General features: G+C 42.7%; 4 protein-coding genes and 2 pseudogenes across 9 annotated transcripts; 1 reads left to right on the forward strand and 5 right to left on the reverse strand.

The window, feature by feature from the left end:
- Window positions 1-1,512: 1,512 nt before the first annotated feature.
- LOC135539841 (uncharacterized protein C22orf15-like) lies at window positions 1,513-6,087 on the reverse strand. 3 transcript variants are annotated; one of them, XM_064966024.1, is made up of 5 exons: window positions 5,805-6,087; window positions 5,452-5,538; window positions 4,521-4,643; window positions 4,218-4,289; window positions 1,513-4,050 (listed from the first exon to the last, which is right to left on the reverse strand). In XM_064966024.1, exons 1-5 carry the CDS (start codon window positions 5,827-5,829, stop codon window positions 3,911-3,913), a joined length of 447 nt encoding a protein of 148 aa, XP_064822096.1. In that variant the 5' UTR covers window positions 5,830-6,087; the 3' UTR covers window positions 1,513-3,910. The 3 variants fall into 3 exon arrangements, with proteins under 3 accessions (XP_064822096.1, XP_064822086.1, XP_064822104.1); XM_064966014.1 differs by having other exon boundaries at window positions 4,218-4,292; XM_064966032.1 differs by lacking the exon at window positions 5,452-5,538 and having other exon boundaries at window positions 4,218-4,292.
- Window positions 6,088-8,463: 2,376 nt separating this feature from the next.
- LOC135539856 (adenosine receptor A2b-like) lies at window positions 8,464-18,294 on the reverse strand. Its single transcript, XM_064966044.1, has 4 exons — window positions 18,158-18,294; window positions 16,270-16,352; window positions 13,244-13,967; window positions 8,464-10,004 (listed from the first exon to the last, which is right to left on the reverse strand). Exons 3-4 carry the CDS (start codon window positions 13,576-13,578, stop codon window positions 8,981-8,983), a joined length of 1,359 nt encoding a protein of 452 aa, XP_064822116.1. The 5' UTR covers window positions 13,579-13,967; window positions 16,270-16,352; window positions 18,158-18,294; the 3' UTR covers window positions 8,464-8,980.
- An 8,006-nt stretch (window positions 18,295-26,300) lies between these two features.
- LOC135539865 (cytospin-A-like) lies at window positions 26,301-53,885 on the reverse strand. 4 transcript variants are annotated; one of them, XM_064966056.1, is made up of 16 exons: window positions 53,708-53,885; window positions 48,237-48,396; window positions 47,730-47,868; window positions 45,971-47,613; window positions 43,664-43,871; window positions 43,281-43,354; window positions 42,900-43,075; window positions 41,474-41,658; window positions 41,217-41,320; window positions 40,107-40,197; window positions 39,468-39,563; window positions 39,083-39,233; window positions 38,189-38,291; window positions 34,995-35,111; window positions 33,669-33,728; window positions 26,301-32,989 (listed from the first exon to the last, which is right to left on the reverse strand). In XM_064966056.1, exons 2-16 carry the CDS (start codon window positions 48,384-48,386, stop codon window positions 32,900-32,902), a joined length of 3,387 nt encoding a protein of 1,128 aa, XP_064822128.1. In that variant the 5' UTR covers window positions 48,387-48,396; window positions 53,708-53,885; the 3' UTR covers window positions 26,301-32,899. The 4 variants fall into 4 exon arrangements, with proteins under 4 accessions (XP_064822128.1, XP_064822145.1, XP_064822137.1 ...); XM_064966073.1 differs by having other exon boundaries at window positions 41,492-41,658; window positions 48,237-53,885; XM_064966065.1 differs by having other exon boundaries at window positions 39,468-39,560; window positions 48,237-53,885.
- LOC135551773 (U2 spliceosomal RNA) lies at window positions 50,784-50,951 on the reverse strand (annotated as a pseudogene).
- A 2,356-nt stretch (window positions 53,886-56,241) lies between the features above and the next one.
- LOC135539886 (breakpoint cluster region protein-like) lies at window positions 56,242-95,598 on the reverse strand (annotated as a pseudogene).
- Window positions 95,599-95,917: 319 nt separating this feature from the next.
- On the forward strand, window positions 95,918-117,485 carry LOC135539887 (intraflagellar transport protein 81 homolog). Its single transcript, XM_064966109.1, has 18 exons — window positions 95,918-96,470; window positions 96,694-96,797; window positions 97,870-98,050; window positions 98,664-98,753; window positions 98,886-98,951; window positions 99,274-99,384; window positions 99,644-99,728; window positions 100,353-100,516; window positions 100,676-100,771; window positions 105,478-105,624; window positions 108,614-108,763; window positions 110,489-110,617; window positions 112,246-112,335; window positions 113,785-113,871; window positions 114,091-114,162; window positions 114,262-114,347; window positions 114,744-114,789; window positions 115,763-117,485. Exons 1-18 carry the CDS (start codon window positions 96,327-96,329, stop codon window positions 115,943-115,945), a joined length of 2,031 nt encoding a protein of 676 aa, XP_064822181.1. The 5' UTR covers window positions 95,918-96,326; the 3' UTR covers window positions 115,946-117,485.
- The last annotated feature ends 1,705 nt before the right edge of the window (window positions 117,486-119,190 follow it).

Here is a 119,190-nt window from a genome sequence, read left to right on the forward strand (position 1 = left end):
TCTCTCTCCCTTAAATGCAACTGGTGATTCCGGAGAGCTGGCAGGCAACTCTCAACAGGAAGCAGCAGCAGTGGATTGATATAATAATAAATGAGAAGCTTAGAAATTGTAATTGAATAGTTGTTGGGTCGACTATTAGTATAGTAGTATAGTAGTAGCATAACACTCCCTCCCTCTCTCTCTCTCAGCGCTTGCGGGCAATTCTCAACAAGCATCAGCAGCGGTGGATTGGCCGGAGGCTGTTTACCAGGAGCAGCATGGGGAGTTCATAATTCATCACAGACTTGCTTGAGACACCAGACTAACGGCGGTCCAGTGTTTGCTTGTCTAACCCATGCTGACAAGAGACATTTAAGTGTGACATTTTGTAACTAATCAGCATTTCACTCAAATGTGTGGCATGCATATGCAATGCTTAACATTGTCTACTACAAATGGACAGTTATACAGACACTCCTGTTATGTCTATGGCTTCCTCTAACTTCGAAATGTTAATTGTAAACTGAAAATAACTATGTTTTAAGTTCTGCTGAGTGGAAGATTGTAGAACAGTGGCTGGCGGAGATGAGAGACGCTAAGGGGCGAGGTGCTGAAGGAAACTGAGCCACTCGTAGGGTGGTCGTGAAACAATCCTTTTGTATATACACTGAACAAAAAATATAAACGCAGCATGTAAAGTGTTGGTCCCATGTTTCATGAGCTGAAATAAAAAATACCAGAAATGTTCCATACACACAAAAACATATTTCTCTAAAATTTTGTACACAAATTTGTTTACATCCATTTTAGTGAGTATTTCTCCTTTGCCAAGATAATCCAGCCACCTGACTGGTGTAGCATATCAAGAAGCTGAGGACTATTTCTGTCTGTAATAAAAGCCCTTTTGTGGGGTAAAAACTCATTATGATTGGCTGTGCCTGGCTCCCCAGTGGGTGGGCCTATGCAGTCGCAGGTCCACCCATGGCTGCACCCCTGTCCAGTCGTGAAATCTATAGATTGGAGCTTGATGAATTTATTGAATTGACATTTCCTGATATGAACTGTAACTCGGTACAATCTTTGGAATTGTTGTATGTTGCTTTTAGATTTTTGTTCAGTATTGTTCACAGTTCAACTTGTTCCCCTCTACCAAGACAGTGTAGAGGCTTGTGTGTTTGGAGGACCCTCTGCGCTATATTGTCTATTGCCTATGACAAACTGCTCTGAGGTGATTCCCCAGCCTGACATCGGTTCTTTTTTCAATGTGGGTCTAACCAATGCTAACAATTATTTATTCCAAAGGAACAGACAATTGGACATTGCTGAAATGTGTTTTAAGTTTGACATTTGTTACGAATTTGTAGTTCACTCAAATGTGGGGTGTGAATATAAGCATTGCTTACAATTGTCTTCTACAAAGGGACAGTTATACAGACTCCTGTCATTTCTATGGTCCCCTCTTCAAAACATTAATTGTGTTAAGTGCAAAATATATGAGTACAAGAGACACGGTAAAGGTTTATTTTACTTGATTATACATTCAAAATGGGAAAGGGATATGTTTAAAGAATATGTAAAAAATACCCTCTAAATGAAATGAAATACATAAGAATTTGTGTGAGGCAGGGGCAATAGGGAGGGGGTGGGAACGGGATATATCGACAATGTATGAAATTGAAATATGAACTGTAAAAAAATGTCATGAGTTGAGTAGAATACATGACATCAAATTTTTTGTCTACTACAAAGGGACGGTTTCACCTTTAACTTGTATGTATTGTAATTTAGTCCATCTTCTATCACCTTAACATGCACAGTAGGTATACAGGGAACATACAGACAGTGGAGCCATTGTGCTGTGATGGTTTGGGGCTCACGCTATCCTGTAATTTCTTTCACTGTGTTGTTTTCCACATCTTGTACAGGTGTGGCAAGCTTCTTTTCAACTGGAGCCATTTACTTTCCAATCTGTGTTTTCCGGTGATTGTATTTCAAATATTGGGAAAGGCCTGTTCCAGTTACGTTCTGTTCACTGAACAATTTTCTGCACGTTCCCAGCTGTAGGCGATTGTGATTGGGCTACACACAAACAGCGAGGCAAAAATATAAAATAAGGTATTGATCCCTCTGTGGCAAAATTATAGGCCTACTCGTGGAGTAGTCTTCTGAATTATTTCACTTATTTTTGAACAGGCAGCAGTAATTCTATAACTTTGGCAAAAGTGTTTAAATGTATCAGGGGTGCTGGGATACATCCAGCACCCTTCCCGCGGCTATGATTCTATAAGGAAATAAATTATGAACTCTAATGCTGGAGAGATGAGAGTTGCAGGCTCATGTTCATCAGAGCAGAGAGAGGGACAGAGATCATAAAAAGTTATGTGAGAGATACAGGTGTGCTTCTCTCTCTCACCACAGCAAAGGCCACGCATTGGTCTATAGGCTACATGTTTCTCAAACAATAAACCCGGGCCGGACCGATTCAAATCAATTCGTGGAGTATCAGACACTTTTTCACATTACGTTTTTAAGGGGCAGGAGAATTACAGAGGAAGCAACTTGAATGAACTCTGATTGCTTTTATTATAATGTTTACTTTGCAAACTGACAGTTATTTTTTATGGCAATAGAGATACCAGATCTTGACAAATGGGTTTACGGAATGAAAGTCCAAAACGGAGAGGTGCAGGATCCTGTTCTGCGCTCACCCATCCATCCCGACCAACCACTCTCCTTTTGTTTTTGCCTTTAACCTTCTGTCTCATGTAACCGTACCAAACTTTACATATCATACTAATTTGCATGCCCCGGATGTACTTTTACTATGTTACGTCTAGTCTATGAGACCAGGCTCAGCATTAAGACAAGGAGATTTTTGCAGCCTGATAGGGCCGAGTGCAGAATTCAACAACAACTCACTTGGTTTCTTTTCCAAACAAGATTCGTTTCACTTCTTTCAATTCTTCATCTGGAATATGTGTCTCCAGTATCTTCTCCAAAGATTCAAACTCAGACCCCGGCATTGTGAGGCTCCTTCTGTACAAGTTCCACTGTCCAAACCTTGTGCTTCTGTTAGTGAACTCGATAGCCAAGTAAGCCCACCCCGTCGTCTATTGGGCAAAATAAACAGTCATATTTTTACTTTTGCTGTGGTTATGCAACCTGTCCGATTCTATCACGTTTCTCTGTCATATATCATCATGAAAATGATGAGTCACGCTTTACACAGACTACAGTTAGGAAGTCTATGACAGGTCAGGTACAGTATAGACAAAGCTTGTATTGTATAGAAAACTATGTGGTATAACACTAGGCACCGTATCTAGAAATATATATGCTACCTTTACTAGTTGTTCAACAATTGTTCTATTTTATTTTAACTTGTTGTGAATACATGGATAAGTAGATTTATGCATTTAATAAGTGGTCCATATAGCCTAATTCTCACAAATAGTCCTATATGAGTACAAAATGTTTCTGGACCTATACCAGCCTCTAGTATGCACAGCAGACATGCAACAATCTTACATTACCCGTTGGGATATTTTGGAATGTTAATTTATCTGTAACGGCGTTCTTCGTTTGTCGAAAGAAAGTCGGACCGAAATGCAGGGTGGTGGTTACTCATGTAGCCAAACCTAAACTAAACACACCCCTAATCAACCACAATCCAAATGCCTACAAAAACCCCAATACGACAACACAATAACATAAACCCATGTCACACCCTGGCCTGACCAACTAATTAACTAAAACACAAAATACTAAGACCAAGGCGTGACATTATCAACCTAAATGTACCTTTGTTAAAAAATAATTGGAGTGAATAGTACCACAGCACCAACACATTTACTGTATTAGTATGTGGATCACATCGTTTTATTCATGCATGTCCATCATCATCATTTTCACCTTTCCTCCTCTCCTCTCATCATAGACAAAGTTTTCCAGAATGGCTCTTCTTGTTTCCAGCGGTGGCCTTGCTCCAGGTCTGGTTAACAGAGCCTTTCCTTGACGGAACACCCTTTCTGTCCCGCTCCTTACAGGGGTTGGACAGCTTCTTTAGGACCTCTGAGGTAGAACAATTGTACAAAAGTAACACGGGTGCAGACAGTACATACAAACGTACATATTAGCCACCCCTTTTCATAGTCTTAAATCAGACTTGATGTGGGTTTGCTCAAGGCAAGGGCGGTGCACATGTACAGTAACTAGGCAAGAGAGTCATTTGGCATTACCTGCTAACTCAGGATGGCTCTTGTCCAGGTCATTTAAGAGTGGCACATACTTCTGCCCTTCAGTCCCGTCTCCTTCTGGGGGCAAAATATGAAGTGAATTAAAGTTAATCCGTTTCATTACTGTAAAATATCTTTAGAAATAATAACATTTATTGCAGCCATGTTAACAACCTATCTATAACATATTAGTAGGCATAGTAATAGTGTTTGGCAAGCAATGTGAGAAACCAAACTTTGATCCCATGGGATTTTTAATATGGGCATGTGAAGCCTAGTGCCTTCATCATATTTTGAGAGACTCACTGCAGATGCGTATGAGAACGTAGCTGTGCCTCTTCTTCATCAGACTGCTGGCCTGCTCCATGCTCTCCTCCTTATCACTCAGGTTCACCAGCTCCCCTGTCCGGTCCATCAGGTCCACACAGTCTGCAGAATACATCTTCAATGTGACCTTTACACTGGGCTGTCTTGGTCTATTACATATTCACTTATGACATTTACTCAGTCAGGAAACAACCTGGTGGAGTTACCATATAAACTCAGCAAAAAAAATAAATGTCCTCTCACTGTCAACTGCGTTTATTTTCAGCAAACTTAACGTGTAAATATTTGTATGAACATAACAACTGAGACATAAACTGAACAAATTCCATAGACATGTGACTAACAGAAATTGAATAATGTAATAATAATTGTTCAGAGACACATCTGCAGTCTTCATGCCTCCTTGCAGCATACCTAAGGCACATTCACGCAGATTGGCAGGGACCTTGGACATCTTTCTTTAGGTGTTTTTTAGAGTCAGTAGAAAGGCCTCTTTAATGTCCTAAGTTTTCATAACTGTGACCTTAATTGCCTACCATCTGTAAGCTGTTAGTGTCTTAATGACCGTTCCACAGGTGCATGTTCATTAATTGTTTATGGTTCATTGAACAAGCATGGGAAACCGTGTTTAAACCCTTTACAATGAAGATCTGTGAAGTTATTTGGAATTTTACAAATTCTGTTTGTAAGACAGGTTCCTGAAAAAGGGCCGTTTATTTTTTTGCTGAGTTTACATTAAACCTCACACTGCAATGTACTGTTTAATGTATATCCAGTACTGTTTGTATCACTCTTTCATACTGTAACCACACTATCAGGTTGAATTAGGAATGTGATATTTGATGAAACACATCAGAAGTTGAACTGTAAATTATTTTTCTCTATGGGGGGGAGAAGTACAGGACAGTACCTTGAGGATCCAGATCACACCTCTCCTTCAAACTGTGGATGAAGTTTATCATCCTGCAGTTCAGGTTAAACAATTCTGTTTGGGCCTCTTTCAAAGTAATAAAAAAGAAGTATTTTTGTACACATCCTCTATCTATAACCCCATACTTCATTAAAGTAACCTGATTGTCACATCTAAATCCCCACAATGATTTTCTTAAAGTTTTTATTCTCATATGATCCGTTTATATCAACAAAGCTCTCCATTACCGTATGTCGGACATTTCATTATAGGTCAGCTGTTGACCTCCACAGAGATGATGGAATTATGCTCAATCAAATCATGATGATGATATAGCGCCATCTTTTACTTACCTCCAAACTGCACTGTGACAAACATTTCTCCTTCTCTCTATACAAAATACCTCTATAGCTCCCTCCTGTAATGTAGCTACAAGCAGCTGAAGCACTCGCCTCTTCCATAGAGCCAAAAGAAGTAATGAGTTTGGGCTAAGCACACAGTCCCACAATAGGGGGTGTTAAATCAATGTTGTTGACTACAATCACACTTAGTGACAAAGCTTTGGCACTGAGGGATTGGCCATTGTGAATGGCTTCTGCAGTTGCTCTGAGCAAACCAACAGTTGACAGGGTAAATATTCTGTTTGGAATTTTAACCAGACATGTAAACAGTTTTGAACTGTTGCAGGGACCTCACATTCCCCCATGGTCGATAACCCCCCTGACACCCACTCTTCTCTCTTCTCCTTTCAAAAGATGAGAAGACAGGAAGCCTTTTATGTGAAGGGACTGTTTTTGTTTGTATCCATGGAGTCAATATACAGACAGAGTTTTTACTGCTACTTGTTGAACACTGTGGTCTGACAGCTATACTGTGGGGATGACTTATTGTCAGCCGACCACTAACTGAAATCGAAAACAAGACTGTGTATGACCTATAGAGACAATGCTACACTACTATCTAGCGAATTACAATGGCAAACCAGTTGTTACCACAAGCCTCATCACAACAACTCTAAGAGAGCAATATGCTGTCTTTATGCTTAAAGATATTAGGGGCAGGAATCAGCTTTTCCTCTTACTTCACAAATACCACACAAGTTGTATTGAATACACTTCACACATTCTCTACTTACCACCATAACAATGACAGGTACAGTAGATCATCCGAGGACCTAAGTCCATTCATGGCAAGGCCTGCTGACTTGTATATGCTACATCAAGCAGGGCTGGTGAGAGTGAAACCATCAACACTGAACTATGAATAAACTAGTGTTTCCCCCTCTATGACCATGAAGAGAATTACATTGCTCAAATCACACTAACAATCAGGTGAGCCAAGAATACCAGACCATCGAACACTTGATAGATTGTACAGTGAATGAGGCACGAGAACCACTTAGTGACAGAATTAGATTAGTCTTGTTCAGTGAGCACCATTAATCATGGCCAAATGTACAGTACACCATGTACAGTATCAGGACCAATGGTCATCACTGAGTCATGACAGGAAGGTAACATAACCCCCCAGGTCACTTAGGACAGTCACAGGTATATCATTTTACATTAGATTTGAGTAATTTAGCCGACGGTCTCATCCAGAGCGATTTACAGTAGTGAGTGCATACATGTTCATACGTTTTCTTATATCAACAGTGGAGGTTAGTACAGTAACACTGGAATAAAAATAAATGTGAATGAGGATGACATTGTAAAACAGGTAAGTGGTGAGTGAGAGATGTATTGGTCAGAATGGCCACAGCTAAAAGGGTGAGTTGTTGAAATCTGATTTAGTAATGTCAGAAATGGGGGGAGAGACAATATGTTGTTGTGCAGAAAACACCAGTCAACTAGGCTGGGAGCATCTTTTAAAAAACATTCAAATGTCATTTCAGGAAGCCCCTGGGAGAATATCAAAAGGAGAATGCCCTGTAACCCTGTAACCTAGAATCATCAGGGAATTTGGATAAAAGCTGGGAAAGCTGGAGAAATCTGAGGATCTCACAGCTTGTGATAGGGGACATAAATCCCCATAGAGGGCCTGTCTGCTCTCGTCTGCTCCCTCCCCAGACTCACCAGCAAGCCTGCCTCCGGAGCTTCACTTCCCTTTGTCCAAAACTCCTCCCTGCTTGGAGCAAAGCCATGGTGAGCCCTAGAACTTTCTCTGCACTTATTGATCCATAGTTGGGAAAGCGTATTGATCAATAGTTGGGAAAGCTTATTGATCAATAGTTGGGAAAGCGTATTGATCAATAGTTGGGAAAGCTTATTGATCAATAGTTGGGAAAGCTTATTGATCAATAGTTGGGAAAGCTTATTGATCAATAGTTGGGAAAGCTTATTGATCAATAGTTGGGAAAGCTTATTGATCAATAGTTGGGAAAGCTTATTGATCAATAGTTGGGAAAGCTTATTGATCAATAGTTGGGAAAGCTTATTGATCAATAGTTGGGAAAGCTTATTGATCAATAGTTGGGAAAGCTGTACAGTAATTGTAATGCGTAAACAGCGCAACATGGAAACGCAAACAAATACACTTAGAGATGACAATTACATACCAATATTTATTTTCAAACAGGAGGTATTGCGTCCTGTATTGCATCTGAAAATGTGAAAATGCAGAGAATGCCATAGCTATGTAACTCTTGAGAGTATATTCAGTGAAAAATGTAAGCTGTATGTGTCATTGATTAATTATTTTGGCCATTTAATTGTCTGTGTAATCTCAACGATCAGCTCAACAGTTTTGGTTTGTGTTACTGACAGTTAGACAAGTTGAGAAAGTGCCCAGTAGTTTAGATATTCCTCAAAATAGTTTAAACCCATTATCATTTAAAAACACGCAGATAATTTTTTGAGCATTCATACATTTGCAAGATCATAAACCTGAACATCTAAGAGATTGCTCTTATCATGTCCATCTGTATGGTGCACAAACATTCTAAATCAAGGCAGTAGTACCGTCCCCTCATCAAGAACCTGGAACATCCCTGCCATCCCCAAACACACAAGATTCATCATAAAGGTGATTTATTAAAACCTCACCAGTTATCGTAGAACAAACGTCAATTGTGAGGATTCCGATTTAAGCACCAGACACGTCACAGAGCAAGAGAATAAACATCGTAAACAGAATCACATTTAACCATTCGAGTCACATTAACATTTCTTCCATAAATAACTAAAATGATTTTTGTTTGCAAATTTAAATAGAATTGTTCATGCCCCCAAAATAAGTTGTTCTCTTCCGCATTGTGAATGTACAGTAGGCTTTGCATGCCTGCCTTTGTGTAGGTCCTCGTTTCGTGCTCATTCAGGACCAACGGTTACAATCCCTGGCGATAGAATGCCTCCAAGTATGTGGAATTAGACCATCTGGATACAAACAAACTCTGATCCTCAGATTGTGAGCCTGACTGCCCAGTAATATACTCTGAGCTGACTCAAAATGTACACATCAGCAGTAATTTCACACCAAAGGCCAGGTGATAAGGATCCTTTGTAGCTGTCTAATGCCCATTCTGTGTCCATTAGGACACCTCAGTGAGCTCAGTGAAGCAGGTTTTATGTTTATAGAACAGTGTTTTGACCTGGACAGGGGAGAGATCCTGCCTGTCCTTTACCTCTTCCACCTCCGGACCTTTCTGAGACTGCTGCTGCTGGTCCCCATACTGCAGGGGATGACATAACGGGTGTGTATGTGTCTGTCTGAGAGGCTGTGGCACAGGGGGGCTTTCCCTGTCATTGTGGGAGCTAATCACGGTAAGAGGGTGGTTGTGAATGGGCGCTGACTTCAGAACGCCGCCTGCAGGTTTGATATGGCTATGACAGGGGTGGGAGCTCTCACAGCTGCTGCTGTTGTGCTCGGTAAAGAGGTCGAAGCGGAGGCCATTGGCCTTAACCCTTACTGAGCCGCTGATACTGTTGTGGGTGGAGGTGTGGCTGCTGCCACCACTGTCAAACAGATCCCGGCGGAACAGGACATGGCGGCGGATGACCCTCTTGAAGGTGTGGCGGAACTCCTGGATGCGGTTTGCGTAGATGAAGGGGTTGACCACTGAGTTGCCGTGAGAGAGGATGATGGCAACGTATATGATCCAGAGGGGCGGGCGGGCACACTGAGGGCAGAACAGGGTGAAGCAGTTGATGATGTGCAGCGGCAGCCAACAGATGGCAAACAGGCCCACGATGATGGCCAGCGACTTGGCCGCCTGGACCTCCTTCTGCAGGGTGGAGTGGGACTTCCCCCCATGGACAGCCTTCAGTTCTATGAGCTTCAGCTGATGCCGAGCTGCCATGAAGATCCGCAGGTAGATGACCAGCATGAGCAGCAGAGGCATCAGCACACAGGCGAAGAAGTTAAAGTAGACCATATAGTCCATGACCACCACATCCTCAAACAGGCACTCCATCAGGCCTGGGGGACAGGTGCTGTTGGGGCGCTCAGTGGACTTATTCCAGCCCAGCATCGGGGTCAGGCCGATGATGATGGACAGCACCCAGCAGACAGCAATTATCCCCTTGGCACGCTGGCCTGTCACCAGGCTATTGTACCTGTGGAAATAATAAAGATATGGACTGTCAGTAAGACACACATTATGGTCTCTCTTGGCTGGAGGAGGATAAATTGTCTCTCTGGAGGGTTAGACTCCCCCAGAGGTTAAGGGATAGTGAGTTAAATAATAAACACTATAATAGTAGGCATATCATCAGCTAGGTTTCCACCAATTTGCGACCAATTTTTATGAGAATATTCTAAAATCTTTATTAAACAATATGCACATTTTCCCACCAAAGATGTTTCCATCAAACAGACTTTTTGCAGATAAAAGGCTGTGCGTGATGACATTTTCAAATCTACTGATGGTTTTGTCACAAAAACTGTTGTGGTATTCAGCAAATGTGCCCACTCCAGTCTTGACACATGCACTCTAGCCAACAGCTCACAGATACAGCAGGTAGGCTACCTACATTATGAGATTATTATGGATAAGAGCAATATTATTTGTATTTGTCAAATGGCAGCCAAGCATCGATTATCATGTCACCAGAATAAGACCCTTGATAATTATTGGAAAGGAGCATCAAGCTCATCACCTTTAACATCCACCACACTGCGAAGTTCATCATCAATTCTTTCATCTGTAGCCTAATAAACTGCATGCTTTCCCGAGTCGTAGTGGGAGGACCACACAACATACACTACATGAACAAAAATATGTGGACACCTGCTCATCTAATATCTCATGCCAAAATCATGGGCATTAATATGGAGTTGGTCCCCATTTGCTGCTATAACAACTCTTCTGGGAAGGCTTTCCACTAGATGTTGTAACATTTCTGCGGGGACTTGCTTCGAATCAGCCACAACAGCATTAGTGAGGTCGGGCACTGATGTTGGGCGATTAGGCCTGGCTCTCAGTCGGCGTTCCAAATCATCCCAAAGGTGTTCAATGAGGTTGAGGTCAGGGCTCTGTGCAGGCCAGTCAAGTTCTTCCGCACCGATCTCGACAAACCATTTCTGTATGGACCTCGCTTTGTGCACGGGGGCATTGTCATGCTGAAACAGGAAAGGGCCTTCCCCAAACTGTTGCTACAAAGTTGGAAGCACAGAATTGTCTAGTATGTAATTGTATGCTGTAGCGTTAAGATTTCCCTTCAGTGGAACTAAGGGGCCTAGCCCAAACCATAAAAAACAGCCCTAGACAATTATTTCCCCTCCACCAAACTTTACAGTACCTATGCATTCGGGCTAGTAGCGTTCTCCTGTCATCCGCCAAACCCAGATTTGTCCGTCGGACTGCCAGATGGTTTAGCGTGATTTATCACTCTGGAGTCCAATGGTGGAGAGCTTTACACCACTCCAGGCGACTCTTGGTATTGCACATGGTGATCTTTGGCTTGTGTGCGGCAAGTCGGCCATGGAAACCCATTTCATGAAGCTCCCAATGAACAGTTATTGTGCCGGCCTTGCTTCCAGAGGCAGTCGGAACTCGGTAGTGAGTGTTTCAACTGAAGACAGGCGATTTTTACGCAATATGTGCTTCTGCACTCGGCGGTCCCAGTCTGTGAGCTTATGTAGCCTATCATTTCCAGCAGAGCCATTGTTGCTCCTAGAAGTTTCCACTTCACAATAACAGCACTTGCAGTTGACCGGGGCAGCTCTAGCAGGGCAGAAATTTGACGCTGACTTGTTGGAAAGGTGGCATCCTATGACGGTGCCATGTTGACAGTCACTGAGCTCTTCAGTAAGGCCATTCTACTGCTAATGTTTGTCTATGGCGATTGCATGGCTGTGTGCTCAATTTTACACCCGTCAGCAACAGGTGTGGCTGAAATAGCCGAATCCACTAATTTGAAGGGCTGTCCACATACTTTTGTATATATGGTGTATCATTGCGTGACTCTAAGTTTACTTCGACATGATGGTTATTATATCAATATTTGCGCATAAAGGCGTTTGCACTGCTTTTCTTGCGTAATTAATTTTACAGACACAAAGAGATTCCACCATGTTGAACTAACAAATTGTCTGTCGGCATATATAACATTGCTCGGTTGTGACTTGTTTCATGCGTCAGGTAATTCATCTGCATGAAATGTTTGGATGGAAATGTGGTTAGACTATCTTTTTATGGGAAAACCTCTCATCTAAGTTATAAAAAGAGACTTAAAAACAAAACGTCAGTATTTAGAAGGGAAGTCTATTTCAAGTGTCTGTTGGTCAGTGTGGGAGTGCAGCTGATTTTTTTGGGCCTGTTTCTGTCACATTCTCTAGACGTTGAGGTTCAAAGGTTAGCTGTGAGAAAACAGCAACCCCCACGTGCAGCAACACAGACATGCACAAATGCCCTTAACACATCCCAGGGACACAACAGAACAGCAATCTTGGACGCAATAAAAAGGGAGTGAATGGCATGTTGTTTTTAGGTAATGCACACTATCAAATATGCAAGTAGGAGTGAGGTTGAAAAGAGTGTGTGAGCAACAATCTACACACAATATCCAGAAAGTGTATAAGTAATTACTGATTAATAATACATTTTAGGGAATAATGTAATTTATATATCAAGGAAAATAAATGACTGGTCTGAACAGCTATTTTATTTTTTACATGCTTATAGTTCTGAATGGGGATCATGGTCTGTATAAACTATTAGTAAGAGGAGATTACAGTTAACTGGTCTTGGGTGAGATGGCCTCCTAGGAGACTATAGCTGGTTCCACTGAGGAAATCAAAAGCTCATCTGGCCATTTGGTCCAAAAACCTAAAGTTCATTTAAAAATAGCCTCTGGTACTCTATTCTTAAAATATCTCACACAGATTTTAAGATTAAGAAACATGTAGTAATGTGCTACTGGCATAAAGCATGAACTACACAATGTACCTGCAACCTGGGTAGGCAAATCAATCAATAACCCTATACAGCCTCAAAGGGTAGATTTAAATCTTTGAAAAGCCTAACCAAGGGGTGGGAAACTTTTTGACTCGAGGGCCACATAGGGATTTCGAAATTTGGCCGCTCTAATTTCTTGTGGGCCAATTTGTTAGTCAGTATCAATTTGCGGGACAGAAAAATGGCAGTTATTTAAAATATAAAGGGTCCAATATCATTTCTACATACTTTCTACTTTTTTTTAACCTAAAATAATACTTTCCCCCCAAAAGTTGTTTGCTCACCCCTGGTCTAACCTCTTTCTCCGTATATGGGAGTGGAAAGCAGCGCGACAGCAGCAATATGTTTAAAATGGTTAGCACACTCTCTGTTATGTTCTTACAATTTGGAACTGACCTGAGGGGCATCTTGATAGCGATGTAGCGGTCTATGGCAATGGCCAGCAGGCTGAAGATGGAGCTCTGGGTGAGCACCAGCACAAAGCAAGCAATGAAGAGGCAACCATAGAAGTTGGAGCAGAAGCCTGTGCTGATGACGATGGCAAAGGGGATACCCAGCACTCCCACAGCAATGTCTGCCACCGCCAGGGACACCACAAAGAAGTTGGTGATGCTCTGCAGGTTGCTGTTGAGACAGACGGCCCAGCAGACCAGCACATTGCCCAACACAGACAGTACAGCTATCAGCAGCTCCAGCACAATGTAGATGACAGATGCAGCATTGTTCAGCATGGTGAGAAGAGCAGCGAAGTCACTGAGGAGGAGGGAGGACCACTCTCCTCAAGGTCCATAGCTGCAGCCTGGCAGCAGTTTGCTTACTCTATAGGGTGTTTCTCACTGCCTGGCACTATGGCTGAGCTCTCCACACAGAGACCACTTCACTTTAAAGCCTCTTAGAAGTCCCACACAGTTGGTGGTCAGAGAAGCAGTCCAAAGGCTAAGGCATTCTCCTCACTTAACATATAAGGCATGACAGTCTCCTTTCTGTTATGGTATCTGCTGTCCTGTCTGGCCCTCTCCTCTCAAGTCCTTCCCCGCCACTGTTTGAAGATTCAGCCTTGTGAAACTCAGATGGGGCTCAGACTGAGCCAGGAAGTGATCACATGGGCGTCATACTGCTGCTGATAAAGGGAAGAAAGAGTAAATAAAGTGGAAATGCTGAATGCAGAAATGACTACACAAAATACCAGTGAATAAGAGACTTTCCATCAAATATTAACCACATTTGAAGTCAAACAATAAATTACAATGTATTGTCTGCCATGATACTCTGGAATTTCCAATGTAGCAAGTCAAATAACAATTGTACTGTTTACTTTACATAGACAATGTACTGCATTCCCCATACAACTGCCGGTCATTATCATTGATATTTGATCTGAACCAACATAAAGATCTGCAATAGTGAGCACTGACATCTGACTACAGTATACTGACTACATTATACTACCTGAGCAACTGCAGTGGTCATGTTAACACATGATAACTGACTTTCCACCAATCCTCCTTTTTACCATTAACAACAGTCACTAAACTGTAAACCAGGGCTAGAGGAAATAATGTCATGATGACACGGTGGTGTTATGGAGCCACTATCACAGTGACAGTTAAATGTCAGCTGTACCAGAGAGAGGAAGCAGTCAGATGCTTCAGGGACTGGAATTTTCTATGTCCCCCTGAGATCATCCAATCCCTGCCTGATAAGGAGAAAGTAGTCTTGAGGACATCCAGAGACAGAATCACTAAATGAGGTTATCAGGACACCAAATTAAGCATTCAAATTTCGTTAGAGAAGGGTGTCGTCATGCTCAAGAAAAACAAAAAAACTAATAAAAACAATTAAAGTAGTACAGTATGTGGTTTGGGATTACAGCAGGCATAATCTACACTTGAAATGACAATTGTTTTAAACAAGGTCTAATTTGTCAATCAACTGTGGTCACTGTGCCACGCTCAATTTCCCTGGAATTAAATATGAGTGTGAAGAGGTTTCCAAACTCCTTTCACACAGAACTCAGATCATGTTTATGGAGAATACCCACAGTGAAGCCAAGGATGTTTTCTGAGGTTACTCATGGTTTCAGGAGAGAGCAGTTGAAACATTTCCATTCAGGTGGGACTGAGGTTTTTTCCGACCAATCTCAGTTATGGTTTTAAATTTATCACACACATACAGTATAAGGCACAGAGGCTGCTGTTGCAAATAGTGTCAGTCTTGGAGCACATGTAACCCAACAGTGACAGATCTGATAGCCATAGACTAGTATACTGTAGGAAAAACCCTTTGCATTGCAAAAAGCCTATAATGCAGTTGTGAAAAGAAAAGGCAACATTTTGTTCACCCTCACACAGACCTAGTCACAAAAGGACCAGGGAAGGTACAAAGTGGTACCTTCAATATAGAGTTTACAACTGGATTAGAAGTGACATCTCAATGTGACTGCATATGTGACCGTCTCAGTCACCTTACAACAGCAGTCAAAAACGAGGTAATAACAGGGTATTTCAGTTGTCCCCTTTGACAGCACTTGAGGGGTATGAATAGTCCAAGTATAGTCTATAATGTTAAATTCATTTTTATTCCATTGTGAAACAGCTGGAGCAAACAAGAGCTCTTGACTGTATTCTGCTGAACAGTGGACCCTGGTGGTTGGATTTAAACCAAGGGTAGTGCTTTGATACTGCATCTCAGATTTAAAGTATTATTTAAAGTAACTGTCTAGTGTTTCCAGATTTCTGTGAAATATGAAGGGTCATTAATTACGTGAAATTGTTGTAATTCCAATAAATTATGATAAAGCATGTTAAAAAGCAGCTTTTCTGTGTTGGAATGGTGAAGACGTACCCCAACAACAGAAGGGTGTGGGTGTATATGGGTCATAAAATAATTATGTAAGTAGACCACTGATTGGCCAGCTCATCGATGACATCATCCTCTATGAGGAAATAGCAAACATTTTATAAATGGTCTGTTTGCGATACAAGTTTGAGGATGGGTTAAAAAAAACAACGTTATATCACATTTATGCTTTGGTCACAAATATGAGCATAGGATGAAACAAAAACATTATTTGGGTAGGAGTTAACAGAATATGAATTTATAAATGTTAGATTTTCTCTGGACAGTTACTTTAAGCTTGACACAAAATGTTCAAGCTTGACACAAAAAGCTAATTAAATCATTCCCATGATGATAAACCAACTGAACATACAGGGCCTCAATAAGTGCACATTAATAGCTTCATGTAAGACTGTTTGCTGAAGAAACCAGAGAACATAAGGAATCTGACTCCCACTTTAATACACTTACCTGGAGAGGTAAAAACCACTGTGGTAAAATGGAAACCTTATATACTTGGCACACCCATCAACATTATCCTTACCAGTAAGTGACAGTATTAGTATCCCTAACTATCTACTCACCTCCATTCTGTAGTTCACTATCAGAGGGAGTATTTGTTTATTTGGATCCCCAATAGCTTTTGCAGAAGCAGCAGCTACTCTTCCTGGGGTCCACAAAAAACACAAAACATGACAAATAACAAAACACTGATACACTGCAAGACAAGGACAGTCACATTCATGTTTAAATACAATGCTTTACAAACAACATAACATACAAGGGGATCTATGTAAACATAATATCTAGAAATACAGAAAGTGATGAAAAAACTTCCCAAAATGTATTGGGCACAATTATCCATAATATACAGTGCCTTCAGAAAGTATGCATACCCCTTGACTTATTCCACATTTATTGTGTTACAGTCAAATTCAAAATCTATAAAAATACAAAAAACCTCACCCATCATAATGACATAATGACAATGTGAAAACATAATGACAATGTGAAAACATAATGACAATGTGAAAACATGTTTTTAGACATTTTTCCAAATTGGATAGAATTCCAAGTGTTTGGACTTCTAGTTCACCCTTCTAACTCCATTTTATTCATCTATTATCTATTAATTAATCCAAATATGTAAGCGCTTTGCACACCTGGATTGTACAATATTTGCACATTATTCTGTTCAAAATTCTTCAAGCTCTGTCAAGTTGGTTGTTGATCATTGCTAGACAGCCATTTTCAAGTCTTGCCATAGATTGTCAAGACAATTTAATTCAAAACTGTAACTAGGCCACTCAGGAACATTCAACGTCATTTTGGTAAACAACTCCAGTTTATTCTGTATTTGGCCTTCTGTTTTAGGTTATTGTCCTGCTGAAAGGTGAATTTGTCTCCTAGTGTCTGTTGGAAAGCATACAGAACCAGGCATACCCATAACATGATGCAGCCATCCAACATTCTTGAAAATATGAAGAGTGGTACTGAGTGATGTGTTGTGTTGGATTTGCCCCAAACATAACGGTTCATTTTCAAACCATTAAGTTGAGTTCACTCTGCCATTTAGGTTAGTATTGGGGAGTAACTACAATTCTCAGTTTTCTCCTATCACAGCCATTAAACTCTGTAACTGTTTTAAAATCCTCTTTGGACTCATGGTGAAATCCCAGAGTTGTTTCTGGCAACTGAGTTAGAAAGGATGCCTGTGTCTTTGTAGTGGCCAGGTTTATTGATACACCATCCAAAGTGTAATTAATAACTTCATCATGCTCAAAAGGTTATTAAATGTTGGATTTTTTTTTATACCCATCTACCAATAGGTGCCCTTGTTTGCGAGCCATTGGTAAACCTCCCTGGTCTTTGTGGTTAAATCTGTGTTTGAAATTCACTTCTCGACTGAGGGACCTTACAGAGAATTGTATGTTTGGGGTACAGAAATTAGGTAGTCTTTCAAAAATCATGTTAAAACACTATTATTGCACACAGAGTGAGTCCACACAACTTATTATGTGACTTAAGGAAATCTTTCCTCCTGAATTTATTTAGGCTTGACATAATAAAGGGGTTGAATACTTATTGACTCAAGATATTTCAGCTTATCATTTTTTATTAATTTGTAAAAAAGTCAAATAACATAATTCCGTTTTGATATTGTGATATATTGTGTGAAGGCCAGTTACACATAATGTCAATTTAATCCATTTTAAATTCAGGCTGTAACAACAAAATGTGGAAGAAGTCAACGGGTGTGAATACTTTCTAAAGGCACTGTAAGCCTTGCATAGGCTGTCCCGTGTCTGTGTACCTGGCCGAAAATAATTTTGATTGCACCAGCACTAACTGTTGTATAAACTTACATTGTCTAACAAAATGTTTAATTAGGCTATTCATTAAATAGTTAAAATAATCTAAATGCAAACCCCTTGACTTTATCCAATTCTATGTTCAATAAAAAAAACGTACCTTTTTAAATGTATGCCTCGTCGTATTCAAAATTAATTACAATCTTTTTAGAAATGTGTTTGCACCATATTTATAATTATCCTCGAAAACCCGTTGTGAAGAATAAGAAATGGGAAACTCAATTTGTTAGGCTACTTGTGCGCTCCGCTCCCACTGTTTCACTACCGATTCTCCGTTCAATACCTCAGGCTGACCAGATTTACACCACGTGATCGCATGGTCAGTGTTCGTGCGGATAATTACTTTTCTACACTAAACCGAGCAACACAGAATGAGAAAACGGACAGTTGTTTTGGTTTTAGACACACATTTTAAAACGGATTTCTTATTTTTTCTTATAAACGCAAACACAATTTGATATTTTGATTTTCAAATGTGGGTGGGGTTAAATGTGGAATGCCTGTCATTGGCCTGGCGTTGCCGGACCTCGAACATCGCTTAACCACAGCTCCTATCTTGGTTCATCTGCACCCTTCCAGTCAGTTTGTGGTGGAGGCCGATGCTACTGATGTTGGAGTGGGGGCGGTTCTATCCCAGTGTTCTGACCTGGACCTCAAGATACATCCCTGCGCCTCCTCCTATCACCTCAACGGAAAATAACTAAGATGTGGGGAATCGTGAGCTTCGGGAGGCACTGGTTGGAGGAGGCGGAACACCCATTCATTGTGTGGATCGACCACAAGAACCTGGAGTATCTCCGCACCGCCAAGCGCCTCAACTCCAGGCAAGCCAGATGGGTCCTGCTGTTCACACGGTTCAACCGTACTGGCCGGGATCCAAGAATGACAAGCCGGTAATCGGATGTTTATGTCTAACACTGTCTGCGCTGTGGTCCTGGAGTGGGCCCATTCCACCTGGGGTCCCGTAAGACCCTGGCCTTCGCGCAACAACGCATTTGGTGGCCTATGATGGTTCCGGATGTCGCCGCATTTGTCTCCGCCTGCACGATCTGTGCTCAGAATAAGACTCCTCGGTAAGCTCCGGCTGGTCTTCTGCAACCACTGCCTGTTTTCCAAGGCCGCTCACTTCATTCCTCTCCCCCAACTACCCTCGGCCAAGGAGATGGCCCAGCTCATGGTGTAGCACGTCTTCCGGATCCATGGACTGCCCGTGGACATGGTTTCCGACTGGGGGCCTCAGTTCTCGTTCTTGAAGGCGTTCTGCGCCCTCATTGGGTCGTCTGCCAGCCTCTCCTCTGGGTTCCACCCCAGTCCAATGACCAGTCGGAGCGAGCCAACCAGGATCTTGAGACCACTCTGCGCTGCCTGGTCTCCTTCAACCTCACCTCCTGGAGCCAGCAGCTGGTGTGGGTCAAGTACGCCCGCAACACCCTTCCCTGCTCTGCCACGGGCTCGAGCTGTTTTGCAAGGAGGAATGGGAAAAAATTTCAGTCTCTCGATGTGCAAAACTGATAGAGACATACCCCAAGCGACTTACAGCTGTAATCGCAGCAAAAGGTGGCGCTACAAAGTATTAACTTAGGGGGGCTGAATAATTTTGCACGCCCAATTTTTCAGTTTTTGATTTGTTAAAAAAGTTTGAAATATCCAATAAATGTCGTTCCACTTCATGATTGTGTCCCACTTGTTGTTGATTCTTCACAAAAAAATACAGTTTTATATCTTTATGTTTGAAGCCTGCATCTGGGTCTTACCTTGATTCCCGATAGAACTGCTGTTATTGTAAATGGTTAGCTAGTTAGCTAACTGATATATTCTAGCTAGTCACCTCCAAAATGATTGGCAAAATACTTTATAAATACAAATACTGAGCTATATTGTAGGCCTACGCAAAAAAAAGTATATTTTATACAATTGCTCAAATATGTTTAAGTAATTTAAAAAAAGGTGTCAATTATTGGCACCCGTTTTCAATACTTTGTGTACCTTGCCCTTGTGAGGATAACAGCATTTAGCTTTTTTCTAGAACTCAGATCATTCCTCCATACAGAATCTTTCCAGAGCCTTGATATCCTTCTGTCTGCACTTATGGACTGCCCTCTTCAATTCAAACCACAGGTTCTCAATGGGGTCAAGTCCGGAGACCGAGATGGTCATTGCAAAAAGTAGAATTTGTGGTAAATTAACAATTTCTTTATGGATTTTAATGTGTGCTTGGGTCATTGTCTAGCTTTATGATCCACTTGAGGCCAAGTTTCAGCCTCATGGCTTAGGCAACCAGGTTTTTGGCTAAAATGTCCTGGTACTTGGTAGAGTTCTTGATGCTGTTGACCCTAACAAGAGCCCCAGGACAAGGGGAAGCAAAACATCCCTATAAAATCAAAGATCCACCACCATATTTTACAGTAGGTATGAGGTTCTTTTCTGCATATGCATCCTTCTTTCAAAGCCAAAACCACCACTGGTGTGTGTAGACAAAAAGCTCTATTTACAGCTTATCTGATTATAGCACCCAGTTCCAATCTTAGTGTCATGAGAATTTTCAATCCCAATGATAATAACTATCAATCAATCAATAGCTTTGACCAATCCCCAAGGTTTGTAAGATCGTGGGTATAATAATAATTAGGCAAAGACTCAGCTTTATGCAAAAGGTCTGTACAGTTTATTCAGAGAACGTTCTAAAGTCAAGAATACAAAGACATCCATTTTATACCAGGCTCCTTAATTATGCACATACTTTCACACAAACAGTAGATATCCTATGCACATACATACACACAAACAGTAGGTGAGTTTTATCCTTCTCCATAGTTCTCACCACTGTGTATCACTACCTAGCCGACAGTTCCATTCCCCAGAGATTAGGGGAACCTTGAGAAGTAAGGACGTCAGAGGACAAAAATCAGTTAACCACCTAACTGAGGAACTCAATTTAACTTTGTGCAATACCCTAGATGCAGTTGCACCCCTAAAAACTAAAAACATTTGTCATAAGAAATTTTCTCCCTGGTATACAGAAAATACCCGAGCTCTGAAGCAAGCTTCCAGAAAATTGGGACGGAAATGGCGCCACACCAAACTGGAAGTCTTTCGACTAGCTTGGAAAGACAGTACTGTGCAGTATCGAAGAGCCCTCACTGCTGCTCGATCATCCTATTTTTCCAACTTAATTGAGGAAAATAAGAACAATCCGAAATGTATTTTTGATACTGTCGCAAAGCTAACTAAAAAGCAGCATTCCCCAAGTGAGGATGGCTTTCACTTCAGCAGTAATAAATTCATGAACTTCTTTGAGGAAAATATCATGATCATTAGAAAGCAAATTACGGACTCCCCTTTAAATCTGCATATTCCTCCAAAGGTCAGTTGTCCTGAGTCTGCACAACTCTGCCAGGACGTAGGATCAAGAGAGACACTCAAGTGTTTTAGTACTAGATCTCTTTACACAATGATGAAAATAATCATGGCCTCTAAACCTTCAAGCTGCATACTGGACCCTATTCCAACTAAACTACTGAAAAAGCTGCTTCCTGTGCTTGGCCCTCCTATGTTGAACATAATAAACAGTTCTCTATCCACCGGATGTGTACCAAACTCACTAAAAGTGGCAGTAATAAAGCCTCTCTTGAAAAAGCCAAACGTTGACCCAGAAAATATAAAAAACTATCAGCCTGTATCGAATCTTCCATTCCTTTCAAATATTTTAGAAAAAGCTGTTGCGCAGCAACTCACTGCCTTCCTGAAGACAAACAATGTATACGAAATGCTTCAGTCTAGTTTTAGACCCCATCATAGCACTGAGACTGCACTTGTGAAGGTGGTAAATTACCTTTTAATGGCGTCAGACCGAGGCTCTGCATCTGTTCTTGTGCTCCGAGACCTTAGTGCTGCTTTTGATACCATCGATCACCACATTATTTTGGAGAGGTTGGAAACCCAAATTGGTCTACACGGACAAGTTCTGGTGTGGTTTAGATCTTATCTGTCGGAAAGATATCAGTTTGTCTCTGTGAATGGTTTATCCTCTGACAAATCAACTGTAAATTTTGGTGTTCCTCAAGGTTCCGTTTTAGGACCACTATTGCTTTCACTATATATTTGACCTCTTGGACATGTCATTCGAAAACATAATCTTAACTTTCACTGCTATGCGGATGACACAGCTGTACATTTCAAAGAAACATGGTGAAGCCCCAAAATTGCCCTCGCTAGAAGCTTGTGTTTCACCCATAAGGAAGTGGATGGCTGCAAACTTTCTACTTTTAAACTCGGACAAAACAGAGATGCTTGTTTTTAGGTCCCAAGAAACAAAGTGATCTTCTGTTGAATCTGACAATTAATCTTGATGGTTGTACAGCCGTCTCAAATAAAATTGTGAAGGACCTCGGCGTTACTCTGGACACTGATCTCTCTTTTGACGAACATAATCAAGACTGTTTCAAGGACAGCTTTTTTCCATCTACGTAACATTGCAAAAATCTGAGACTTTTTGTCCAAAAATGATGCATAAAAATTAATCCATGCTTTTGTTACTTCTAGGTTAGACTACTGCAATGCTTTACTTTCCGGCTACCCGGAAAAAGCACTAAAGAATCTTCAGTTAGTGCTAAATACGCCTGCTTAGAATCCTGACTAGAACCAAAGAAATGTATCATATTACTCCAGTGCTAGCCTCCATACACTGGCTTCCTGTTAAGGCAAGTGCTAATTTCAAGGTTTTACTGCTAACCTACAAAGAATTACATGGGCTTGCTCCTACCTATCTTTCTGATTTGCTCCTGCCGTACATACCTACACGTACGCTACGGTCACAGGACGCAGGCCTCCTAATTGTCCCTAGAATTTCTAAGCAAACAGCTGGAGGCAGGGCTTTCTCCTATAGAGCTCCATTTTTATGGAATGGTCTGCCTACCCATGTGAGAGACGCAGGCTCGTTCTCAACCTTTAAGTCTTTATTGAAGACTCATCTCTTCAGTGGGTCATATGATTGAGTGTAGTCTGGCCCAGAAGTGTGAAGGTGAACGGAAAGGCTCTGGAGCAACGAACCACCCTTGCTGTCTCTGCCTGGCCGGTTCCCCTCTCTCCACTGGGATTCTCTGGCTCTAACCCTATTACAGGGGCTGAGTCACTGGCTTACTGGTGCTCTTTCATGCTGTCCCTAGGAGGGGTGCGTCACTTGAGTGGGTTGAGTCACTGACGTGATCTTCCTGTCTGGGTTGGCGCCCCCCCTTGGGTTGTGCTGTGGCGGAAATCTTTGTGGGCTATATTCGGCCTTGTCTCAGGATGGTAAGTTGGTGGTTGAAGATATCCCTCTAGTGGTGTGTGGGCTGTGCTTTGGGAAAGTGGGTGGGGTTATATCCTGCCTGTTTGGCCCTGTCCGGGGGTATCATCGGATGGGGTCACAGTGTCTCCTGACTCCTCCTGTCTCAGCCTCCATTATTTATGCTGCAGTAGTTTGTGTCGGGGGGCTAGGGTAAGTTTGTTATATCTGGAGTACTTCTCGTCTTATCCGGTGTCCTGTGTGAATTTAAGTATGCTCTCTCTAACTCTTTCTTTCTCTCGGAGGACCTGAGCCCTAGGACCATGCCTCAGGACTACCTGGCATGATGACTCCTTGCTGTCCCCAGTCCACCTGGCCGTGCTGCTGCTCCATTTTCAACTGTTCTGCCTGCGGCTAAGGAATCCTGACCTTTTCACCGGACGTGCTACCTGTCCCAGACCTGCTGTTTTCAACTCTCTAGAGACAGCAGGAGTGGTAGAGATACTCTTAATGATCGGCTATGAAAAGCCAACTGACATTTACTCCTGATGTGCTGACTTGCTGCACCCTCGACATCTACTGTGATTATTATTATTTGATCATGCTGGTAATTTATGAACATTTGAACATCTTGGCCATGTTCTGTTATAATCTGCACCCGGCACAGCCAGAAGAGGACTGGCCACCCCTCATAGCTTCCTCTCTAGGTTTCTTCCTATGTATTGGCCTTTCTAGGGAGTTTTTCCTAGCCACCGTGCTTCTACACCTGCATTGCTTGCTGTTTGGGGTTTTAGGCTGGGTTTCTGTACAGCACTTTGTGATATCAGCCGATGTAAGAAGGGCTATATAAATACATTTGATTTGAAGTACTCCCTGTCCTCATAAGTTTCTCAGAGTCCTAGCCAGGTCAGTCCAAACACACTTTAATTGTTCTTCTGTATTTTCTTAGGCACACACACATTTCTCTCTTTCCCAGTCCAACCTAATTGGACTTATGTTTAATACTGTAATTATTCATTCTACATGCTACATAAACTATACTCCCTAATGATTACGTTTCAGGGTAGAATTATTTAATCATCTTCAAACATATAAATTATTTTATCACTAAGTGCCAACGTCGTTTAGCAAACTCCAGGCGTTTACATTTGTTGTTTGCTCTGAATAAAGTTTTGTTTTATTGCAACTCTTCCAAATAGCCTATAAATCAAATGTTATTGGTCACCTACACATATTTAGCAGATGTTAAATAGCGAAATGCTTGTGTTCCTAGATCCAACAGTGCATTAGTATCTAAAAACGATTCACAAGAATACACATCTAAAAGTAAAAGAATGGAATTAAGAAATATATAAATAGAGCTATGTCGTAGTGGTATGAATTAAAATACAGTAGAATAGGCTACAGTATATCCATATGAGATCAGTAAAGCAGTTCATAAACATTAAAGTGGCCAGTGATTCCAAGTCTGTCTATAGGGCAGCAGCCTCTAAGGTGCAGGTTTGCGTAACCGGGTGGAAGCAGGCTAGAGATGGCTATTTAAACTGATGGCCTTGAGATTGAAAAACAGCTTCTGTCTCGGTCCCAGCTTTGATGCACCTGTACGGACCTCTACTTCTGGATGATAGTAGGGTGAACAGGACGTGGCTCAGGTGGCTGATGTTTTTGATGATCTTTTTGGCCTTCTTGTGACATCTGGTAATCATTAGATTAAGCCGCCTCAATATTTGTAGCCGTAGGTGGTAATATCTCTCTAGGAGTTTATCCGTCGTCAGTATTGTGAGATACTGAAAGATTTGAATGGAGAAAGCTGATTCAAGAGCAGCACTCCTTTTCTTTTGATCCTATCAGTATCGACACATGCTCCAACGACGCACTTAACAGTTTTATCTGCGTGGCGTTTTGGGAAACACAAGTTACATCTTCGGCCATTGTAGGAAAGATGCATCATGAAAACAATCATAAGCCTCAAAAGTTCCATTGCTATCAGGAAACCGGGCCCAAGTCAAAACATTGTGTTGCAGTGTGTTAAAGCACTGCGGAGAAAAAAAAACAACGACCGGGATTGTAATCAATTAAGGTTACGAAATTTGGTTAGTTTGTGGACTGTGTTATTTTTATTCAAAGAAAATAGTCTGCGAAATGTATAGGCCTAGCCTATGTTTCACATGAAAGTGGTGTTTGCATAAGATGAGAGCAGCATCGATTTCAGAGCCAGGGAACTGGACAGCTCCCTCAACTGGATCATGTAAAAAACCAAAGATGCCCCCAACGATGCTCTTAGCAGTGGGTCAGCGGGAACTCCTTCCAGATTGTTGAAAAAGCATTCCAGGTAAAGCTGGTTGAGAGAATGTCAAGAGTATGCAAAACTGTCATTAAGGCAAAGGGTGGTTGGTTTGAAAAACCTCAAATGTGTTTTGATTTGTTTATCACTTTGTTGGTTACTACATGATTCCATGTGTTATTTCATAGTTTTGATGTCTATTATTCTACAATGTAGAACATAGTAAAAATAAAAACCCTGGAATGAGTAGGTGTGTCCAAACGTTTGACTCTTACTGTATGTATGTATGTATGTATGTATGTATGTATGTATGTATGTATGTATGTATGTATCAATAATTACCAGAACAAGGCTGCTGGCTGTATTCCAAATCCCACTGGCTAGCTGACTGAATTAAACACTATTTCATCAAACAATGAATGTCCCAATCTAATTTGATATAATACCATGATCTAAATCACACAAGTAGTTTGATATGCCCTCTTACAGAGAATCAGAGAGAGTATTACTGTTTCCTGTTTCATAAGAGAGGATTCAAGGAATTATGATTTGTTTATCAGTGCCTTCATTAAAAACTTCAGACTAGTAATCTGATTATAACACATATAGTGCTACAGTTAAATCATAGCCTTTTACTCTATAAAAGGAGATATGACTGAAATAACCACATGAACAATTGTGTTCACAAAACACGTACCTGTTGCAGTGATCCTTTAATATTACTTTCTGCAAAATAACATGTAAACACATATAGAAAACCTTAATCAACCACTTAAAAAAAGGAGAAAAAGGATCATAATACATGAGCATTTGGTCTACTTCCCTACACAACACCATACTCTTTCTATTATCAGTATCAAATCAACAGGACACGTCTTTCTTTCAAGATACTCCTTCGGCAATTAAGTGGCAACCATGACTTCTTAAAACCAGAATAAGACGCCATGGATCTCTTGGTCTCCTTATTACAGAGTAAAACTCTGGCAAGAATGACATTCATTCAAATGCAAAAAACACCATTAATAAGAAAGAAAAGAAAGGCTTAGAAACATTTAAAACCTTTCAAGTTAACAAAATGAACTTATAACAAATGGACCCATAAAACAAAATAAAACATGCTTTAAGTTCTTTTCACATTTGTTGTGATGTCGTGAAGAAAATGAGCAGAAGAACATGCGGAGCAAAATAAAGTCTAAAGAAGCCACGGAAAATTAGCAACTTATTGAATGAACTCAAGCACTAGCTACAGTTGAAGTCGGAAGTTTACATACACCTTAGCCAAATACATTTAAACTGAGTTTTTCGCAATTCCTGACGTTTAATCCTAGTAAAAATTCCCTGTTTTAGGTCAGTTAGGATTACCACTTTATTTTAAGAATGTTAAATGTCAGAATAATAGTAGAGAGAATGATTTATTTCAGCTTTTATTTCTTTCATCACATTCCCAGTGGGTCAGAAGTTTACATATACTAATTGAGTGTTTGGTAGCATTGCCTTTAAATTTTTACCTTGCGTCAAACACTTTTCTGCTCTTTTGCACACCAGTATTTCTACTTGCACATCGATCACTCCAGTGTTAATTTGCTAAATTGTAATTACTTCGCTACTGTGGCCTATTTATTGCCTTTCCTCCTCACGCCATTTGCACACTGTATATAGACTTTCTTTTTTTCTATTGTGTCATTGACTGTACGCTTGTTTATTCCATGTGTAACTCTGTGTCGCACTGCGTTGCTTTATCTTGGCCAGGTCGCAGTTGTGAATGAGAACTTGTTCTCAACTAGCCTACCTGGTTAAATAAAGGGTGAAATATATATTTTTTTACAACAAACCGAGTCAGGTTTGTAGGCCTCCTTGCTCGCACTCGCTTTTTCAGTTTTGCCCACAAATGTTCTATAGGATTGAGGTCAGTGCTTTGTGATGGCCACACCAATACCTTGACTTTGTTGTCCTTAAGCCATTTTGCCACAACTTTGTAAGTATGCTTGGGGTCAATGTCCATTTGGAAGACCCATTTGCAACCAAGCTTTAACTTCCTGACTAATGTCTTGAGATGCTGCTTCAATATATCCACATCATTTTCCTTCCTCATGACTCCATCTATTTTGTGAAGTGCACCAGTTCCTCCTGCAGCAAAGCAACCCCACAACATGATGCTGCCAACCAAGTTCTTCACGATTGGGATGGTGTTCTTTGGCTTGCAAGCCTCCCCTTTTCCCTCCAAACATAACGATGGTCATTATGGCCAAACAGTTCTATTTTTGTTTCATCAGACCAAAGGACATTGCTCCAAAAAGTATGATCTTTGTCCCCATGTGCAGTAGCAAACCGTAGTCTGGCTTTATTATGGCGGTTTTGGAGCAGTGGCTTCTTCCTTGTGGAGCGGCCTTTCAAGTTATGTTGATATAGGACTCATTTTACTGTGGATATAGATACTTTTGTACCCGTTTCCTCCAGCATCTTCACAAGGTCCTTTGCTGTTCTGGGATTGATTTGCACTTTTCACACCAAAGTACATTCATCTCGAGGAGACAGAACACATCTCCTTCCTGAGCAGTATGATGGCTGCGTGGTAACATGGTGTTTATACTTGCGTACTATTGTTTGTACAGATGAATGTGGTACCTTCAGGCGTTTGGAAATTGCTCCCAAGGATGAACCAGACTTGTGGAGGTCTACAAATTTTTTTTCTGAGGTCTTGGCTGATTTCTTTTGATTTCCCCATGATATCAAGCAAACAGGCACAGAGTTTGAAGGTAGGCCTTGAAATACATCCACAGGTACACCTCCAATTTCCTCAAATTATGTAAATTAGCCTATCAGAAGCTTCTAAAGCCATGACAATTTTCTGGAATTTTCCAAGCTGTTTAAAAGGCACAGTCAACTTAGTGTATGTAAACTTCTGACCCACTGGAATTGTGATACAGTGAATTGTAATAGAAATAATCTGTAAACAATTGTTGGTAAAAATGATTTGTGTCATGCACAAAGTAGATGTCCTAACCAACTTGTCAAAACTATAGTTTAACAATAAATTGAAAAACAAGTTTTAATGAATGTACGTAAACTTCAAACTTCAACTGTATGTTCTTCAGTGGTGATATGTCAAGATGATAGTCTGATATTTTGACATTGTTTATCTATAATGTTAGGGAAAGGTTTCAGTCCTCATAAATGACAACATATACAGTGGCTTCAGAAAGTATACACACCCCTTGACTTCCACATTGCTGTTATAGCCTGCATTTAAAATGGATTAAATTGAGATGTGTGTCAGGAGTTTCAGGGTAACAAAGAAACAGAATTGAGCTTAGCACAGAAAAATCCAAGGAAAACCTGATTTCCACCAGACACAGATGAATTCACCTTTCAGCAGGACAATAACCTAAAACACAAGGCCAAATATACACTGGAGTTGCTTACCAAGAAGACAGTGAATGTTCCTGAGTGGCCGAGTTAGTTTACTTAAATCTACGCCAATACCTGAAAAGGGTTCTCTAGCAATGATCAACAACCAATTTGACAGAGCTTGAAGAATTTAGATAATAATAAAAATGGGAAAATGTTGCACAATCCCGGTGTGGAAAGCTATTAGAGACTTATCCAGAAAGACTCACAGCTGGAATCACTAACAAAAGGTGCTACTACAAAGTAATGACTCAGGGGTGTGAAAACATTAGATATTTCAGTATTTAAATTTAATACATTTGCAAAAATCTCTAAAAACATGCATTCACGTTGTCATTATGGGATAGTGTGTGCAGTAGATGTGATCAAAAAAATGTAGTTAATCCATTTGGAATTCAGGCTGTAACAAAAAGTGGAATGAATACTTTGATGGCACTGTACCACTTATCAATACCAATGTACATTGGAACACGATCAAGAGACATTCCGAGGGTGTCTTAGGGATATGCAAAAAACATTTCAAATTCACATGCGTATAATACACACTTGTACATGTGTGAAATAGGACAAATGTAAGCACACCCACCCAATTAGTATTACATTGTGTACTTGGCAAGAAGTAGCAGAGGAGCTTCACATAATAGAATCATAGCAAACCAACTACTGTTCGGATCCAATGCAAGTCAGATTTTAGCCACAGGTTTGCAGTAATGGCAATGGGAAATATAAATACATGAGATTTAGAGGTAACATACTATGCAATGTTCAACAGTAAATACTGTACATAACAAAATCACAGCTCATGCGCTCTCACAAAGTGTTCATCCATACAATCCCTCCCTAGAACTTAAACCACAGTCTTACTCTCCAACCACACTGATCGACAAAAATAAAAAACGACCAGCCATGCTCCTAGTTGTGCTTGGTCAGTGAGTGCCTCAATCACCATGCAGTGCCTGGCAAGCAGACCGGAGTTAATGTGCTTTCAAATATATATCATTTTTATTTTTTTAAGTCCCATCGCCACATGCAAATGTGTTATATCGTAGATGTATGGGGGCCTAACCTAAGGTGGTACGGCAACGAGGGAGTATCCACAGCTTCCAGTACCATTCTGAAATTATACAGTAGTGTGGTTGGAAACAAACGAAAGGCAACAAGCCAGCTTATGTTATGAGCTTATGAGAGATATCAGTGCAGCAGTGTGATGAAGTCATAGACTGGTCACATACACTACATAACCAAAAGGTATGTGGACACCTGCTCGTCGAACATCTTATTACAAATCTTGGACAATAATATGGAGTTGGTCCCCCCTTTGCTGCTATAACAGCCTCCACTCTTCTGGGAAGGCTTTCCACTAGATGTTGCAGGAACTTGCTTCAATTCAGCCACAAAAGCATTACTGAGGTCGGGCACTGATGTTGGGCGATTGGGTCTGTCTTGCAGTCGGCGTTCCAATTCATCCCAAAGGTGTTTTATGAAGTTGAGGTCAGGGCTCTGGGCAAACCATTTCTAGATATTTCTCGCTTTGTGCAAAGTTGTGTTGCCACAAAGTTGGAAGCACAGAATTGTCTAAAATGTCAGTATGCTGTAGTGTTAAGATTTCCCTTCACTGGAAGCAGCCTGAAGACCCAGATCTTTATTCCATCTCCACCAAACTTTACAGTTGGCACTATGCATTCGGGCAGGTAGTGTTCTCCTGGCAGCCGCCAAACCCACATTTGTCTGTCGCACTGCCAGATGGTGAAGCGTGATTCATCACTCCAGAGTGCAATGGCGACAAGCTTTACACCACTCCAGCCAACGTCTGTGAGCCAACTCCAGGTCCCGTTCTGTGAGCATGTGTGGCCTACCACTTTGCGGCTGAGCTGTTGTTGCTCATAGACGTTTCCACTTCACAATAAAAAAATAAAATAAAGTTGACCGGGGCAGTTATAGCAGGGCAGAAATTTGACAAACTGACTGGTTGGAAAGGTGGCATCCTATGACAGTGCCATGTTGAAAGTCACTGAACTCTTTAGCAAGGCCATTCTTCTGCCAATGTTTGTCTATGGAGATTGCATGGCTGTGTGCTCGATTCCATACACCTGCCAGCAACGGGTGTGGCCGAAATAGCCGAATCCACTCATTTGAAGGGGTATCCACATACTTTTGTATATATATAATGTCCTTTAACATTTCTAACACTTGCCTCGCTATACTGGATGGTGGATTAAACCACACTAATAAACCCACAGAAACTAATAAGCAGAGGCACAATAACATGACAGTCATTCTTCATTCCAATATCTTTCTTGCCAACTATGTAAACTACATAGAATTGAGTTCCACATTAATGTTAGTAAGGCTTTATATCAATGAAGTATATTTGGTGAAGATAGCGCAGATATATAATTTACATAGGTGTTACTTAAGCATTTCTTGTAGTTATAATTTGCTGTGCAAATTTCTTTGTAGGCTAGGTAAATGTTACTGGCAAGATGGAATATATCAACTTACAAAAAGTTTGTTTACACACACACACCATTAGTTAAATCCATTGTGAGTTGAGCTTAGAGTATCTAATAACACATCAATCTTATAGTTCAAGAGCACTGGACTGTGAACAATCCTGGGAGTTCAATGTATGGAATGCAAATCAGTCTGCTGTTGGTGGAAGTAATGTGTCAACACTAACAATATGTTAATACATTTGGGTCCAGCAGCAAAACTGATGCATTTTGCAGTTGAAAAACCTTCCCAATCTTGATTGATGACGACAACAAAAGTGACTATGAAGAATGTTCAACCTTGAGACTCAACATCCTGGCCAAACAGTCCAATCAAATCACCAAGAAGCAGGGCTTTTGCCAAGTCTAGCCCTGGACTTCACATAAAGAAAAAACACATTCCTTTTTTGGTTCAGGATCAAGACAGTTCTATATGAGAAAGCTGTCACGGAGAGGCATTGTGTTGGTCCCGTATAGTTCATTGGTCTCTGTCACCAATACAAAATGCTACTGTAGCAATGTTCACGCTCCTAAAAACAGACCATCAACATTGTAGCTTGAATCTAACAGGTGATCGTGAGAGCACCTGACAGCTTTATCCCTTATGATGTAGCTAGTGTTTTTCATATAACTGCTGAATAACTAGTGTTTTTAAAAAGCTTCACTTCGATTTCTCCAAAGATGCTTTGAAAGCATGGAGCATTGAAACAGTTTCATTGAGCCATTTTTGCTACAACCTCTCTTAGGAAGTCAGTGATGCGATTTAAACAGGCACTTAATCCATGATAAAAGATGAACCTGCACCTGGCAAAGTGTTCCATTTGTTCCTCTTATTTCCATAGAAAATAAGTGCCATGAACATACTACACACAATGGGTATGGTTTGGCTGAAACATTTTGGATAACCCCTTGGCTAGAAGAGTAAAGGCTGGGTGCAAGGCACAACGACTGGGATAGTCTGTAGCATGTTCTCCAACTGGTTTAACCAGATCATTTGGATTAAGGGTCATCTCAACCGGGTTATCCAGTAACGGATCAGAGTACAAATAGAATCCCCAACAGAGCAGGCCCTGAATAGGTGCTTGAAGTGCCCTTAAGCTGTGTGTCCATCACACTTAAGGTGTCAGTGAAAAGGGCAAGACTGTTCACAATATTACGAATAGCTTGCAGTGAGCTTATTTGTATGTTTCTTATGGCGATTCAAAACTAGCAGGCCTCTAGACTAGAGACAGAGTGGCCGGCGTGTGGCACGGCTGGGATGAAGGGTGGTACAGTGAAGTGAGCTATAACACCAGAGTTGAATGTCGAGTTGAAGTGTTGGAGGTGCAGTGAGGTCAGAGGAGCTTCCGAGCAGGGCTGCAGGTTGTGCTTGCAGTGTTGGGTGGGGAAATCACATCAGGTCTCAAAGTACTTGTAGATGGCCGTGACGTAGGTCATCACACTCTGCCAGTCTGGTCTCTCAGTACTGGCCATCTCATTGAGATCCTGCAGCAGAGAATGAGACCACAGGGGTGACAGAAGCTTTGTCATTAAAACACATAATGCCTTGGAAAAAGTCCTTGCCATTTGTTCATCTTTGTATCATTTATTTATATAAAAACTTGAAATAACATGCTGTTGTTGTCTAGGTCAGAGTTCCACAATCTGACTAGAAATAACTGTGGAGGTCAGAAAAGTGCTTTTGTGGCATAAATTCTGAAAATAAGAGCTTGTATCTTCTATTTCTGGAACCAAGTGAACCCATAAAACAAATGTCAGGACAATTCACACAGGGCCTGCTTTATACCTAGCTATGGATAGTGATATACACTCATGTGAGGACTTATTTTGTGAAAAGGGCTAAAATAGCTGTCCAGGTGATGCTATGAAACTGCACCTGCTCAATGAAGGCAGTTTCATCCGAAAGATCCTCTCTACAGGAGTCTGCCTATAAGAGCCATGAGTACAGTCCACAATCTCAACGCCTCACAGAAAACATACCATCCTCAACATGCAATAGAATAGCAGGCCACAACTCACAACCTTGCCAGTGACATTGTGGTGATTTTTAAAGGTGAAATGAGCCTGAAAGATTCTCTATTCAAAATTAGATTTTTAAGCATGTCAGATATAGTTCTGAATATAATCCTGTGAAAATATTCAGTTCAGTTAATCTTTCACTTACCAGAGTGGACTTGATCCCCACACTCTCTGCAGCCTGGAAGGCTAGTGTGAAATTTCGCCTCTAAAGATAGGGAGACATAAACACACTATAATGATCCCTGATGACAGATTAATGAGACAACTGTAAACAATAGCTAGGTTCTCAACCAATTGGTGAGAGATTTATGTAAATATTCAAAAACCTACATAAAAACAATATGCACATTTTCCCACCAGAGTTTCCATCAAACCGACATGGTGCAGATAAAGCATGTGCGTGCCGACATGGTGCAGATAAAGCATGTGCGTGCCGACATGGTGCAGATAAAGCATGTGCGTGCCGACATGGTGCAGATAAAGCATGTGCGTGCCGACATGGTGCAGATAAAGCATGTGCGTGCCGACATGGTGCAGATAAAGCATGTGCGTGCCGACATGGTGCAGATAAAGCATGTGCGTGCCGACATGGTGCAGATAAAGCATGTGCGTGCCGACATGGTGCAGATAAAGCATGTGCGTGCCGACATGGTGCAGATAAAGCATGTGCGTGCCGACATGGTGCAGATAAAGCATGTGCGTGCCGACATGGTGCAGATAAAGCATGTGCGTGCCGACATGGTGCAGATAAAGCATGTGCGTGCCGACATGGTGCAGATAAAGCATGTGCGTGCCGACATGGTGCAGATAAAATGACTTGTGGTTATGTTCCCATGTACCGAATAAAAAAACTAAGTTAAATGGGCTTCCATCGCAACTTCAACTCTAATGATGATTTTGTCACAAAAATTGTTACGTTAAATAGCAAACTTGCACAACCTGGTTTTAGCACACGCTCTCTAGACTTGGCTGAAAGTGGACAGGGGGTTATATGATTATAAAAGAGCAAGAATTTTATTTAATATTTGGCAGCCAAGCACCGATCATCATGTCATCAGCATTCACATAATAGCCTACCTTTGATATTAACCTATTGTAAATTTGCATGACTACCGTACACTCAACCACAAATAAACTTTTGATGCTTTTCCGCGTGGTGGTGGTAGGCCCATATTATCTTGTGACTCAGAGTTTACTTCGATATGATGTTATTATATCAATATTTGCACAAAGCCATTTCCACTGCATTTCTTGAATAATTCATTTTAGTCACAAAAAGATCCCACCAGGTCGAACGAAACAAATTGTCTGTCGACATTTGCACCAACATTTCCTGTTTCCATAAGCCCTGTTGTGACTTATTTTAGTCAGGTAATTCTTCCACATGTAATGGTTGGATGGAAATCTGGACATAGTTCTTTGACACGTTGTTACTCATCATCATCACCACCATAGTAGGAGGTATGCTTGCCTTGTCCTGGCTCGTGAGCTCCTGGTAGGGGATGTGAGCAGGCAGGTAGGTGTGTAGCACAGCACAGAACGCAAGGCCGTCGTTCCAGCTGCTGCTGAAGTTTGTTATGTCGATGTTCTGCCAGAAAGGGGGGCAAAGGGTTATTTTCATTGTAGTGCAAATGTACAGTGTAAAGACATGTGGGATGCAGGAGGAGTTTGGTATTGATAATACAATATATAACTGGGTCAGGTCCCAGACCTTGGTCCTAAAAGCACCATGCTGCTTCATCCTACTGGTGGCTATAATGTCTCAAATAAACAGGCTTGTGTTCCCCAAGAACAAGCTGTTTTATGAGAATGACCTCGTTTCTCTGAAGGATGAGGTCGTATACACTGAGTGCACAAAACATTAAGAACACATTGCAAATATTGAGTTGCACCTATTTTTGCCCTCAGAACAGTCTCAATGCATCAGGTCATGCAATCTACAAGGTGTCGAAAGTGTTCCACAGGGATGCTGGCCCATGTTGACTCCAATGCTACCCACAGTTGTGTCAAGTTGGCTGGATGTCCTTTTGGTGGGGGACCATTCTTGATACACAAGGGAAACTTTTGAGTGTGAAAAACCCAGCAGCGTTGCAGTTCTTGACACATCACATTTACATAAGTATTCAGATCCTGTACTCAGAATTTTGTTGAAGCACCTTTGACAGCGATTACAGCCTTGAGTCTTCTTGGGTATGACGTTACAAGCTTGGCACACCTGTATTTGGGGTGTTTCTCCCATTCTTCTCTGCAGATCCTCTCAAACTCTGTCAGGTTGGATGGGGAGTGTCGCTGCACAGCTATTTTCAGGTCCCTCCATAGATGTTTGATCGGGTTCAAGTCCGGGCTCTGGCTGGGCTACTCAAGGACATTCAGAGACTTGTCCGGAAGCTACTCCCGCATTGTCATAGCTGTGTGCTTAGGGTCGTTGTCCTGTTGGAAGGTGAACCTTCGCCCAGTCGGAGGTCCTGAGCACTCTGGAACAGGTTTTCATCAAGGATCTCTCTGTACTTTGCTTTGTTCATCTTTCCCTCGATCCTGACTAGTCTCCTAGTCCCTGCCGCTAAAAAATATCCCCAGAAATGTTTTGGTACCCTTTCCCAGATCTGTGCCTTGACACAATCCTGTCTCTGAGCTCTACGGACAATTTTTTTGACCTCATGGCTTGGTTTTTGCTCTAGAAGCTAAATAAACTCACAACTGTTTAGGCGAGATGCTGGTTAGTGGAGTAGAACACTTGAAAAAGGAGAGCTGCACACTCTAGGAGCTCAGATGAAATAATTCAATAACCAACATTGACAGACAAGCGGTCTTCATCATTGGTTTTTGCTCTGACATGCACGGTCAGGTGTGTGCCTTTCCAAATCATGTCCAAACAATTTAATTTACCACAGGTGGACTCCAGTCAAGTTGTAGAAACATCTCAAGGATGATCAATGGAAACAGGATGCACCTGAGCTCAATTTCAAGTCTCATAGCAAAGGGTCTGAATACTTATGTTATTAAGGTAACTGTTTTTAAAATGTTCAAAATGTCTAAAAACCTGTTTTCGCTTTGTCATTATTGGATACTGTGCGTAGAATTTTTAATTTATCAACTTTAAAATAAGGCTGTAACATAAAATGTGGAAAAAGGTCATTACCTTCCGAATGCACTGGAAATCTTTTGTCTTGCCCATTCACCTTCTGAATGGCACACATACTGTACACAATCCATGTCTCAATTGTCTCAAGGCTTAAAAGTCCTTTAACCCATCTCCTACCCTTCATACACTGATTGAAGTGGATTTAACAAGTGACATTTATAAGTGATCATAGCTTTCACCTGGTCAGTCTGTCATGAAAGAGCTGGTGTTATGAAATGTTTTGTATACTTAGTGTATGTTGATTGAGTATGATGTGTCTGCTCAAGTTATTCTGACCAGATGAAACAATCAATCAAATATATTTTATAAGCCTTTTTACATCAGCAGCTGTCACAAAGTGCGTATACAGATATCGCAATGCAGATGTAGAAGCACAGGGGCTAGGAAAAACTCCCTAGAAAGACAGGAACCTAGAGAGGAACCAGGCTCAGAGGGGTGGCCAGTTCTCTTCTGGCTTTGCCGGCTGGAGATTAAAAGAGTACATGACCATTAAGGCCAGATAGTTCTTCAAGATGTTCAAAAGTTCATAGATGACCAGCAGATAAGATGACTAGGAGGGTAAAATAATAATCAGTAGATATAGAGGGTGTAACAGGTCAGCACCTCAGGAGTAAATGTAAGTTGGCTTTTCATAGCCGAGCACTTAGTTGGTCGAGACAGCAAGTGTGGTAGAGAGAAGGAGTGCGATAGAAACTAGATTTCTGTTAGCACATTATAATCCTGGCAGGATTGTTTCCTCAGCTACAGCAACAACAAAAGAATTCCCCACAAAAAACAAAGATGGTTAGTTTCCATCCCACTAGCGCAATGCATTACATCCCAATGCTCTCCTCCCAGCCAGGCAAACCACAGCTTTTCTGTCGGGCAGTTGAAAGGACGTGTGTAATTTGGCACAATTCCTGAAGAGGACCTCTGTAAAGGGGGAACCATGACAACCATTCACTCTCTGCACCAGAACCAACAAGACCATTGAAAACAAAGCTGTTTCAATATGATAGAGTGAGTCTTAAAAACGTGCCCTAGATAGCAAATCCAGCAAATCAATATAGTTGATTTATAGTAGGTAAATGTTTATTCCCTCTCTGGATGACACTTGAAGCCGTTCCCAGGCACTGTTGGTCCAATCCCATGCTTTAGAGTAGGAGAGGAACCATAAGGACAACACAATACAACTGACAAGTCCTCATGACATCGAGAATGGTTTAGGACTTGAAAAGGAGAGCATAAAGGATGCACTGATATAGGTGTCTGAGAGGAGCTTTTAAACCTCAATCAACTAGACCTCTGGAAGAATAAAGGACATTCTGACGCTATTCAACGCTATTGAATTAGACTGTCATTAATGAACCTCACACCAGATATATTTTAACTTCTAAAAAAAAACATCCTTTGGATCAGTCTCACTGTTGAGATATTTAACTAAATAAATTATTATCAACAGGCGAGTCAGTGACATGAGAGGTGAAATGACCCGAGATATCATTCTCATCCCAACCCGTCTGTTCTGACTGAACAACACATACCTGGTACCCCTCAGTCTTCTTCTGGCACCACTTGAGCAGTGCGTTCCTCTTGGAACCCCCATACTCCCGGGCCAGGGCTGAGAGGGGGTCCTTCCGCTCCTCTCTGAACACACGTCACATAGGAAAGGGCAGAGAGTCATTTGAATTAATACACATATCCAGATTCCATGTACCTGGCTAGTCTACAAAGTCCATTGAAGCCTAAATGCTATAGTCAAAATCAGTGTTGTAGTACTCGAGACCGGTCTCCAGACCACACTGAGTGTCTCAGTCTCAACTAGGTCTTGGACAAATCAGGACTCGTCATTTCTTCCCGAGACCATTAATAATTATCAGCTCCCATTCAGTAAGCGCATAAAACCACTTCATCAGGCCTACTATCCACACTTAATTTAGGACACATTAATAGCTTTTTACCTACATGGGCTTCCTACTTCAACATTACTGTCCTTTACTTCTGTTGAAAAAATATCCTCAAGCTTTGTTTGCGCTCGTCAGAATTTCCTTGCTTTGCTAGCATTCTCACTATTAGTAAGTTGGAGACTGGGGAAGTTGGAGACTGGGGAAGTTGGAGACTGGCTCCCTATTTGCCCTCAGCTTGCATTCTGAATGTCTAAATATAAACACACAGAAACACTGGACATTTTCAACTCTTATTATGGTGGTGATTTGACACAATTACAATCATGGTCTTGAATTGGACTTTTTGCACATTTTTCTGGTCCGGTCTTGACACACTCTCGAACCCCTCCCGGTCTTGGGTTTGACTCGATTGAGTCTAGCTTTAAGTGGTCTCGAAAACAGAACTGGTAAAAATAGAATGTTAAACCATACAAAGGACTTAGTGGACTCCTATGTATGGTATGAAAGGTATGGAGCTGATAAGGCTGTTACCGGAGGCGGCTGCGTGCAGTGGGGGTGACGGAGGCGGTGGGAGAGGAGGAGGACAGGGAGGAAGCAGAGCCCATGGCCATCAGAGAGGACGAGGTGCCACCCTCAGGGGCAGAGATGTCCCTCTTCATCTCCTCACTGCTCCTGCGGGACACTGGCCACCACACAAACAGACAACCATACAGTGTGGCTGACACATCTTCACAGCAAGTGACACCTCAAAAGTCTGATCTGTGCTGTGTGTGCATGGTAGGGGAAGCAATTCAATACAATATTTTGTTAAATGTCATTGATTTCTTTCTCAAAATGCACTTAATTTTACTGGCAACCATTTAGAAGAATTGCAGATTTATTTCAAGGTCGATTCCTATTTCCATGACTTTGATACCTGATATGGCCATGGCCTTAGATGAGTCCATGTTTGAGACCCTCTGCAGAGCAGAGGCAGGGCGGCTGGCAGAGGAGCCCCTAAGATGATGCTCTGCTGTGGAGGGAAGGACAGTGGCAATATTAACAACCCCACAACCAGTCAAGAAACAACTATGACTTTCAAGCAAGAGGGATGTGGGGTCAAAAGCAACATTCCAGGCCTGGAACTGTCAAGCACCATGGAAGGAAGTTAATTTTCCATGCAAGAAAACAGCCGGGACATTAAACAAAACATTGGAGGCTATGACCACTCTAGTAAGTTCACATTTATAGGCCTTTGAACATGAAGTTAGCAGGGCTTCATGTTTACCCACCCATGGTGCTTTGTTACACCTCCCTCACCATATTAAATTCAACATGAAGCTCTGGTGACTGACTGCACGCTCACCTCCTCAGGGGCTAATTACACCAACCCCCTGCTTGAGGCAAGGCACCACCACACTCGCTGAGATACAGCCACATAAGAGGACTCACTGAGGTCTAATGTCCAAGATGAAATCATATTATTTTCCTGTGACATTAAAACGCCTCTCTCATTTTGTTCAAGAGAGACCGAATGAGATCCAGACATGGAGCTTGGTTTGTGCTACTGACTCACCTGGCATGCTGATGTCTGTGTAGCTGGGCCTTTTGTCATTCAGAGAGGAGAGGGGTTTGGCTGCTGAGATGGACCCAGTTATGGACTGTCTCTGAAATAGACCAACAATCATTTGATTAAAACTCTCACATACAAAATGTCTTCATCCTCCCAACAGAAGTAGCCTACTGTTTGCCATTTCTGGAAAAAGGCCCAGCTTGAGGTCATTTTGACAGCAGCACAAGCAGCCAGCCACTGGCAATAATCCTGTGACTGCAGAGGAGGTAAAAAAAAGAAAGATGCAACAACAAGACTGAAGACTTATGAAAGTTGTGAGGAAACAGAAAAACCCATCTCCCCCTGAACTCTGATGATCCTTTTATATGAGAACACCAGATTCTCTACTAGAATAATGCATGTAAAATATCGAAGGCTCACATTTCCCCCCTCTTATCCACAGTATTACATGGTCTGACTGAATGTGTCCGTCTACTGTATAGCACCGCAAAGTTCATGACAAAGGTGGTAGTCCTTGAGCCATGAAGGTCATTATGTTCTCAAAAATGTGTGTAAGAGTTTAAAACATGAGAAGAAAAAAAATGTATGGGGCAATTGAATACACTGAGAAAGAATCTATGGATGATGTGGATGCACTGATAGTAAGTCACTCTGGATAAGAGAATCCACAAAATTACCAAAATGTAAGTGAAGGGAAAGTGAGGAAATGGAATTAGAGTGGGACAAAGCTCTCAATCAAAAACTCAATGTCTGTTCCATCTCACAGTCTGTGTATGAGGCAAGCCCAGCTGTGACAAAGTGCCAGAAGAGGAAATGCCACCTGTAGAGTATTGGAGGCCTATAAACACTGTGAATATAGAACAACTCTTGACCTGGTGGTCAGAGTAACTCTTTAACTACTGCACCGCTCCCCATCCTACACTGCTCTGGTGGGTTCTAAAAACACTCCATTTGATCTCGACCTTGGTAAGTAGTTCTGTGTGAATGACTGGTCTAGTGTAAGCCAGGGATGGATTCTGTGTGTGTGTTTGACCAGATGCCTACATTTAGAACTCGCCATGCAAATAAACTCACTGAAATGGGTCAGTGGGTCAAATGTTCCAGGTGATATACCTGCATGGGTGTGATGGCGGCTGCAGGAGGGGTCTTCATGGGGCTGGGACTCAGGGGAGTGCGTGGTAATGTGACAGCAGGGGCAGCGGTCGGGGGGACTAGGCCTGTTGTGAACAGAAGAAGACACAAATCAGTCACATCAGGTAGAAATCCCACAGTAATATAACTACACTGTATAAGGAGCAGTGATGCTGGTAGGCTCATTACTAGGAATATACAGGTCAAATTAGAAGTCAGAAAAGGGGTCCATATCTTACACTCGCAGGTTGGGGTACCTTGTGAGGAGGCATTGTCGAAGCTCTTGATGAGGGTTTTGACGGTGGGAGAGGGCTCTGAGGAGGTAGAGGAGCGACGGCTCAGGCCCATACCCTGCCTCAGTGCAGCCAGATCCCTCTCCACTGCATTCATGTAGTTATACACCCTGCCCCTCTCCTCATCCTGCCTGAGGAGATAAACAAAAACACACATACAGACCAAGGCACATCAAGTGTCACATCACCCATTTCATGTGTATGAAAATACAGACCAGGACATCCAGCTTGATCAATGTGACTATCACTGTTAAACCCAAACCTGCAGATACATCTCCCTTAATTGCCTCCAACTGCTCTTAATCGCAAGTAAAACTAGATGCATGCTATTCAACCGACCACTGCCCACACCTGCCCGCTCGTCCAGCATCACTACTCTGGACGACTCGGACTTAGGTGTCTGGTTAGACTCACATTAAGCATCTCCAATCCAAAATTAAATCTAGAATCGGCTTCCTATTTCGCAACAAAGCATCCTTCACTCATGCATGCCGATCCTCGACTTCAGTGATGTCATCTATAAAATAGCCTAGAACACTCTACTCAACATGCAGTCTATCACAGTGGCATCCGTTTTGTCACCAAAGCCCCATATACTACCCACCATTGCGACCTGTACGCTCACGTTGGTTGGCCCTCGCTTCATACTCGTCGCCAAACCCACTGGCTACAGGTTATCTACAAGTCTCTGCTAGGTAAAGCCCCGCCTTATCTCTGCTCACTGGTCACCATAGCAGCACGTGCTCCAGCAGGTATATCTCACTGGTCACCCCCAAAGCCAATTCCTCCTTTGGGTCGCCTCTCCTTCCAGTTCTCTGCTGCCAATGACTGGAACAAACTGCAAAAATCTCTTAAGCTGGAGACACATCTCCCTCACTAGCTTTAAGCACCAGCTGTCAGAGCAGCTCACAGATCACTGCACCTGTACATAGCCCATCTGTAAACAGCCCATGTATCTACCTACCTCATCCCCATACTGTATTTATTTATGTAGCTCCTTTGCACCCCAGTATCTGGACTTGCACATCTACCATTCCAGTGTTTAATTGCTATTTTGTAATTACTTCGCCACCATGGCCTATTTATTGCCTTAACTCCCTTATCTTACCTCATTTGCACTCACTGTATATAGACTTTGTTTTCGTTGTTCTACTGTATTATTGACTATGTTTGTTTATTCCATGTGTAACTCTGTTGTTGAATTGTGTCGAATTGCTATGCTTCATCTTGGCCAGGTCGCAGTTGCAAATGAGAACTTCTCAACTAGCCTACCTGGTTAAATTATTTTATTTTTTAAATGATCACAATACAGCTGGCGTCTGCTGACAAGACACTTGGAATCAAGCACAGCGTGTTTCTCAGTGTCTCTTACTTGCGGTTCTTGACTTCCTCCAGCTCCTTGCCCAGCTTCTCGTTCTTCTCCTGGACCTCGCGGAGACGGTGACGCATATCCCCAATCTCCTCCTGTGCTTCCGACTTGATGTCATTAGCGATGACCACGGCCGTCTGCAGATCAGCCTGGAACTGACGCCACTCTGCCGACTCTTCCTGAACACACACAGCGAAACAAAACAAACAAGCACATCATGAGATACGGCCCTCAATGCTGAGGCTGAATTTTTTTGGGGGAACCAAACGTCATTATATTGCTTTCTAGTGAATTCCAGTTGTAATGAACATGGCCCAAACCATAGTGCTGCTGTGCTTGACCGTGTCAGTGAACCCTGGTCCTCAGATGGCCCTGTCCACTCACCCTCAGCCTCCGGTGGAGGATCTTAATCTCCCGCTCCATGTCATGCTTCTGGTCCTGTAGCTTTTTCACAGAGTCTAAGGGAGGAAGCAGATACATGGATGAGTTCATGTGAACAGGCCACAGGATATATTCACACGCAGCACAGGAAGATACGTGGGCCTTTTATTAGCCTGAGTGACTTATAACCACACAAATAAACAAAGGTGCGAGTACAGAAATCTCTTATTCTAACAGAGGACTATTCACACTTTCCTCAGGCTGCAAGAAGCCTGACAGCCACCATGTGGGCAAAAGTGGAAAATGCATTGTGCGGCTCCAGTGATATGATGACGTGGTTCTATGATGCTGTGCCATGTTTCCCCCCCTGGGCCGAGCCCACTCACTCTCCAGGTCTGTGATGACGAGGTTGTCGTGGAGTTTGACTGCTCGGTGCTGCTCCACCTCATCCTCCAGCTCAAATATGGTCTCCTTCATGTCCCCGATCTCAGTTTCCTTCTCCAGCAGCTCACCGCGCTGTTTCTCCAGCCCACGCTTCTGCTCAGCCATCTGCTTCTGTACCTGTTCCTGGAAGTCCTGGTACTCCCCATCCAGCTGCACACACCACCCAGGACAGAAGAAATCAATCCTCTCATTCATTAACTAATGGCCCAAATGAATACTCATTCTCCCCCCCCCCCCAGTGGTGAGGGAATACAGTGGTTCGTCCTTTAAAAGTTGCAGCGTACTGCGGCGCAGCTTGTATGGTGCTGCGGAATTCTATGGCACGTTATTTAAGTGTGAACCACTTGTGCCATTAATGCTAGTTAGTGCTAGTTTGACCACCAGAGGGCATCTTTGAGAAGCATTTGATAGCCTTTCAATAGTGGCTGTGTTAGAGAATTGAAAACCTTTTTTGTAAGAAAATAGTATATGGGACTGATTAAGAAATCTTGCTTAATTAATTTAATAAAAATGGTGTTTCTATTCCAAGAAAAACCTTCTGAATTTCCATTAGGATGGAACGGACAAAATGGTGCTGTACAACGTGACGGTCGGGAGTAGGCTACAGTACTGGGCTATTTAGCTAAAGAATCCTCGTGTCATGCGGGCACGTGGGAGACCGGGGTTCAATTCCCAGACGGGGAGGAAGGAGTAGGCTGTCATTGTAAATAAGAATTTGTTCTTAACTGGACTTGCCTAGTTAAATAAAGGTTACACTAAGAGCATAACATTTCTACACCCTAATTGAATAATTGACGTCTAACCAATACACAAACAGAAATTCAGTCAAAATAAAAATCTCATTGATTTAACAAGACCAGTTCCCACGCTCGTCTCAGAGCAGTGCAAAACAGTAATAAAATAGTTGAAGGCTTTTGCTTCTAACTTCAATATGCTCTTTAAATAAATAAGACTTGCACCGCTTTTAACAGCACATTACTCAACACTATTGAGACTCATGTCGCCTACGGTAGGCCTACAGTATATTGAAAACTATGAAGTGACTCTCCGCCAATAATTACATAGAGGATATTTCTCGGTCGGTCTTCTGTGTGTGGCTCTGCGGCCCATCCCGTGCCCCCTGCCCTCCTGCCTTTAACCTTGCACCCTTTCAGTGGATACAGCTGGAGAACTGCAAGGCAGTCTCATTTTGCGCCAATCAGGAGCTATGACCAATATATATTGTCCTGCTAATAACAGGGTTAATAATATGTGCGCGAATATCCAAGGGGCTTTCATATAATTCTAAATGAATAATAAATCACTTTGTTTAAAACAATAACAATATTTTGGAGAGGAATTTGTTTTCAAATCAAGTAAAATGAGCGAGAAAAGGGCCATTCTTGAACACGGGGTTTGATATTTACTCATTTGTTATTTAGAATGGATTTATTTCTATTGAGTCATTCTGATGGCAGAGTCAGGATTTGGCATAAATAGCATGAATTCAAAGACCCATCCTGCCTGGTGTCAATGGTATAGGCTGGTGGCGGTGGTCTACTGCCTTCTGATCTGCAGCAACTATGCGATGCCATCACATCAGCATAGACCAACATTCCTGTGGATCTTTTCCAAATGGTAGAATCCATGCCCCAAATAATTCAGGCTGTTCTGGAGGAAAAGGTGGGTCTGTCCCGGTACTAGATGGGTGTACCTAATAAACTGACCAGTGAGTGCATAAAGCAGACAGATGCATTTCTATTAAAGCTTTAAAGTAACTGTCCAGTGAAAATGTAACTTTTAAAAGTTCATATTCTGTTAACTCATACCCAAATAATGTTGTTGACTCATCCTATAAGCATAAATTAAAGAAAACAAATACTTAAACCCCACCTAAAAAATGCTTTCTATTTCCTCATAATGTGATGTCATGTTGGCTCATTTGCTGAGCTGGCCAATCAGCTGTTTACTTGTCATGAGTATTCTTAATGACCGGTATATGGCCACACCATTCTGCTGTTGGGTACGACCCATACCATTCAACCACAGAAAAGCTGTTTTTTAACATACTTAATAAAAAAATTTGAAAGGAAAACTATTTCACTCATAATGAATTAAAAACACTGGATAGTTACTTTAAGGTGGTATAGAGGAAAGTGGACTTTTATGAACTTTTCACAAGTTGGATACAGGAGACAGAAGCAACCATCAAAATGGTTGGATGAAGGAAAGTGTACTACCTCTGTAGGATAGTGTGTGCGTGGACTCACCTTATTGAGGGTGTCCTGCAGCCTGGTGACATCACTGCAGGCGTGGCCCAGGTCCTCCTGCAGTTTGGTAGCCCTGCCCTCTGCCTCCTCCTTGTCCAGCCGAACACCCTCCAGCAGCTGGCAGATGTCACTCTTGTCTCCAGAGTTGTGGATGGAGTAGAGCTCAGCCACCTTCTGCCTCTCCTGGTCCAGCTGGGCCCTGCAGCGGCTCAGCTCTACCTGGTCACTGCTCACCGCCGCCTTGTACTCCTCCAGCGCTGCTACCATGGCCCCCCGGTCCTGCCTCTCTGACTCCATGATGCGCTCCATGTGGTGGTTTCTCTCCTTCAGAGCGCCGATCAACTCCTGGGCCTCGGCGTTGTCCTGCTCAGCCATCTTCAGTGTGTTGCTGAGGTGCTGCTGTACCCCCAGTAGCTGCTCCCTGTCAAAGCGGGCATTGTCGGCCAGGTCCACGTAACGCTGCTCCAGCTCCATGTAGCGGCCGCTCTTGATGTCCTCCTCCAAGACGTAGGACACGTGGTGATCGTCCAGCAGAGAGCGGAAGTACTCAATCTGCCGGCCGTAGTGCTCCAGCTTGTCGCTCTGCTGACACAGAGAGTCCATGAGGATTACCTTCTCTTCCCCTAGCCTCTCGTTCTCTCCATTCAGCTCCTGGGTGATCTGCTGCAGGTCAGCCAGCTCCTGTAGTGTGGCCTGCAGCTCCTCGGCCGTGCTGTGCTGGTTCTCCTCCATTTGGTAGATTCGCTCTGTCAGGCAGGCCAAAGACACCTCGCTGGCGTTGCCGCCGCTGCCCCGGCACGAGCGTTCTCGGCTGGGCAGGCTCTCAGACTCAGAGGAGGAGGAGGCTCCGGAGGGGGCATCCAGGGCGTCGTCGCTGGATGTTACACCCTGGTAGACCTCGCTGGATTCACTGTCCAAGTTGTCCAATGAACCGCCGTGCTGTTGGTCCGTCAGCAGGTCCTCCAGGGAGCCCGGAGCAGAGCCCTCCACAGAGGAAGTGAGGGTACCAGTGCACCTGCCATCGCTGTGTCTGCTGCTGGCAGCCAGGTCTGGGCTCAGGGAGACGTAGTTAAAGAGCTTGTCAGAGCCATCCAGCCTCTGCTCCAGGGAGAAGCCAAGCGCATTGAGTCGGTCCTTCAGCATGCGGTTCTCACTCTTCAACAGGTTCAGTTCCTCACGGATGGCATGGTTCTGCTCCTGCAGGAGGAGCAGCGTGGACTCCACGTCCGCTGCTGTGATGGCCGACACCTCCCTCTCCAGGGGCTTCTCCTCCCCCCTTCCACCTTCTCCCTCCTCTGGGGGCACCTCTTCCCGTCCCAGGCCCAGCTGAGCCCTCATATCTCTCAGCTCACTGCGTAGGTGCAGGATCTCCACGTCTTTGCTCTTGGCCAAACCCAGCAGGTCCTCCACCCTGGCCTCCAGGGCCACCTTGTCACTGATCTGGCTGTCTGATTTAGACTTGTTCATGCGGCCCTCTGACTGTGCCAGCTGCTGGCTGCGAGAGCGCTTTCCCTGGGCCACATCTCCCTGCCCTGCCCCTGATGACTGCTTCTTACTAGGCGATGTTCTGGATGTCCGCAGACGATCCCTTGATGAGTTGGGCTCCTTGGAGGTCGAGGACGTCACACGTTTGGCTGAGGAACCTTGTAAAGAGAGAGAAGAGAGCAAGCATGAAATGCAGAGTAAAAATAAATCTGATGAAAATATACTAGAGCATTAGAGGTAAGTCAACTAATATAAAGATATAAACAGATAATACCTGTGCTAGTCTTTGGTTTACTGTCTGGGTTACCATTGCTGTTCCCCGTGGAGGCAGTCCTCTTATTCTTGGTCACAGTGCGGTTCGTAGCTGGAGTTCCCCCTGCCATTGCTGCTAGCAGATCATCATTGCTTTTAACCTGGAGAACAATCACATGAGAAAGATTTAATACCACTCCCACTGATCCAGCCAGCCACCAGAAGAATAACTTAGCAATGTTCGGTACCATGGTAAGCATGTACAAATGGGTGTTGGCCATTGTATTTTTAAGCAATAGAGCATGGGGGTATATGGCCCAAAAAAAACACAGCTCAGGGCTGTTCTTAGGCACGACGCAACGTACTTAGAGCAGTAACAAGAAATGTTTTGTCATACCCATGCTATATGGTCTGATATACCATGGCTAATTAGCATCCAGAGCTCGAACCATCCAGTTTCTAATACATAATACGGTAGAAGTGTACCTGGCTTAGTAACAAAAAGTGTAGTGAGATAATAGAAGTGTACCTTTGACAGTGGTACTGTTGTGGTGGTCTTGGCTGCAGCCTTGCCGGTGGTTCCTGTAGCAATGCCTTCAGTCTTCCCCCTCTCTCCACTCTGAGCCTTAGTCCCCACCGGCCTGCCTGTCTTCTTCATACTGGGCTCTCTGATGCCCATACATTTACACCTCAGTGTGGACACACAAAAGAGGTTAAGGACAACACATCAGTGGAAAGACTACAATCAACTACATTTCATTGAAACAATTTCCATAAAAAGGAAAACACCTTATCTCCACAAGTCTGGAAAACAAGGCATTCTGCTTTAGAATTCATCTGGCTCAGGCTCAGATTTCCTGACTGTCAACGCCACTAGATGGCAGTCACTGGCTGGTTTGGGTCGAACTGGGGTTGTTCTGCGGTCAGAAGTTCTTACTGTCACAGATGAAGATTTAATACACAATCCATGTGTATTAGCTCACATCTCACCCAGGTGCATGAACAACTGGCCTTGCTGTCATGATGACCAAGGTAGGGAAAGTATTTGGGGCTTTATCTATGACAGCAGAGCTAATAAAACAGTGTTAAAGGACAAATGAGGCAGTCTTTTTCATCCTAAAAAAAAAATAAAAATCACACCAAGTAAAAAGAAAATAGGCTAGGTGTTGCGCACAAGAACATTTTACATTGTCTTCAAGGAATGGTTGTGTAACATTGCAAGAGAATAGCACTGAGAATAGCCTAAAAATAAACAAAATCTGCTAAATGGGTGAACCAATTAGCAGAGTAATGGCTTTCCAAAAGGCTCGGCAAGGCAATACAGTTCTTAGAGATATGGACATAGTTTAAATTATACTGCCGGAGACGGGGGGGGGGTCGTCTCAGTAAAACCTTTCTTCTGTATGCTCTCCCCTAAGGTTCCTACGATCAAACCCAACCGGCTGCTTCTGGCTTTACTATACCTCACTGACCATTAAACCAAAGCATGCTTTCGGGGTGTCTTTGTGCCTGCTCTTAAGATGGTTGCAGATGGAAGTACCAACTCTCTGTCTGGAAAGTCTCATTGTTTCATCAATTAAGAAGACAAAAAGTCAAGAGTAAATATTATACTTGCTTTGTTTTAAAATATAAATTACATAGGAGCATTTCTGGTTAAAGACAATTATCTGTGCCTGTGACAAAGTGAACTTTTCCTAAACTCTTTTATTTGGCGTATTAAGAAATTCCAACTTGAAGCCAAAACTCTTTCTTCTTTAGACTAACTGACATAATCCATCAAAAAGAGTTGCAAATAAAGAGAACACGCCGTCTGGTCCTTGTGCTGGAGTTATGAGATCTTTTCTAACAGTTCCCCGTTGTCCTCCCTCACCTCATTTATGGCAGAGCAGCAGAGGGCTTGTGCTCATGAGGAGTGGGCCTAAACTCTGCCTAATGTCTCTCAGCTGTGCGCAAGTTTGTGTGTGTGTGTGTTGCAACCCTGTGGTGGGGAGGTGCTTGTTTATTCAGACCCCCATTGAAATATATCTAGTGTACACATTCCTGAACAGCCAGAGGGCAAGAGACAGGCCAGACCGTGAATGTTGAAATAACTAAAAGGGAAATACAATACAGTAACATAAACATTCCACTTATTGGCAGTATTAATGTAAAAATGAGCATCGGAATATTCCTTTACAGTTGCCCCTATAATGCAAAACAAAAACACAGAAATAGGGACATCTTGCAACAATGAGTGTTCTACTGAAGCCTATACATTCCAGTCAGGTGTGCGTAGGCCTGTTCTCACCTCCATCTGACCTCTGTTTGGATTGTGCAATGCATATTACCAGCTGCTGACATGGGCTCTCAACACACATACTGGGTAGGCAACAGTTGTCTGTAGCAGTTGTCTGTAGCTCAGATGTGAGTCAAACCAGATCACCCAAACACACAACCTGGACCTAGAGGGCTGCTCTTTTCTGTAACTATGAATGAATGGGATTGGGTGACAGAGACTGGGGAATAAACTGACCTTCAGTCTATGCTCACTCTTCATAGAGTAACATGATGGAATGTCTTCTGTAGACCATCAGGTTCAGGTGTGAAGTAATACTTCAATGCCTTTCTTATAGTCAACATACACTGAGTATACTAACCTCTGATCTCACAGTCAAACATCTTCCAAAGCCGAAGAGCCAGTCCTAACAGATCCAACCAAGACATTTTTCCTTTTAAGATCACAAGATCCAACCCGAAATGTGACTTCCACTTTATCTCAACCCGTCCAAAAGATACACATACCTCTACAGGATAGGAGAGGTTGGAGGAGGGGGCTGCCACACTGGGCACCTGTGGAGCAGTTGTTTTGGGGGGTTAAGTGCCTTTCTCAAGGGCACAACAGCTGGCAATGGTATTTAGGACTTGCTACCATCAGCAACCCTCCAGTTGCCAGCTCACTTCAGACCAGAGATTTGACCTGGCAACCCCCTGAAAAGTGGTGCACCATTCCCAGGGGTACTTCAATACCGGGTAGATGCTGAACAAGGCAGTTAACCCACTGTTCCTAGGCCGTCATTGTAAATAAGAATTTGTTCTTAACTGACTTGCCCAGTTAAATAAAGGTTAAATAAATAAATAAGTGGAGCAACTCCCATTTCCCACTCCCTATTTGAAAACCCCATTTAATAAGTAATCCCCCGACAGGGGATGTATTAGATAAACTGATAAGAACAGATACTACACTTGATTAGGGTTTCAAAATTCTGGCAACGTTCAATGAATTCCCTGGTTCTCTAAAATCCTGGTTGGAGGATTCAGCATTTTCTGCTTATTCCGGGATCCTCCAAATGGGATTTTGGGAAACCAGGGAATTTATTGAAAGTTCCTGAATTTTGCAACCCTACACTTGATCTTAGCAAAGTTAACACCATCATGTACCTATTATGCTGGATTGGGAAACACTGTGCTATGCAGTGCAGAAAACATGGCTAGGACCATCTTGTATGGGAGGTTAGGGGATTTTGGTGAACAACTCACAAAAGGAGGAGCCCACTCACAAAGGAGGACACAATCACACATGCACAAACATATTCTGTTTAAAGGGGGAATTGGCTCTGGAAGCCAAAACAGCCAAATACTCCATCTAAATCGATTCTCAATTATGGTCCAGTTCTAGAAACATAAATCCCTCTATTTTCATATCACGTCAAAATATTTTCACAAATCCAAAATATACCCTGACTGTTTTAACCCGCTTTAACACATTTGCAGCCACCAGTATTTTTCAGTGACAACTTTGTGGCATCGTTCTTCCGTTTACAGGTGTTCGGAGACACAGATAGCTAATTAGCACAGATAGCCCACTCCGTCTTCCATCTGTTTTCCGTAAACAAGCGCTGTAACATGGAAATATGACCATGTGGGAACACTAACCCTATGAAAGGCGTGTATCAATTAAACTTTTTTTAATTATTACTCGCCGATATGAAAGATAAGGTTTTAACACATTATCGCTTGCGGTACGGTTTATGTTCAGACCGAGCATTGCGGCTCTTAACAAAACTTACCCTACAGAAGCCTTCGTCCAATGACTTATATATAATGGAACTGAATGTCATGACCAAGGGCTAGTGCTGAGGGAACCTCCAGCTTTAAGAATGTGCTTTGTTTGGCAGGGGTTTCCTTTCAAACTGCAAGAGGAACATTTCCAAGAACTGAAGATTTTTCACTTTGGGACATTTTTCCAGAAGGCAGGCTGCAGAGACACGGAGGAGTAGGCTAGGCCTAATACCTATTGCATAAGTCACATTCCTTGGACAAGACATTGAAGAGCAGATCATAAAAAATATAGCTTAATGATGCACTACGCAGAAATTTCCCCACCATTTTCTGGTTGTTGGGGCCTAAAATTCTAATAGTTCACTTAATTTCAGTTTATGACAAAACAAGCTAGTGTAGAGAATCATTGTACCATCTAAACCGCTGTGAAATATTTTCCATAACCAAAAATATTGTATTAACAGCTGGTGTACAAAACCAAAACTATACCAAACAACAATATAAAATGCAACATGTAAAGTGTTGGTCCCATGTTTCATGAGCTGAAATAAAGGATCCCAGATATTTTCCATACGCACGAAAAGCTTCTTCTCAAATGTGGTGCAAAAACTTGTTTCCGTCACTATTAGTGTGCATTTCTCTTATGTCAAGATAATCCATCCCACCTGACAGGTGTGGAATATCAAGAAGCTAATTAAATAGCATGATCATTACACAGGTGCAACTTGTGCTGGGGACAACACAATGCCACAAATGTCTCAAGTTGAGGGAGCGTGCAATTTGCATGCTAACTGCAGGAATGTCCACCAGAGCTGTTGGCAGAGAATTTAATGTTATTTTCTCTATCATAAGAAAAACGTTGTTTTAGAGACTTTGGCAGTACGCCCGACGGGCCTCACATCCGCAGACCACGTGTAACCACGGCAGCCCAGTAATTCCACATCCGTCTTCTTCAACTGCGGGATCGTCTGAGACCAGCCACCCGGACCTAAGTATTTCTGTCTGTGATAAAGCCCTTTTGTGGGGAGAAACTCTTTCAGATTGGTTGGACCTGGCTCCCAGATTGGCCCCTGCCCTCCCAGACCCACCCATTGCCACGCCCCTGCCCAGTCATGTGAAATCCATAGATTAGGGCCTAATTAAATCTATTTCAATTGACTGATTTCCTTATATAAACTGTAACTCAGTAAAATCGTTGCGTTTATATTTTTTGTTCAGTATAAAATATGCAAAAACGAAACTTTAACAGTTTTTTAGACTTACTTTCAATGAGAATTACAGATTTAACATTTGAGAGTTTGGTCGGTTTGCCCAAAAAGTATTATTTCATTAAGTCAAATAAAGTTGTCAGTTAAAAGATCGACTCACAATTATTCTACTGTATGAGAACAGTGTGCGTTTTAACAAAAATAAGTATAGCCTTAAAAGAAATCTCTAAATTGCATGCGGTAATGAGTGACATGCTTCAAGTTCAAGGAATCAAACATTTAATTACATGACAATTGGTTACTAATGTAATGACATTTGAAATAGAGGAGTTGACAGAATGTCACCCAATTTACCTTGCTTGTCAGCTATCAATCTAATAGCTTGCTGCCAACATTTTGTTACCTAGCCAAACGCTTGTTTTCCCAGTGCTTGTATATGACTAACTAGCAGACATAGTTATCATTATACAAGGACTACATAACTTTTAGCTATTTTCTAATCACGTTAGCTAGCCATCGTTTTAGCACGCAAATCAATCAATACAGCCACTCATGAGTTGTCAGCAACGTAGCTACTTACCGTCGCTAACCATTTAAGTTAGCTAACGTTAGCTGCGTCCAACTATTCAGTTATAATACTAACAAATTAGCTAGACAAAAATACACCCACCTAGCTAGTTGAATGTTCCAGGAGACGTGAACGCTGCAAGGTTTTCATTAGCTTAACAGCTATCTAGCTGGCTAAAAGTCATACCTTGTTCTTGGCTTTTTCCATTTGATCCTTGAAGATTAAAGATGACTTCCGGGGTGCGAGTACATCTGAAGAAAGCTTTGTAGCCGAGACAGATAGCTACTGGAGGTTATCCCAATATGTCCATTGCAGCTGCATTGGTCCATCTGACACGATGCTTTTCAGTTGTCAATGCAGCAACTAACAGCAGCCTGATTCTTGCTTGGTCAGTGGGATCCTTGGGACGTCCCTACCCATACATTAATTAAAACCCCTTCCCAGAGCCTTGCCCTGGTCTGGAGAGTATCGTTCATAGATTCGTATTCTAGCCCTTCTATCTCCATCTTCTTCTGTGGATTTTATATGGCTGTTGGCAACCAAACTATCTCCATCTAGAACCCAACTCTAGTTGAGGGCAGGTTATACAGTATATATGAATGAGATTTATTTATTTTATTTCACCATTATTTAACCAGGTAGGCTAGTTGAGAACAAGTTCTCATTTGCAACTGCGACCTGGCCAAGATAAAGCAAAGCAGTTCGACACATACAACAACACAGAGTTACACATGATATAAACAAAACATACAATCAATAATAGGGTAGGAAAATCTATATACAGCATGTGCAAATGAGGTAAGATAAGAGAGGTAAGGCAATAAATAGGCCATGGTGGCAAAGTAATTACAATATAGCAATTAAACACTGGAATGGTAGGATGTGCAGAGGATGAATGTGCAAGTTGAGATACTGGGGTGCAAAGGTGCAAGATAAATAAGTAAATAAATACAGTATGGGAATGAAGTAGATTTGATGGGCTATTTACAGATGAGCTATGTACAGGTGCAGTGATCTGTGAGCTGCTTTGACAGCTGGTGCTTAAAGCTAGTGAGGGAGGTAAGAGTCTCCAGCTTCAGAGATTTTTGCAGTTCATTCCAGTCATTGGCAGCAGAGAACTGGAAGGAGAGGCGACCAAAGGAGGAATTGGCTTTGGGGGTGACCGTGAGATATACCTTCTGGAGCGCATGCTACGGGTGAGTGCTGCTATGGTGACCAGTGATCTGAGGTAAGGCAGGGCTTTACCTAACAGAGACTTGTAGATGACCTGGAGCCAGTGGGTTTGGCGACGAGTTTGAAGCGAGGGCCAGCCAACGAGAGCATACAGGTCGCAGTGGTGGGTAGTATATGGGGCTTTGGTGACAAAACGGATGGCACTGTGATAGACTGCATCTAATTTGTTGAGTGGAGTGTTGGAGACTATTTTGTAAATGACATCGCTGAAGTCAAGGATCGGTAGGATGGTCAGTTTTACGAGGGTATGTTTGGCAGCATGAGTGAAGGATGCTTTGTTGCAAAATAGGAAGCCAAATCTAGATTACATTTTTTATTGGAGATGTTTGATGTGAGTCTGGAAGGAGAGTTTACAGTCTAACCAGACACCTAGTTATTTGTAGTTGTCCACATATTCTAAGTCCGAACCATCCAGAGTAGTGATGTTGGACGGGCGGGCAGGTGCAGGCAGAGATCGGTTGAAGAGCATGTATTTAGTTTTACTTGCATTTAAGAGCAGTTGGCGGCCACGGAAGGAGAGTTGTATGGCATTGAAGCTCATCTGGAGGTTAGTTAACAGTGTCCAACGAAGGACCAGAGGTATACAGAATGGTGTCGTCTGCGTAGAGGTGGATCAAAGAATCACCAGCAGAGAGAGCGACATCATTGATGTATACAGAGAAGAGAGTCGGCCCAAGAATTGAACCCCGACACACCTCCATAGAGACTGCCAGAGACCCGGACAACAGGCCCCCCAATTTGACATACTGAACTCTATCGGATAAGTAGTTGGTGAACCAAGCAAGGCAATCATTTTAGATACCAAGGCTGTTGAGTCTGCCAATAAGAATGTTGTGATTGACAGAGTCGAAAGCCTTAGCCAGGTGGATGAATATGGCTGCACAGTAATCTCTTATCGATGGCGGTTATGATATCGTTTAGGACCTTGAGCATCGCTGTGATGCACCCATGACCAGCTCTGAAACCAGATTGCATAGTGGAGAAGGTACGGTGAGATTCAAAATGGTCAGTAATCTGTTTGTTAACTTGGCTTTCGAAGACCTTAGAAAGGCAGGGTAGGATAGATATAGGTCTGTAGCAGTTTGGGTCTAGAGTGTCTCCCCCTTTGAAGAGGGGGATGACCGCAGCAGCTTTCCAATCTATGGGGATCTCAGATGATACGAAAGAGGTTGAACAGGCTGGTAATAGGGGTTTCAACAATTTCGGCAGATAATTTTAGAAAGAGAGGGTCCAGATTATCTAGCCCGGGTGATTTGCAGGGGTCCAGATTTTGCAGCTCTTCCAGAATAGATTGATGAAGAACATGTATTTAATCTCTGTAGCTCATGCAGCTGGTTTGAAGAATATTTGTAGCTAATACATTGTGAGGAAAAGAGAACAAACATCAACATACGGTGTAGTAGACCTACATACAACGCGTGAACAAACAAATGTAGTTCAATTATGTTCTCAGACAACAGAAAATCAAGAAAAAAATACAAAGCACATGGAAATCAACTCTTTATTGTACATGTACATAAATGATTGGGATAATGACTACAACAGTGTCTGGAAGGAAAAAGAGATGTCAATTAAGTGATTGCTGATAGGCTACATACAAACAGTCAGTTAGCCCAACAGTTTCATATGTGCTATAATGGTATCTTAACTTGTATAACATCTCAATTCAAATATCTGTAAACATTTGGAATGATTTTCACTTTGCCAGCACAGATACATTTTCCAAGAGCTTTCGAAGTTACAGCTCACCAGGCAGAGAACAGTAAACCCCATTATACATTTTACTAGAAACAAAATAACACAACAGAAGACAATGGTGCCCGTCACAATGCCCATATTTGTTTTCATACCCAGGAGATTTGAATATTAGTGGATCAATACCAGGGTAGGGTAGGCTACCACTAAAATGTAATAAAGAGACAAGGCTTAGCTCAGTGCTATTTCTGTCTCAGTTCCACGTGACAACACTGAACTGTGGTTTTAACCCTTCTGAAATAAAAACTAACTTCCTCCTGTGAAGGGATGGCGTGTTCAGATTATTGAGCTCTAAATTGAATCAGATCAAAATATAAATTATCCTAAAGAGGAAATGCTTAAGGCCAATGTAGGACCTTTATAAGATAACAAAACTCTGATAAACGTTTGTGGTCCACTTTTATAACCTGCCAGAAATCTCTTACCAAAACTATCACATAGGCAGCAGTTGAAGAGAAAAATATTTAAAACATATTTAAGTCAACATGCCTGCATGTTAAATATACCTACTTAAAAGTGTGATCAATCTCACATTCCTTACAAAATAAAGACAGCATTTGCATAAACATCTGGTAAACATGCCTGGGGGGGCACATGATTCCACAATGAAACAGGCCTAACGAATTAGCGCCATAATAAGGATTTTAACTACTGTATCTTTCGGGTTTTGAGAATTGTGCTCATTAGTGGATAACCAGTACCTCTAAAATGACTGGTTTGTCGGATATAAGAAACATAAATACATTTGGACACACTATCTGTAAGTGCTCAGCACACCTAATATGTGGTAATGACAATGAAAAAGATCCCAAATTAATCAGAATATCAGTGTGCAATATACTGTAGTAGAGAATGTTTTTCTCTTTTGCAACAGCTGCATCATGGAGTTGACAATTTGCCTCACTTCCATCATCTGGTTAAACTATTATTACCTTTGAAAATCATATAAAGGAATGGCCTGTGCTTTGATCTGACCACATTCAATGGATTTCTTTGTGTTTGATGTTTGTTTGATGTCAACAAGGTAAGGATGACATTAGGATCATTGATCATATTGGAATGGCTTTGGTCACGGTAATGAAGTATTAGTTCTAGTATGGAATGTGCTGTTAACTCCATCTGGTGGCCATTTCGAGGAGCTGCGCTGTAATCCAGCCATTGCTGCTCAGCACACAGTAAAAATATTTTTTGGGATTCAACTAATTATTACTAAGTAACTGGTTCCAGAGCCTTTTTTAGTTTACTCAACTTTTCAATCAGTGTTACCTGAACGTAGCATTTTTAGTTGACCCAAAATAATTATTTAGTTGGCCCAAAATTATTACTTCTAGTTGAATAAACATATGAGACAAGTTAAGCAAAAACATAATTTAAAGTTATGCCTAAACTTTCTCAAATTGGAGCTACGTTTGGACCAACTAAAAATGTTACGTTCAGGTAACACTTTGATCAGAAAGTTGTTAATTAGCTCCTGCCGCAGCCATTCTTGGTCACAGTCAACAATTTACCATGGAAGGCAAAATTTGGTCAAATTCTTCCTCATATGGAAATGTCCATGCTCCCGCTATACTTCAGTGGAGAAAAGGATGCTTTGACGTTTGCTGTCCGGTGTTGGGATGCCTTCAAGCTGAAGGAAATACAGTAGGACCTGTACCTACAGACGGGGAAAGGGACAGAGCAGAGGAAAGGAATAATTAGAATCATAGCACAGACTTATGGGCTCTACAAATACACCACATGACCAGAAGTATGTGAACACCTGCTCGTCGAACGTCTCATTACAAAATCATGGCCATTAATATGGAGTTGGTCCCCCCAATGCTGCTATAACAGCTTCCACTCTTCTGGGAAGCCTTTCCACGAGAAGTTGGAACATTGCTGCGGAGACTTGCTTCCATTCAGCCACAAGAGCATTAGTGAGGTAAGGCACTGATGTTGGGCGATTAGACCTGGCTCACAGTAGGCGTTCCAATTCATCTCAAAGGTGTTTGATGAGGTTGAGGTCAGGGCTCTGTGCAGGCCAGTCAAGTTCTTCCACACCGATCTCGACAAACCATTTCTGTATGAACCTTGCTTTTTGCACGGTGACATTATCATACTAAAACAGAATTTGGAAGGGCAGAATTATCTATAATGTCATTGTATGCTGTAGCATTAAGATTTCCCTTCACTAGAACTAAGGGGCCTAGCTTGAACCATGAAAAACAGCCCCAGACCTTTATTCATCCTACACCAAACTTTAGTTGGCACTATACATTCGGGCAGGTAGCATTCTCCTGGCATCCGCCAAAACCACATTCGTCCGTCGGACTGCCAGATGGTGAAGCGTGATTCATCACCACAGAAAACGTGTTTCCACTGATCCAGAGTCCAATGGCGATGAGCTTTACATTGCACTTTGGCATTGCGCATGGTGATCTTAGACCTGTGTCCATCTGCTAGGCCATAGAAACCCATTTCATTAAGCTCCCGACTAACAGGTCTTGTGCAGACGTTGCTTTGAGAGGCAGTTTGGAACTGAGTAGTGAGTGTTGCAACCGAGGACAGATGATTTCTACACGCTTCAGCTCTCGGCGGTCCCGTTCTGTGAGCTTGTGCGGCCTACCACTTCATGTCTGAGCCGTTGTTGGTCCTAGACGTTTCCACTTCAAAATAACAGCACTTACAGTTAACCTGGACAGCTCTAGCAGGGTAGAAATTTTACGAACTGACTTGATGGAAAGGTGGCATCCTATGACGGTGCCAAGTTGAAAGTCACTGCGCTCTTCGGTAAGGCAATTATACTGCCAATGTTTGTCTACGGAGATTGCATGGCTGTGTGCCCAACTTTATACACCTGTCAGCAACGGGTGTGGTTGAAATAGCAGAACAAACTAATTTGAAGGGGTGTCCACATGTTTTTGAATATGTGGTGCAACAAAAATCAACATCGAAGCTTACTTTCAATAGACACTATAGTACCTGTGACATAACCTCCAGTGACCAGCTGTCATTCATAGTGATGGGCTGTGTGGCATTGCTTGGGATCTTGCTGTCTTTCTCAGAGGGGCGGAGCAGGGTGGGGCCAAAGACCGTGGCCAGGTTGTGGAAAGACATCTTGTTAATGCTCTCATTATCAGCAATCCTGTAAGAACACAGATGAGAGGAAGTCTCAGCTTGTGGGATGCAGAGAAAAAGGAAGGAGAGATTAGCAAGAGGATTTGACAGCTATCTGACTGTATTCATGTCTGTATTCATGTGACAGAATAGAATACGATGCCACTTTGAGGGACTATACCTCTTCAGGTGGTCCAGCAGAAAGAGGAAGGTGACCAGGTTGGGTTCTGGGAGTGATAGCAGCAGGTTCAGCATACAGCTCTCCTTAGCCACACTGTCTGACAGGGCTGAAAGAGGATACAATTAGTTTGCTTTTTTATGGTAACTGTACTACCTGATCTATGTTTAATGGTTTGTTAAATTTCACGCTTATGCTGTATTCACTATGACAATATGAAAAGCAAATGGTAGGCTTTGAGGTTACAAGGAGAGACTGACCGATGCCTCCAGCGAGGTTGGGGTACAGGTCATCTGTGAAAAGAGGTTCCGGCAGCTCACGGAAATACAGCTTCAGCGTTCCAGCAATTGCATTCACATCCATCTCACTCATCATCACCGACACATCCTTATTGTCTGTCAATCACAGGTAGGAAATGAATGATAATCATGGGGGAACAGTAAGCTGCAAGACAGTATAAATTATAGCAATCCATTAATGACATTGTATACCTCCTGCTGTATTATTTGCAGGTTAGCGTTGTTGGTCACGTTATGGAGGCAGCTCTGCAGTGCTCACTAGCTGTCACAGCCACAAAGTCATAACATCTGATTAACGTTATGTTGAGGACAAAAACCAAATGTTTTATTGTCATGAATCTTTACAATATAGCCTATTTTGATTTTGCAGTTGGCCTATCTCAGGGAAAATCGCTCAGTTCTGCCTCCAGTACAAGACTCATGACAATAAACGTCAACCTGCGTAATATTTGCTATGGAGGAGATCCAAGTTCTGTGTACTCACTGGCATCAAATGCACCCTTTAGGGCCTGTATGTCTGTAGCCACCCCTGAGACCCGGTAGATTCCCACCTCCTCCATGCCCCGGCGCTCAATCTCCTGTAAAACCTGCCCCCTATAAAACACTGCTTCACGATAACCTGTTTTAGGGGCACCTTGGACCGTAAAACCTCCCCCAGTATGTAAAACCTGTCAGGGTAAAACACACACACAAACACACACAGTAAAACTAAATGGGATATATATGTAAAACAAACACCAGTATGTAAAAGGTATGTAAAACCTGTTCCCCCAGTATGTAAAACCTGTTCCCGGTATGTAAAACCTGTTCCCCGGTATGTAAAACCTGTTCCCCAGTATGTAAAACCTGTTCCCCCAGTATGTAAAACCTGTTCCCCGGTATGTAAAACCTGTTCCCCCAGTATGTAAAACCTGTTCCCCCAGTATGTAAAACCTGTTCCCCAGTATGTAAAACCTGGGTGGCTCAGTCGGTAGAGCATGGCGCTTGCAACGCCAAGCGTCGTGGGTTCGATTCCCGCTGGGGCCACCCATATGTAAAAGTAGTGGCCCCAGCCGACTTGTAAGTCGCTTTGGACAAAAGCGTCTGCTAAATGGGATATATATGTAAAACCTGTTCCCCCAGTATGTAAAACCTGTTCCCCGGTATGTAAAACCTGTTCCCCCAGTATGTAAAACCTGTTCCCCCAGTATGTAAAACCTGTTCCCCAGTATGTAAAACCTGTTCCCCAGTATGTAAAACCTGTTCCCCAGTATGTAAAACCTGTTCCCCAGTATGTAAAACCTGTTCCCCAGTATGTAAAAGTATGTAAAACCTGTTCCCCAGTATGTAAAACCTCCCCAGTATGTAAAACCTGTTCCCCCAGTATGTAAAACCTGTTCCCCAGTATGTAAAACCTGTTCCCCAGTATGTAAAACCTGTTCCCCCAGTATGTAAAACCTGTTAAAACGTGTTCCCCAGTATGTAAAACCTGTTCCCCAGTATGTAAAAGTTCCCCCAGTATGTAAAACCTGTTCCCGGTATGTAAAACCTGTTCCCCAGTAGTAAAATGTAAAACCTGTTCCCCAGTATGTAAAACCCCCCAGTATGTAAAACCTGTTCCCCCAGTATGTAAAACCTGTTCCCCGGTATGTAAAAACTGTTCCCCAGTATGTAAAAACTGTAAAACCCCCCAGTATGTAAAACCTGTTCCCCCAGTATGTAAAACCCCCGGTATGTAAAACCTGTTCCCCCAGTATGTAAAACCTGTTAAAACCCCCGGTATGTAAAAGTATGTAAAACCTGTTCCCCAGTATGTAAAACCTGTTCCCCAGTATGTAAAACCTGTTCCCCCAGTATGTAAAACCTGTTCCCCAGTATGTAAAACCTGTTCCCCAGTATGTAAAACCTGTTCCCCGGTATGTAAAATTGTTCCCAGTATGTAAAACTTGTTCCCCAGTATGTAAAACCTGTTCCCCCGTAAGTAAAACCTGTTCCCCAGTATGTAAAACCTGTTCCCCCGTATGTAAAACCTGTTCCCCAGTATGTAAAACCTGTTCCCCAGTATGTAAAACCTGTTGTATTAAAACCTGTTCCCCGGTATGTAAAACCTGTTCCCAGTATGTCCCCCAGTATGTAAAACCTGTTCCCCGGTATGTAAAACCTGTTCCCCAGTAGTATGTAAAACCTGTTATGTAAAACCTGTTCCCCAGTATGTAAAACCTGTTCCCCCAGTATGTAAAACCTGTTCCCCAGTATGTAAAACCTGTTCCCAGTATGTAAAACCTGTTCCCCAGTATGTAAAACCTGTTCCCCCAGTATGTAAAACCTGTTCCCCAGTATGTAAAACCTGTTCCCCCAGTATGTAAAACCTGTTCCCCAGTATGTAAAACCTGCTTCCCCAGTATGTAAAACCTGTTCCCCCAGTATGTAAAACGTGTTCCCAGTATGTAAAATGTATGTAAAACCTGTTCCCCAGTATGTATGTAAAACCTGTTCCCCAGTATGTAAAACCTAAAACCTGTTCCCCAGTATGTAAAACCTGTTCCCCAGTATGTAAAACCTGTTCCCCAGTATGTAAAAGTATGTAAAACCTGTTCCCCAGTATGTAAAACCTGTTCCCCAGTATGTAAAACCTGTTCCCCAGTATGTAAAACCTGTTCCCCAGTATGTAAAACCTGTTCCCCAGTATGTAAAACCTGTTCCCCAGTATGGAGAAATGGCCGCTGCCTTCTAGAGAGTAAAGTGAACACTAAAAAGTCCATCCTGCAGTATTGCATCTTCAGCACTATAAAATTATGTTTTCTCAAATAAAAGCTGCCCATAAGGGACTGGAGTTTAGAGTTACTTTACAAATTATCATGAGAGCCTTGGGATTCCTATGAAAATAGAAAAACCCAAACAAGGCATGTCTTTGAGAGTTATTCCTGGCCTTACATTGAAAGTGAAGGAGGTTGGAGGAGGTATCCCATTAATTTGGCAATATTAGGTCTGATCTGTGTTGGTCACAGAAATGTGGTATGCATTACACTGAGGCTCTCATGACAGGCTTAACATGAGCTGATTTGGTTCTGGGTGCTGAGATTATACAGAGGCTAACAAAAACACATTCACTCACTTGGTTACAACACTTATTTTCACCCCAAACACGCCTGACTGTTTCCGCGAGGGCATTCTCTTTAGACTGAACTCTCTGCTGGTGAACTTCATTGACAGCTTCACCTCAATCTGCACCAAGAGAAGTTAAGAATTAGCCAGCAGTCAGAGAAATGAAGACTATTGCATGTAACATCATCAACACAGTACATGTAAATACAGGGGTCACACTTAATATTGAAAAGTCTTTATACCCCAGTAATCATCATGGGAAAAACCATTGTAATACCATGTTATACAGGCCTAGATAACTTATTCAACAATAGATAACTTATTCAACAATGTTTACACTGGCCACTGGAGTATAAAGTGGTGCCAAAAACGCTCCCTTTGCAAAACAAAAAACAGTAAGATGTTGTGGTTTCGGAAAAGATTTGTGCAAAACAGTGAAGATTAAACAGTTTCTATGCTGGTAATACATACTCCGTTCATGGTGATGACTGTTCTTTGCCAGTCTTTGCTTTGCAGGGTCTGGGGATCCAGCTAGAAAATATGGAGACATCTGTCAGTCAGAGCAATCATCTGACCCAGTAACGCTGTGCAGACAGACGCTGTATGGACATCATGATGCTGTGGGATTGATGCAGTCTTTATCTCAGTACAGACATGTTATAGTACTGTATTAATGACATCCATTTTATTATTAAGAACCAATGAGATATTTAAACCACTCAAAATCCTGCTTTGTAAGAATGTTTCGCACAGTTCGCCTCTTGATCCTTTCCAATTGATCAGAGACTAAAGCAGAGTATAACAATTAAAACAACTTTTAATGAAACTGTCCATAGTAGAAGACAGAAGAAAAGCTAAAACTGGACAAAAGGATTGATTCAATGAAGAAGATGGTCATTTTGCATTTCTTTCCAATCAGTAAGCCTGGGTCTTACATATCAGCTACCTATCACTTTCCCTCATCCTTACATAAACTCCATATGGTTGAGTAGTGTCAACTCAAGTTACTGTGCTATTTTAATCATCTGACTAATACCAAGCTGCCAACAGTTATTTCTAGTGGTCAGGCACAAGTGTTGTGATAACATCATCTCATGGTATTCAGATGACCTACCATGACAGATGTCCTCTCAGCCAAGGAACCAACAGACACTCAATATAACTCTGATAATCTTAATCTTTTTGTTCTGTGGACATCTCTCTTACATAAGGCAGTGGACTTATCAAAAGAGAATAGAGTATTAAGTATGAAAATATAACACATTCAAGGATACTTAAAATATGTACCAACTAAGGATGTATGTACATATTTAAATATCTACCCTACCCTCTATTAATGTTCCTAATCAAATACCATCCATGACAAAAATAAAGAAATACCATTCTCTCTCTTATGTGTGCCATGTCTTTACCTTCTGTCTGAGCAGAGTGCTGCGGACCTTGCCCCACAGCCGTGCCCCTGTGCCTGGGGGCTTCCTGGGACCTGTGTCCCCCTCATCCTCCAGAGAACAGCTGCTAGTGAACTGACTGCTGGTCTGATCCAGAATCAGCTCTTCAGTACAGGTCTCACCCATTCTTTTAGTTGAGACTCAGTCGCTCACACTCTACTTTCACCACTAATGTACTGTACCAAACAATGGGACAAACAAAACAAGACAGCAGTCCAGAAAATAATCTTCCAAATCAGCCACTCTGTCCTAAACTATCCCCAACTAACAGCATGGATCCCTCTGATCTGATATGGTTATTGGATTGTCTCAAAGAATCCTGAGGCCCGCATAGTCTTTTAGTGGTCCAGTAGAGTCCCCCACAAGTGTGTGTCCTGTCAACTTCTTAACCCTGTCATGCTATCAATCCTTCCACGCCAGATAAAAAATAAGTTGAACAAAGGCAGCCACTCGACCAGGCTTCCTCCCTGTTGTTCCAGTTCACAGATGGATCTGTGGATTAACTCCTGAGAATCCCCTCCTCTGTGATTATAGACACACGCTGGCGGCTGCTCAGAGGTTGTTATGAGCACTACAACCCCAAGCCTCCTACAGGATCCTCATCAGTCACCAGTTAGTTGGTAGATATGTTTTGGGTCTACTGGCTCCTCCTAACTGAGCGCCTTTGTCTGACCCTTTCTCCTTTCAACCAAACCCTCCCACATCTGATCTGTCTCTTTTTAATCCCCAAACATTTGGGCACACATGCACACACAATGTTCAGATTGCCTCTCCAATCAGCACTTATCTCAAATTCCACATCAGACCCAGGCCAGAGGGTCACACACAATTGAATTGAAGTGTGGGACCACGTTGGTTGTGGATTGTCCAAAAAGACAATAGAAACAGCACATTGTCTATTCAAAAGACAAACATAGAATGTTCTGTATTGGATGTTTTCAGGGTTCTTCTGAGAGGGGTCCCGCTCTGTCTCACTTCCACTGGATAGATATGTACCAGGGGCTACATTTGGTCAGCCTGTTTCCCTTCCCAACTGTAATCCCCTCTGTCACAACACACCATCACCAGTCAGGCTGAGGTGACCCAGGAGCATCCCCCACAGTCCTTTCCCTTTTCCACACCACAGAACCACACATGGTGGGATTATCCACAGACAGGGCAGCTATTGGGGCTGGTATACTAGACAAGTCATTTTCACCACTGTGGCCTATTAGTTAATTCAGCTATGTCACTGTTGACACTGTAGACCAGCGTGACAGGCAACACAAAATGTGCTTCATACTTTCACTCCGTACCTGTATCTGTCCTTTGGCCATGATCCTGTCTGTGTTCTCTCCGTCCTCCTTGTTTTGCTTGGCTTTGTTGTAGCACTTCTCATAACACAGCAGCCTCAGAGTCTGAGAGCCTTCCAGCTCAATCTCAAACTCCTGCAGGGAAACAGCAAAAAAAACAAAACACGTAGAAATCAATCCAGCAGATAAGGCTGAATAGACAGGACACTGACTGGCACGTGGCATCCTCACCTCGTTCCACTTGGGTTGTGTGGAGTCTCTGTACACTCGTGTCTTGGCTTTGTTCACAAAGTAGCCAAAGGAGTCCACCTCCAGAGTGCAGTAGAGATCTGTGTGGAAGAAGAAACAGTTAATGGGAGTTAGCGTGGTTAATAGGGATACACACTGAGTCACAGTAAGACCTGGATGGAGGAGTATACATGTACTTTGCCCTACACTGTTAAACCATACTTTATGACAATCCTCACAATACAACTTGCCATGCCCTCTGAATCTGGTAAGTACTGAGGATAATATTTCCTCTCCGGAGTATGTTTACATCTGGATTAACAGCTCAGATTTGTTATAAAATAAGAAAAACTGTATGCATCTGAGCTGTACGCGTGACTGTATTTGGGACAAAGAGTGAGACGACAGGGGTTTTCCATCCAGACCAGCTGTGGCCGGACCACAGTGTTCCTTGTTAATCCTCAGAGTTCTGACTGTTCCCCAGCAGCTGCTCCCCATGGGAATGTCTGCTGACTGCCAGGTGACAGCCGGACTGGAGGAGACTGACAGCGGAAGGGAAGGACAGCCTTGGCTATACTCCATTCAAGGTGATCAGGGTAGGACACCAAAAATATGGAGAAAATACACAACTGAGCCACTTACTCAAGCTCTGTTGGAGGCCTGATGCAGAGTGAACAATGACATTTAGAAAACCGTAGAATCCAGACGATTCATCTTCTAAAGAGAGGAGAGGGAAAAGTCATGAGAGTTGTTCAATCAAAAACAATACTAATAAACATCTCCCTCTCTTATTATTAATAAGTGTGGCATTACTAACCAGCCTTCCATCCTTACCAATACTGTATCAGTTGTGTCAATGGCCTACCTTCTTTATTCATGGTCATTGGTATAGTATGGACCGTCTGAAGCTTCACACATGAGTTGGTGAGCATCTGCAGCTCCAGGGAGGTCAGAGAGAAGCTTTTGAAACCTGCAGGAGGGAATAAAGTTCAGAGAGAGACTGACGGCCACCATCAGCTCAATTATGGGATTGTCACAAGCATAGCTTATGTTGCAGAGAACACTCACACTTCTTCTGTTGCTCGCGGATGATGTCCTTCCACTCTGCACGTTCGTAATCTGACGAGATGAGGAATGTGAAGCCCTGAAACACACAAAGGAACATGCTGTACAATACAACAGACATCTTAGCAATGCTGTACCACATTTCTACACCTGTAGGGGGTAGCAGATCCTGGACCAAAATATTTCAAAGTACAAACAATGAGCTGTGTAGTTGTTAGATATGACCTTGCAGGACCATAGGTGCAGAGAGAGAGGAATCAGTCCGTGGCTGGCTCACCTTGCCGTTCCTGTTGGCCACTCTGAAGGCCATGCTGGGGGACATGAGCAGCAGCAGAGACTCCTGCTCCGACAGCTTCTTCCTCAAACGCTCTATCGCCTTCCCTCCTTTAGTGGTTCTCTGCACAGACGCATATAGAAGAAGAGCACTCAGACAGCTGCTGCCGTCTCAATGTATAGCACTGTCTCAGTCATTAATGGCTCTTATGAAGTCATGATCTGGTCAAGTGTTTCAACATTATTATAATAAAGTGATCTGTTATAACACTATAGGGACTTCCCCTCTTTCTGAAAGCTGTTGTCACCTTCTCTCTCTGGAGCTCATTCTTGATCTGTGAGATTCTGATCTTCATGGCGTCAATCTCCTCGTCTTGGACTTGGGGTATGGGCGTGGCCTCCGAGTCCTCGATGGTCTGGAAGGTGAGGTCTGACAGTGGGATGTACCACTTACAGTCATACTGCTGGCCTTTCCTGGAGAGAGACAAACACACAAGAACCATCAAACACACACACACACACACACACACACACACACACACACACGTAAGGAACACCACAGCCAGGATATTAAACAAACCATCTGTTCCATCAGTAAATCTACACTTACCCTGCAGTCTGTTTCTTCAACTTGGCACAGAGAAGTAAGTCTGTGAAGAGGAAGACATGGCGAAGCTTTCTGGATCCCTCCACCAGCTCCACCATGAAGCAGTCCCTTAGCAGCTGACGGTTCTACAGAGGCAAAACAGGGAATCACACATTCATTGGATATTTTGTCTATTCATATTCACACCCTTAACCCCCTCATTCAATCAATTCACAGAACACAGATTATACCCAGAACACAGAATCAGTAGTTGTCGAGTGGGTTTCATAAACAATAAATGTACTCTGATGAATCACGTGACGAGGGTTGCAAAATTCCGTGATTTTGGGAAAACCAGGGAATTTATTGAAAGTTGCTGGAATTTTGTATCCCTACATATGACACATGGTCAGAACATGTTATTATGGCCCTCAAGTGGAACCAGTATCTGATGTATGTGGCCTGACTGGTTCTAGACAGGAGGAGCATCTCTAAAAGGAATACTTGCACTGAATAGCAGAGGTGAGGACTCGAGTCCCATGACATATTTGATGACTTGACACTCAACAAAAAATAAAATAACTTTACTTGGAGCCTCAAGACTCGACTTTGACTTGAAATTACCTGGCCAGGTTTTGTAACATTTTACAAAACGTCACTCATTTTGTGGCACAGAGTCTCTACTGTCCAAGCAGCCAGAGACAGCTCCATGCCAGCGTCACACTTGTAAAAAAAAGCAGATTGGCTAGTTAAAACGCACGCTTGGCCCTCTGATTGGACTTTCAATCAACAGGTCGAGTGAGCTAGCACAGTTGATTTTTTTTTGCATCAAGCAACAATTTCTAGCATAGGTCTACTGGTCTGATAATTGATAATTTACTTGAATTTGGAATTTGTTGTTAAAATTAATTACATAATCAAAATTTGTTGTAGACAAGAATAATGAAAAAAGCCCTCTGGTAATCTCAATAAATAGACACAGATTTGTATTTCAGTCATTGCACATATAGGTAGTTTTTTTCTTGACTTGAAAAAAACTTGTGACTTGCTCTTAGAATTTACAACTTGGACTTGACTTGAAACTCAACCCGTTCTACTTTGGACTCGACTTGAGACTCAGACCTTGCGATTTGCTTGTCACTCGAATAATAAGGAAATAGGTCTCACCTCTGCTGAATAGTAACAATATTTTAACTAACTTCTAGAAGCTGCTGGGATAAAGATAGTCTCTTCTCATAAATAAACATCTGTCCTCAAACAGATTTGAGGCCTGGTTGTAAAAAGTGTAAATGAAAGACAAGTTAAATCAGTGTCTTGTTATCAAAGAAAATCAAATCAAACATTTCTGTCACATGTGCCAAATACAATGTGAAATGCTTACTTACAATCCCTTAACCAACAGTGCAGTTCAAATAGTCTCAGTGGCCATTTGATTCATTGTTCAGCAGTCTTATGGCTACCCTCTGTAGCGCCTTACGGTCAGATGCCGAGCAGTTGTCATACCAGGCGGTGATTCAACCGGTCAAAATGCTCTCGATGGTGCAGCTGTAGAACTTAACTTAAGCATCTGGGGACCCTTGCCAAATCTTTTCAGTCTCCAGGGGGGGAAGGTGTTGTTGTGCCCTCCTCACAACTGTCTTGGTGTGTTTGGACCATGATAGTTTGTTGGGGATGTGGACACCAAGGAACTTGAACCTCTCGACCCGCTCCACTACAGACCCGTCAACGTTAATGGAGGCCTGTTCAGCCTGCCTTTTCCTGTAAGTCCATGATCAGCTCCTTTGTCTAGCTCACATTGAGTGAGAGGTTGTTGTCCTAGCACCACACTGCCAGGTCTTTGACCTCCGCCCTATAGGCTGTATCATCATTGTCAGTGATCAGGCCTACCACTGTTGTGTTGTCAGCAAACTTAATGATGGTGTTGGAGTCGTGTTTGACCACACAGTTGTGGATAAACAGGGAGTACAGGAGGGGACTAAGCACACAGCCCTGAGGGGCCCCAGTGTTGAGGATCGGCATGGCAGACGTGTTGTTGCCTACCCTTACCAGCTGAGCTGTAGTCAATTAATATCATTCTCACATCAGTGTTCCTTTTGTCCAGGTGGGAAAGGGCAGTGTGGAGTGCAATGGAGATTACGTCATCTGTGGATCTGTTGGGGTGGTATGCGAATTGGAGTGAGTCTAGCTTATCTGGGATGATGCTGTTGATGTGAGCCATGACCAGCCTTTCAAAGCACTTCATGGCTACCGACGTGAGTGCCACGGGGCGGTAATAATTTTAGGCAGGTTACCTTTGCTTCCTTGGGCACAGGGACTATGGTGGTCTGCTTGAAACATGTAGGTATTACAGACTCAGTCAGGGAGAGGTTGAAAATGTCAATGAAGACACTTGCCAGTTGGTCCGCGCACGTCGTCGATGCACTTATTGATGAAGCCAATGACTGAGGTGGTATACTCAACGCCATTGGATGAATTGCGGAGCATATTCCCGTCTGTGCTAGTAAAACAGTCCTGTAGTGTAGCATCCACGTCATCTTACCACTTCCGTATTGAGTGAGTCACTGGTACTTCCTGCTTTAGTTTTTGCTTGTAAGCAGGAATCAGGAGGATATATTTATAGTCGGATTTGCCAAATGGAGGGCGAGGGAGAGCTTTGTATGCATCTCTGTGTGTAGAGTAAATGTGGTCTAGAGTTTTTTTCCCTCTGGTTGCACATTTAACATACTGGTGGAAATTCGGTAAAACGGATTTATGTTTGCCTGCATTAAAGTCCCCAGCTACTAGGAGCGCCGCTTCTGGATGAGCATTTTCTTGTTTGCTAATGGCCTTATACAGCTGGTTGAGTGCGGTCTTAGTGCCAACATAGGTTTGTTGTGGTAAATAGACGGCTACGAATAATATAGATGAGAACTCTATTGATAGATAGTGTGGTCTGCAGTTTATCATAAGGTACTCCTACCTCAGGCGAGCAATACCTCGACACTTCTTTAATATTAGACATCGAGCATCAGCTGTTATATACAAATAGACACACACCCCATTGGCCAATAGAACGGATGGCAGCGGGGGTTTAATCACTTGCCTACGAATTCTCAGAAGGCAGCCCAACCTCCTCCCCCTTTTTCTCCGTCTTTTCTCCATGCAAATGACGGGGATTTGGGCAGTTCCCGAGAAAGCAGTATATCCTTCGTGTCGGACTCGTTAAAGAAAAGAGCCAGTGTTTACAGGAATAGATCCTAATAATCCTGCCTGCCCGGCCAGTCCAGTGGGCGGTTGGTAACTGATGTAGTGACATCTGCTCTTCCTGTGGCCAGAGCGGGGCTGTGAATGCTTGGACTGTTAATACTGACCTTTGACCCTACGGGCTGAAAGCTGCTTATAATTTTTTTAAATATTTTTTAAATAGCACCCATGTGGGACTCTACCAATCCATCCTAACCACATTTATGCAAAAACAAGGAAAACTCCACCAGGGAGATGCCCTTGTGGATTTATGGTCACTGTATTTACATGGTCATCGGTTACGTTGACATATCTCAAAATGGAGGATGACTATCTGATGACAAAATTGGTAAGATGGGCCCAACTAGGAGGTGGAAACTTTGGGAATATAAACCTGGGAATATAATGGAAATATATGAAAATTAATATGAATACCATTTAAATTTAGATGTTTTTTGCATTAGAAATATTTACCATATCATATAGAGACAGAAACATAAACCTTTTACCTTACCGTAGACATAATTTCAAATGATTAAATACATCCAATAGAAATTTTATTATGAATTGAGCATTAATTAAATGGGTTGACTCTTCACATGGGAAGATTTCACTGAACAACAGAAGGGAATAAAATGATTCTGATTCCAGCAGGACCATGAGCTGTTGCTATCGATAAGGTGTGCGATTCATCATTTTCACCTCGAATAGAAGTAGAGGGACTTTTGTAAAAGGTCGCTTGTTGTGAGCGCTGAGGGAACTTTCATTCTTCACATATGATTTGGCACAGTATTTGCAAATGTATCCAGCTTTTCCTTCTACATCAGCTGCAGTGAAATGTCTCCACATCAGATAGTGCCTGTGGAATTTTCCTGTAAAGATTAGAAGAAATATATATACTTTTCCATATACAGATAAATAGTTAAGCAGATAAGATTAAACAACTCCTTTGTAAGATATTTTTTATTGTATTTAACATATATGGATTAACACTCCTTAGTTAGCAGGCTCAAGCAAGCTAAAACCCACATGATAGCAACTAACTAACTAACTAACAAGTTAGAAATGATTTAAACACACTTTGCTGTAGACTATTTACTAGTCACATGATTTTTTGTTATGTCATAAAATATATTCCCCCCACCCAGTATTGTAATCAAAACTTACCAGAAAGCATGTAGTCCTTGGCTCAGACAGTGTAGTTGTGGGGGCTCAATAGCATCTCACTAGTGTGCAAGAGCTTGAGAATCAGGAGGATATGTGATGGAAGAATGCACTGTGCATGCAGAGAGTTGCAATTCCATTTAATTGGGGATAGTTTAACCAAAATATGCCACAAGACCTAGAATTGCCTTATGTGTATCCCACAAAAAAAGGTTTACTGTTATAAGCTAACCTTTTTGATGAATTTAAGCAAAATTCCCAAAATTCTGGGGCTTAACTTCCCAGGGAAAATCTCCGGACATTTACAGGAAGGTTTCCGACCCTTTGCAACCCTTGGCCCAACTAAATCAAACCCTGGATTTCAATCACCACAGTAAGTTTATCCAGTTAGCTACCAAACTCCAGTCACTTACAAGTACTACATTTATTTTGCCTTTAGCAAATAGAGGCCTATCAATTGTGGAATGCTACAATAGAGCCAATCCATACAGAAATGTAATTTGTCTGTTCCATTCTCACGTTTACTTATTGTAAGAAGTCTGATGGACATAGTTGGACAGGTTTCCAGTAATAATAGATGGAATTCAGCAGGGGTGAGGGAGTGAGGGTAAGTAACTAGTACGTGCCGCCACGGGAAAGGGTGGACAGATACTTGATAAGACGTGCTACAGGTCATTTCTGGGAAGCACACTTCAGAGTGGGAAAGGGGGATGGGAGTGTGGGAGCCAGGACAAGGATGTAGGCAGTGCGATGGGCTTTCCTGGTCAGAACCATATTATTTTGTCATGAGCTTCCTCTACGCTCCACTTCCTCCACTAATAAACCAGACAGGCAGAGATGACTCAGCAGGAATCTGACTCACAACGCAGGTTTATTGGAGTTTACAGACACACCTTTTCCCTGGGTTTACAGGAACTGAGAAGCACTGATTGGCTAATTTACAGTAACCCTCAGATTCCTAATGTATAGCTCTGAACCTGTGTTGCTTGGGGGAATCTATCTTATTATGCTAACTACTGTAACTGTCTGATTGGACAAGACGCAGGCTGTGTAATCTGACACTATTTTGCTTTTGGAATGGTGTGCAGTGTGACCTCAAAGTGTCTGAAAAGAAGACAAGTATGAAAGCATTATAAGGGAGGTTCAGATAGCCACAAGACCAGGTTCGGGTGTCTGTGTGCCTCTAAACCCGTGTTCACATTGGCAGTTTGAAGCGACTCAAATCCTATACATTTGCATATCTGATTCGAATCTGATATTTTTCCTGCAAAAAAGCACACAGAATCTGCCAAATCTGATTTATTTGCCCTCAAGTGGTTTTTAGACTTTTATTCAGCATATATTGTTTCTTGCTACTCTGCTGACAGTTTGACAAGAACATGTGGTAGCTAACTAGCTTGTTAATTGGTTACAAATAAATTAGTGAATGTGCTAGCTAGCTAGTTAACTGCTGTGGCTAGCCAAAAAGGTATCGTTTGAAAGTTGGATCATCTTATCCTTTGAGGCTTTAAAAGTCTTCTTACGTTATATGATTTTGAACATTCAAAGCAAACGTCCATGGCAGGCATTGTTGTCACCTTAGCTTGCTACATAACTTCTGAGTGACAGGGAGCACAAGCACCAATCAGCCTACCCTACTGCACACACACACCCGTCGTTACTGTGACAACTAGTGGAGCCTTGTTAGCAAATTACTGCTGTCTGAACATACACAAATTCGACAACTTCAGTTGTCCAAAATGCATGCCACCTCATGTCATAGCCTGCCACACTGACCTCTCCCTTCTTCACTGTCATAGACTGCCTGCGTGGGGTGATCTCCTCGTTGATGCTGGACAGGAAGTTCTGGGAGATTCTCAGGGCATCCTGCAGCAGTGGATAGTCTGGGTGGCTGGAGGGGGTGTGTTTCAACAGGTCCTGAGAGAGAAAGAGAGAAAAAGGCAGAAAGAGGGTGAAAGAAAGAAAGAAAGAAAGAAAGAAAGAAAGAAAGAAAGAAAGAAAGAAAGAAAGAAAGAAAGAAAGAAAGAAAGAAAGAAAGAAAGAAAGAAAGAAGAGGGGGAGAAAGGTGAAAGAAAAAGAAAGGAGAGGAGAGAGATAGAAAAAGAGTGAAAGAGTAAGAAAAAAAGAAGATGGAAAGAAAGAGAGAAAGAGCGGAGAGAAAGAAAGAGTAAAAAAGGAGGAGAGAGTAAGAAAGAAAGAAAAAGAAAGGAGAGAAAGAGGGAGAAATAAAGAAAGAGGGAAAGAGAGGAGTGAAAGAAAGAACGAAAAAGAAAAAAAAGAGAGCGAAAGAAAAAATGTAAGAAAGGAGAGAAATAGTAAGAAAGGAAAATAAAAAGAAACGAGAGGGTGAAAGAAAGAAACGAGAGAAAGAAAGAATGAGAGAGAAATAGTAAGAAATGAAGAGAAAGAGGAGAGAGTGAAAGAAAGAGGTGAGAGAAAGGAGGAAAGAGAGAAAGAAAGGGAGACAGAGAAATAAAGAATAAAAAAAATAAGAAAGAGGAGAGAGCAAAAGAGAAAAAGAAAAAGGTAGGAAGAGAAGAAAGAGAAAATGTGAAATAGAGAAAGAAAAAATACATTAATTTGAGATAAATTATGATCACTTTTTCTAAGATATGTGAAGCATTGTTTTCATAAACGGAATTCAGGTCTGAAGGGAAAAAATCTTCAGTGTGTTGATTTGACTTACATGCAGAACCAGAGTGCTGCGGGTGACTCTGTCCACGGGTTTATAGAGCAGAGCTGAGGGGGACAGGGTCATAAAGTATATAGTCCAAGGCAGGACAAGTCAATGCAGAACTAACAACGTAGGACACCTTGAGGTTGAGGGTCATATTCAATATGATTTAACTAAGTATGTACCACACTTTCTGAATTCAAATAACGAGAGGGTTGAATTCTTCATAATCTTGAACTATAGATATTCAAATAAATGTAAGGTTTAGTTCATTTTGACTGTGAATTGTTCAAAATAAAGAAATTGCACTTACTTTCCAGTGAATTTTTTGCATGGTCTTTGCATTCCTTGGTGCTTATGACCTTAAGATTCTGAGGGCACAACAGGAATTGAGAAAGGCATAATGATACGAGTACACCATTTCAACACAGCATCACAGTAATATTTATTTGAATCTCTGTCCACCCAGCCGTTTCTAGCAATTGAGCCTGGGGATGAGGTATTCTATCCGAAACGTTGCCCTTGTAAAAGTAGACATATAAAATACAATACATACCTGACATATTTCAGCAAACTGTATGTTGGCCTGGCAGCACTTGTCAGCCGTCTCCACAGCAACCGTATAGTTATCCACAAAGGCCCTGTACACTCCTAGCTGGCTGGCCTATAATAGAGAGAGACAATAGAGAGTAGATACGATGTAGTTAACCTGTTGTTGGATTCATGTACCCAGTTTTGGCTGCTCTCTACTCCGGTCATACTAGTTGCTTCCCCTTCTCATGGTGCTGAGAATAGCGATCAGACGAGGCATGGCCTTTCAACAAAAACAGCATTGATAACATGCATCCTATCAGTCATAATTTGTCCTTTTTTTTATGACTGTGCACACACACACACACACACACACACGGCGGTGAGTGTGCGTGCAAACAGTCATAAAAAAAAGGACAAATGATGTGATTTTGTTTCATGCATCTTCCTTTCCTCCACTGTCATACTGAGGCAGCTCTTTGCAGTCAGGAGCCTCTTAGTGATGTTTTGTCCTCCTTTACTGCCTGTTATGTGCTATAGCCAGGCTTTTATCTGTGTGGGAGATGTCTCCAGGCAGTCTGCTCACATGTGGGGTCCAGCATCCACCACACATTATAGCCAGTCTAACTCCCTCTTTCTACTCTTTAAATCTCTCTTCAGTATTATTAATGATCAAAGGAAGTCTACTAATATTGTCTTTAAAAGTGACTGACTTATTGGATAAATATCTGCTTACTCACAGAAGAATGCAGTTTGTGGCTGGGGGGGGTCTATTTCATGTTTTTGTACTTATGAACAAAGGAACAAATGCATCTGGAAGAACTAACACAAAAGAACCATAACAGCATTTCCTAAGTCTTTACACAACAATAATAATGCTCACCAGTTTCTGGAAGAGATCGCCCACACACTGGTTGTGGCACCACTCCTGAACTCTGGGTAGCAGGGCATCGTAGAAGTCCTTGTGGATCTCATGGAGCTCCGTCACCTTGAAGAAGATGGTCTCTATCTGCTGGATGGTCAGCATCGGCTGGGAGGTGGTGGCCGCTGCCCTCAGAGGCTTCATGGGCTGAGACAATCAATGCAAGACAAGCATTACTGTGTGTATGTCTGTGTGTGTGTGTGTGTTTGTGTGTATACATCCATCCGTCTGTCCATCCAACATTTTACTGTCCTAATGCTCTGAAATCACTGTTCATCACAGTGAGGTGTGGCATATTCAATTAGTGTCATATTCAATTAGCTCAAAGTCCTGTCTCTTACCAGTAAGATAGCCCCCAGGTGGCTGAGATATGTCTCCTCACTGGCCAGGATCCCTGACAAAACCCACTTCCGCATCTCCAACTCTTTCTCCTGATCCAGCTCTGTCTGTGTGTGAGAATGAGACTAACAGTGAATGGCAGAGAGAGAGAGAGACAGTGAGAGCGACAGACCGGGTATTCACTTCTACTTGGCTTATTTGGTGATTCTAATTGTAACCAGAGCAGATCTTCCCTAATCCCCATGGGTGTTGAATGAGACCGCTAAACAGCTACGAGTAGAGACTGTCGTCTCATGGGTACCCAATACATTTGATTAAATCCTGTTGGAGATGTAGAGGGCAGAGGCCAGGGTCAAAGATCCATTGTATTGTGGAGGGAAACAATTGTTTTCCTAGCCTAGGATGGGACCTGTAGTTACTGATGGATTCCATTTATTCCGTTCCAGCCATTACTATGAGCCCGTACTCCCCCGTTAAGGTGCCACCAGCCGCCTGTGGTCGGTCGATATGGAGCTCATGCACAGAGCAGAAATGAATAGCTCTGACATTCCACAGCTGGAATACTAAGGGGGGCACAAGAGAAGGCCTCCCCCTGGATTTAACCTTTGAAGATCAGAGAGCTGAGGACATCAGAGGAGGACCTAGGGGACACCGCAGATTGGCTAGGTACAGTACAATAGAGGTGGATGAGATTTATAGGGTGAGTGAAAGTGTGGTTGGAACGAGCAGAGCATCTCTATTAAATACACTCAGAGAGCCCAAGGCAGACTTATAGAGGACGGGGGCATTAACAGACAGCTGCACTGAGTGGAAAAATCATGGGCTTTAAGAGTAGAAGATGGAGGTGTATGATAAACTGGCAATAACCTTACCGACAGGGTGGACTCCAGGGAGCCAGAGGAGTGTGTGTGCTGGCTGCTGCAGCTCTTGGAGCGGAGGCGAGGTGAGAAGGAGGGTGAGGTGCTGAAAGGCAGGAGGTCATGGTGCTGCTGGTGCTCCTCCGCCTGCTCCAGGTCATAGCCATAGGAAGGAGGGGTCCCACTGTAGGGGACTTTTGGGATAATTACAGACAGATGGAGGGGATTAGGTGTGGTAGTGTAAAGTAGGTTCCAAGACAGTGGCCCTGTGTGAATCTCTCTCTGACACTTCACACCCTTCACATGCAAGACATTCTCTCTTCTCCTCTAAAAACACCATTAAAGCCACTGAACAGGCAGTGAAAGAAGATAGAAATGTGTGATCAGTTGTCATGACCAGTTTGACTGGGAACATCACCTCCCTCCAAAAAAACATGTGTCTATATTCATCTGCTCTTTGAAATATATATATATTTTTTATTTAAAAACAATAATCCTTTGTTGAGACGAGAATATGGTGCAGACTCAAAAAGAATCAAAATAGGTCTTACATCAAACACAAGGGCGAAAAATATTACTAAAATAAAAGTTATTCATATCTGTATATCAATGGTATTATATAAAAGCTACTGTACATTCAAAATAACTAGAATGACCTGATGAAAACAGCTCTGTCATTCAAACTCTAATGTGCTCTATTCCAATACATTCTGTGTCTCTGTGCTTCAAATCCCCTCTGATCTTCAGAGACTGTGCCAGACACACAGGGACCATCCCACAGCAGAGGATAAGCCAGGAGAATCGCAGCAAAAACTCTGATTCACTTGTGTGGTGAGGAGAAGCATTAGTCAGTCCCTCTACTCTCTGTACATGACATACTTTAACTGTACAGATGCAGAAGCAGTTCAAGGCAGCTATACTGAACAGGAGCTTAACCATAGTAATGCTTCATTTACATATCAACTCGATGACAATAAAAACTCGAGGGAGGGCATACACATCACAGACAATCTGGATTGGTCCACCCACACAGACAGCATCGTGAAGAAGGCGCAGCAGCACCTCTTCAACCTCAGGAGGCTGAAGAAATTCGGCTTGTCACCAAAAGCACTCACAAACTTCTACAGATGCACAATCGAGAGCATCCTGGCGGGCTGTATCACCGCCTGGTACGGCAACTGCTCCGCCCACAACCGTAAGGCTCTCCAGAGGGTAGTGAGGTCTGCACAACGCATCACCGGGGGCAAACTACCTGCCCTCCAGGACACCTACACCACCCGATGTTACAGGAAGGCCATAAAGATCATCAAGGACAACAACCACCCGAGCCACTGCCTGTTCACCCCGCTATCATCCAGAAGGCGAGGTCAGTACAGGTGCATCAAAGCTGGGACCGAGAGACTGAAAAACAGCTTCTATCTCAAGGCCATCAGACTGTTAAACAGCCACCACTAACATTGAGTGGCTGCTGCCAACACACTGACTCAACTCCAGCCACTTTAATAATGGGAATTGATGGGAAATTATGTAAAATATATCACTAGCCACTTTAAACAATGTTACCTAATATAATGTTTACATACCCTACATTATTCATCTCATATGTATACGTATATACTGTACTCTATATCATCGACTGCATCCTTATGTAATACATGTATCACTAGCCACTTTAACTATGCCACTTTGTTTACATACTCATCTCATATGTATATACTGTACTCGATACCATCTACTGTATCTTGCCTATGCCGCTCTGTACCATCACCCATTCATATATCTTTATGTACATATTCTTTATCCCCCTACACTTGTGTGTATAAGACAGTAGTTTTGGAATTGTTAGTTAGATTACTTGTTGGTTATTACTGCATTGTCGGAACTAGAAGCACAAGCATTTCTCTACACTTGCATTAACATCTGCTAACCATGTGTATGTGACAAATAAAATTTGATTTGAATTCCTTCTTAATGATCACTAGCCATAGGTGAACCAGTAGCCTGTTGGACAGATATTTGGGACAATGGGAGTTCCGCCACTCGTCATCATATCTTCTCCTCTACTTCCATCTCAACCATGTCGGATTGTGGCTGTGTGGTTTTCAAGTTCATTCTTGGTGAATAAATCCAAGGTGTAGGGAAGTGGCCAAGGCTACATTAGACCGCCTCGTTACAGAGAGAGAGGACTAACCGCAGCTCTTCCTGCTCTCTGGTTTGTACTGTAGGTGTTAGACACAGACCAGAAAACGCCCCTTTTATTCACAATCACAGCAAAGCAGACATTCTGGGTGGAAGTGTTTGCAGACACAATGCAACACAGGGGTCTATCTTGATGTTTTAGCTGCTGTTGTCTAGTTGTTTCCGCTATTATTCATCTATATAGTTTTGCATCAAGAACAGTTCAATCCCTTTTATTGTCACTTTGACTCATCAACAACATCTACCATCATTGTCAGTATCAGTGTGGCAGAAGCACAAGCACCATCAGTGTAATGATACAAGCTGTGGTGTTTGTTTGTCTGTGAGGCCTCAGTGTTAAAATAGCTGAATGTAGCTGAAATACTGTATGTTCAGAAGTGGACACAGAGATAACTATACTGAACCAAAATATAAACGCAACATGTAAAGTATTGGTCCCTTCATGAGCTGAAATAAAAGATCCTTGAAAATGTCCATATGCACAAAAAGCTTATTTCTCTCAAATTCTGTGCACATATTTTTTACATCCCTGTTAGTGAGCATTTCTCCTTTGCCAAGATAATCCATCCACCTGACAGGTGTGGCATATCAAGAAGCTGATTAAACAGCATGATCTTTACACAGGTGCACCTTGTGCTGGGGCCAATAAAAGGGCACTCTAAAATGTGCAGTTTTGTCACACAACACAATGCCACAGATGTCTCAATTTGAGGGAGCGTGCAATTGGCATGCTGACTGAAGGAACGCCCACCTCCAATGGCGTTTTAGAGATTTTGGCAGTGCGTCTAACCGGCCTCACAACAGCAGACCACGTGTAACCGCCCCAAACCAGGTTCTCCACATCTGGCTTCTTCACCTGCGGGATCATCTGAGAGCAGCCACCCGGGCAGCTGATAAAACTGGGGGTTTGCACAACCAAAGAACTTCTGCACAAACTGTCTCAGGGAAGCACATCTGCATGCTCGTCATCTTCACCAGGGTCTTGACCTGACTGTAGTTCAACGTTGTAGCCAACTTTGGTGGGCAAATGCTCACCTTCAATGGTCACTGGCATGCTGAAGATGTGTGCTCTTCGCGGATGAATCCCGGCATCAACTGTACTGGGCAGATGACAGACAGCGATGGCATCATGTGGGCGAGCGTTTTGTTGATGTCAACGTTGTGAACAGAGTGCCCCATGGTGGAGGTGGGGTTATGGTATGGGTAGGCATAAGTTACAGACAACAAAGACAACTGCATTTTGTCAATGGCAATTTGAATGCACACAGAGATACTGCAACAAGATCCTGATGCCCAGTGTCGTGCCATTCATCCACAGCCATCACATTTCAGCATGAAAATGCACGGCCCCATTTTGCAAGGTTCTGTACACAATTCCTGGAACCTGAAAATGTCCCAGTTCTTCCATGGCCTGCATACTCCCATTAAACATATTTGGGATGCTATGGATCGACGTGTACAACAGCGTGTTCCAGTACCCGCCAATACCCAGCAACTTCACACAGTCATTGAAGAGGAGTGGAACAACATTCCACAGGCCACAATCAACAGCCTGATCAACTCTATGTGAAGGAGATGTGTCGTGCTGCATGAGGCAAATGGTGTTCTCACCAGGTACTGTATCTGTGACCAAGAGATGCACATCTGTATTCCCAGTCATGTGAGATCCATAGATTAGGGCCAAATTCATTTATTTCTGATTTCCTTACTTTAACTGGAACTGTAAAATCTTTGAAATTGTTGCATGTTGCGTTTATATTTTTGCTCAGTGTAGTTCACCTCTGCTAGAAAACAGGAAAGAGAGGATTCCGGAAGCAAGGAAGGCAGATGGAACCCAGCCATGTGGAGTGGCCGGGGGCTGGTTGAGTCAGGCTGACAGTGGGATACCCCCAGAGAACCTGAACAAACACACTGGGCCGTGCAGAGAGAAACCACTGTGTTTACTCTGGAGGAGCAGGCAAGGGAAATACAGGGGAAGTCAATGTGAAAGGCCACACTGTGTGTCTGTCAGATTATACAACAGCAGTGATCCTGGGTGAACAACCTCTCACAGCCACAGAGGCCTGGAAATCACGGTCAATGGACACACACTGACCAATCATACAGACACAAATATATCTCAGTAAAATGGACATAAACTATAAAACATGTCTTAAAATGTTATTTCTTACATTAATTGATATTAACTAAAATAATGTTCACAGAGACAGTTATTTACATGGCTCTGGGAAAACCATGCTTTTTAAATGTAGAATAGTTATCCATGGTAGCATGAAAAAGCAGGCAAGCTACCCAACATTGAGTGAAGAAGATTTCACAATAGGCTAGTTCCACAGTACAGCTTAGTTCTCAGACTGCAAGGCCTGTTGCTAAGGAAGTGTCCAGGCAGGTCTGTCCAGAACATTGAGCAAATTCATCAACTTCAGAGCAGGAAACAGACATTCTGCACACGGTCACCTTTTCACACAAACATCCCCCTCCTCCCACACGTACACATTTAAATTAATATTAAATATCATATATCAACTCTGGGATTGCTGTCCTTGAACCAACCCTGTGAGTTGTCTAATACATTGACTTTTTCCTAAGTTAAATCATGGTAAAACGTTTAACAAAGAAGATCAGCTACAGCTCTGTGGGATTACCAAAGAGCTAATGCAGTTTCCTCTGTGCAGTATTAGTATGGAAAGCCGTTTTAACATAGTCAGTGGCCAGTTCACGAAAATGGTTCGCTCCTACAGACAGTGAGTCACAAGGCCATGGCTTGCTATATAAAGCAGGCAGACAGGCATTCAGTTACTTTTATATTGAACGTTAGAATGGGCCAAACTAGTGACGTAAGTGACTTAGTAGTTAGAGTAGTATGATCGTCGTTGCCAGGGGCGCGGGTTCGAGTATCTCAGAAACATCCGGCCTCCTGGGATTTTCACGCATGACAGTGCCTAGGGTTGGCCAATAATGGTACGACAAACAAAAAACATCCAGTCAGCGGCAGTCCTGTGGTCGAAAACAACTCGTTGATGAGAGTTCAAAGGAGAATGGCAAGAATCATGCAAGCAAACAGGCGGGCCACAAACAGGCAAATAATGATGCAGTACAACAGTGGTGTGCACAACGGCATCTCGGAACACTCAACTCGTCGGTCAAGGTCACGGATGGGCTATTGCAGCAGAAGACCACACAGGTTCCATTCCTATCAACTAAAAACAAGAAGAAGAAGCTCCAGTCGGCACGCGGTCACCGACACTGGACAATTGTGGAGTGTAAAAACATTGCCTGGCCCGACAAATCCTGGTTCCTGTTTGGTCATGCAAATGCGGAGTTAGGATTTGGCGTAAGCAGCATGAGTCCACGGCCTCATCATGCCGGGTGTCAATGGTACAGGCTGGTTGTGGTGGTGTAATGGTGTGGGGAATGTTTTCCTGGCACACGTTAGGTCGCTTGACACCAATGTCAACACCCCAAAGAATTCAAGCTGTTCTGAAGGAAACGGGGGGATTGAACCAGTATTAGATAGGTGTACCAAAATAAACTGTGTATATTCATCACGTTTTATATTAATAATGGAATTTCCTATATCAATATTATTTTACTTTGAAAATGTGGAGTAGGTTGTGTACATCAATACGAAAAATATAAAATGTAATATTTTTTAGATAAAATTTTAAGGCAGCAAAATGTGAAAACTGTGCAAGGAGTTTGTAGACTTTTACTAGCACTGTATGTAGGAGCATGCAAATGTAATCTGGACCCCATGAAGTTCATTATAATACAGTGGGGCAAAAAAGTATTTAGTCAGCCACCAATTGTGCAAGTTCTCCCACTTAAAAAGATGAGAGAGGCCTGTAATTTTCATCATAGGTACACTTCAACTATGACAGACAAAATGAGAAGAAAACAAATATCCAGAAAATCACATTGTAGGATTTTTGATGATTATGGTGGAAAATAAGTATTTGGTCACCAACAAACAAGCAAGATTTCTAGCTCTCACAGACCTGTAACTCTTCTTTAAGAGGCTCCTCTGTCCTCCACTCGTTAATGGCACCTGTTTAATTAATGGCACCTGTTTGAAGTTGTTATCAGTATTAAAGACACCTGTCCATAACCGAAAACAGTCACACTCCAAACTCCACTATGGCCAAGACCAAAGAGCTGTCAAAGGACACCAGAAACAAAATTTTAGACCTGCACCAGTCTGGGAAGACTGAATCTGCAATAGGTAAGCAGCTTTTTTTGAAGAAATCAACGGTGGGAGCAATTATTAGGAAATGGAAGACATACAAGACCACTGATAATCTCCCTCGATCTGGGGCTCCACGCAAGATCTCACCCCGTGGGGTCAAAATAATGACAAGAACGGTGAGCAAAAATCCCAGAACCACACGGGGGGACCTAGTGAATGACCTGCAGAGAGCTGGGACCAAAGTAACAAAGCCTACCATCAGTAACACACTACGCCGCCAGGGACTCAAATCCTGCAGTGCTAGACGTGTCCCCCTGCTTAAGCCAGTACATGTCCAGGCCCGTTTGAAGTTTGCTAGAGAGCATTTGGATGATCCAGAAGAAGATTGGGAGAATGTCATATGGTCAGATGAAACCAAAATATAACTTTTTGGTAAAAACTCATCTCATCGTGTTTGGAGGACAAAGATTGAGTTGCATCCAAAGAACACCATACCTACTGTGAAACATTGTGCTTTGGGGCTGTTTTTCTGCAAAGGGACCAGGACAACTGATCAGTGTAAAGGAAAGAATGAATGGAGCCATGTATCGTGAGATTTTGAGTGAAAACCTCATTCCATCAGCAAGGGCATTGAAGATGAAATGTGGCTGGGTCTTTCAGCATGACAATGATCCCAAACACACCGCCCGGGCAACGAAGGAGTGGCTTCGTAAGAAGCATTTCAAGGTCCTGGAGTGGCCTAGCCAGTCTCCAGATCTCAACCCCATAGAAAATCTTTGGAGGGAGTTGAAAGACCGTGTTGCCCTAGCAACAGCCCCAAAACGTCACTGCTCTAGAGGAGATCTGCATGGAGGAATGGGCCAAAATACCAGCAACAGTGTGTGAAAACCTTGTGAAGACTTACAGAAAACGTTTGACCTCTGTCATTGCCAACAAAGGGTATATAACAAAGTATTGAGATACATTTTTGTTATTGACCAAATACTTATTTTCCACCATAATTTGCAAATAAATAAATTAAAAATCCTACAATGTGATTTTCTTTCTCATTTTGTCTGTCATAGTTGAAGTGTACCTATGATGAAAATTACAGGCTTCGCTCATCTTTTTAAGTGGGAGAACTTGCACAATTGGTGGCTGACTAAATACGTTTTTGCCCCACTGTAAATAACAAAATATAAATGCTATTGTGGCTATCAAAAATGTGAATAATTGCTATCAATAATTACATTTTTGATATCCAAAATTGTCATTTTTATATTGTTGAATCATATAAATAAAAATATATATTAATGACATTTTAACAACAATAACTGTATGTTAAAACAGCTTCCCTAGTAATAGTGAAAGCAGAGGGGTTTACTCTTAAACACTATGTGGTTGAATGGTGGTAGAGTGTATCTGTGTCTCCCCTCAATTAACCTCAAAATGGTTACTAATGTGCAATAGAGCTGTAACAAATATATTCTAATAACATTGCATAACAGTGCTCAAACTAACAGCTGGGGCTGAGAGGGTTTTTGATGTAGCAGCAAAGGACAACGTTTCTCTGGACTTTTAGTAGAGAATCCTGCAGAATTTAGAGGTTCTTTCAGCATTATTGAATTTGCCAGTGTTCTGATCTTTGGGTTTAGGAAGCCAAAGTTCATCAGGCTCAGAAAAGCTTTGGCTGGATCTGGAAGTTGTGTTTGTTTAGTGTACAAGTTAGTAGTTCCCGAGGGAGCCATTTGGCCACACTACTACAAATCCGCTTCTCTTTTATCTTTTACAATAGGACAAGGATGACCTATAAATAGCTGTCTGCTAGGATTCCAAACATAACAGGTTAACATGCTTTTAAATCCTAGTACAGAGAATAACCTGTGCACTGTCAACATGCACTCTGTCCCTGTGGATGCAACAATTGTGGAGAGTGATGAGAGGTTTGACGCAACACACACAACAAAAGCATCAAGGACATATTCACAGACCTGTAATCCTAATCCACATGTATAGATAGATGAACCGACTATGACCCAGAGAGAAGGGGAATGACAGATGTGTTAGCAGGACAAATCCACAGAATCATAAACACAGAAATTCAACATCACAACTGTGATGTGACCTTGCTTAGAGCAGGGTTCACACAGTTTTGGCGGGATACAGGATATCCATATGAATGCTAAAAAATACATTTACAAAAAGACTTGTTTTGAAGATATAGTTCCCTTTTATTTCTCCCTTGGATTAAGAACGAGAGCTTGATTGTGTTGAAGCTGAATGTTGCTGCTTTTAGAATCTCCATGTAATGCATCAAAGCACTGTCACACTTCACTGCATTGGCTAAAGGACACTTTAAATATTTCTATGGAGAGAAGGATGAACTCTGCATTTGTTCTGGAAATAACTAAAAGGAGGAAATGGTCCAGACAGTGATCAGAGTGACAGCCTGTAGAGATCCTGCCAGTCCCATCTGGACACGCATTAACCGGGACGGGATGCAATGGACAAAACAGAGTACACCGATTCCTCTCAATTGACCACCAGAATTTAGATTAAAAATCAGTTAAAATGAGACACAAATGTTAAAGGATTCTCCAAAGAAGGGGCTAATATTCCCTTTAAGACTGATTATTTGGGACATTATGGTCCAGGAATAATAACTGTAGTATTGAGTGTAGCACAATGAGTCTCTGTCACCTCTGACAGCATGCTTATAGATTAGAAAAGATATGGCACCTTCTAAACATTTTTTTATATTTTAAAAATGATGCTGTTAAGAGCTTTGGAAACATTCTGCCTCCACTAAATGGATTCTCATCCTGATCGTGTGATCAATGGAGAGACATCTGTCAGCGAACCGAGAGGAAACAGGTGTTACAATGACTTTTACCATCCAGCATGTATGGAATGTACAAATAGAAAGTTATACAGGTTTATCAATACAAATCTGTTTTACTAATCCTCAGCCTACAAAGAGTTGCACTTCAATCCCACTACTACGAAGGGGTCTTTTCATCCCTCACAGCTAACACAGGAAGGGATGGGTTGGGTGGAGATCTTTCAGTACTGCATACACTTCAGTTCAGCACATCTGGTTTCTCTCTGACTGAGCTTCACCCATCAGGTTGAAAAGAAACAGGTCTGAAAACGTGGCACCTGCAACGGGGCGGTGGCACTGCAGCCCTGAAAGAAGCTGACTGGGTGTTTCGGGCAGATCAGCAGAGTGCGAGCCAACCAACCATCAGCACATTCTGGCACAATTGAAGTGCCCTGTTGAAGTGGGAGGGAGCCCGACCACAGGCCCAGTAGGAGTAGTGAGGCCCACCAGCTCTGCTCAGATCGGTTATGGGACAGCCTAAAATTAGCACCAGCCATTGAGCAGTGTAGGTCAGAACTCAGCTGCCCAGCCCACCACACTTACTAATCAGCGTGTTGAAATAGCTCAGGGTGGTCACAGTAATGCTCTGTATAACAGAATATCAAGGTTCAATAATTGCTCCAGTCTGTGACCTACAGGATAAACAGTACCAGTCAAAAGTTTGGACAAACCTACTCATTAAAGGGTTTTTCTTTATTTTTAACATTGTAGAATAATAGTGAAGACATCAAAACTATTAAATAACACATGTAACCAAAATAAAGTGTTAAACAAATCAAAATATATTTTAGATTCTTTAAAGTAGCCATCCTTTGCCTTGATGACAGCTTTGCACACTCTTGGCATTCTCTCAACCAACTTCATAAGGTAGTCACCTGGAATGCTTATCCAACAGTCTTGAAGGAGTTCTCACATATGCTGAGCACTTGTTGGCTGCTTTTCCTTCACTTTGCAGTCCAAATCATCCAAAACACAACTGATTGGCTCAAAAGCATTAAGGAAAGAAATTCCACAAGTGTACTTTTAACAAGGCACACCTGTTAATTGAAATGCATTCCAGGTGACTACCTCATGAAGCTGGTTGAGAGAATTTTGGTTACTACATGATTCCATATGTGTTATTTCATAGTTTTGATGTCTTCACTATTATTCTACAATGCAGAAAATAGTCAAAATAAAGAAAAACCCTTGAATGAGCAGGGCTGTCCAAACTTTTGACTGGTACTGGTACTGTGTTTGTGTGTGGGTCCACACACAAACTTGACTGATACAGTGAGGGTGTGATACTAGCTGAAAAAGAGGGAGAGAAAAGAGGCAACCAACACAAAATGTGTTTTCCCTTTATATCATAAGTTATTCAGATCTCAACACCCGTGTCTTATCTTCTCTTTTCCAATAAACCACAAGAAAAACAGATTGCAGACACACACACAAAATTCAACCCAAACAGATGCACTCACATGAGACAGTCTAAGAGTTGGACACACAGAAGGCCAGGTTTAGAGGCTTTTCCACTCAGCACTGTGGACAACCAGGAAATGGGAGCAGAGACCAGGAACTAAACATGATTATTCCCTATAATTGTGCTTTCAGAGCAATTTCAAGAAAAGCTGTTTAGCTTCCAGGAGGAATCTTCTTAAGGACTCATGCTTGTAGATATGCGTATTTGTTCTACAGTACATCTTGTTAAAGTAAATACATGAAATAGTACTGTCTGCCAGAAGCGTCATCCACAAACTAATTATTGTCTAACATGGCCCAGGCAGTTTGTGCAGAGGTGAGCTCATCTCATATAGCACATTACCATCACTATGTTCCCCCACACCCCACAAGCAGCTGAAACATTCCATAAACACGTGGCTTGCCAGCCAGCAGCACAGAGGGCCCTTTGAATAGGACCTGTAAAGGGAGCTAAGACCAGGGGACCAGAAGGGGACGGAGACAGAGCACGAGGGAGGATTAGAGAGGAGGAGGAGACCTGGAGGGAGGGCCAAAAGATCAAACATTTCTCATGCATTTTTACCATTATCTGTAAGAAAATATATGGATATGGAAAACAGCCTGGGGTAGACACAAATACTTTCAGATGTGCTGTTCAATTTGACAGTATTTCTCATGTTTCAGAGTTAAGGGTTGAAATTGCGCAAGTAGGCTACTTCCCAATGGTTAACCCCTATGCTGGCGTAACTTGAACTGGATAGGGCCTGCTTATTTCAGATATTAATGGTGTGTTTGTCCCTTCGCTCCATCTGACTGCAGTTGGCAGGTCCCTGGCCTGCTGCTATGATCCCCTGCCAGCTCTCCAGGCACACTCCATTCTGTACCATTTTACCAAGTCACCCACCCGAGAGGACAGGTGACACGAAACACAGAGCTCAGTCAGGGTGCACAAGAGCTCTTTCCCTTTTCTGTGCTGGCACCACTTCATCTAAATTGTTGGACACGTATCTTGTATGTAAACTCAATGGGAGGGAGAGGTGAAATCATGTTTGCTTCCTTAACCACTAAAGGCTCAGAATGTTGACATTCAGGTACAAAAAAGAAACAAAAGTGAGCTTCATCAGGAGCTCTGAAATATTCATGATTGGATCGTAAACCTGGAGGGTGGGCCACCACCGCCTCTGTGATTTCTCCTGTGGTTGCAAATACAGCCCTGGACTGAGGCCAGACACGCTGACAGATAGGACCACTATCAGACCACCTGAGTGAAAGCTTTTCATTAGTGTCAAATGAGACATACAGACCTGTCTAATTGATATTAAGTGGAAGCTCCTCTTGGCCTGGCACAGGTTCACTCAAAGTGCAGACATTCTTACAACACAATCCCCAGTAGACCTTTTTATAATGTACTCATGATTAGCCATGAGTCAAAGTACTGGCCACTGGCATATGCCTATGTTATAGTGATAATTAACTATAGCAAAGCAGACAAACCATGGAAGTGGCTTCCTTTAAGCCACACAGCTAACCAGCAGCTCTATTCACAGCTAACCAGCAGCTCTATTCACAGCTAACCAGCAGCTCTATTCACAGCTAACCAGCAGCTCTATTCACAGCTAACCAGCAGCTCTATTCACAGCCAACCAGCAGCTCTATTCACAGCTAACCAGCAGCTCTATTCACAGCCAACCAGCAGCTCTATTCACAGCCAGGAGTGACAATTGGCCTAGATCTCCACATATGACGAGACTGGTGCTCATTCTCTAATTCCTAGGCTATTCTAGGAAAAAAGAGACCTTAGAGATTTGTACATTTTAGACTGGCTGTTTTCCGATGATTACAAGCGGGAGGTGTAGCAGGGTTTGTAGAGTCAGTGTGGCAAGGACAGAGGCCCATTTATGCCATTCAGTACTGTACCCAATACTAGGGCTGTTCCTCCTCCTCCTCCTCAGGCAGACCCAAAGTATGCCACAATGCCAGACAGTAAAACACTAGAGGTCTGCTGGGTAGTCAATGCCACCCCATGTTTGACTGGCTGTTTGCTCATGCAGTCACAGAAAAAAAATGCATCGCTGAGTTGTTTTTTTTTCTTAAAATGTAGCAATGACATATTGCAACTTGAACTAATTAAAATGAAGGCAGTGCCACCTGAAAGGAACATACGAACCCTCCTAAAGCTACAGTAAATATTCACCAGAACGCTTACGTAACTAGAGCACAGTGGCCCTTTATAACATTGTCATTATAAAATAGCTTTAACAGATTACATGGAATTTATTGAATGCTGCAAGGAGTTTTATGACAAAACAAAAATGACATTTCCCACACTCTAAAAAGTCAGTGTCCACAACAGAGGACTGCAGTTTGTCCTGCTTGCCTCAAAACGACTGCTTATCACAGCACTGATCCAGCAATGTATGCAATAATGTTCCTACAACATCAGAAAATAAATCCAGATCTCTGTTAATCCACAAAGCACGGTTTGCATGAAGTGATCCTGCAGCAGGACCGTTACCTCAGCAACATGGCCTTTAAGACAACCACTCCAGGGACAGGCTCAGCAACATGGCCTTTAAGACAACCACTCCAGGGACAGGCTCAGCAACATGGCCTTTAAGACAAGCAACACTTTCCAGGGACAGGCTCAGCAACATGGCCTTTAAGACAACCACTCCAGGGACAGGCTCAGCAACATGGCCTTTAAGACAACCACTTCAGCAACATGGCCTTTAAGACAACCACTCCAGGGACAGGCTCAGCAACATGGCCTTTAAGACAACCACTCCAGGGACAGGCTCAGCAACATGGCCTTTAAGACAACCACTCCAGGGACAGGCTCAGCAACATGGCCTTTAAGACAACCACTCCAGGGACAGGCTCAGCAACATGGCCTTTAAGACAACCACTCCAGGGACAGGCTCAGCAACATGGCCTTTAAGACAACCACTCCAGGGACAGGCTCAGCAACATGGCCTTTAAGACAACCACTCCAGGGACAGGCTCAGCAACATGGCCTTTAAGACAACCACTCCAGGGACAGGCTCAGCAACATGGCCTTTAAGACAACCACTCCAGGGACAGGCTCAGCAACATGGCCTTTAAGACAACCACTCCAGGGACAGGCTCAGCAACATGGCCTTTAAGACAACCACTCCAGGGACAGGCTCAGCAACATGGCCTTTAAGACAACCACTCCAGGGACAGGCTCAGCAACATGGCCTTTAAGACAACCACTCCAGGGACAGGCTCAGCAACATGGCCTTTAAGACAACCACTCCAGGGACAGGCTCAGCAACATGGCCTTTAAGACAACCACTCCAGGGACAGGCTCAGCAACATGGCCTTTCCAGGGACAGGACAACATGGCCTTTAAGACAACTCCAGGGACAGGCTCAGCAACATGGCCTTTAAGACAACCAAGGGACAACAACATGGCCTTTAAGACAACCACTCCAGGGACAGGCTCAGCAACATGGCCTTTAAGACAACCACTCCAGGGACAGGCTCAGTGTTTTTGCTGGACATTTCATCAGAAAGCTGTAGCAATCGCAACTTTCTCTGTATCTGACAGCCGGTTTCCCTATTTTCTACAGGTCAAGCTGCATTGGTAAATAGGTGTTATTGTGAAGAAACAATCAAATGGTAAGACAATGAGGAAAACCACACATTACAGTGTTATTGCACTGTCCTAAAGCAAAATATTTGACCACAAGTCTCACGGACTTGTGTACTTTGTCAGAAGAGCCACACACTGGCTTACTGTTCTCATGCTGATTATTTCCCAGATTATTTGCTTGTTCATTGCACATTTGGTTTACAATCCTATGCTTTCCAGCCTATCACCTTTCATAACCGCCTATTCTCAACAATTGCTACCAAAACGTTTGCTGCTCTTCTCATTTGAATTATCATAGCTTTTATTAGTTGAGCCTAGCATGTCGGAAATGGAAGACAATGAATGATCCTGACTGATTTACTACAACTGAGAGTCTGCTTTTATGACTTCAGTGAAATCATGTGATATGAGGAAATATGTGGCATTGAGTCAGCCATTCACTTAGACATGTCTATACCTATTTGAGTCATCATAGACCTGAGCAACCAAAAATATCTCAATGACTGTTCATTTAGAGACTAAGAACAACACAGGGAAGAAGACAGAATATCAAATCGTGACCTTTCCCTGTCAGTCTGTGGCTAAGGAAATCAGTTCTAAAGACTAACGGAGAGGAAATCAACATTTGGCTTTTTTCATCTCCACCAAAATAATATTTTCAAGACCAGATCAAAGCAGTTAAGCACAGGCTTAATAAGAGAGGGAGAACATGTCTGTTTTTCCTCAGCTGTCTGGAACAAAGTGTTTTATAAAACATACACCCTGTCATGTATTGATGCTTAAATAAATATTTTGCATTGAACTCTCTCTTCTCTGTCCTTGCAGTACCTAGTACCACCCTATCCCACTTAAACATTGTTGCAGTGTCAATACGTTCGACATGAGTGACTCTCCTATTGTGTTCACACATCACAACAGGAAACACTGAGGACTGAAATGTTGATGGGAAGCCATCTGACGATGAGCCCGCCATCCTCTTTTTAGTGAGAGTTATCAGCCCTTTCCCTCCCCACCGCCAACAAAGAGCCTCCCTAAACGTATCACGCTACACAAACCCTTTTAAGTGAATTACTCCTAGACAAGGACAACAATGTTGATGTGTGCTGACACAAAAACACTCCGGGTGGACAGGGGAAAACGGTCTCAATCAGGGCATCTCTAGATGAGCACTACAACACTCAATGGTAGAGAACAGAAGGGGGAAAGGGGGCAGGCATGCTTACAAAGTAAAAAGAAAACAGTCATACAATCCACAAAGAACCACACAATCACTACAGTGCTTTGCAAAGGTGGGCTGAGCTAATGGTTTCATATAATCATATGTAAACAAATTTGGCAGAGCTATAGTACACTATCGCACCATGTTGCAGCTGCACATATAAGCACATTGCTGCATGAGGAGAGATCAAGGTTAGGGCAAGTACAGGCATCTCTAATAAACACATGAAATGGCAGTGGCTATTGAGCCCTAAGGATGCATTAACAGTTCTTGTGTTTTTTTACATAAATTATAAACAAAAGACTTGAGTACAAAAGGACAGTATAGAGACTATGGCCTTGTAGACCTACCCAGATCTCCATGGACATGGTTGTCATGCGAGGTCCTACTGGACGTAGTGGAGTCCCCATCACCGGGCCAGATCTGGCCTATTTTACGGACACCCACGATGGAGGCCTCGGACACCAACACTTCCTGCTTCAGACGTTTCTGAGACAGTGGGGAGGGCAGGCTGCTGCTGTCAAAGGACTGCTGGGAAATCTGGGAAGGTGAATGACTTTTCTGACTGTACATGTGATTGGTGGTAGGACTTGGGGACATGTGACTTGACTGGCCAGAGGAGAAGTCTTCCTCGCTGGACGTCAGGTTCTCATTGGAGCTGCAGTCTGGGGTGTAGCCGCCCCCAGCATCGTAAAAACTGCCAGGTGAGTAGGAGCGCCTTGGCCAGTTTTGGCGTGAGTCCTCCTCCACACTGTGGTCCCTGATGTGAATGACCCTCCCCTCCCCCTCTGCCATCAACCCCCCAACATACACACTGGTGTAGGGTTGACAGTTTGCCGGCTGTCTCCCCCCATTGGATCGGATCACACTGTCCTTGAGGAAATGTGGGTTCACCTCTGTGTCATCATACAGCCTATTGTAGCCACAGCCGCCCTCTGTGGACCTGCATCTGAGCACAGATTTGCGGATCTCCCCCATAGCAGTGGATAGGTTCCCGGGCAGGGAGTGCATGGACCTGTTGCGCTCCATTTGCATGGCCTGGCAGCCCAGGCTGCTGATCTTATCTGAGACTTTCCTGTCATTGACCTTCACGAGGCCTCTCTCATGGTGGTACTCCATGTTCACGTAGAAGGGTCTCTCTGTCCCTCCAACCCCCTTCCCATCTCCAGCTGTATGAGAGTTGGCTATCTTGATGCGCTCGAAGGTGGACCTCAGTGCTGCTACTGAGCTCATGCCCACCCTGTCCCTGTCCAGATCTGTGTCTGGGGGACACACAGTAGGCATGTGGGGGCACAACTCACCCCTCTGTTCGAAGGGAGTCACCCCATCTATCTCACCCTCTGGATACTGTTTATAGCTCCCTGTGTCGACTGCCTCTCTCGGCTGCTCTCCACTGTAGGCTCCTCATCTATGTGGGATGTCTGGGTGTCTGAAAAACTGGATTGGTCTCCAATATTCATTAGGGACATCCTCTTGATGCCCCATCTCTGCCCATCATAAGCCTTCCTCTCCTTGGCCAGTAATGTCTGCAGGTAGATCATCTGAAAGCGCTCTTTGTTTTCCTCTAACTCCAGCTGCCTGATAGATGACTTGCATTTCTCCAGCTCCTGCTCAATATCCCCCAATGATTTCAGCTCCATGCTTGGGGCATCTGACTCAGGGAACTGGGCTTTCCAAGCCTCCACAAAACCTACTGGTTCAACCATAGTTTGTTTTGTTTTACCTAGTCCACTGAGAATAGAGTAATAAGAGTATAAACTAAGTTTCTACTAAACTATATGATGTGTTTCCAATCAAAATAATTTCTAAAGCATGACTTATAATGGCCATTAAAAGCTATTTCCACACTCCACTGACTGAATACATTTTTCACAAGACAAGAAAAAATGTCTACTTATCATGCACCATTATATTATAGTCAGATCGAGTGTTTACGGGCACCAGTGAAAATGACATGAGGCCTGTTCTCAAAACGAGCCAGTTCAGATACCTGCAACAAAAGAATAACAAAGAATAAGTGTCCTTCCATATCTTCTGTAATGTCGGTCACAAACAATTGCTCTTCATTCATCGTAAAAGCAGAATCACTGTCCTATCCAGAAGTTCCATTCAATGATTTAGTGAAAGTCCAAGAACAATTAAACATTTCCAGTGTAATAGATGTTTTTAATGTTACCGGTAATTCGTTATCCTGCACCCGATTGAAAGTTAGTTTGAATGTTCTCTCGTTAACCTTACACCCACTAGACATTATATACACTTCGTCAGATCGCACACTAACTACGGTTACTGTGTTTTGGTCATTTTCTTTATTGAGTTGGTGCTGAAAAGAGAGGGAGGGACTTTGATGTGTCCAGTTTTAAAGACGCAGGCACGTCGAGAACACAAAAGATAAAGCCAAGCTGCAAAACAACTCTGGAAAATAGGATTATATGGTCTATCTATATTATGTAAGTAATAATGTAGACTAATCTTTTGCTATTTTGAAAGATTAAAAACAGAAATGTTGTATTATTACGGTAAGTAGGCTACAAACCGCCTGAAATAATGATATTTGTCTCCATCTACTGGTACAAAAGAGAAATCCAGACGGACAAGAACCCGCATGCAACTCTGTGTGTGCACTTGGTAGAATCTTGCGCAGCATGTTCCACAGGCTGAACCCGCTGCAGGCTGACCCTCTTGAACAAGCCGAAATACTTCCTGTTAGCAACCAGCTCGAGGACGCTTGTGTCTGGTTTCCAAGACGGATTGCCTTGTGACTGTACACGTTGTCTTAGCGGTTTAAAACTATTTTTTCTCAAAAGAAACAAGGGGACAAGCCAGCTGGCCACTTCGTGCATACGAACGGGCTTGTCAGCGTGTAGCTAGCTATGCTTTAAGCTATCCACCTCGGAAAGTAACGGTAGCTTGGCTAGTAAATAGCTAGCAAGCTAATGCTAAGGTTGATTCTCACTTTTTGCTAGCTAATCGTCTTCACTAGCTAGCAGCTAAAGTTCTTTACCTCGCAATAACATTAGCTGACCAGTTGATTTCAAGATGAGCGAGCAACTTAAATTTATTGTTGAGCACCTGAATAAAGACCCCTTCAAGAAAAACTTTAACCTGATCACCTTTGACTCACTGGAGCCAATGCAACTTCTGCAAATTCTCAACGATGTTCTGGCCGAAATAGACCCTAAGGTGAGACAATGTATGTTTTGCAATGTACACAACAACATCATACTTGATCACGAGTTGTCCAGTGGTGTATATAGTTGTCCCAGTTGATATTACGCCTAAAATTATATTATCTTGATGATGACACCTGCCCCATTTGGAGCTCCCCTACTATTGTGTTTATCAGTCACCCAAAGTGTGTGTAAAATGTGTGAATTACATGTAAATCATAGTTTATTTATTTCAGCAAACTATTGATATCCGTGAAGAAATGCCTGACCAGACAGCAAAGAGAATGTTCACTCTGCTGGGGATGTTGAAATACAAACCACCTGGGAATATGTCTGAGCCGTAAGTATTATTCTGATCAAATCAAACTTTATTTGTCTACAAGTGTACACTTTATCGTGAAATGCTTACTTACAAGCCCTTAACCAACAGTGCAGTTCAAGAAGAAGAAAATATTTACCAAGTAATAATAAAGAGTAACACAATAACAATAACGAGGCTATGTACAGGGGGTGCCGGTACCGAGTCAGTGTGCAGGGGTACAGGCTAGTTGAGGTCATCTGAACATGTAGGTGGGGGTGAAGGGACTATGCATAGGTAACAAACAAACAGCGAATAGCAGCAGTGTACAAGAGGGGGGTTGGGTCAATGTAAATTGTCCGGTGGCAATTTTTATGAATTGTTCAGCAGTCTAATGGCTTGGGGGTAGAAGCTGTTGAGGAGCCTTTTGGTCCTAGACTTGGCGGTCCGGTACCGCTTGCTGTGCGGTAGCAGAGAAGTCTATAACTTGGGTGACTGGAGTCTCTGACAATATTGGGGTTTGACACCTCTGACACCGCCTATTATATAGGTCCTGGATGGCAGGAAGCTTGGCCCCAGTGACATACTGGGCCGTTCACAGTACCCTCTGTAGCGCCTTACGGTCAGATGCCGAGCAGTTGCCATACTAGGCGGTGATGCAACTGGTCAGGATGCTCTCGATGGTGCAGCTGTAGAACCTTTTGAGGATCTGGGGACCCATGCCAAATCTTGAAACTTGAAACTCTCGACCCGCTCCACTACAGCCCCGTCGATGTTAATGAGGGCCTGTTCGGCCCGCCTTTTCCTGTATTGCACAATCTGCTCCTTTGCCTTGCTCATATTGAGGGAGAGGTTATTGTTCTTGCACCACACTGCCAGTTCTCTGACCACCTCCCTATAGGCCGTCTCATCGTTGTCAGTGATCAGGCCTACCACTGTTGTGTCGTCAGCAAACTTAATGATAGTGTTGGAGTCGCGTTTGGCCACGCAATCATGGGTGAACAGGGAATACAGTGTTAAGGATCAGCGTAGCAGACGTGTTGTTGCCTACTCGTCAGGCAGATGTCAGCATTAGAAAACAGAGTGTTTTACTGTCCTCTCTTTTTAAATACAGGAGCAGTTTCAGACAGGGCCTGGTGACGGGCAGTAAGCCTGTGATACACCCTATCCTTCACTGGCTGCTGCAGAGGATCACAGAGCTGAAGAAGAGAGCTTACTTGGCTCGCTTCCTGGTTAAGCTGGAGGTGCCTGCTGAGTTCCTGCAGGATGATGTCATCACTGACACCTATCACCAGGTTTGTTTAACATTGGGCAAATTCGTTGGCCCGCCATGCAAAATAATTTGCCCACTGACTTCAAGGTGCAAGCATAATGCTGTATTCATAACCAAGTGGGAAGGTGATGCATTCACGTGTTTTCAACTCATTCAGAAACACGTATTAGCTCATGGCCAACAAGCTGCATCAACCATAAACTAAAAGTACTGCTATAATGGTTGCAAACAAATTATTGTGTTTAAAAAAACATATTAATAGATTATTTATAAAAATAAATGTTTTGCTGTTTCATTTAACTGTCGAAAAAGCTGTTCTACCTTAGTACGTGATATCAGAGGTCAGCATGTGTGAGAAGTCAGAGCTCAGGGATCATAGATTCGTTTCCCACTAGTAATTACCAGTTGGAGGGATGTTCAAGTAGATTTTTCCTAGTCATACATGGTAAATGCCACCTTCCCATTAGGTTCTGAATGCAGCATAATATTTAACATGGGATCTTGGCTCCTCTTCTTGCTAGACTAAAGAGAAAGTTAAAACCATTATTTAAAGGTCACTGCATTTCGGACAGCTGCTATGTGCATAACTGAGAAATATGATTCATAGTTTCATAGTGTTTGATCTGTTTTTGTAGTATGAAGAATTAGTGGAAGGATTCAAGACCTACCACAAGGAGTGTGAGCAACTGAAAAGCTCTGGCTTTTCCACTGCAGAGATCAGAAAGGTAAAAACGGGAACAACATTTTATGTTTTCCACTCATCACTTAGTATTATATGGAATTCTCTTAAGTTAAGCCACAGATGGTGATATGTGCACAGACACAGTGCTAAAACACAATCTTTTCCCTAACCTCAGGACATTGGTGCTATGGAGGAGGAGAAGGACCAGCTGATCAAGCGAGTGGAGAGGTTGAAGAAGAGGGTAAGGCGGACAGGCAGTCTGTTTGAGGAAGCCCACCCTGTCATAATCCTGGAACTCACAGGCATTCACAGAGTAATGAAAACATGACCTCTCATACACGCCAAATGATTCCTTGTGGGAATGAGACTAGACAGGCATCTGACAGGCTCAATGCTTCACCCTTTTACAGGGCAGATGAGTAATGGAGTGATCATTTAGGGGTCATACTTTTAAGCCATGCCAGAAGGGGGAACTGAGTCAGTGGCAGCAGTGGCTCCTGGCAGTCGTGTGAGGTGAAACTCAGATGCCGGCACAGTATCACAGTTTATTATGTGTCCAACAGGTGGAGTCAGTGTCCAACCACCAGCGGATGCTGGAACTGGCCAGACAACTACGGGTGGAAAAGGAGAGAGAAGAGTCTCTGGCTCAGCAGAAGCAAGAGCAGAAGAACCAAGTAATGAATGGACTTTTCTTAGTCTAGTTTACATCCTGTTTTGTCTACCTTTCCAATTTACAGGCTTTGTTATCCATATGATCAACTTTACTGCATACAGAGTACAAATAAGTGATACAGACTTTAGAGGAAAGGTCTACATGTTATCACAGATGGATGTCAATTAGATATCCCAAATTCACCTACAAGTAGATTTATCAGCATGATGTTGTTTTTTTTAGATGCTGATAAGTGTTTGTTGCCATTTGGATATGTTCAGCTTTTCCAGGCAGAACAGAGACTGCAGAGATCTCAGCAGCAGCTGAAGGACCTGCGACAGGCAGCAGCAGATGCCAAGCCAGAGAGTGAGTAGGCATGTTCTGCATCACCCTCAACGCCACAGCTGGTTGAAAGGTCAGGGACACATCAGGTCAGGCTGAATCTCTGTTAATTGTTTCACCTGTATTAAGGCCCTGTAATCATGCTGATCTTTTATGTGCTCCATTAGAGCTCACCATATGTGGACTTGCCTCTGTTGTTGTTGTCCTGATCTACTAGTAGCATGTTTACAATCACACAGGAGATTTACACATTTACAGTTTAAAAATTGACGAAAGCAAAGATGTGGCACACCAACAAAGAATTTGACAATCCAATGACTCAAAATTTCACATATCAAAACATTTCCTAATGTGACTATTTTGTAATGGTTTTCGGTCTCATATACAGTAGGCCTACTGTGCATCAGAGCTCAACAGCAGCATTTAAGAGCACAATCTATGTTGAGGTTACATGCCGTTGAGATAGTTAATTTAGACAGTGTTATGCATACACTCTTGATCTGATTTTGATAAACGGGTGTCTCAAGTTTAAAATGTGCATATCACCCTCCTTTACTTCAATGAGCAGGTGTGCCTCATTGTGTTTCAAAGAATGAGGTATCCTGATCAAAGGTGTAAGAATGAGCTTTGTCTTTGTCACTATCTCAGGCTTAATGAAGAGGCTTGAAGAGGAGATCAAGTTCAACTCCTACATGGTGTCTGACAAACTGCCCAAGGAGCTGGAGAGTAAGAGGCGGATGGTGCATTACCTGCAGAAGGTGGTGTCTGAGCCGGCCATGGGCCAAGCTGAGCTTGGAGAACTAGAGGACAAGGTGAGATATCTCTACCTACCTGAGCAATTACGCTATTGAGCTTTGCAAGTTTTGTAAATTTGGTTCACATATATTACAACAAGAATGACTGACAATAGCCAAAAAGTTTGATTCTGACAAATTGAAAGTTTAAGTTTGACTGTTCCCCACTTTGTCCAGATTCGAGAAAACAACATTGAAATAAACCTGCTGATTGAGAAAAGAATGATGCGAAACGACCCCATAGATGATAAACTGTCTCTTTTCAGACAACAGGTGATTATTATTTTTTTTCTTATTTTCTATTATCACATTCTTCAGAGATACAGTAGCGTTATTATTATATGACATAACACCAGCAATTACCTAGGATGAATGTTGTGTACATTTCAGAATGCCATATTCTGTCATTGATGCTAAACTCAGCAAAAAAGAAACGTCCCTTTTTCAGGACCCTGTCTTTTAAAGATAATTCATAAAAATCAAAATTACTTTACAGATCTTCATTGTAAAATTTTAAACACTGTCTCCCATGTTTGTTCAGTGAACCATAAACAATAAATGAACATGCACCTGTGGTATGGTTGTTGAGACACTAACAGCTTACAGACGGTAGGCAATTAAGGTCACAGTTATGAAAACTTAGGACACTAAAGAGGCCTTTCTACTGACTCTGAAAAACACCAAAATGCTCAGGGTCTCTGCTCATCTGCGTGAACTTGCCTTAGGCATGCTGCAAGGAGGCATGAGGACAGCAGATGTGGCCATGGAAATAAATTGCCGTACTGTGAGACGCCTAAGACAGCGCTACAGGGCGGACAGCTGATCGTCCTCGCAGTGGGAGACCACGTGTAACAACACCTTCACAGGATCGGTACATCCGAACATCACACCTGTGGGCCAGGTACAGGATGGCAACAACAACTGCCCAAGTTACACCAGGAACGCACAATCCCTTCATCAGTGCTCAGACTAATAGGCTGAGAGAGGCTGGACTGAGGGCTTGTAGGCCTGTTGTAAGGCAGGTCCTCGAACGGAAATCACCTGCAACAACGTTGCTTATGGGCACAAACCCACTGTCGCTGGACCAGACAGGACAGGCAAAAAGTGCTCTTCACTGACAAGTCGCGGTTTTGTCTCACCAGAGGTGATGGCCGGATTCGCGTTTATCATCGAAGGAATGAGCATTACACCAAAGCCTGTACTCTGGAGCTGGATCGATTTGGAGGTGGAGGATCCGTCATGGTCTGGGGCGGTGTGTCACAGCGCCATCGGACTGAGCTTGTTGTCATAGCAGGCAATCTCAACGCTGTGCGTTACAAGGAAACATCCTCCTCCCTCATCCTGAGATGACCCTCCAGCATGACAATGCTACCAGTCATACTGCTTGTTCTGTGCGTGATTTCCTGCAAGTCAGGAATGTCAGTGTTCTGCCATGGCCAGTGAAGAGCCCGGATCTCAATCCCATTGAGCATGTCTGGGATCTGTTGGATCGGAGGGTGAGGGCTAGGGCCATTCCCCCCCCCCCCCCAGAAATGTCCAGGAACTTGCAGGTGCCTTGGTGGAAGAGTGGGGTAACATCTAACAGCAAGAACTGGCAAATCTGGTGCAGCCCATGAGGAGGAGATGCACTGCAGTACTTAATGCAGCTGGTGGCCACACCAGTTACTGACTGTTACTTTTGATTTTGACCTCTCCCTTTGTTCAGGGACACATTATTCCATTTCTGTTAGTCACATGTCTGAACGGAACTTGTTCAGTTTATGTCTCAGTTGTTGAATCTTGTTATGTTCATACAAATATTATATTTTGTTTATTTTCAGAACTTAACATGTGTAAACATGTTAAGTTTGCTGAAAATAAACGCAGTTGACAGTGAGAGGACATTTCTTTTTCTGCTGAGTTTAAATTAGACATCTTTGTCAGCTATATGAATTTGTATGAGCTGGCTGTTTGTGTATGGTTAAGCGTTTGCTGGCTGTTTGAACTTTTGTGGATGATTGATGTTGTCTGATGTAGTGAGGCAACTTTATTTTTCATCAACATATTTATTCATGTTATCATATTGATATTGTAATACTTTGTTTTGTTGTCTCTTTTGCTATGGTGAGGCAGATCTAGGATGAACTGCTCTGGTTTTGTCACTGTTCTATACCTGTGAAATGTGCGCATGTTCTGCTTGGTTATTTTGTGTGAATTAGAATAAATGGATATATATATATATATACACACACACACACACACACACACACACACACACACAGTACCAGTCAAAAGTTTGGACACTTATTCATTCCAGGGTTTTTCTTAATTCTTTACTATTTTCTACATTGTAGAATAATAGTGAAGACATCAAGCTATGAAGACATCAAGCTATGAAATAACACCTGGAATTCATGTTACTACATCCAAAAAGTGTTAAACAAATCAAAATAGATTTGAGATTCTACAAAGTAGGGCCTCCTGAGTGGCACAGTGATTTAAGGCAGTGCTAGCTGTGCCACTAGAGATCCTGGTTTGAGTCCAGGCTCTGTCGCAATCAGCCGCAACCGGGAGACCCATGGGGCGGCGCACAATTGGCCCAGCATCGTTCGGGTTAGAGGAGGATTTGACCGGCAGGGTTGTTCTTGTCCCATTGCATTCTAGCGACTCCTGTTGCAGGCCGGGTGCAATGCACGCTGTTTCCTCTGACACATTGGTGCGGCTGGCTTCCGGGTTAGGCGGGCATTGTGTCAAGAAGCAGTGCGGCTCGGCAGGGTCGTGTTTCGGAGGACGCACGGCTCTCGACCTTCACCTCTCCCGAGTCCGTACAGGAGTTGCAGCGATGGGACAAGACTAACTACCAATTTGATACCATGAAATTGGGGAGAAAAAAGGGGTTAATTCTTTCTTTTTGGGGGGGCATTCTCTCAACCAGCTTCTTGAGGTAGTAACCTGGAATACATTTCAATTAACAGGTGTGCCTTGTTAAAAGTTAATAGCATTTGAGCCAATAAGTTGTGTGACAAGGTAGGGGTGGTATACAGAAGTTAGCCCTATTTGGTAAAATACCAAGGCCATATTATGGCAAGAACAGCTCAAATAAGCAAAGAGAAACGACAGCCCATCATTACTTTAACACAAGGTCAGTCAATGTGAAAAATTTCAAAATGTCATCAAAGGGTGGGTACTTTGAAGAATCTAAAATATATTTAGATTTGTTTAACACTTTTTTGGTTACTACATGATTCCATATGTGTTATTTCATAGTTTTGATGTCTTCCATTATTCTACAATGTAGAAAATAGTAAAAATAAGGAAAAGCCCATGAATGAGTAGGTGTGTCCAAACTTGACGTATTCAGAGTATTCAGACCCCATTACTTTTTCCACATTTTATTACGTTACAGCCTTATTCTAAAATTGACTACATACATTTTTTTCTTCATCAATCTACACAGAATACCCCATAATGACAAAGCAAAAACAGGTTTAGAAATTTTGGCTAATTTATTAAAACCTGAAATGTTATAAGAATTCAGACCCTTTACTCAGTACTTTGGCAGCGATTACTGTACAGAATCGAGTCTTCTTGGTTATGACGCTACAAGCTTGGCGCTGTATTTGGGAAGATTTTCCCATTTCTCTGCAGAATCTTTCAAACTCTGTCAGGTTGGATGGGGAGCGTTGCTGCACAGCTATTTTCAGGTCTTTCCAGAGATGTTAGATTGGGTTCAATTCTGGGCTCTGGCTGGGCCACTCAAGGACATTGAGACTTGTCCTGAAGCCACTCCTGCGTTGTCTTGGCTGTGTGCTTAGAGTCATTGTCCTGTTGGAAGGCGAACCTTCGCCCCAGTCTTAGGACCTGAGCGCTCTGGAGCAGGGTTTCATCAAGGATCTCTCTGTACATTGTTCTGTTCATCTTTGCCTCGATCCTGACTAGTCTCCCTGCCGCTGAAAAACATCCCCACTGCATGATGCTGCAACCAACTTGCTTCACCGTAGGGATGGAGCCACGTTCCTTCCAGAGGTGACACTTGCTATTCAGGCCAAAGAGTTCAATCTTGGTTTCATCAGACCAGAGAATCTTGTTTTTCATGGTCTGAGAGTCTTTAGGTGCCTTTTGGCAAACTCCAAGCAGGCTGTCATGTGCCGTTTACTGAGGAGTGACTTTCGTCTGGCCACTCTACCATAATTGGTAGGCCTGATTGGTGGAGTGTTGCAGAGATGGTTGTTCTTCTTGAAGGTCCTCCCATCTCCACAGAGGAACTCTGGAGCTCTGTCAGAGTGACCATCGGGTTCTTGGTCACCTCCCTGACCAAGGCCTTTCTCCACCGATTACTCAGTTTAGCCAGGTGGCCATCTCTAGGAAGAGTCTTGGTGGTTCCAAACTTCTTCCATTTAAGAAATATAGAGGCCACTGTGTTCTTGGGGACCTTCAATGCTGCAGAAATGTTTTGGTACCCTTTTCTAGATCTGTGCCTCGACACAATCCTGTCTCGGAGCTCTACCGACAATTCCTTCGACCTCATGGCTTGGTTTTTGCTCTGGCATGTACTGTCAACTGTGGGACCTTATATAGACAGGTGTGTGCCTTTCCAAATCATGTCCAATCAATTGAAATTACCACAGGTGGACTCCAATCAAGTTGTAGAAGCATCTCAAGGAGGATCAATGGAAACAGGATGGACCTGAGCTCAATTTCGAAACTCATAGCAAAGGGTCTGAATACTAATGTAAATAAGGTATTTCTGTTGTTCACTTTAAATAAATGTGCGGAAATGTCTAAACGTGTTTTCGCTTTGTTATTTAGGGGGTATTGTGCGTAGATTGTTGAGTTAAACATTTTTTTTAAATCAATTTTAGAATAAGGCTGTAAGGTAACAAAATGTTGAAGGAGTTGAGGAGTCTGAATACTTTCCGAAGGCACCGTGTGTGTATATATATACTGGCTGTATCTGTATTGACTGTATCTGTAATAATATGACTGGTGTGGCTCTTCAGGCATCGATTATAACTCGTAAGAAGGAGGCGAAGGCGGAGGAGCTGCAGGAGGCGCGGGAGGAGCTAGCTGCACTAGACAGAGAGCTGAACCAGAAGAACAGCCTGGCACGAGACCAGGACGGAGACGAGGTCATCCAGGGAGATGAGGTAACATTACAGTAACTAACCGCCTCTCACAGCTCAATACTCTTGTCTGAACATCATCATCCACACCAATAGCAATCACCTTTCTCACCAGTCAATGTTTGTGGAATAGGGTCATATACTTTTTTTGGGGTGATTGAAATATTGTCATTTTGCAGCAAAAAGACTGCTACCACTATATACAATCTGCTCAGTATTCACATGCAACATTGTACAATTGCCCACCACTCAAAACTGAACATCACTATCCAAACTTTCTCAAAAGATAGTAAAATGCATCGGAGATCATATATTTTCCATCTTTAGGGGTAGATTGATTAAACATTCTACTGTTTGCTTACGTCTACTCCGATACATAATCTTTGTTGATAAGGGTGACGTGCGGGAGTTGTGGATCCCAGTAAACATGAGACGCTATTTCTGCTCTTATGTAAACATAGTGGAGCTTACAGGCTAATGCTACTTATCCCTGTTCCCCTCACTCTCCCACTTTCCCATGCAAGGTTAAAAATAGACCACAACAGGGGCTACCCGGAACCAGGACAGTATTTAACAAACTGTCTGAAATGTATTTTATTTTTATATCTCTTGTGTAAATATTCTTAATTAATTCAGCAAAACAAACTATTTCAGTGTAAATCCTTCAACTAACTTTGACATCTATGGAGGATATTTTACCGCAAAGAAAACAAACTGACATGAGGTTTTGTTTATATTTTTGTACTTTTACCCCTTTTTCGTGATATCCAATTGGTAGTTCGTCTTGTCCCATCGCTCCAACTCCCCTACGGACTCGGGAGAGGCAAAGGTTGAGAGCCATGCGTGCTTTGACGCCATGTTTGGTTAGATCACTTAGTATAAACCATTGGCAGAGAAAGGCCTCTCAAATTTGAGTGCCTTTTTGCCTCTGCAACATAGTGCCAGGAGCCATCACTCCTGTGTGTCAACACACCCTGTGCCTGGCTCTGTAAGATCAAGGATAAAGAGAACGACCACTCTTCACATCTCAGACTAAGCCTGTTCCTGTTTGCAGCGCGACCTTCGGCCATTAACAGGTCTATATAGTGGTGATAGCTGATGCATAGGGCATGTGCTGTACCCATATGTTGTCTGAGTGGTTTATGGGCAGGCGTTCCACACTCAGTGAAAACATTGCGCTGACAGCTGGACAGGCTGGCGAAGCACAGGAGCTGCATGTCTGAAATAGCATCCACTATCTACCTGCTCTCCTCCGTGCCCTGTTCAATGTGTGTGGTTTCATCTGCTCCTCTGGATAATGAGTGAGTGTGTTTGATGTGAAAGGAAACTCTAAACCTGACTTTTTCTCAGTATGGTAACAGTAGGTGAGAACCGGATGGAGGAGGAGTCAGGGGATTTATGGTAAATGGAAAGGGTCTAGTCACACTGGGCTTATCTGTCTCTCCACGGGTCCATGGGTCATGGTGGAAATGAGCACCTTATCAGAGGTATTTTCCATTATGCTGCTAACATGTCATCACATGTCACCCAGCAACTGCTCATCCTCAGTGAGCTTGCTTTTACACCCACTACAAACTAGTCCACCATGTTGCTAGTGTTCCATCATTACATACACTGAGTGTACAAAATATTAAGAACACCTTCCTAATATTGAGTTATTGGCCTCAGAACCGTCTCAATTCGTCAGGGCATGTACTCTACAAGGTGTCGAAAGCGTTCCACAGGGATGCTGGCCCATGTCGACTCCAGTGCTTCCCACAGTTGTGTCAAGTTGGCTGAATATCCTTTGAGAGGTGGACCATCCTTGATATACATAGGAAACTGTTGAGCATGAAAAACCCTGCAGCATTGCAGTTCTTGACACAAACCTACTACCATACCCCGTTCAAAGCCACGTAAACCCTTTGTCTTGTCCATTCACCCTTTGAATGGCACACATACACAAACCATGTCTCAAGGCTTAAAAATCCTTCTTTAACCTGTCTTCTCCCTTTCATTGACAATGATTGAAGTGGATTTAACAAGTGACATCACTAGGTCAGTCTGTCATGGAAATAATAATGCTTTCTGTTCACTTTCACCCCAAATTCCCCCAACGTAAATAACAGATGTTTGCTCAGTCTGGAAAAGCTATTCACCCTGCCAAAATGGATTTCACATGTAGTAGGTTACTGCTATTTATAAATATGCTCAGTGCATATACTGTCTGGGCACAATGTTTTATTATCTATTATAAACTGGGTGGTTCGAACACTGAATGCTGATTTGCCTGAAAGCCGTGTTATATCTGACCGTATACCATGGTTATGGCAAAAAAAATTATAATAACAATAAGGCACCTCTGGGTTTGTGGAATATGGCCAATATACCATGGTTAAAGGCTGTATCCAGGCACTCCGCATTGCGTAGTGCGTAAGAACAACCCTTAGCCGTGGTATATTGGTCATATACCACACCCCCTCGGGCCTTACTGCTTAACTATCCCAATGTGCTGCATTTTCCAGAACTATCCTCTGCAGCTGTTTTGGGACATATTGTATGTGACGGGGGAATGCTACGCAGCCTTATTCTGGCTGCTAATTCCCTCTCAAACTTGTCTGCCCTTGATGTCCCTTGATGTCCCAAAATAAAACAAACCATACATTCTTGCGCACAAGCCATGCATGCCCCCCCCCCCGTACTGCCTCACCCTCAGCATTTGTCTTCTCCAAGAACATTTTACATTGTTCCATCACTGCTGGATACTAAGCCACATTACAGTAACTCTCTCTTTTTCACACTCCCTAACTCACTCTCTCAGACATGGGTCATGTCTGTCTCAGTAGAAACTGAAGGGGATGACCTGGCGTCAAGATGTGGTTTCCCTTGTGTATTTACTTTTTCTTCACTGACGTTTGATCTGTGTGGGAAGAAAGTAAAAAAAAAAAAAAATGTTTTAATGTTGTCATTTCTGTCTTGTTCCATTTCTCTTAGCATATCTTTCATGACAATAGTCTCTCTCGATTCCTCTCAGTTTAAACGTTTTGTGGGGAAACTGCGCAGCAAGGGGACGGTGTTCAAGAAGAAGCGTCAGGAGATTACCGAGCTGAGAGCTGAGTATGGGGTCTTGCAGCGGACAGAGGAAATCCTAAAACAGAGGCACGAGGTCGGCCAACAGCAACTGGTAACTATGCACCACAGCAATCCCCTTCGCAGCAATCCACCCTACCTGCTCCCCTCCATACCTCATAGAAGCCCCTGTATGTGTATAGTGGGACACTTACCTTTCCATCCTGCCCTTGTTCATGCAATGTACATTAACAGTAAAGTGACATACCTTCCTGGAAATAACTTCACACCTCCGTTCCCTCCCAGCTTCTTGACTTGCTGATAGCCTGGCTGACACAGTAAGGGCTGGGCTGCTGCTATTTGTGATGGCTGAATCTGCTCTTCTCTCTGTCTGACGCTGGTATTTTTTTATTAGTGTCTGAGCCCTCTCTCCTCTCACCACCTGCATTCCTGTTCCAATCACTCAGTCACCCCAGTCCAACTGTTACCCCTTCAACCTACAACTATGAACCATTTACTGCAACAATGTTGGTTATAGCCTACTGTATAACCCAAAACTCACTTAGAAGCCCTGCTTGCAACTGTGAACTATTCATATCAGAACCAAATATTATAATGTAATTTAATGAGGTCATTTACATTGTCTATATCTGTGAACAGATCTGCAAGAGAGGGATTGGTGCTACATGGGAAGGAAATTGTGTTTCTTTTCATAGATCACAGATTTCTCACTCATATAATAGAGCACACACACGTCCTGCTATCTCTTCGCATTTAATCTTCTCTTCTTGGAGAACAAAGTGGCCTCTACTCCCAGGTGTTGAGCTGACCCCTGCCTGTTTGTGTGGACACAACCCTTCACAGTGCTTAGAGCACAGGCACCAGGGGTCATTTCAGGACTAGGCTCCATGCTGCTATATATCCTCCCAGACAGAGAGGGGGTAACTCAGTCACTGTTTCAAGTTTTATTAGTCATATGTACAGGATGTACATGGTAAACACCGTCCAACAAAATACTTACTTGCCGGTTCCTTCTCGACAATACAACAACAATAAGAAATAATAAAAGATACGAGTACAAACATAAAGTAAATGGCAGTAGAGTAGAATAGTACATTTTTAGCGTAAGCATAATATAGGATGACACAATTTATAGTCCAATATTTACACATGTATCAGGGAAGTGGGGATTGGGGCCAAGTGTTTAAATTGTGCAGTTGTGATGTGTGTGTAGCATGAATATATGTGTGGATGTCTGTGTGGGTGGGTGTCTGTGTGCATGTGTGGAAAGTCAGTGCAGGTGGTCAGTCTAGTTCAAGTGTTCAGCAGTCTGATGGCTTGTAGATAAATTGTCTCTGAGCCCGTTGGTATCAGACCTCATGTTCCGACACCGTCTGTCTGACTAAGGGATTGAATGGTCCGTGGCTGGGGTGTGTGGGGTCCTTGATAATGCTGCGGAACTTCCTCAACCACCGTTTCTGAGTCATCGCTATAGGCTTACATTTGTTGACATGGTGCAAATGAATCATTAACAATTAAGTCAGGTGAGCCACTGTATACATTACATGGAGGTTTACTCATTTCAAATTATTAACTTGAATTCACTGATTTCATCTTACTGCCTTGCAGCTCATGTGGGTGTGTAGACTACATTGCTCAAATGCCAGGTGTTTCTAGTGAACTCTTGCCAGGTCCAGTCCCTAAACATTTGCCTCAGGATTCTAACACTGGATACAATCGCATCATTTTATGCTGTTGCATTACAAGGCTGTCATATTTGGTGTAGTTACTGATGTGTCACCCCATATGCCCTCTCATGCTCTTATTGTGGTCCATTTAGCAATCCATGGAGGCACAGAAGGGGATCTCTGGGTACAGTGACACTCAGGAGGAACTGGAGAGAGTGTCAGCCATCAAGAGTGAACTGGACGAGATGAAGGGGCGCTCGCTGGATGACATGTCAGAAATGGTGACTATATCGGGATCGGAGCCACTATCTGAGTAGCATCTCACTTTACCACAGCGACAGATCTTTCCCCACTCCAGACCGCCCATACTCAGTCACAGGATCATGCTGATTGCGTTCAGATGCCCCTTCTAATGGGATACACAAACACAGCACAATTTGTTTTACCAGAAGTGTCCTAGTCCTGTTTTGTTTGTGTCTTTGATTTATTTGCATTGATTTAGTGACTTGATACCTTTTGAAATACCACTTGTGTGTAATTAATCTGTCTTTTTGTGGGGAAAGGAAGAGTAATTGCTGAGTTTTAAGCCAAGTTGGATCACCAAATCACTCTGATAAAACAATCTGTCATCCCATTGCATTGAAGTCCAAATAGAACCAGTTGCAGCCGTTTAGGCCCCAGTCCAAGATGTTTTTGAAATTATTTAAAGGGTAGTCAGGGCTTGTGGTTAAAGCTGGCAGCTTGCACACTTGTGCTGCTGCCAATGATTCAAACATTCCTGGCTGTAGCCATAAAGTTGACGTTCACTCACTTCACAATCTTTGGCCTTAGATAGCTTTGCCTCTGAATGCACACCCTTTAAGGCCCCTGCTTGTGTACAACACAGGTGACATAAACTCAGCAAAAAAAAAAAAAGTCCTCTCACTGTCAACTGCGTTTTATTTTCAGCAACTTAACATGTGTAAATATTTGTATGAACATAACAACATTCAACAACTGGGACGCAAACTGAACAAGTTCCACAGACATGTGACTAACAGAAATGGAATAATGTGTCCCTGAACAAAATCAAAAGTAACAGTCAGTATCTGGTGTGGCCACCAGCTGCATTAAGTACTACATTGCATCTCCTCCTCATGGACTACACCAGATTTGCCAATTCTTGCTGTGAGCTGTTACCCCACTCTTCCACCAAGGCAACTGCAAGTTCCCGGACATTTCTAGGGGGGAATGGCCCTGCCCTCACCCTCTGATCCAACAGGTCCCAGATGTGCTCAATGGGATTGAGATCCGGGTTCTTTGCTGGCCATGGCAGAACACTGACATTCCTGTCTTGCAGGAAATCACGCACAGAGCGAGCAGTATGGCATTGTCATCCTGGAGGGTCATGTCAGGATGAGCCTGCAGGAAGGGTACCACATGAGGATGTCTTCCCTGTAACGCACAGCTTTGAGATTGCCTGCAATGACGACAAGCTCAGTCCGATGATGCTGTGACACACCGCCCCAGACCATGACGATATCGATCCCGCTCCAGAGTACAGGCCTTGGTGTAATGCTCATTCCTTCAACGATAAACGCAAAGCCAACCATCACCCCTAGTGAGACACAACTGCGATTCGTCAGTGAACAGCACTTTTTGCCAGTCCTGTCTGGTCCAGCGACAGTGGGTTTGTGCCCATAGGCGACGTTGTTGCTGGTGATGTCTGGTGAGGACCTGCCTTACAACAGGCCTACAAGCCCTCAGTCCAGCCTCTCTCAGCCTATTGCACAGTCTGAGCACTTTTTTTGCTGAGTTTATAATGATTATTATGGTCATAGTCATCTTTAACTGACATTTATGTGGATTACTTTTCCCACCAAATCATGGTGTTGGCAGATGGGTTGAAATATGTGATGCTTTTTTTCAGGTGAAGAAACTGAACTCAACGATAGTGGAGAAAAAGTCTGCCCTTGCTCCAATAATAAAGGAACTGAGGCCTTTGAGACAGCAGTGTCAGGTGAACGTCACATGCTATAAAACTTTGTCTGCAGTTTCATCTTCAAATTGTGTAATTACACATATCTGTGTCTATAGAATAACCTAAATTTACAGTACCAGTCAAAGGTTTGGACACCTACTCATTCATGGGCTTTTCTTTATTTTACTATTTTCTACATTGTAGAATAATAGTGAAGACATCAAAACTATAAAATACCACATATGGAATCATATAGTAACCAAAAAAGTGCTAAACAAATCTATATAGATTTTAAATTCTTCAAAGTAGCCACCCCTTGCCTTGATGACAGATTGCACACTCTTGGCTTTCTCTCAACCAGTTTCACCTGGAATGCTTTTCCAAGAGTATTGAAGAAGTTCCCACATATGCTGAGCACAAAAAAATGCTTCAGAGTTCAAGTAACAAACACATCTCAACATCAACTGTTCAGAGGCGACTGCGTGAATCAAGCCTTCATGGTTGAATTGCTGTCAAGAAACCACTACTAAAGGACACCAATAAGAATAGACTTTCTTGGGCCAAGAAACACGAGCAATGGAAAGCATTCCAGGTGAAGCTGGTTGACAGAATGCCAAGAGTGTGCAGAGGCTGGTAACTCTAATGAACTTATCCTCTGCAGCAGAGGTAAGTCTGGGTCTTCCTTTCCTGTGACAGTCCTCATGAGAGCCAGTTCCATCATAGCGCTTTATAATTTCTGCCACTGCACTTGAAGAAGAATCTCAAATATAAAATGTATTTTGATTTGTTAAAACTTTTGGTTACTACATGATTCCATATGTTTATTTCATAGTTTTGATGTCTTCACTATTATTCTACAGTGTAGAAAATAGTCAAAATAAAGAAAAACCCTTGAATTAGTAGGTGTGTCAATTATTGACAGGTACAGTACAACCACAGATTAAAAAGCATTACAAATCATGACATGAGGCCAAGAGATTTGACAAAAGAAGCGGGGAAAACCCTGAGGCATCAGCCAGCTGCTGTTGACTTCATGCAGGATTGTTGTGGAGTCCATTAACGATAATTGAAACATAGTCTGTGTCCATAGTGTACGACAGGGAGAGCACCTCACATCTCTCAGCTAAAGCTGGGGATCATATTTTCCAGATTGTGTTCCCTGAGTTGGTTGACCATCATACTGGCTAACATTTACTAATGATGAAAAGTTACAGAAATGTATGAATATACTCAGCTAGAGCTTAGGCTTAAGTAAAACGGTGCAAATACATGGGCTTTGATCTGATAATGATATGAAAGGGGTTGGGGAAACTAGAATTTATGCATACATAACATACTAGAATGGTGAAAAGTGTTGTCATTGTACTCTGTCTTTTTTAAATGATTTTGAATATGTCCATGTATGTGTATCTATTTGGGTTCATGTATCTGTGAATGTGTATTTCTTTGGGTTCATGTATCTGTGAATGGGTATTTCTTTCATGACAGGACCTAACTCAAGAGTATGAGGAAAAGAAGGCCCAGTATGACAGCTGTGCTGCAGGTCTGGAGAGTAACCGATCCAAACTGGAGCAGGTATAATATGAATGCTATGTGTAGACCCCTGGTTTATCTACCAACACACCCAACAGATCAGCATATCACCACATATCAAATCTTCTCTATTTACATCATTGGAATGTGCTCTGCGCGAGGACCAGTTCAGTACTGCCATAGCAACAAGCATCTGATGCTTCAGGCCTGAAGCTTCAGTTTCCTATTGCCACATGTTTTCATTCACCACCTCCATTGCAGGAGGTGAGAGCTCTGAGGGAGGAGATGGCTCAGGAGGAAAACCGATACCACTATATCAACTGCATGAAAGAGGTAAGGGGTTCAGGTAGCAAACAACCCCTCCCCCAACACCTGTTCTGTGACCGTCAACCAGAGCTCTCTCTCTCTGTCCATCTCTCTCTCTCTTCACAGATCATTGAGATGCAAATGCAGCGAGCAGCAGAGGAGATGAAGGCTTACGTGTCTCCTGATCCGCAAGAGAGGAGGAAGACCATCAGGTGAGTCTGCCAGCTGCTTAGGATTTCTATTACTACAGTCACCTCCATATGCTACGATTACAACACAATGGGTGCATACTGTATGCTACTGTTGCCACCCACCTCCCCCTATACCTCCCTCAAAGTACACACTTACAGTAGTCTGTTAGTAGATTCACCCTCATAGGTCACCCTCGTTTCCAAGTGTGTCCAGAAGTATTGCTTTGCTATAGAAAAATATGTATATCTATTTATATTACTGGTTTAATAAAATATATTATGGATGTTTGCTATGTTGTTATTCAACTACTAGGTAGTATTTTCCTTGTAAAACTCACAGTAATGTCATAATAGCAGCATTGAGCATGCGAAAGTGAAAAGGCTCACATGAACTCTGACCCTCTGGCTGTTTCACAGGGAGCAGTACATGAAGAACATTGTAGAGCAGGAGTCCCTGGGCAAGGTGAGCAGAGGTGCTGTTTGTGCTTTGTCAGGGTGCAGGCACGGTGCCAATCCTGTGCTGCACTGGCATCTGAAATGGATCCCCTGCAAACACAGGCACCATGCTTTGGGTTCCTTCCTTCTTCACCCTGATAAGAGGGATGCCAGAGAGGAGGAAGGGTATGGCAGAGGGGCTCAGCTGCATTCCTGCTAAACCATTTGGCCCAGTATACAAACTGTAATGTAGATGTGCTGCTGCAGTAGACCAGCAGTGGAGGCTCCTCAGAGGAGGAATGGGAGGACCAACCTCTTCAGTAAATTTCATAAAAATTGTGAAACATTAAAAGTAATCCTTTTTAAATAAAACTATACTAAATATATTCACGTCAAAAATAATAGATTAAAACACTGTTATTTATGAAAATCTACAGTAGCTTCAACAGCACTCTCTAGGGTAGCACCATGGTATAGCCGAGAGGACAGCTAGCTTCCATCCTCCTCTCGGTACATTAACTTCAATACAAAACCTAGGAGGCTCATGGTTCTCACCCCCTTCTATAGACTTACACAATATGCTGTAATATATAATAAGACCATGCTCATACAAACATTTTTACTACACACAGTATAGGTGCAGCTTGTATAACACAATGTCCATCCTCATCACTGGAGCGGCTGGAGGGATGCATGCTGATTTCTCTCTACCCTAGCTCTGTCCTAGTCCTCATCTACACTCATCTACATTTCCCCACCCCTGTCACATTCGTGACAAGCTACTTCTTTTTAGGGTTATGAATAGGCTATATGCTAATTCCTCTAAGTAGTAAGTATTTGGTTGGTCAAGCTTCCTGTTAATTTATAAAAGGATGGCTTGCCTTGCAACTTATAATGAAAAGGTATTCAACTGAAAAAAGGCCATTTAACAATGCTGATCATACACTGTATGCATGTTGGGCTGACATTAATTTGTAGTCTTTCCCTTTGGACAACAACAGAAGTTGCGTGAGCAGCAGAAGACTGTGAGGGAGAGCCATGGGCCGAACATGAAGCAGGTGAAGATGTGGCGCGACCTGGAACAGCTGATGGAGTGCAAGCGCCAGTGCTTCCTGAAGGCCCAGAGCCAAGCCTCCATTGGCCAGGTCATCCAGGAGGGCGGTGAAGATAGGCTGGTGCTGTGAGGACGAGGAGAATATTAAAGCAGGGCCAACTCTGGTACACTAAGCTGTACCACAATGACCAGGACTTCTCACTCATCTAACTACTGGACTTAGTTTGCCAATTATAGTTCATTAATCTGTTCTGTTTGTCTTGCATTATATATATTTTTAGGTGAGATAATTACTCTTCGTGTATCAAAACTACTCTGCTTTCATCGCCTACAGTTAAAAGGATTCCATTCATCCAATCTGTGTTAATCCTGGTTTAGTTAGCGATTTATGTTGTTTGTAAATAATCCCAAAGTAGGATTTAGTTTAACTGATTTATCTCCTGTGAGGAACACCTTTCTGGTGATGATATTGTGAGAGTTGCCTGATGAATCCAGAACGAAAGGGACACATGTACCAGGAGGTTTCAGCCAGATAAGATGTTTAACTCTCTCTGGCCCTCTGACTTTAAACAAATCCACAGCCTCCATTTTAAGAATACAGTTTAAATCTATGTGTCTAAAGATAACAGCGTACAATGTGTTGCACTTGGGACGCAGCTGCACTCAGTTATTTTGGGAAACAACAGCCACACCTTGGGTAAAGGAGCTTGCCAGTTTTGGAATTCAACTGAGCCTCTGGTTCAGATGGAACAGTGCAGAGTGAACTAATCAAGCATCATTTTCTTGCATCTTGTACTTTGGTGAAGTATATTTCTTTGTAACACCTCTATGTAACCTTTATTTGTTCCATAAATTATTCTGAACAAAAATATACATGCAACAATTTAAAAGATTTTAGTTACAATTCATATAAGGAAATCAGTCAATTGAAATAAATTCATTAGGCCCTAATCTATGTATTTCACATGACTGGGCAGGGGTACAGCCATGGGTGGGCCTTAGAGTGCATAGGCCCACCCACTTGGCAGCCAGGCCCACCCACTGGGGAGCCAGGCTCGGCCAATTAGAATTTGTTTTTCTCCACAAAAGGGCTTTATTACAGACAGAAATACTCCTCAGCACCACCGCCCTCCACTCAGAAGCTGGATTTGGAGGTCCTGGGCAGGCGTGGACACACGTGGTCTGCGGTTGTGAGGCCAGTTGGATGTACTGCCAAATTCTCTGTTTTTTTGGAGGGATCTTATGGTAGAGAAATGAACATTCAATTCTCTGGCAACAGCTCTGGTGGACATTCCTGCAGTCAGCATGCCAATTGCATGCTCCCTCAAAACTTGAGACATTTGTGGCATTGTGTTGTGTGACAAAACTGCACATTTTAGAGTGGCCTTTTACTGTCCCCAGCACAAGGTGCACCTGTGTAATGATCATGCTGTTTAATCAGCTTCTTGATATGCCACACCTGTCAGGTGGATGGATTATATTGGCAAAGGAGAAATGCTCACTAATAGGGGTGCAAGCAAATTAGTGCACAAAGTTTAGAGAAATACACTTTTTGTGCGTATGAAAAAGAAAATGTTTTTTTTTTTTCAGTTTATGAAACATGGGACCAACACTTTACATGTTGAGTTTATATTTTTGTTCAGTATATATATTATATGAGTTACATAATATCCTGTTGTACTTCTCATTTCTTTGTTCATAAAAATATATACTTATAGAGATTCTCTGGAACTTTTGTATACTTATTAGCGAGTAGTTCTGAAAGTAGGCCACATGAGCCAAAAGTGGTTCATTAAAATTGCATACTACGTCACATATGTGCAGATATGTACACCACGTCATTGCTCTCGCTCTGCTGTGTGTGCATCTTGCTAGCTGTCACTCAATTCGTGAGGAGCTGAAGCTCATCGACGAGAACTCGAATTCCTAGGGTGTTGGACCATGTGGGGGAAAATGTACAGAAATGTCACATTGTTCAGAAAAACAGTCGCTTTCAGACTAGGGATTTCGTGGCTAATTGAGGTAAGATTGTAATTCTGCTCATAGATTATGCATTTCTGAACTACACATTGATACATCCAGTCCAAAGCGGGAGGTTTAAAAAATACTTAGTAGTCACCAAAGTTCCGGAGCATGTATTTAATACGATATTTAAAGTTTATTGATATTTGGTTGTATTTCTGTCTGACTAGTCACAACCTTCTAAAGGGGATGGAAAACAATCAATGATAAATCAAACTGACCGGTCATCCTTAGAATAAATCTCCTATTCACAAATCAATCATTCTGAATACCTGTCTATAAATGCTGATGTGAGTAAGGGGACTTGTCACTTGCCGTACCCAAGTCTTAGCTTTGACTATAGCTTGGGGACTTGAAGGGGGCACCCATGGTAATTTCAGCCCCCCTCTCCTTCCTTCCTCTGGGTATAGCATATACACTATAAATAGAAAAGTATGTGGACACCCCTTCAAATGAGTGGATTCTGATATTTCAGTCACACCTGTTGTTGACCGGTGTATAAAATCGAGCACACAGCCATGCAATCTCCATGGACAAAAAATGCCAGTAGAATGGCCTTTCTGAAGAGTTCCGTGACTTTCACCGCTGTTATTGTGAAGGACAACAATGACTCAGCCACGAATTGGTAGGCCACACAAGCTCACAGAACGGGAATGCTGAAGCACATAGCATGTAAAAATCGTCTGTCCTCGGTTGCAACACTCACTACCGAGTTCCAAACTGCCTCTGGAAACAACGTCAGCACAAGAACTGTTCGTCCTGAGGTTCATGAAATGGGTTTCCATGGCCGAGTAGCCACACACAAGCCTAACATCACCATGTGCAATGCCAAGCGTCGGCTGGAGTGGTGTAAAGCTCGTCGCCATTGGACTCTGGAGTAGTGGGATAGCATTCTCTGGAGTGATGAATCACGCTTCACCATCTGGTAGTCCGACGGACAAATCTGGGTTTGGCTACCTGCCCCAATGAATAGTGATAACTGTAAAGTTAAGTGGAGGAGTAATAATGGTCTGGAGCTGTTTTTCATGGTTCGGTTTGGGCCCCTTTGTTCCAGTGAAGGGAATATTAATGCTACAGCATACAATTACATACTAGAAGATTTTGTGCTTCCAACTTTGTGGCAACAGTTTGGGGAAGGCCGTTCCCTGTTTCAGCATAACAACGCCCCCGTGCACAAAGCCAGGTCCATACACAAATGGTTTGTCGAGATCTGTGTGGAAGATGACAGGTAGCCTAGTGGTTAGAGCGTTGGGCCAGTAACCGACAGGTTGCTAGATCGAATCCCTGAGCTGACAAGGTACAAATCTGTTGCTCTACTCCTGAACAACAACATCATCATTGTAAATAAGAATT

The sequence above is a fragment of the Oncorhynchus masou genome, chromosome 1 (genome assembly GCF_036934945.1).
Source record: "Oncorhynchus masou masou isolate Uvic2021 chromosome 1, UVic_Omas_1.1, whole genome shotgun sequence".
In the NCBI taxonomy this organism is placed as follows: domain Eukaryota; kingdom Metazoa; phylum Chordata; class Actinopteri; order Salmoniformes; family Salmonidae; genus Oncorhynchus; species Oncorhynchus masou.

Bases quoted from the DNA above. Each gene is read 5' to 3' on its own strand.
- LOC135539841 (XM_064966014.1), bottom strand. From the start codon at position 5,829: ATGTTTGTCACAGTGCAGTTTGGAG. The intron at 5,539-5,804 runs GTAAGTAAAAGA...TTACTTTGAAAG, and splicing joins TGTCACAGTGCAGTTTGGAG to AGGCCCAAACAGAATTGTTT. The intron at 4,051-4,217 runs GTAATGCCAAAT...GTTCTACCTCAG, and splicing joins GAGCCATCCTGAGTTAGCAG to AGGTCCTAAAGAAGCTGTCC.
- LOC135539856 (XM_064966044.1), bottom strand. From the start codon at position 13,578: ATGCTGAACAATGCTGCATCTGTCATCTACATTGTGCTGGAGCTGCTG. The intron at 10,005-13,243 runs GTCAGTTCCAAA...TTATTTCCACAG, and splicing joins GCTATCAAGATGCCCCTCAG to GTACAATAGCCTGGTGACAG.
- LOC135539865 (XM_064966056.1), bottom strand. From the start codon at position 48,386: ATGGGCATCAGAGAGCCCAGTATGAAGAAGACAGGCAGGCCGGTGGGG. The intron at 41,659-42,899 runs GTAAGAGACACT...TTATCTCCTCAG, and splicing joins GAGGAAGTCAAGAACCGCAA to GCAGGATGAGGAGAGGGGCA. The intron at 35,112-38,188 runs GTATGTGTTGTT...CCTTTCTGGCAG, and splicing joins AGAAGACTGAGGGGTACCAG to AACATCGACATAACAAACTT.
- LOC135539887 (XM_064966109.1), top strand. From the start codon at position 96,327: ATGAGCGAGCAACTTAAATTTATTGTTGAGCACCTGAATAAAGACCCC. The intron at 96,798-97,869 runs GTAAGTATTATT...TTTTAAATACAG, and splicing joins CCTGGGAATATGTCTGAGCC to GAGCAGTTTCAGACAGGGCC. The intron at 110,618-112,245 runs GTGACTATATCG...GCTTTTTTTCAG, and splicing joins TGGATGACATGTCAGAAATG to GTGAAGAAACTGAACTCAAC.